This window comes from Puma concolor, chromosome A2 (assembly GCF_028749965.1).
Source record: "Puma concolor isolate L17-30 chromosome A2, mPumCon1.1.hap2, whole genome shotgun sequence".
NCBI lineage: Eukaryota > Metazoa > Chordata > Mammalia > Carnivora > Felidae > Puma > Puma concolor.
In genome coordinates, this window is record NC_141668.1 from 166,021,362 (window position 1) to 166,155,769 (window position 134,408).

The 134,408-nt window shown below is 58.4% G+C and overlaps 9 protein-coding genes and 1 long non-coding RNA gene across 28 annotated transcripts in view; 5 read left to right on the forward strand and 5 right to left on the reverse strand.

The window, feature by feature from the left end:
• The first annotated feature begins 9,507 nt into the window (after positions 1 to 9,507).
• Positions 9,508 to 39,319, forward strand: EVI5L (ecotropic viral integration site 5 like). 6 transcript variants are annotated; one of them, XM_086699204.1, is made up of 21 exons: positions 9,508 to 9,668; positions 13,971 to 14,025; positions 22,210 to 22,393; positions 23,567 to 23,756; positions 24,188 to 24,412; positions 24,516 to 24,590; positions 25,201 to 25,326; positions 26,658 to 26,801; positions 26,938 to 27,027; positions 28,169 to 28,266; positions 28,348 to 28,408; positions 31,431 to 31,484; positions 32,446 to 32,478; positions 33,523 to 33,663; positions 35,207 to 35,353; positions 36,667 to 36,807; positions 36,896 to 37,051; positions 37,154 to 37,300; positions 37,388 to 37,483; positions 37,564 to 37,659; positions 37,834 to 39,319. In XM_086699204.1, exons 3-21 carry the CDS (start codon positions 22,257 to 22,259, stop codon positions 38,110 to 38,112), a joined length of 2,436 nt encoding a protein of 811 aa, XP_086555330.1. In that variant the 5' UTR covers positions 9,508 to 9,668; positions 13,971 to 14,025; positions 22,210 to 22,256; the 3' UTR covers positions 38,113 to 39,319. The 6 variants fall into 6 exon arrangements, with proteins under 6 accessions (XP_086555330.1, XP_086555334.1, XP_086555329.1 ...); XM_086699205.1 differs by lacking the exon at positions 9,508 to 9,668 and adding an exon at positions 12,864 to 12,972; XM_086699203.1 differs by lacking the exon at positions 13,971 to 14,025 and having other exon boundaries at positions 9,509 to 9,668.
• Positions 39,320 to 42,186: 2,867 nt separating this feature from the next.
• On the reverse strand, positions 42,187 to 46,954 carry PRR36 (proline rich 36). 2 transcript variants are annotated; one of them, XM_086699211.1, is made up of 6 exons: positions 46,828 to 46,954; positions 46,003 to 46,277; positions 45,784 to 45,883; positions 45,468 to 45,580; positions 43,225 to 45,363; positions 42,187 to 43,039 (listed from the first exon to the last, which is right to left on the reverse strand). In XM_086699211.1, exons 2-6 carry the CDS (start codon positions 46,268 to 46,270, stop codon positions 42,528 to 42,530), a joined length of 3,132 nt encoding a protein of 1,043 aa, XP_086555337.1. In that variant the 5' UTR covers positions 46,271 to 46,277; positions 46,828 to 46,954; the 3' UTR covers positions 42,187 to 42,527. The 2 variants fall into 2 exon arrangements, with proteins under 2 accessions (XP_086555337.1, XP_086555336.1); XM_086699210.1 differs by having other exon boundaries at positions 42,187 to 43,054.
• A 3,225-nt stretch (positions 46,955 to 50,179) lies between these two features.
• On the forward strand, positions 50,180 to 59,149 carry LRRC8E (leucine rich repeat containing 8 VRAC subunit E). 10 transcript variants are annotated; one of them, XM_086699214.1, is made up of 4 exons: positions 50,180 to 51,334; positions 53,231 to 53,353; positions 54,934 to 55,076; positions 55,852 to 59,149. In XM_086699214.1, exons 3-4 carry the CDS (start codon positions 54,939 to 54,941, stop codon positions 58,093 to 58,095), a joined length of 2,382 nt encoding a protein of 793 aa, XP_086555340.1. In that variant the 5' UTR covers positions 50,180 to 51,334; positions 53,231 to 53,353; positions 54,934 to 54,938; the 3' UTR covers positions 58,096 to 59,149. The 10 variants fall into 10 exon arrangements, with proteins under 10 accessions (XP_086555340.1, XP_086555339.1, XP_086555342.1 ...); XM_086699213.1 differs by lacking the exon at positions 50,180 to 51,334 and adding an exon at positions 51,791 to 51,914; XM_086699212.1 differs by lacking the exon at positions 50,180 to 51,334 and adding an exon at positions 51,814 to 51,914 and having other exon boundaries at positions 53,254 to 53,353.
• Positions 59,150 to 60,398: 1,249 nt separating this feature from the next.
• On the forward strand, positions 60,399 to 69,967 carry MAP2K7 (mitogen-activated protein kinase kinase 7). 3 transcript variants are annotated; one of them, XM_086699222.1, is made up of 12 exons: positions 60,399 to 60,601; positions 62,306 to 62,353; positions 65,232 to 65,373; positions 65,558 to 65,624; positions 65,738 to 65,851; positions 65,929 to 66,048; positions 66,198 to 66,305; positions 66,395 to 66,574; positions 66,677 to 66,757; positions 66,865 to 67,007; positions 67,609 to 67,654; positions 67,780 to 69,967. In XM_086699222.1, the coding sequence occupies exons 1-12, from the start codon at positions 60,478 to 60,480 to the stop codon at positions 67,912 to 67,914; spliced, it is 1,308 nt and encodes a 435-aa protein (XP_086555348.1). In that variant the 5' UTR covers positions 60,399 to 60,477; the 3' UTR covers positions 67,915 to 69,967. The 3 variants fall into 3 exon arrangements, with proteins under 3 accessions (XP_086555348.1, XP_086555350.1, XP_086555349.1); XM_086699224.1 differs by lacking the exon at positions 66,198 to 66,305; XM_086699223.1 differs by lacking the exon at positions 62,306 to 62,353 and having other exon boundaries at positions 60,402 to 60,601.
• A 395-nt stretch (positions 69,968 to 70,362) lies between these two features.
• Positions 70,363 to 73,673, forward strand: TGFBR3L (transforming growth factor beta receptor 3 like). The gene is given in 6 exon segments (XM_086699227.1): positions 70,363 to 70,448; positions 71,284 to 71,420; positions 71,494 to 71,811; positions 72,391 to 72,564; positions 72,566 to 73,040; positions 73,400 to 73,673. Coding segments are annotated over 5 exon segments (1,173 nt in total). The 5' UTR covers positions 70,363 to 70,378; the 3' UTR covers position 73,040; positions 73,400 to 73,673.
• Positions 73,674 to 74,731: 1,058 nt separating this feature from the next.
• SNAPC2 (small nuclear RNA activating complex polypeptide 2) lies at positions 74,732 to 77,248 on the forward strand. Of its 2 annotated transcripts, XM_025916501.2 has the most exons (5): positions 74,733 to 74,952; positions 75,530 to 75,649; positions 75,835 to 75,903; positions 76,183 to 76,483; positions 76,572 to 77,248. In XM_025916501.2, exons 1-5 carry the CDS (start codon positions 74,770 to 74,772, stop codon positions 76,901 to 76,903), a joined length of 1,005 nt encoding a protein of 334 aa, XP_025772286.1. In that variant the 5' UTR covers positions 74,733 to 74,769; the 3' UTR covers positions 76,904 to 77,248. The 2 variants fall into 2 exon arrangements, with proteins under 2 accessions (XP_086555352.1, XP_025772286.1); XM_086699226.1 differs by lacking the exon at positions 75,530 to 75,649 and having other exon boundaries at positions 74,732 to 74,952.
• Positions 77,249 to 78,518: 1,270 nt separating this feature from the next.
• CTXN1 (cortexin 1) lies at positions 78,519 to 80,101 on the reverse strand. The gene is made up of 2 exons (XM_086699229.1): positions 79,946 to 80,101; positions 78,519 to 79,572 (listed from the first exon to the last, which is right to left on the reverse strand). The coding sequence occupies exon 2, from the start codon at positions 79,550 to 79,552 to the stop codon at positions 79,304 to 79,306; it is 249 nt and encodes an 82-aa protein (XP_086555355.1). The 5' UTR covers positions 79,553 to 79,572; positions 79,946 to 80,101; the 3' UTR covers positions 78,519 to 79,303.
• Positions 80,102 to 80,674: 573 nt separating this feature from the next.
• On the reverse strand, positions 80,675 to 94,945 carry TIMM44 (translocase of inner mitochondrial membrane 44). The gene is made up of 13 exons (XM_086699228.1): positions 94,833 to 94,945; positions 92,554 to 92,655; positions 89,959 to 90,129; positions 88,913 to 88,993; positions 87,985 to 88,134; positions 87,089 to 87,228; positions 86,693 to 86,778; positions 85,953 to 86,045; positions 85,740 to 85,864; positions 84,359 to 84,409; positions 82,285 to 82,374; positions 81,575 to 81,685; positions 80,675 to 81,244 (listed from the first exon to the last, which is right to left on the reverse strand). Exons 1-13 carry the CDS (start codon positions 94,875 to 94,877, stop codon positions 81,125 to 81,127), a joined length of 1,365 nt encoding a protein of 454 aa, XP_086555354.1. The 5' UTR covers positions 94,878 to 94,945; the 3' UTR covers positions 80,675 to 81,124.
• A 5,626-nt stretch (positions 94,946 to 100,571) lies between these two features.
• LOC147583813 (uncharacterized) lies at positions 100,572 to 108,903 on the reverse strand. The gene is made up of 3 exons (XR_015248542.1): positions 108,582 to 108,903; positions 104,851 to 104,950; positions 100,572 to 101,142 (listed from the first exon to the last, which is right to left on the reverse strand). It is a non-coding gene; the product is annotated as an uncharacterized LOC147583813 (long non-coding RNA).
• Positions 108,904 to 117,751: 8,848 nt separating this feature from the next.
• Positions 117,752 to 134,408, reverse strand: part of ELAVL1 (ELAV like RNA binding protein 1) — a 39,271-nt gene continuing 22,614 nt past the window's right edge. The window contains exons 3-6 of the mRNA XM_086699230.1: positions 133,202 to 133,305; positions 127,222 to 127,375; positions 122,101 to 122,326; positions 117,752 to 119,357 (exon numbers count right to left, since the gene is read on the reverse strand). Of these exons, the coding sequence (XP_086555356.1) occupies positions 119,033 to 119,357; positions 122,101 to 122,326; positions 127,222 to 127,375; positions 133,202 to 133,305 (809 nt within the window). The 3' untranslated portion in view covers positions 117,752 to 119,032. The remainder of the gene's footprint in view (positions 119,358 to 122,100; positions 122,327 to 127,221; positions 127,376 to 133,201; positions 133,306 to 134,408) is intronic.

Consider the following 134,408-nt stretch of genomic DNA (forward strand, 5'->3'; position numbering starts at 1 on the left):
ATGTGGGGAGACCGCATGGAGGTTCCCGAAACTACAGAGAGAGTAGTACAATGAGACCCCAACCATTTGAGCAGTCCCAGCCAGGAACCAGACATGTGAATAAAGATGACCCCCAAATAATTTCAGCCCCAAACCACTCAGGAACGCCAGCCCTTTGAGTCTTCCCAGCTTAAGCCCTAGATGCCATGGAGCCAAATAAACCATCCCCCGCCCCCTACCCCCCACGGAATTCTGTCCACAGAATCCACAAACATATTTAAAAGAAAAATGGCTACTGTTTTCTACTGAGTTCGGGGGTGGTTTGTTACACAGCCATAAAATATTGGAATAGATGGCCTCATTCATAGCTGGAGGTTGACTGGCTGGTGATTGAGGCCATAGAAGTGATGGAGTCATATATCTTTCACGACCCAGGCTAGCTTGGGCTAAATCAGAGTAGGCAGCCTTCATCTATCCCCAATAGAAACAGCAAAAAACAAGTATAAATTGTCATCACCAAGTTTTCAGAACTCTGGAAAACAGTCAAAGATTTAGAGCAACCAAGTAAATCCTGAACTAATAATAATAATAAAAAGGGCAACCCCAAAATGGTAAAAGGCTTTGTGGCATTTTTATTTGCCCTTGTCCCACCCTCTCCCTGGTATGGCATTGTCTTAAAAAGGGAAGCCCATGTTCCCAGTGTGAGACCCTTGTCCCTGGTTCTGGAGGGAACAGAGGAGGCTTTATTCAAAAATTATAATGAGTGCCTGTTCTAACCTGTCTGGAAACTACCTGAAAGACTGACACAAAGTACACATCTCTGTTTTACTTACTTGGCATTCAAGTAAACTTGGCTTAACAACCTGTAGACATCTGAGGCAAAGATTATGGTCAAACCATACACTACATTGCCTGGGGCTCAGGATCAAAAGCTGGGGAGAGTGTTTTTGGAAAACTGGGATATTCAGAAACACCTGTGTATCAACTGGGATGTAGAAAGTCTGGTGCATGCCCAAGGCAAAATACATGCTCAGAAAAGACCTGAGAAGACCCCAAGGTTTACTTCAGGCTGATTCTAGGCTCAGTGCAAGCCTGGCTAAGTGTTGAAGGAGTGCTCTGGCACAGAAGCCATTTGTGAAGACAGAAAGGTGGGGTTTTTGTTTTATTTGCTTGCTTTTTTAGCTCCTGGCGTTTAAAACAAATCTCTGCAAAAACACCAGCTGAACCACAAACTAAGCAACAGAGACTTCAGTGACCATGCACATGAAGGAATATGGTATTTGCAAGAATTGTCAGAGAAAGTCACTTACTTAAAAAATGCATTACTGGAGCTCTCACCAATCAAAACACAAAAACAATAACATCCAACCTCAAATTCTGGAGCCAAGGGAGAATCTGATACCCAAAGTTATCACATTATAAACATACAAATGTCCAGTTTTCGACAACAAAAAAAAAAAATCAAAGGCATACAAAGAAACATAAAAGTATGGCCCATTCAAAGGAAAAAAACAAATTGACAGAAACCATCCCTGAAGAAGTCCAAATACTGGACTTACTAGAAAAAGATTTCTAAACAACCGTCTTAACTGGTCTCAACAAGCGAAAAGAAAATATGGACAAAGATTTAAAAGAAATGGGGAAAACAATGTATGAATAGAATGAGCATGTCAATAAAGAGATAGGAATTATAAAAAAGGAACCAAACAAAAATCATAGAATTGAAAAGTTCAAGACTGAAAATTAAAGATCACTAGTAGTGTTCAACAGTATATTTAAGCAGGCAGAAGACAGAATCAGAAAAGTTGAAGATAGCACAATTGAGATTATCAAACCTGAGGAGCAGAAAGAAAAAAGAATGAAGAAAAATAAACAGAGCCTAAGAGACCTTTGGGATACAATCAAATGGACCAATACACACATTATGGGATTCCCAGGAGGAGAAGAGAGAGAGAGGTAGAAATGCCATTTGAAAACAAAAACAAAAAGAAAGCAACAACAAAAAACAAACAAACAAAAATACACAATGATTGAAACTCCCCAAATTTGGTAAAAAACATGGATCTACAAATCCATGAACTTCAACGAGCTCTAAATAAGATGAAACTCAAAGAGACTGAGACCCATCGTAATCAAACTGTCAGAAGACAAAGTGAAAATCTTGAGAGCAGCAAGAGAAGTGATTCATCATCTCCAAGGGATCCTCAATACTAAAAGCTGACTTCTCACCAGAAGTCATGGCAATCAGAAGAGACTGTGGTGACATATTTAAAGTGCTGAAAGGAAAAAAAAAAAACTATCCACCAAGAATTCTATATCTGGTGAAACTATCCTTCAAAGATAAAGAAGAAATCAAAATATTCTCAGACAAACAAAAGCTGAGAGAGTTCATGACCACTAGGCTTGCCCTGCAAGAAATGCTAAAGGAAGTCCCTAGGGACTGAATCTACCACTACCTTGATTTAATTTCCAGCCTCCAGAACAAAAGAGATAAATTTCTGTTGTTTATAAGCCACCCATTCTATGGTATTTTGTTATGAAATCCCAAAGGGACTACAACAATTCTCAACGGTGAGAGACCAAAAACTTTCCCCCTAAGATCAAGAAAAGGAGGGGCGCCTGGGTGGCTCCATCGGTTAAGCACCCGACTTCGGCTCAGGGCATGATCTGATCTCACAGTCCATGAGTTCGATCCCCGCATCAGGCTCTGTGCTGACAGCTCAGAGCCTGGAGCCTGCTTCAGATTCTGTGTCTCCCTCTCTCTCTGCCTCTCCCCAGCTCACGCTCTGTCTCTGTCTCTCTCAAAAATAAACATTAAAAAAAAATTGTTTTAAAGAAAAGAGTAAAATACCTGAGAATAAATTTAACCATGGAGGTGGAAAGTTGTACATTGAAAAACTACAAAATATTGCTGAAAGAAGTTAAAGAATACATAACAGGTGGAAAGATACCCTGTGTTCAAGGATAGGCAAACTTAATATTCTTTTTTTTTTTAATGTTTATTTATTTTTGAGAGAGACAGAGACAGAATGTGACTGGGTTAGGGGCAGAGAGAAAGGGAGGCACAGAACCCGAAGCAGGCTCCAGGCTTCAAGCTGTCAGCACAAAGCCCTATGCAGGGCTTGAACACACGAGCTGTGGGATCATGATCTGAGCCAAAGTTGGACGCTCAACTGACTGAGCCCCCCAGGCGCCCCAGCAAACTTAATATTCTTAAGATGTCAATACTACCTGGGCTCAGTTGGCTAAGTGTCCAACTCTTGATTTCAGCTCAGGTCATGATCTCACGGTTGTGAGATCGAGTCCTGTGTCAGGCTCCACACTGAGCGTGGTGGAGCCTGCTTAAGATCTCTCTCTCCATCCGCCTCTCTCCCTTCCGGCTTGTGCATTCTCTCTCTCTCTCTCTCTCTCTCTCTCTCTCTTAAAAAAAAGTCATTCTTTCCCAAAGCTATCAACAGATTAAAAAATACCAAACTTCCGGGGCGCCTGGGTGGCGCAGTCGGTTAAGCGTCTGACTTCAGCCAGGTCACGATCTCGCGGTCTGTGAGTTCGAGCCCCGCGTCAGGCTCTGGGCTGATGGCTCAGAGCCTGGAGCCTGTTTCCGAATCTGTGTCTCCCTCTCTCTCTGCCCCTCCCCCGTTCATGCTCTGTCTCTCTCTGTCCCAAAAATAAATAAACGTTGAAAAAAAAATTTAAAAAAAAATACCAAACTTCCAACAAGTCCTTTTAGCAGACTAGAGATGCCAATTCTCAAATTCATATGAAATTGTAAGGGGCCCCAGAAAGCCAAAACAATCTTTAAAAAAAGAGACACAAAGTTAGAAGACTCACATTTTCAGATTTCAAAACTTAATACAAAGCTACAGTAAGCAAAACACTGTGTCCTGACATAGGGATAGACATATAATCAATGGAATTGAAATAAAAGCCCAGAGACAAACCCATACATCTATGTTTGGTTGAGTTTTTGCAATGGTACCAAGTCCATTCAATGGGGAAAAATAGTGTCCTCAATAACTGGGTGGGACAACTGGATCTCCAAATGCACAAGAATGAAATTGGGCCCCTACTTCACACCAGATATAAAAATTAACTGCAAATTGATCAACAACCGAAATATAAGAACAAAAACCAAACAACTTGTAGAAGAAAATGTAAGGTTAAATCTTTATGATGCTGGATTTGGCAATCGATTCTAAGATATGATCTCAGAAGCACAGACAACAAAAAAGAAACAGATTAATTGGACTTCATCAAAAATTAAGATCCTTGTGCATCAAAGGACATTCTCAAGAAGGTAAAAAGACAACTGACTGAATGGGAGAAAATATTTGTAAATGATATATCTAATAGGGGCTTAATATCCAGAATATATAAAGAGCTTCTGCAGCTCAACAACAACAAAAAGACATACAACTCAGTTTAAAAAATGGGGAAAAGACTTGAACAACATATCTGCCAAGATGCTGTACGAATGACCAATAAGCACATGAAAAGATGCTCTCTCCCTGTTAGTCACTAGGTAAACACAAATTAAAACCACAATGAGATAACATTTCACACCTACTAAAACAGCTATAAATTTTTTTCAATGAAAAAAAAGCAAGTACTGGCCAGGATGTGTGGAAATAGGAACCTTTGTGCATTGCTGGAGGGAATGTAAAATGATGCAGCCACTGTGGAAAACACCCTTTGGTAGTTCCTCAAAGAGCCAAACACAGAATTACCATATGATCCAGCAATTCCACTCCTAGGTAGATAGCAAAAGAATTGAAAGCAGGAACTCAAGGAGATATTGGCATATCCATGTTCGAGGCAACATTATTCACAAAAGCCAAAAAGTATGGGAATGCAAGCTGGTGCAGCCACTCTGGAAAACAGTATGGAGGTTCCTCAAAAAACTAAAAATAGAACTACCCTACACCCAGCAATTGCACTACGAGGCATTTATCTACAGGATACAGGTGTCCTGTTTCGAAGGGACACTTGCACCCCCATGTTTATAGCAGCCCTATCGGCAATAGCCAAAGTATGGAAAGAGCCCAAATGTCCATCGATGGATGAACGGATAAAGAAAATGTGGTATATATACACAATGGAGTATTACTCGGCAATCAAAAAGAATGCAATCTTTCCATTTGCAAATACGGGGATGGAACTGGAGGGGATTATGCGAAGTGAAATTAGTCAGAGAAAGACAAAAATCAGATGACTTCACTCATATGAGGACTTTAAGAGACAAAACAGATGGACATAAGGGAAGGGAAACAAAAATAACATAAAAACAGGGAGGGGGACAAAACAGAAGAGACTCATAAATATGGAGAACAAACCAAGGGTTACAGGAGGGGCTGCGGGAGGGGGGATGGGCTAAATGGGTCAGGGGCACTAAGGAATCCACTCCTGAAATCACTGTTGCACTATATGCTAACTAACTTGGATGTAAATTTTTAAAAATAAAAAAATTAAAAGCCAAAAGATGGAAACAACCCAAGTGTCCATCAACAGGGCAGTGAATAAACAGCACGTCGTGCACACACACAATGGAATATTACTCAGCCATAAAAAAAGGGAATGGCGTTCTGACACATTCTACAACATGGATGAATCTTGAAAACATTATGCTAGGGGCGCCTGGGTGGCGCAGTCGGTTGAGCGTCCGACTTCAGCCAGGTCACGATCTCGCGGTCCGTGGGTTCGAGCCCCGCATGGGGCTCTGGGCTGATGGCTCGGAGCCTGGAGCCTGTTTCCGATTCTGTGTCTCCCTCTCTCTCTGCCCCTCCCCCGTTCATGCTCTGTCTCTCCCTGTCCCAAAAATAAATAAAAAAACGTTGAAAAAAAATTAAAAAAAAAAAAAAAAAGAAAACATTATGCTAAGTGAAAGAAGTCAGGCACAAAAGGACAAATATTGGGTAATTCCACTTATATGGTAACTAGGAGAACCAAATTCATAGAGACAGAAAGTAGAATTGAGGTAACCAGAGGGCTAGGGACGGGGGGGATGGGGAGTTAGTGTTTAATGGGGAGTTAGTGTTTAATGGGGACAGAGTTTCTATTTGGGGTTGATGAAAACATTTTGGAATGATTTGCAATGATTGCACAACATTGTGAATGTACTTGATGCATCGAACTGTAGTCTTAAAAAGGGCAAGTGTTGGGGTGTCTGGGTGGCTCAGTCGGCTGAGCGTCCGACTTCAGCTCAGGTCATGATCTCTGTTTGTGAGTTCAAGCCCCGCGTCAGGCTCTGTGCTGAAAGCTCGGAGCCTGGAGCCTGCTTTGGATTCTCTCTCCTTCTCTCTCCGCCCCTCCCCACTTGTGCTCTCTCTGTCTCTCAAAAATAAATAAATGAAAAAAATTAAAATTACAATTAAAAAAAGGGCATGTCGTTATATATATATATATATATGTATATATGTATATATATATATATGTATATATATATACATATATACATATATATATATATATATATATATATATAAAATCACAATTAACATTTTTCAAAAAAGAAAAAGAAGTCACAACGCCTGTTAAAGTCTAGGCTTAGAATTACCCCAGCCTTATTTCTGATGCATTCTGTTGGTCAGAGCAAGTGACAAAGCTAGGTCAGATTCAAGTGATAAGAAAACACACTTCACCTCTTCATAAGAGGAGCTACAGATACTGTGGCTTTCTCGGCTCTCTTTGAGACAAATAAATTCTAGGCTCCCATGGTCAGTATTCACAACAAATGAATTTTGAGTCCAAAGTTTAACCCAGAAAAAAATTTTTATTGTGCTAAAACTGGTTATCAGAAAAATACTGAGTGAAGAGTCTTTTAATAAACTTGAATGTGCAAAAATCGACTCTGAAGATATGACAGCCACACACCAAAAAAATCACAGTGGTAGAATTGACAGTTGGTAAAAATTGGACAAAATGAGCCTCATTAATGAATCGAATGTTTCCAAAAATCACATGGTAAAAATGTTCCCGATAAAGATGATTTCAATCAAGTAAAAATGAGCATAGAAAAAAAAAATTGGGAACGGTTTAGCTCCACTAAATAGAAAAAGGATCCAGGAATCTAATTGGCTAAATGCAGTTTGTGATTCAAAAGTATTTTCCAACAGCAATGTGTTGGATTTTTTTCCACTGTGCTTATAAAAATGGAATCAAAGTGTCCCCAGAATAAAACCATCCTTTGTGAGAAAATGGCCATGTGAGGACAAGAGGGTCAAATGTCCTGTGCATCCTTCTTGTATTTGACTTTATTCACCAGACACCAGATGCTGCTAATCTCCCAGGAAAGACCCCAGAAATGAACTGGTCATGACTCCTTTCCAGGGATACCCCGGACTCCACCCTGACATGTGCCTCCACAGACCTTTTTGTTTCTCACATCCTGGCTACCTGTCCAGGTTTTTCTGTCCCTCGGAAGGTATGGCTCACACCAAACTGTTCTTTTCTGAGGGGATCACTAGTGGGGAAGATCTCTGGAAACCGGGGCAAATCCCAAGACTTTGGCCCTTATGATGGCTCCTCAGTCCTCCTCCCCCCGCCCCCACCCACTGAGGGACCATGGACAGCCAACATAAGGATTGTCCCTTGCTGGTCAATTGATCCTTATCATGTCCTGGCATTACTCTTACCCTCCTGACTTAACATCCTGTATCACATTTCTAACCATGTTCATGCAGGTCTGTGGCCCCCTCTCAAGCCCACCCAGGAAATCAGGGGACAATGTCGATGAGATTCATTTCAGCTTCATACTCTGCAAGTCCAAAGTCACCTTATAACTTTGTCAAGACTATGAAATGCCCAGCACATAAGCTGACTTTAAACGAAGGGAGGTAAAGATCTGTTCTTAAAAAAAATAAAAAAATAAAAAATTGGGAAAGGGGATATGGGCATGTGGGGAGAAGGAATGCATTATATTTATTTTTACCACCAGAGTTTTTAGAAATATGTTTTGGGGCTTTTCTTACAGTTCCAGAATTTTAATAGACGTAATGTAGATAGTGAGAGAGAGAGAGAGAGAGAGAGAGAGAGAGAGAGAGACAAAGACGGTGTGGACAGAATCAGAGTGTTAGGCAGGGGCAGAGAGAATACACAGTGGCAGGGAGAATGCAGGCAGAAGCAAAATGTAGATAGAACAGAGCGTAGACAGAGGCAAAGAGAGATGACCAGGGGCATGGAGCGAACAGATGTCAGTCATTGCTCCCAAAACCAGATAGAAGCCCCTGGTATTTGGAAGGTTGAAACCTCAGATCTTAGAAAGTCCTGATAACGGCCCACTCTCCATCCCAAGCCCCCCCATACCCATTTCTGTCTCCCCATTTTCAGCCCCCATTCGGAACCTACAATGTCACCCTCTCTTCGGTGACAGGGTCTTTCCCTACCCCACCCCCTCCAGGGTCCATCCCTTGGGGTGGGAACGTGTCCTTTTTGCTAAGTCTTGCCTGCCATCAGTGACTGTCCCTACATGCTCCTCTTCAGCCTGAGTGACACTCCCCCACCGTTTTTCGTCCTTGTTGAGAGTCTGGGGGCTACCATTCATTCATCCCTTCATTCATCAAGCATTTATACTTAGTTTCCAGGAGCCGGGCCCCTTGCCTACGCCCTGCATCATCCACTCACGCCCACACCCCACGTGGGGCGTGGGAGGGCCGTATAAGCAGTGGTAACAGCCTGATCAGAGTTTTGATGGGTGAACATAAAGCACTGTGAGCCCCAGAGAAGATAACTTAACCCGGCCTTGACCAGGTTCGGGAACCGGCTTGAGCCTTGGATGTGACCCCACCCCCAACAGTCCCGCCCCCCAGCCTAAAGCTGGTGTCAAAGGTGCGGTCCCATCACCGCCCCCTCAGCCTGCCAACGCCCCTTCTCAGACCCAACCCATTAGCCTCTCCCTTACTGGCCCCGCCCCATTGTTGGTCCAGGTCACGCCCCTCTCAGCCCCTCCCCTATTTCATTCAATCCAGGCCTCAAGCCCCACCGCCCGGGAGACCAACCTCAAACCAACCTCACGATCCCATTGGCCAGAGAATGTTAGTGCACCGCCTTCCATCGGTCTTATTGGGTCCCGAGGTGTCAATCTTCTTTATAGAGTCCCAACAGTTGCCATGGCCGAGATTTGAGGGGCAGATAATAATGGACGTCTCAAGACGTCTCGTTATTGGGCAGAAAGCCCGGCTCTGGGCGGGGCTTAGAGCCAAACGCTTGGCTGCCTCTGTCTGGGGTTCTTCAAGGCTGCAGCCTTTCCTCGGAGACACACCCCTCCCTCCTTGTTATTGGTGCCGCCAGGTGTTGCTCAACAGGATTCCACATGTCGATAGGAAAAACTGCCCGTCCTTCACAGCTTTCCTAATTTCAATTTGCTTCTCTCCTTAGAGGCGGCAACCTTCTGGCCGTAGCCAGGGCCCTCCTCACGGAATGGCCACGGATTGGTCCGGCATCCCGTCACTCCTGGACCGTGGGCGGAGCCAGGGTGCCTGGGGGCGGCGAATTGGCTGACTGGGCCTCGGGGGCGGGGCAGCCGCTCCTGTCAGCGGGTGAAATGGCAGCGGCAGAACCGGCGGCGGCCGCGGTCCCGGGGGGCGGCTGAGGGGGCCGGGCCGGGGCTGCGGGGCGAGCGGCGCGGCGGGGATCCAGCGGCGCGGCCCGGGACGGTGAGGCTCGGCACGGCGATGGCGGCGCGCTCGGCGCAGGTAGGCAGGCGGCGCGGGCCGGGCCTCCCGGGCGCCTTCTCAGGCCGCCGGCTCCGCGCTGCGGCCCGCGGGGGGCCCGGCAAGACCGGGGCTCGGGCCGTCTCGCCGCGGAACCCGCGCCGGGGGCCCTCGGCACTCCCGGCACGGACCCCGGCCGTCGGCCTTGGGCCCCGGCCCCCGCCCACCCTCGTTCCCGGTGCCTCCGGACCCCTCGGGGCCCCTCCCCGGGCCCTTACGGGCGCCCCCTCCCCCATCCCACCCCCTCCCCAAGAGCCTGCCCCCCTCGGCCGCGAACTCCCGCCCACCCTTTCCACAGACGCGCAGGACTCCTCCCGGACCCTTCAGGGCTCCCCCAGCCCCCACCCCGCAGACCCGCCCCCCACAGGCGCCCCCCCCCCCACTCCCTGCAGGCCCAGGACCCCCGCCCTCCCTCTGTCCGGATCCCTCAGGACCCCTCCCATCTGCATACCCCTTGCCACCCCTCCCTCGCCTCACTTGGCATCCTATCTCAGGGCCCAGGCCTGCCCCCAGCCCCAAGGGTGTTAGCCTCAGAGCCCTGCCCCTCCCTTCCGACCCCACAGGACCCCTCCCCTAGCCTCTGTGAATCAGGATTCGTACCCACAGGCCTGACCTCGGCCTGCTGGCCCATCTCCCACCCCCAGCAACCCCATGCCCAAGGGCACCCGGAAAAATCACTCCTCAGGCTCCTCCCAGCGCGCTCCAGCAGCTGCACACACACCCCTGAGCCTGCTTCCTGAGCATCCACCCTCCCCTCGTGCTCAGGACCTCCCAACAGATAGATATTCTGAACCCTCCTCCCCCCCAGAGACACATCTTTCTGAGAGCCCCACACGCGCCCGTGTGCGTGCACACACGCACATCTGGGAGCCAACAGTTCTCTCGCGCAGAGAGATGACCAGGAACCCTCCACTACAGGGCCGGACAGACATCCTGCCCCCCAACACACAGGCATCCAGGAGCCCCCTGGTACGCGGGCGTGCGCGCTCTCTCTCTCTCTCTCTCTCTCACACACACACACACACACACACACACACACACACACACAGAGCTAGACGCTCGGATCCCCTACGCACACAGAAAAACTTAGGACCTCCAACACAGACGCAGACAATTGGTACCTCCCCCCACACACTCGCACACGCAGGACTCCTTAGCACTTTCACACGCCTCCGTAGACGCCACCTGCCCGGGTCCTCCCGTAGTGCCCAAAGCTCCCAGCGCAGGCAGACTTGGAGACATGAGCTGTTTGCCCTGCCCCAGGCAGCCAGCCTGCCCGGCGTCCCCGTTGGGGCCCTGAAGGGTGGCAGGGTGACCCAGAATCTCCCAGCACCCCTGTGGACACCTGCCCCGGGCCTCTCTCCCCGTACCCGTCTCTCCCTGCTTTGCCCTTCTTCAGAGGGAAGGACACTCACTCTCCCTCCTACACTGAAGTCTCCCAAAGGGAAGCCCCCCCCTCCCCACGGCCTGCCCCCTGATTTATGCCACCCCCTGGTGGGGAGGGGGAGTTCAGGCTGCTCCTGAAGTCTGACCAGACCGGCAGGACCAGCTTCCGGACCCCATCATGCACGCGCCAGGGGCAGCCCCTCATAGCCCTCGTGAGTTCCTTCACCCACCACCCGCGTGTCATGCCGAAATGAAACGGCTCCCTTCTCCCCTGGCATTTGGGACCCGGTGGGGCCAGGCTGGGGCCTGCCAGAAGCACACAGCTCTTTGTTAAGGAATATTTTCAGAAGGGAAGAATGTGCTGAAGAGGCTCGGGTGGAACACAAGTGAGTAGTCAGCTTGGTTTGTCCCAGGGCCAGGCTTTGGTCAAGCTAGAGGCCCCAGCATCCACGCGTCTTCCCGGGTCGTGTTGGTTCCCTCCGCCCGTCCTGCCACCCTACAGCTGTCACCCTCAGGTCCAACCTGTGGGCGCCCCTGGGCTTTTGTGGTCACCCCTGTGGGCGGTTTGGCAGGAGCCGCAGGTGGCTTGGCCCTGGCACAGAGATGAGGAAAGGAGATCACAGAGCGGGCACGATGGTGTGGCCAGGACTGCAGGGGTGAGGAGGAGTCTGGGTCCCGCCCGCGCCGAATCCAGATCAGTCCAGCCCCCGCACTGCCTGTCTGGACTCCTTTGAGCGACATTAGCCTGGAAAGCCCCAGAGAAACAAGCCCAGGCTTCTTTGTGGATATTCACCAGTGGACTCTGGACGGCCCTGAGAAGGAGCCCATATTGGCTCGGGGCGTCAACTTCTCCATCTGGAAAATGGGGGGGAAAGATCCTTAGATCCTCGCTTTGTACTGCAGGGGAGCCAATGAGGTTAGGATGTAGTCCTGAGTGTCCCCCTGGGCGCCATGTGGAAGGGGCCGGTGGGGTCCAGCAGGGCAGTCATCCATCCATGGGCGCTGGCAGGATCACCAGCCGCCCTTGTCCCCTGGTTGTAATTCGTTGACACCTCTCTGGATGATGGCCATCTCTCTGTGGCCCAGCTGCATCTCAGGAAGCCGGCTCAGGTGGGGGTTGAGAGATGGTCTGTTGTGGGATTTGTGGCCACACAGAAGCCTCCCGTGGGGACGGAGGATAGGAGGGGGACTGCTTGCTGGCAATGTCTCTGGCCCGCGTACACCTCTGATGCATAGACCCAGGTAGGGAGAGGTTTGCTCTGCCCACTTGCTGAAGGGAGGGGTGGTGAAGACTCCTGAAGGTCACGAGGTACACAGGAAACAGTCTCCACCTCCCCAGGGTGGGACCTTGTGCAGATCCAGTGGGGTCAGAAGGCTCCTCAGAAGAGGCTGGGTACGAACTCCTCGGGGAAACACGAGAAAGCCGCCAGGGAGGGCTTGTGAACAGCATCAGTGCACTTTTACCCTCGCTTGGGATACAGGCCTGTGTCTTTGTGTCCATGTGCTTCGGCAGGTGCAGGGGGGCAAGGAGGAACGTGATCTCAATTTCCTCTTGCAAAATAGAGGCGCTGATTGTTCTAGGTGAAGCCCTACCAAGCATTAGGCACCGAGTCAGCTGCTGGGGTATGAAAGAACGTCACATGTGGTCCCTGCCCTGCAGCTAAAGACCCTCCTGGCATCGGGAGGCAAGAGCTGAAACCAGCGGTGTGCCCTGCGATCAGGCCCGTGCCACATGCTAGGCCCTGTGCCAAGCACCATTTACATATTATCTCATTTAATCTTCCGAACAACCTGGAGGAACCTAGATTCCAGTGTGTGCCCTTCCCACCACGTCCTGCTGCTTGCCGTGTGGAAGCATGAGATGGAATTATGCACAGCGTGCGGCGGGAGCACAGAAAGGGTCCAACGCATCCCTGGGGCGTCAGGGAGGGTGGAGCAAGGATGACGTAGAGGCCCAGAGAAGAGCTCACCGGGCAGGCATGGCAGGGAAGGGCGTGCCAGGCAGGCAGAGTGCTTGGACAGAGGCCCACCAAGCAGGAGCCAGCGTGGTGCATTCAGGAAATCGTGCCTTGTTTGGTGGGCCTCATCCTGCAGGCCCTGTGTCCCAGATGCTATCCATGGGGCGCACCCTGTGTGCTGCTCCCTGGGAAAAGGGACCCATAGCTGGAAGAACTTGGACAGGCAGCAAGCCCCACCTTGCCCAGGGGAGTCTGTAGCAAACGGGCTCCGGTAGCCAAACAGGGTCAGTGAAAGGAGCGAGCACGAACTCACCAGAGCCAGGGAAGCAATGTATCCCTTCCGGGGAGATTTCGAAGGCCCCATCCGCACAGCACAGCTCGCCTGCACTTTTCCTGCATGGCTCAGCGTGCTGTGATGTGTTGTGAGATGGTTTCATTGAGGTCTGCCTCCCACAGGAGACCACTAGTCCCACGAGGGCAGGGTGCCTCTCTGTTCATGGCTGAGTCTCAGGCGACTGGATGCTCGGTAAATACTTGCATCGTTTCAGGATCTGACAGTCTTCTCTACTCAACCCACTTACGAAAGAGCACCTAAATCTCTTCCCCAGAAAGAAGTCGACCTGTTGGCCTTGGAGAGCCCCCAAAGGCAGGGCGCGCCCACCTCGCCCCTGCCCCCTGGCCCAGAGAGCCTGTGCAGCTGACACGGGCACCAGAAAAGCTATCATCTTGGCTTTGAAGAGCCAAGTGCCTTGCAAGATGCCACTTGTCTTATTCATGGGTCCCTGGAAGGCTCATAAGGGCTTTAAATGTTCCCCTTTGTCATCCTCAGGGACCTAGAGGAACGAGGGGTTTGCAGGAATGAAGCTGTTTCGGTGGCAGTAGGAAAGTTGGAGATGATACAGGGTAGTAAACATTTTATTATTTATTTATTTTTTTTTAGGTCAGAAGGGATTCCACAGGTCATACTGGTCCACCTCTCAGATTTTAATCTGAAGGTATTTGCTGCTGCTATTATTACCAATAATGATAATGATAGTTTTACTGCGTTTAACTTTTAAAGAGGGCCACCACACTGGGGGTGGGCCTGCTGAGGAGGGGAGGTTTGTTTATTCATCCCACAAATATTTGATGCCTGATGCTGTGATGGAACTCTGGGGATCCAAGGGTGGGCTAAACAGCCCCTGCCCTCATGGAACTTTGCATCCCGCAGGGAACAAATACTATGGGCCAGCTTCTGTCCTAAGCACTTGACAGGTTTAGCTCAGGTATTCCTCCCAACAAAACCTGGGAGGCAGGTACTGTTTAACAGTTAACCCTGTTTTCAGATGACAAGACTGAGGCAAAGTGTATCTCAAAGATAGAAAGGGATGTAGGAGGGATTTGAACGCAGGCTACTGGCTCTGAAGTTCTCCCAGGAGGCCAAGAGATCTGGGAACAGTTATACACACACCCACAGAGGCATGGAAGAAGAGACACGGATATGGAAACACCTAGAGCAGCATGGAGTTGCAGCGAGAACTGGGGAAAAGAGGAGGATAGACAGTAAGCCCTGAATTCCAACTGCTGTTCTTGTTGTCCAAGGTTACAGATCGGTTGCCTGCCCCTCGCCAAGGGAAAGGGCCCGACACCAGGCCATTTCCCCAGGAGCTGGAGCCAGCCAGGACCATGGCGGTCTGCGGGCCCACAGTGACCGTCCTGGCAGGCTGGGCATCTAGGGTCACATGGCATCTCCTGAGGCATCAGATTCAGAAATGATTCTGTGTCCCCCATAACCATTCCAAGAAGAGGATCAGAAGCTGGCGGGGGGAGGGGAAGTGGGGAGCCAAACTGGAAGGAAACTCGGGGTCTTTATTCTTGCCTCTGAAAATGCCAGGCTCTGAGAGAGGGCGCATACACACTCACCCCCTCTCCCCCTTGAAAACCAACGACTGCACTTTCCTCAGTGCCCAGTAAATTGGGCATTCGAGTTTTGTGTGTATTATTCCTAAAGTGAAAGGAAGCAGAAAGAAGGCAGAGGTTATGGAGTCAGAAATCCAAGCACAAGTCCTGCCTCCCCCGCGGCCTCGTCGGGGGCCCTGGCACCTGTCCTACTTGCTACGGCACCTGGCATGTGTTACAACTGTGCTTTACTTTTCTGTCCACGCTGATATGGCATCTTTTTTTCAAATTATCTTTCAAATAGGGTTTATTTTTTCGAACAGTTTCAGCGTTACAGAAGAACTGAGGACAGTGGAGCATCTTGTTGGCTCAGTCAGAGCATGTAACTCTTGATCTCGGGGTCATGAGTTCAAGCCCCACATGGGGCATGGAGCCTACTTTATTATTATTTTTTTAATGTTTAATTATTTTTGAGAGAGAGAGAGAGAGCACGCTCCAGCAGGGGAGGGGCAGGGAGAGAGGGGGACAGAGGATCCAAAACGGGCTCTGCACTGACAGCGGGTGAGCCCCATGTGGGGCTCAGACTCACGAACCATAAGATCATGAGTCAGACCCTCAACTGACTGAACCACCCAGGCTCCCCAAAGCCTACTTTATTTATTTATTTAAAAAAAAATTTTTTTTTAATTTTTTTTTAACGTTTATTTATTTTTGAGACAGAGAGAGACAGAACATGAACAGGGGAGGGGCAGAGAGAGAGGGAGACACAGAATTGGAAGCAGGCTCCAGGCTCTGAGCCAACAGCCCAGAGTCCCACGCGGGGCTCGAACTCATGGACCGTGAGATCGTTACCTGAGCTGAAGTCGGACGCTTAACCAACTGAGCCACCCAGGCGCCCCTAAAAATTTTTTTAATGTTTATTTTTTCGAGAGAGAGACAGAGACAGAATGCGAGTGGGTTAGGGGTAGAGAGAGAGGGAGACACAGAATCCAAAGCAGGCTCCAGGCTCCAAGCTGTCAGCACAGAGCCCGACGCGGGGCTCAAACTCACGAGCTGCGAGATCATGACCTGAGCCAAACTGGGACGCTCAACCGACTGAGCCACCCAGGCGCCCCTCCCCAAAGCCTACTTTAAAAAAAAAAATTGAGACGATTGTACAGAGAGTTCCTGTAGACCCCACACCCAGTTTCCCCTATTAGTAACGTCTTCAGTTAGTCTGGCACATTTGTTATGATTAACAGACTGATGTTGATACATTAACTACAGTCCACGCTTTATTCAGGTTCCCTAATTTCCTTGTCCTCTTCCAGGATCCCATCCTGGATCCCACGTGACATTTTGTTGTCAAATCTCCTTAGGTTCCTCATGGCTGGGACAGTTTCTTAGGCTTATCCCTACTGCTGATGACCTTGACGGTTTTGAGGACTGGTCAGGAATTTTCTAAAATGTCCCCTCGTCTGGCTTTGTCACATGTTTTTCTCGTAGTTAAACTGGGGTGATGTGTTCTGGGAGGAAAGACACAGAGGTGACCATGCCCTTGTCATCTCATCACGGGCCCAAGCTCTCAGTATGACTTATCACTGTCCGTGTTGACCTTGATCACTTGGCTGAACAGCACAGAGATTTTTGTCTTCATTTGGCGAATGTTTACCGACCACCTGCTAAATTCCAGATGTGTTAGGATCTTGGAGTAGAAAATTAAAGAAGTTAGGCCCAGGGCTCCTGGGTGACTCAGTCAATTGGGAGTCCAACTTCGGCTCAGGTCATGATCTCACGGTACGTGAGCCCGAGCCCCATGTCGGGCTCTCTGCTGACAGCTCAGAGCCTGGAGCCTGCTTCAGATTCTGTGTCTCCCTCTCTCTCTGACCCTCCCCTGTTCATGCTCTGTCTGTCTCTGTCTCAAAAATAAAAATAAACATTAAAAAAAATTAAAAAGGGGCGCCTGGGTGGCTCAGTCGATTAAGCGTCCGACTTCAGCTCAGGTCACGATCTCGCGGTCCGCGAGTTCGAGCCCCGCGTCGGGCTCTGGGCTGATGGCTCAGAGCCTGGAGCCTGCTTCCGATTCTGTGTCTCCCTCTCTCTCTGCCCCCCTCCCCCCGTTCATGCTGTGTCTCTCTCTGTCTCAAAAATAAATAAATGTTAAAAAAAATTTTTGTTTTTTTTAAATTAAAAAAAAAAAAAAAGAAGTTAGGCCCTTGCCCTCAGCACGTTCATGACCCAGTAGGGCAGGCAGGCACGTATAGAAGTAATTGCCATAGAATGTGCCTTGGGCTGGGTTGTAGGAGATATTTGCAGAGAGGAGAGAAGTGAGCCAGCGTGCTGGAGGTGGAGGTTGACAGGAACAATTTCACAGGAAAAAAAATATTCAAAATGTTGGAGAATGCCTTTCCAGCAAGAGGGAACAGCATGTGCAAAGACACAGGCAGGAAGAAGCAGGTGGTCACAGAGGGCTGAGCCTGGTGGGGCTTGGATAACAGAGAAGGGGAGGCCGGCAGGGCTGTGCACACCGGGCAAAAACATTTGGTCTCCATCTCCAAGTAGGGAGTGGCTGAAGGGTCTGGGCAAGTGCAGAGGGCTAGCGCCAGGCTTGGCCTGAGCAGGTGGGTGGAGGGCAGCGCCACAGACCCAGCGAGGCCCCTCTGCATCAGGAGGAGCAGCTGGCTTTAGGGAAGGTCTTCCTAAAATGCAAGGCCAGCCAGGCTCCTGCCTTGGTCCACAGGACCCAGTGGGGGTCTGGCCTCTACAGAACTCTCCAGTCTCCTCTAGAGTAGCATGCCTCCCTCCTGCTTCTGCCCTGTGGTCCCTCTGCCATCCCATCCCACCCCATCCCATCCCTATCATCATTTTCTCTGAGCGATCATTCACATAACATAAAAGTCACCCTTTCAAAGCGAATGGTTCAATGGGTTTCAGTATATTCACAACACTGTGCAACTGTCCTCACTAATTCCAGAACAGTTCCTTGCTCCAAAAAGAAATCCCCCACTCCCCCGTTCACCCTAAGCCCTGGCCCCCGGCCACCACTACAGATATGCCTCCTCTGGACATTTCATATAAATGGAACATGTCACTTGTGGTCATTTGTGTCTGACTTCTTGTACTGAGCATGTCTTCCGGGTCCATCCACATTGTAGCAGGTGTCAGAGCCTCCTTCCTTTTTTATGGCTGAGTAATATTCCATTGTATGGATGGACCACATTTTGTTTGTCTGTTCATCCATCAACAGACATTGGGTTGTTTCACTTTTTGTTGCGAATAACACTGCTGTGAAGAGTCATGTGCAAGTTCGCGTGTGGCCGTGCACTTTCCATTCTTTTGGGTAGATATCTAGGAGCAGAATTGCTGGGTCATAGGGTAACTCCGTGTTTAACTTTTGAGGGAACTGCCAGATTCTTTTCTGGGCTATCTGTTCTTCCAAGCGTGCCTCTCAATCTGTAATAGAAAGTTTGGATGGTCGTTTCTTATTCTCTATGCTCTGTATGCTCTGGGAGGGCCACGACTGCGTCGGTGTTTGCCCAGTATGGTGCCCAGCACCTCGCAGGCATTCAGCAAATATGGGTGGGTGGGCAGGTGGGTTCAATTTCTCAACTCCTATGTTGTAGGCTCAGTGCAGGGCACCACACTGGCAGGGACCCAGACAGTGGCAATTTTTACCCTGGTGGGTAATATTCAGGAGCCAGTTGGCAATCTTGGCTGGTGCTCAGGAGAAAGGGAAAGCTGGGGAAAGGAGAGTGTCCCAATTGGTGGCATTTATTTGATCATTTAAGCCTCGACAGTGAGACCACCAGGGGCATGAAGGGACAGGGGCCGAGGCAAGGCCCGTGGAGGAAGAGGTGCCGTGTAGGACACTGAGAAGCCCAGGAAGAGAGGTGGGAGAGAAGCCAGGAGCCTGGCCTGTCTGAAGCTGGGTGGAAAAGGACTTCAAGAAGGAGGGCGCATGGCTGGCAGTGTCTAAACAGCCGGAGAGGGGGAGAGAAGTAGAAAACACCCAGCATCTGGGCCCTTCTGCCCCCGCGCCCCCTGCCCCTAGCACACTGGCAGTCTCTTCCCACCCCTCTAGGTTAGCTTAGCCATGGGCTCAGCCTCATAAGCCATGCGCCACCCTGTGGACGTGTGGAGGGTGGGAGTGCCAGCAGGCAAAGGGGTAGGCGGCCCACTGCCTGCTCTGCAGGGTCCAGGACCCCATTCAAGTGGCTGAGGTGGGGCAGAGGCAAAGGGGTTTGAAGTGAAGGACGCTGAGAGGCTGGCACGTCAGACCCACTGGACCCGCATGTGCATCTCAGGCCGGTGGCCCCTCAGCCCTCGAAGGGACTGCCCCATCTGTGGGTCTCTGTACCCGTCAGGCAGGGGAGGCGGTGCCCCATCCGCCTATTTCCCCCCGTTTCCCTGTGCCCAGAACAGTGCCTGGCCCTCAGACGGCCCTCAGTGAGCATCAGGGAAGGACAGTGAGCCGGGAAGAGTTGGGCCTCTCTGGAGGGGAGGCAGGGCCACCCGCAGGGCTAGGAGGGTGGCGGGCCGGTGTCTGTCCCAACCTACTCAGTCCCAAGAGTGGCAAGATCTGGTCCGTGCAGGAAGTGCGTGCATGTGTGTGTGTGTGCACACGTGAGAATGTGTGGGTGTGAGATGGACTGTAGATGCGTGTGAGTGGGCCCTGTGTCCGAGTGTGTACGCATGGGTGTGGGTGCAAGATCGTGTGTGTCGCCGTGAGTGCAGGGGGTGTGAGGTAGTGTGTGAGTGTATGTAACTATGTGTGGGTGTGTGCGGGTCAATTACATGAGTGTGTGTTAGTGTGTATGGTGTGTATGTGTGTGTGTGTGTGTGTGCGCATCAGGAGGATAGCTTCCAGCGCCAGGCAGTGTTTAGAGAATCTGGCGACGAGTCAAGAGAAAGTTCCTGAGGGATCAGAAGGTTCTGCCTCTCGGACTGCAAATTTCAGCCGTGTGTATTGAATCAATTTTACTTCCTGTATGAAGTCCACATTAATATGTGATAAATATCTGGACAAGCCCTGCTAGTGGCTGGTTGTGTTTTGAAATCAGAAGGCCAGAGTTGAAGCAGTCCCTCGGGTCCTTTGGGGGTGGCATCGTGGACACCAGGGCACTCCAGGCCTCCTGAGATGGCGGGCCCAGACCACCACCCTGGCCACGTGTGGTCTCTTGCTCCAGGGCTCCCACTGCTCCCCCACCCCAGCGGTGCTTAGGAGGCTCCCGTGCTCGCCTCCCCCACCTCTCTCCCACCTCCCAAGCCTGCCTTCCCAGCTCCTCCCCGCCCAGAGAGATCCTTCCAGGTCAGGGCTTCCTGTGCACAGCCCGCCTCTGCCCTGGCTGGTCACAGACTTTGACTCAGTGGTAGGCCCGGAGCGGGCCCCACCTCTCTCCGGAGAGGTTAACTCCTGGCTAGACGGTGCAGAGTGGCCCGTTCTCTGGGGCAGTTGTCGCTGGCCAGCGAGGCCGTGGGAGGAAGAGCTCTTCCAGTTCTGCTGGGGTTCGCCACCCAGAGTTTGTACCGCCCACCCAAGCCAGAGCCCTCGGCACCCAACAGAATCGGAGAGCCTTGGGGAGCCAGAGGCAGAACCAGGGGCCCTGAGGAGCCACAGAGACCTGGGAAGGGAGGGTTCTGGGCCCCCTACAAGGTGAAAAAAGAATGATGCCCCCTTGCTCCCACCCCGTGACAGGGCAGCACAGGGCAAGGAGGCTGGAATCAAGTGTATGGCCAGGGTCAAGCCCAGCCACCCAGTGGGCCCTCAGGTGTCGGCTGGGGTCTGAGTTTAGGCTGCAAGTAGGCGCCCAGTGACCTGATGGCAGGTGTGAAATGGTCTACTCTTGTCCTGTCATTGTCCTTCTGCTGCCTAGGGGACCAGATGCCCCCTCTCTGGGGCCTAGCCAAGGGCCCCTCCGGGCGGAGCTGTCAGAGCCAGGTCACGTGGGGTCCAAGGGCAATAGTGGATTCCTGTCACAGACTATGGCAGGAGAGTAGGGGGGCGTGAAGGAGCCGTCCAAAGCGACAGGGAGGGGAGGAGCACTTTCTTCCCGCCTCCATGGCCCTGGAGATCCCCATCCTCTCAGACCGTTGATGCTTGGGCTTACCAGAAACATGACTGAGTGGAAAGAACACCGCCCCTGGCCCCTGCCTTCGCTCCCCTAGCCATCCCCCACCCCTAAAACCTCCCACCAGGGTGATGGCAGCTCCTGCCAGCAGTCCCCACACCAGGCATAGCAGAACCCTGGAGGCCAGCTAGACGTTGGCCCTGGCCCTGGAACGAATGATCAAGGCCACCATCTAGAGAGCAGTCATTAAGTGTCAGGCGCCGTTCTCCCACGTTCCATGCGGTGGCACACTCAGGTTCACCGCCACCTTCTGGAGCAGGTCCTGTATGATCCTCAGTCTTTGGAGACTCAGAGAGACCAGGGGACTGGCCCAAGGCCACCCAGCTGGTTGAGGGGGAACCACGGTTCAGACACAGATTCGTCTGAGTCCAGAGCCCTCGCTTTCGGCATGGTGCTGAGCTGCCTCTCCTGAAGCCGGCAGAAAGCAAGAGGCTAGTGTTCTGGAAGCTGCCAGGAGGGCGGGGCCAGATCCTCCCCAAGAAAAATCAGACAAATGGGCCTGGCAGCCGCCCGGCCAAGATCGGGGTACTGACGAGAGCCTGTGGCTCTCGCTCTGCATCCACCAGGCCACACATTCCCAGCACTTTGACGCGTCCATCCCCGGCTTCCCAGCCCAAGGGGAGTCGACTCTTCCGGCCATTGGCAACACCAGCCAATCAATGGTAGAGAATAATTGTTTCTGGCTGTGCCAGCCGCCCACTTTGGTTGATGAGACGGGGAAGGTCGGATGCTGAGGCAGGGCTCCCAGGACAGGATCTAGCCAGAGACAGGAACCAAGGCCGTCAGGAAGGGCCACTGGAGCAGGGGCTTCTGTGCCCCCAAGGCCTGAGTGACAGGGAGCCTTTGCCCCTGGTCCTGCTGAGGACTCAGGGATGTCAAGTTGAGACCTGGCCTTTATGCCCGGGGACAGCAGGGCAGCTCGGGCCCTGGCTGCAGTCCTTCTGTCTCCGTCCATGCACCTGGACCCAGGCAGGGATCATGGTAGCTGGTGTCTTGCATAGAAGGAGCCAGCATGGCCGTCCTCTGGGCTGGAGTATGTGGGGATGGGGGGTGCACCTAGCGGACAGACCAGAGATGGGCAGCCCGAGGTGAGGAAATGTCCACAGGCGAGCAGCAGGCTCAGTCGGCCCAGAGCCAGCCAGACAGGGTAGGCGCCCCCACCCAGTGCTGACCATACATGTCTCCGGCCCCCAGACAGAGCTGTGACCTGGCCCTGCTCGCAGCAGACGAGCCTGCCCACCATGGCGAGCCCCACTCTGAGCCCCGACTCCTCATCCCAGGAGGCCCTGTCGGCCCCCACCTGCTCCCCCACCTCTGACTCCGAGAACCTCAGCCCCGATGAGCTGGAGCTGTTGGCCAAGCTTGAAGAGCAGAACCGGTGAGTTGGGGCCTGGGGGGCGGGGAGTGGCCTCAGGGGTGCAGCCTGGGCTCCACGCAGAAGTTCCCGGGGGCCCCCCCTCACACTAAGAGCTGGGCCCGGCCCTCGGCAAAGTAACAGCGCCCACCGGAGGCTTGACAAGGGACGTCTTCTGCCGTCCTCCAACCCCGGATGATCGGTTTCCCCATTCCGATGAGACCAAGGTTTCAAGAGGGCCAGTGAACCTGGCCTTCGCTGGCTGAGCCTCTGTTGGAGGGAAGAACAAATCCTCTGACTCTGGAGCCAGGCCTTCCCACCTTTCTCCTCTGGCCCTTCCCCTGGTTTCAAAATGTAGGCGGTATTATTATTCGGATACAATGAGGTCAATGGACAGAGAGTTTGTGAGTCACTGCCTCTAAGAGGAGGGGGCCCGGCACACCATGTGGGGCTAACCAGGAAAGCACCAGAGTCGGTCAGGGGGCAGAGGGAATGAGGCAGGACGTGAGCAAGAGCCTTCGTTGTGGTTCCTGTAGGAAGGAACAGCGAGGCCGACTGGCTAGCTCGAGTAATCTCAGCGGGCTCGGGGGTGCAGGGCCAAGCCTAGTTGCCTGGCACCTGGCCCTGGGGTGATCAGAGCAGGGGAAGGGGTTGGTTTGGGGGTTCTAGATTGGTTGGTCTGCATAGGAAAACTGCGCTTGGCAGGCAAGTCCTTACCCATCTCTAGGAATCTGCTAGGCTGCCAGAGGGTGGTCCCCCCCCCCGGGGTCAGCGAGGCCCCAGATGGCAGAGCAGCAGAAACACACGGCCACACAGCTGCTTGCCAGCTGGCTGAGTGGTTCGCCCTCCCTGCACCTGGTGCGTAGAGCGTAGATCTTAACCAACCCTGCCCTGCGGTGCTGGTACGCGACTGAGTCCGCCAATGCACGGGCTTCTCAGCCCCGTGCTGGACACAAACGGGACACAAAGATGTTAGCCTCTCTGGGGGCCCGGGAATGAGGACCACGGCTCAGAGAGGGTAGAGCACCGGCTAAGGCCCCCCAGCGAGAACAACTTAGACCCAGTCTGGGACTCCTGAGAGGAGGGGCCGGGCTCCCCCGGGGGTGCCCTGTCCCCAGAGAGTCACTAGAGCCCAGGGGCGGGGGCAGGAGTTGGCCGCAGCCGGGGCCCCGCCCCCACCAGCCCCTCTCTGCCCAGGCTCCTGGAAGCCGACTCCAAGTCGATGCGCTCCATGAACGGCTCCCGGCGGAACAGCGGCTCCTCGCTGGTGTCCAGCTCCTCGGCCTCCTCCAACCTGAGCCACCTGGAGGAGGACACGTGGATCCTGTGGGGCCGGATCGCCAACGAGTGGGAGGAGTGGAGGCGCAGGAAAGAGAAGCTGCTCAAGGTGGCGGGGCCTGTGGGGCTGGGGGGGGCCGGCCGGGTCACTGGGCCACCGGAGGGCAGCACTAGGGTCCCAGGGCCGTCTGAGGCCCCGCGGGCAGAGAGCGGAAGTGGAGATGAGCCTTGCCAGGACACGGGAGGGCCAGGGCCGCGGTGCAGGGTGGGGCCGGCCAAGCTAGTGGCTGTCACGCCGGTGTCTCAGGTACCCGTTTGTTTCCCGCCCGCTCTGTTCCGTGACGGACTGGGGACCGCGCATTAAGCAGCATGGCTTCTGTCCGCAGCACGGGGGCTCAGCCAGCTCTGGGCCGCAACCGAGCCACAGGCCAGCCCCGTCTCAGGGCTGGACCGGGTGGCCGTGGGGAGGCCGCCCTGGGACAGGGTCCAGCCCGGCCTCCCGCCCCCCCCCGCCCCCCCCCCCCCCCCCCCCGTTGGCAGGAGCTGATCCGCAAGGGCATCCCCCACCACTTCCGGGCCATCGTGTGGCAACTCCTGTGCAGCGCCACGGACATGCCCGTCAAGAACCAGTACTCGGAGCTGCTCAAGATGTCCTCGCCCTGTGAGAAGCTGATCCGCAGGGACATCGCCCGCACCTACCCAGAGCACGAGTTCTTCAAGGGCCAGGACAGCCTGGGCCAGGAGGTCCTCTTCAACGTCATGAAGGTGAGGCCCAGGGCCAGCGGGTCTCCACCGCCCAGACCCCGGCCTGTGAGGGCCCGCCGGCCCGGAGGGCCCCTGCGGTAATGAGCGTGTGTCCCCTTTGCAGGCGTACTCCCTGGTGGACAGAGAGGTGGGCTACTGCCAGGGCAGCGCCTTCATCGTGGGTCTGCTCCTCATGCAGGTAGGCCAGGCACCAGCCACAAGCCCAGGAGGTGGGCCAAAGCAGAGCGTGCCCCCATCCAGGGTCCTCCTGGGGTCAGACCTCCCTCCCCACCCACCTACGACCCCCGCCAGGCCCCAGGCCAAGCCCCCCGTGGGTGGACTCGGAGGGGCTGGCTGCCTGTCCTGGTCCACCGTCCCCTCCGGGAGCTGCCTGGTCACCGCCCAGGGCTGGCACTCAGGCGGAGGGCTTAGGTCAGCCAGTGCGGTGTTAGCTGGGCCAAGGGTTTCCTCCAGAGAACCCGGCAGACCTAGGAGGGGAGAATGGAGACAGCTGGGGCTAAACCAGAGGGTGTCTCACCTTGGGCGCTGGAGGTGGCCAGCCCTGGGCTTCAAGTCCCAGCTCCCTGTTTCCTGCCAGGAGGCCTGTGGTCTCAGCCTCAGGAGTTTTCCCATTAATGAAACCGGGATGATGATATTTACCAGGGGTTTGTTATGAGGGTCCAGGCAGCCTACGCAGTCCGCGTTCTGTTAAGTCTAAACGTAACAGAGGCAGGCGAAGCACCACGCCCCAGGGCCATAAGAAGAGCCGCGAGCGCCCCCTCCCACCCTGCCTGTCCCCACCCACCCAGATGCCCGAGGAGGAGGCCTTCTGTGTCTTCGTGCGGCTGATGCAGGAGTACCGCCTGAGGGAGCTCTTCAAGCCCAGCATGGCCGAGCTGGGCCTCTGCATCTATCAGTTCGAGTCCATGCTACAGGTAAGCGGAAGCCCGGTGGTCTGCACCCGCTCACCCCACGCCAGTGGGTGCTAACCTAGACCTGCCCCGTTCCAGTCTCTTTAGCTGAAAGTTCCAGGGCTGGGAAATCGCACACAGAGGTTCCAGCTCAGAAGGGGGTCCTGTGCTGCGACAGGGCCAGGGCAGGGGGCAGGGGGTGGATGGGTACTGCCCCAAAGGGTGCTTCAAGCAACGGGGCAAGGGCCAACCATTGATAGTGGGCACCCCTGAGAACATGGGACTCCCAGAGCCACCAGGGCAAGAGGGGTCAGGTTGGCTCTTGTCAGGTATACCCGCAGCCCCTCCTTGTCTGCTCCCCAGTGTGGCGGAAGGAGGGAAAGTGTTGTCTGCCTGCCTTTGCTGATACTGGAGAGCAGCCGCCTCTGTTTATAAATAGCAGCCCCCGCAGGGCCCGCCCCTGGCTGGCAGACAGAGACTGGGCGTGCGTGTATGCGTGCGTGTACACACACACACACACACACACACACACACACGGCCTGCTTCAGAAGCTGGTCACAGGTGGGGCTGTGTAGCTCTGCATAGCAGATGGCAGGGAGGTGCTGTCGCTTGAGGGGACCGGGTCGTGTTGGCAAGCAGGTGGCCCGGGGCCACGGAGAAGAAGTGACCCCACCCTGGCCTGGGTGGCCAAGGCCTTCCCGGGTGAAGTAGCTGGACAGCACCAGAGAACCCCCAGCTGCGGAGGAAGCTCCAGGGCAGGTGGGGAGACAGCCCCAGAGTCTGTTTTGTCTTGGTGAAGGACATCCAGGGGGTCCTAACACCTGGTCCAGCCCCAGTTTCCCCGGGTCCTGTCACTTGCCAGCTGCCTGAAGTTCAGGCCAGGCAGACAGGCATCCCCTGAGCGTCGCTGGGCACAAGTACCACGCAGGGGGCGGTGGGTGGACACAGCAACCGGCGGTCACAGAATATGGGGCTCACACCACAGCCCACCTCTCGCTCTCTGGGTGAACTTGGGGAGTTGTGTAACCACCCACCTCCCCCGAGCCCCAGAAGCTCCCTCTTGAGCCACGAGTGGTTGTGCCAGTGCGGCCCCCGTGCATCCCCAACACCCAGTAGCTGCTGCTGCACCTGCCGCCCCTGCCGGTGTCCCCACCTCGTGCTGCTCAGAGCCCTGGGGTACCTCAGCCTCCCCCAGAGACAGTGCCACGGGTTGTCAAGGGCAGGCGGGTAAGACCCCCCGGAGGCCGGAGCGCCGAAGCCCGGCCCTGGCTGGTGGAGGGGGCCCCGGGGGGCCTGGACAGCCATTCCTGGCGGCCTCCTCACGGCGCCTGGCCTCCCCCCGACCCCCACCCCAGGAGCAGCTCCCGGATCTGAACACCCACTTCCGCTCCCAGAGCTTCCACACATCTATGTATGCCTCGTCCTGGTTCCTCACACTCTTCCTGACCACCTTCCCGCTCCCTGTTGCCACTCGTGTCTTTGACATCTTCATGTACGAGGTGAGGACGCCGAACACCCCTTCCTCTCCCAGATCCCCAGCCAGGCCCAGGCTGAGGGAGGGCCGGGACTCGGGGAGGGGTCGGAGACCCCTGGGACGACAGGACCTGAGATGCACCGCCACCATCACCTTTGCAGGGCCTGGAGATTGTGTTCCGGGTCGGCCTCGCCCTGCTGCAGGTGAACCAGACGGAGCTGATGCAGCTGGACATGGAGGGGATGTCCCAGGTGGGCCAGAGGGGCAGGGTGGGCGGGATTCCCTTACACTAGGGGCACCGGGGCAGGTGAAGGCCTCCTGAGAGATGGCAGGGGGCGGGGGAGGGGGGGCAGTTGCAAGGGCGGAAGGTGTCCTGAGCATCCTGACCCTTTGCCATGACCTCTGTTCCCCGAGGCCTTCCTGGAGGACCCAGACAGGCTCTGAGGAGCAGCCTGGGGGAAATGACGGAAGGTCTAGGCTTAAGCCAAGCCCTGGGGGGTCCTCCTAACCCCCCCCCCCCCCCCACCGCCCCGACCTCCTGCTCCCAGCCCTGGGTCCTCCAAAGTCTAACCCGGCAAATAGTAATACCAGCCAAACTACAAGGTCTTGGGTGTGGTTTTGGTCCCAGCACGTGGGCCAGGCGAGGGCCCGGGAGGGAAGGAGGGGTCTGGGCAACTTCACACCCGCCCTGGCCGTCCCGCCTGCTGGAGAAGAGGCCAGCCTGCTTTTCCGCCATGTCCCCATCATGCAGGCCCCTGCCCCTCCCCGCGTCTTCCAGCTGGTGCTTCGGGGAAGAATGCACAAAGGCCACGGCTGTGTCCATGAACACGGGCATCCATTGTGCGCAGCTGCCAGAGGGGGCCAGCTGGGCTGGGGAGCGGGAGCCAGCCTGGCCCCGAACCGCAGCAAGCTGTGTGCTCCGTCAGGGCTTACGCTTAACCCTTTGCCCGGGCCCCCCGGGCGCAGGCGTGCGGGCCGACCAGCCAGCGAGGGGTCTTCCCTCCAGGCTGCTCCCGCCGCCCTGATTCCTCACACTCTTCGGCCTCCTCTCACTGCCCCCTGGGGGCAGCGACATGCCTGCCCCTTCCCCTGCGGAGGTCCCTGTGCTCAGACCCCTCTACCGCCCGGCCTTTGCCGGCAAGAGCTCCCGAAGCCCTGCTTTTTCCCTTCGAACTGAGGTCCGGGCTGTGGATGCTGCTTCCCCGGCCCCGCTTCTCACGCTCACTCGCTCGCTCCACACGCCCTGACAGAGCGCCCGCAACAGGCTGCACCCTGAGCTGGGCCGTGGCCGTGCCCCTGGCAGACCAGCTCCTCCTGTGGGGAAGCAGCATATAGCTCTGGCGGCCCCCGCACTCGGGGCCTCTGTGTCAGTGACCGCCTGTGCCCCCACAGTACTTCCAGAGGGTGATCCCCCACCAGTTCGACAGCTGCCCGGACAAGCTGATCCTCAAGGCCTACCAGGTCAAGTACAACCCCAAGAAGATGAAGAGGTCAGTGCCGGGCGGCCAGGGGACTGGCACAGAGGGGGTCCCCGAGAGTGGGACGTGGCCTCATCTGACTCCCCTCTGCAGGCTGGAGAAGGAGTACGCAGCCATGAAGAGCAAGGAAATGGAGGAGCAGATCGAGATCAAAGTGAGTCGCGGGAGCGGGGGCAGGGACGGCGTGCCCTTGGGAGGGCAGCCTTGCCCAAGCCGCACACAGCCTGTGCTTCGAGCCCGAGGCGTCCGCCTCCACACACCTGCCCTTCCTTCACCAGCGGGCCGGCGTGTGAGCAAGGGCCCACCCCACTGTCAGAGACCGGTGGCAGATGAGGTGGATAGGTCCCCACCCTCATGGGACGCCCTCCTCATTATCGTGGGGAGATGGTCGGGGAACAAATGGTACAGGCTATGGACTCCAGAAAGTACTCTGGATAAAAACGCGCAGAAGAGAGGCGGAGCTGACCCAGGGAAGATTGCTCTGGGCCCAGGGAGTCAGTGCAAAAAGGCCGAGCAACAGCAGGCCTGATGGACCGGAGGAATATCAGGAAAGCTGGCCCTGATGGGCGGAGCCCTGAGGTCAGGGGCAGGCACGGAGGACCGAGGACGGTGCCCACTGTGGCCCCTCAGACCCAGACTCGCCTCTCTCTCCTTCCTTCTGCTTTCATCCTTCTGCATGTGATTTTAGTTATTCATGCAACAAGCATTTATTGAGCATCTACTGCGTGCCAGAGTCACAGCAGAGACCGAGGGTCTCCCCAGTCCAGTGAGAGGGACAGACACAAACCCAAACCCCAACACACCTGGCTTTGTCCTCTTCAGAATTCACTTCCCAGCTCTGCCGTGGACCAGCTGTATGACCTAGGAAGGTGGATTCACCTTTCTGAGCCTCAGTGTCCCCTTCTGCAAAATGGGAATAACATTTGCTCTGCTGTTCAAATTATTATCATTATTGTTAATTTTAGTTTTATTATCATCACCACTATCAACGTCTCTACCCCCTTTAGAGAGGCAGAGGCAGAGGCAGAATCTAGATTAGAAGCCAGGTCACCTGCCACCCATACCTGAAGGGGAAAGAGGGCATCGGTGTCCTCGTCCTGTTTGTTGGTTTTCCAGAAAGTTTTGTGTCCTGAGTTTGCAAGCATCCCCCTTTCTCAAGAATGGCAGCTTGACTGATGCACAAGTCCCAACGTGTGTGCCTGTCTTGCTCATACACGGTCATGGGCCTGCACCCATCTGGTGACTGTGAGGGCCCAGTGGTAGGTACGTAGGGACACAGCGGACACTCAGACTACATGCCCAACCTGGAAATTTCCAGGAGAGGAGCCTGAGAGCCCACAGACCTTAAAGGATCCAGGCAGACACCTTCTTTCATGGATGGCCCTGCCCTTGGTGCTTTCACTTTTAGCCTGTTTCAAAATGTACCTGAAATTTGTTTTAATCAGGTGGTCAAGTGACAGACACAGAGACGACACTGCCCTTGAAAGAAGAATTTATTACTCCTAGTTGCCAAAAGGAGGGGGCACGCCCCACCACACCTGGCCACGTGGGGAAGCACCTGAGTGGGTCACAGTGGGTCAGGATGCAGAGGGTGAGAGAGGGAAAGCGTGGGCCAGCTCCTTTATTGGGCATCCCCAGGAAGGAATGGGCAAGGCAGGCAGTCAAGTTTGAGTTCAGGATTGGTTGGTCTGAACAATTTCAGCAGAAGCTGTGGGCTACAGGAGAGTCCTCGGTTGCCCTGGGACAATTTGGGGCAGGGAGAACGCTGGCTGGGTGTGCGAGTGCTATAGGGAAGGTGGGTGGCTGTGGGCTCTGTATTGGCTGGTTTGCATATGAAAGGCTAGTCGAGGGCCAGGCATTCTCTCCAAGGTTAGCAAGGTGGCTGGATATCAAAGCATCAAAAATACAGAAAATTTAAAAGAAAAAAAAAAAAGCCCAGCGTGTGCATTGACCCTGTAGTCCCTGTTCACTCCCTGTCTCTTATTTTCCCTTTGGGGTAAGCAGGAGAGAGGGGAGTTGTCAGTCGGGCACATGCGGCTTCTCAAGGATCTCTGCGATTCTGCAATTCTGCGGTGGTGGGTCCTGGCCAGAGAGAAGGCAGAGCAGTGCAGGGGCCGGGGGCGAGGATCAGGACCCTGGAGCGCAGATATGGGGCAGAGAGCCTGCCTGAAACAGATCGAACCCAGGCCAGCTGGGAGGCCCGGGCAAGCCACCACCCCCTTGGGACTCAGTTTCCCCACCCGTGACATCAGTGAATGACCCTCAATCGAGTCTATGATTCTCTCTGACTGCAGTTGCCTCCTGGGAGTGTTCTGAGTGTTTCCATCACCTTTTTCTCCTGGGAAGAAACCAGGAAAGGTTCTTTGTGATCCATAGGGAGGCGGGGCCCTCATTAATAACGGATGAATGTGGGGCCTGGGGCTTCAGGAAGACGCAGGATCTGGTTGGTGTTCATTCAGCACACACTCTGGGTCCAACTATCTGTACCCACTTCGTAAGGGGTGCCTAGCAGAGGCTACGATGCAAGGCATATATAAAGCTCACCTGCTTCCCAAAAGGCCACGGGGAATTTAAAACCACAAATATCTAACCCAAATCCATCAGTGCAGGAGAGAAGGCGGAAAGCGAGGGAAACTGCCTCCAGAACCGCCCCGCTGGAGGGAAGTGACAGCTTTTGAGCACAGCTGATTTTTGGTGGCTCACAGAAATGTAGCTGTCCTGCTGAAGGAAGTGTGTGTGTTCAGCAACACCCCCTCCCCTGGACCCAGACTCTGAGAACAGTTCGTTCTGGTGCCCGAAGCAGAGCCATGAGGGGCAGGGACTGACAGACCCAGAGGAAGGGTCTGCCCAGTGATAGGTGTCACATTGGCCTTTGGCAGGCCCCCGTGTGGGGTGGAAACAGACTCCAGAGAAAGTGGGTGTGGGTGCTGACTGCTGACCCCTGAAAGCAATCACATTGTTTTAAGTGAACCAAGGATTCTTTAAAAAAAAAAAATCTAATGGGCCATTCTGAACAGGGATTGGCCCTGACTGTTTTCTGGAATCACTGACCCAGAACATTTGACCATAACTCCATCTTGCCCGGAGGCGACCTGGCCTTTAAGGGGACAGACCTCTGTGTGTATGGGGAACAGGGTGGGGTTCTGACACACTGCCCCCCCCCTCTCCCCACATAGAGGCTTCGGACGGAGAACCGGCTCCTGAAACAACGGATTGAGACCCTGGAGAAGGTTAGGAGCGTGGCCACCAGCCTGTGGCACCAACTCCTCCAGGCCCCAAGCAGGACCCAGCAGCCAGAGGGCCGGCCAGCCCCCCACCCGGGCCAGGGCCCGGGCCCCACCCTGAGCCAGCAGGCCCCGAGGAGCATGGTGTAAATCTCACGGGGCCCCCACCCCCAGCCCCACCGAGATGGGGGCTGCCATATACTCAGGGGTTCTAGGGCCGCTTCGCTTGGGATCGGGTGTGAGGTTACAACCCAGTTCACTGCACACACTGGTCCCTCCTGGGCGGCCTGCATGGGGCGGAAAGAGGCAGAACCGCAGCTTTGACTGAGGTGCCCCGAATTAGGCCGCAGGCTCCCAACCGTGGAATTTGGAAGCCTCCCCCTCAAAAGAAAGGAGAGGAGAGGGGAGGCCTTACCACTGGTGCCGTGGTGGGATGCCACAACCTTGACCCTGGCCCCCAGCCTGCTTTTAAGGACAGGAGTAAAGGCGGGGGGTCCCACCTTCCTGCTCCTCTCCCCGCCTCACTTGGCCCTCCACTGCCCACAGAGAGTAGCCCCCCACCAGATTTTACTGCCCTTGCCCCAAAGTGTCAATTCTTGCTTAGACTCCACGGGAAAACACTTCGTCCTGGCCCAGCACTGCCACCCCGCCCCTCACCCTCCGGGGATGGCGCCGCCTCCCACGCTGAGTTTTCTGGGCCCTGGAGGGTGTAGCCGTGGGCACCCCCACGTCCCCACCCACACACAGACCCCTCTCCAGGACGGAGCTAGCTCTGGCTTTGGTCTTCCTCCGGGTCCTCTCCTGCTGGTTCTTTGGTTCTCTGGTCTCACTCCTCTCTCCCCTGCTTCTAGAGATAGTCCACTGCGTTAGTGACAAGTCGTTCTTGTCTGTCTCTCCCCCTCTCCTGTCCCTGCGCCTTCCGCTCTGCCTCCTCCCCCTGTTGCTCGGAACCCCCTCCGCCGGGTAGGAGAGCGCTGCTCTGGCTGATAGGTTAATCCAGGTACTGTAGCTTTTCGTCTCCCTCTCCCGTTTCCTTCCCCGTCCCTGCACACCACAGCCAGGGACGGCCTCTTCCTCGGCCACTGCCATGGGGGGGGGGGGGCATCTGGGGTGGGGTGGGGGCAGGCCTGGCACCGTGCATGGGGGTGACTGGGGCCCGCTTCTCAGGGGAAACAAAGGTTTCTCTGGGGGGGGAAGAGGGGTGTGCGCGTGACAGCACGGTGTGTGTGGGTGCGTGTGAGCGTGTCTGAGTGTAAGCCCATGCACGTGTGCAGAAAGCCTCCGCCCTCCAGGGGACACAGGTGGGGGCCCTGAGGCTATATCAGCAACAGGCCCTGGTGTGTGCACTGCACTGAGCCTCTCTACCACACACACACACACACACACACACACACACACACCACCACCACCCCCCCTCTGACCCCTCACGCTCCTCTCCGCTCCTACCTGCAAAGCCTACCATCTCTCACCTGCTTCTGCTGCTGCCTCACCTTGAATGGCTTTATCTGGAAGCTTCTGCCCACCACCTGGTGGCTCCGAGCCTGGAATGGGGGGCAGCCCGAATTGGTTGGGGTGGGGGGATCAGGCTGCGGGGGGTTCTTTGCCCTGGGTAGATGGGGGCCCCAGATGCCAGGACCGGAGAGTTGTAGAAGAGCTACGTCCCACCTCCCAGCCCTGCCCTGAGGGGCTGTCCCTCAGGGGCCCTGGGGCCCAGACTCTGCTGTGCCATCGGCCTAAGTAAGGATCCTTTCTCCCCACCTGGGGCAGGGGCCGAGAGCCAGGAGCTGGCAGGGGAAGGAGCTGCCATTTGGGCTTTCTTCATTTAGGCGCCACAAAGCCTGGGCCCCGGGGTGGCTCTCCCCCTCCAGGCTCCTCCCTGTGCCCCTCCGCACGTGCCCAGGCCCGGCGGGGCTCCCCATCCCAGGCTCTGAGTGCGGGAGACCTCGTCCCCTTCCTTCCCTCTCTGGGCCGCCCCCTGAGGTGGGCCCGAGTGGGGGCCATATGTGAGTGGAGGGCCACAGCATCCGGTCCTCGCTGTGCTCAGGGCCAGGTGACGCGGGCGCAGGAGGCCGAGGAGAACTACGTCATCAAGCGGGAGCTGGCAGTGGTGCGGCAGCAGTGTAGCTCAGCGGCCGAGGACCTACAGAAGGCGCGGAGCACCATCCGGCAGCTTCAGGAGCAGCAGGTACCCGGCCGGGTGGGGCCCCGCACCACAGCCGCCTGGCCTTCCGGACCCGCCCGGTTACTTCCTAGCAGGCAGGGTAGGGGGGACGGAGAAAGCCGGAGGGGACGCGGCTCCCCCCACAGCCCCACACCCACGTCCCACCCGCCGGTGAGGCGTCTGGCCTGCCACACTGAGAACGAGGCGGCCTCGGCGCAAGGGCCCCTGGGAACCAGGCTGCACCTGCAGTGCCCCCTCCCTCAGCTGACGTGGCTGTGATTCCCTAGGGGAATGTCCAGCATGTCCCTGAGGTCTGAAGGGCTGTGGGCTTCCCCGGGGGCCAGCCATGCGGGATGGGAGCTAGAACAAGAGACAGAGAGGGTTCCCCGCTCCAATGCCCAGCACTTTGCCCTCAGAAGAGGGTCCGGTCTGTGCTCACCGCTCAGAGCTGGCGGAGTCGGGGTGAGGGGGCAGCCCAACTCTGTTGTGGGTCATGAACTCTGGGTCACTGGCGGGGGCGGGGGGTGCTCAAGCGAGAGCACCGTGAAGAGTCCACTTCTCCAGGAGGTGGCTTTTCGGGTTTTCCTTTGGCTCTGCCCAGGCCACCTTCCTTTTGCCATGACCTGCCAGCGGCACCATAGCCCTGGTGGCAGCAAGGCCAATGGGGAAACAAAGGCTGGGCTCATCCCGGCCTTGGCACGATGACCCCTTTCAGGCCAGAGAGACCGCCACCTGCCACCCCTGAGCTGCAGAGGCGGGTGAGGCAGGGAGATAGCTGTTGGGGCTGGGGCTCAGCGTGGGGCCCGGGGCCCACGCGAGCCAAGGGAGGGCCCCTCGAACCCGTGGATCTCGGAGACCTGCGGTAGCCAAGGGCGGCGAGCAGGCCCTCCCCTGGGAAGGGGCCAGCAGCCAGGAGAGGCTGGGACCACCTCCTGGAGAACCACCCTCCCGGGCCTCCAGGCATCGAGATGGGGCCATGGCTCCAGCCCCAGGGCTTGCTTCCCTCACCCACCAGGCGGGTATCCACTCCCCTGGGGCTCACCCTGGGGTACGTGCGTTGAGAAGCCTTCTGGGCCCTGAGCAAGAGCCTGATCCCAGCAGACTCCCCACCCTTTCTGTTTTGAAATGAGGGTGCGGCGAGAGGAGGGAGGTGGAGGAGGGGCAAGAATGCCCCAGCCCCATGCTGCTCCCACCCCCACTTTGTGCTTAGGCGCCGACTTCACCTTGGGGAACATGCCTGGGAGAACCCGTCCTCCGCCCCAACCCCAGCAAGCCTGGGAGCCAGCCTGAGGCCCTGGAAAGAGCCCTGCAGAAGGTCCCCACTTTGTGGCTTTCCCAGCAAAGAGGCTAAGCCAGGGGGGCTCCATCCCTAGGCACCGAGCATCAGAAGCCCCATGATGGGGTTCAGCTCCCTCCCCACGGGGGCAGAAGGCACAGGGAAGGGGATCCAGGGCTTCTCACCACCGCAGCCGCGGCCCCCTCTGCCAGCCCAGGGGCTCTGAGAAGGGGGGTGCAGAGCCCAGGCCTGCGGCCAGCTGGCAGGAAGGCTACTGACCCCCAGCTGCAGCCCTCTGCCTGCCCCCAGGACAACCCGCGCCTCACCGAGGACTTTGTGGCCCACCTGGAGACTGAGCTGGAGCAGTCACGGCTGCGGGAGACAGAGACGCTGGGGGCCCTGCGGGAGATGCAGGACAAGGTTCTAGACATGGAGAAGGTGCGACTGGGCTGGCAAGTGGGCAGGTGTTGGGGAGACCGTGGAGGAGGGGAGGTGGAGGGACCAGACGTGCTTCTGGAGGTGCATGAGCAGGCCCTAGTTGAGAAGGGGTGACCAGACAGACCCAGTGGGGCGTGTCAAGCCCCCCTGCCCTGGATATCTACACACACACACACATCCAGGGCACACACAAAGCAGCGTGACTCCTCAAGGGACAGCAGTGTGGTGGCTTTCAAGGGCTTCCTGGATAGCCAGTCCCACCTGCCTGTGTCTCCACAGGCCCTGGGGTCCAGGATGGAGGTGGGAAGGAAGGCCAGGGCCCCTGGGGGTTGCTCTCCCCCTCCCCACCTCCATACAGAGACCACCTGCTCCCACCTGTTACTCTGAAGGGTGCCCCAGACCTCCTGGGCCCTCCTCAACTGCTGTCACCCTGACTCCATGTTGACTCAACTCCCACAAAGCCCTGGGAAAGAGGTGCCCCAGCCAGCAGGGGGCAGCAGAACGCACTCACACTAGGCAGAAGCCATGCCCCACCTCCCTCAAGCCTGCACTATTTGGGGTGCCCTCCCAAGTGGGGTGTCTCCACCCCCCCATGGGCCTCTCAGGCTCCACCAGCTGGCCCAGAACAGGGCTTCCCTCCCATCTCTCTCCACATCAGAGGGAAATGTGCACACCAGGAGACCCTGCCACCCTCCCCCCAGCTCCCAGACTCAAACTGGGGGCGGTGAGGACCTCTAGCAGCAAGCTGGATTTTGACCCAAGGGACTGGAGCCCTTGGAACCGCCAGGCCTAGGCCTAGGCCTAGACTGTCCCTCGGCCTGTTCCAAGGAAAGGGGCTGCCTGTCCTGGTCTGGGGGAGAGAGGAACAGGGACAGGGAGCTGTGACCCACAGCCTTCTCGGCTGTTGCTGGGGCAGGTTCCAGGTCTGACCATGGGCCCCAGGGGGTGATCTCGGGTTCCCACGTGGCGGGGCACCCGCCCTATCCCATCCTACCTGGTGTTATTAGCAGTAACATTTATGGAAGACCCACGCGTTAGGGGGTCACCCTGAGACAGTCCAGTGAGAGCGGGTGCCGTTCCGCCGGCAGGATTTCTGCGGATCTAGGCCCGGGGCCACGTGGGGTCGGGTCTGCTCCCCAGGGGCCTGGGCCGCCTTCCCAGTGTATCCCGGGGTCTGGGGGCGAACCCCTCCTCGCCGGGGTGCCCGGGGTGGAGCTCAGAAGACCGCGAGGGAGGGGTGTTGGTCCCGCAGGCAGGGCCGCCGGACGCGCGGCTTCCCCCGCCCAGGGCGCTGACCACCTCTCGCCCCGCAGCGGAACAGCTCGCTGCCCGACGAGAACAACGTGGCGCGGCTGCAGGAGGAGCTGAAGGCGCTCAAGGTGCGGGAGGGCGAAGCCGTGGCCTCGGCGCGGGAGCTGAAGCTACAGCTGCAGGAGCTCTCGGACACCTGGCAGGTGAGGGCCCCAGCCCGACGCGCGCGGAGCGGCCCGCGCGACCCTCGGGGCTGGAGACGCACCGCCCGCCTCTCCCCGCCCCCTCCAGGCCCATCTGTCCCGCGGCGGCCGCTGGAAGGAGTCCCCGCGGAAGCTGGTGCTGGGCGAGCTGCAGGACGAGCTGATGAGCGTGCGTCTGCGCGAGGCCCAGGCTCTGGCCGAGGGGCGCGAGCTGCGGCAGCGCGTGGTGGAGCTCGAGACGCAGGTGGGCCCGAGCGCCCGCGCCGCGGCGGGGGCCGGGGAGGGGGGTGGGTGGCGGGGTGGGCCCCGCGGCTGGGCCGTGACCCCGCCCCCCGACCGCCCTCAGGACCACATCCACCGCAACCTGCTGAACCGCGTGGAGGCGGAGCGCGCGGCGCTGCAGGAGAAGCTGCAGTACCTGGCGGCGCAGAACAAGGGGCTGCAGACGCAGCTGAGCGAAAGCCGCCGGAAGCAGGCGGAGGCCGAGTGCAAGGTGCGCCCCCGCCCGCCGCCCCGGCCCGGCCCGGCCCCCGCCCCGCCGCGCGCCTTGACGCGCCCTCGCCCCCTCTGCCCCCCCCAGAGCAAGGAGGAGGTGATGGCCGTGCGCCTGCGGGAGGCGGACAGCATGGCGGCGGTGGCCGAGATGCGGCAGCGCATCGCCGAGCTGGAGATCCAGGTGAGCGGCGGGGCGGCGGCGGGGGACGGGCCCCGGGGCGGGCCCGGCCCTGACCCCCCGTGACCTGGCCCGCCCCGCAGAGGGAGGAGGGCCGCATCCAGGGCCAGCTGAACCACTCCGACTCGTCGCAGTACATCCGCGAGCTCAAGGACCAGATCGAGGAGCTGAAGGCCGAGGTGAGCGCGGGGCCGCCCCGGCTAGCGCGGGACGGGCGGAAGCCCCGCGTGTCCTCGGCGGGTGACGCTCGGGCGTCGGCGCCCGGGAGGGCGCGGGAGGAGCGGCCTGGCGGGCCGGGCTCCGTCCGTGGGCGCGTCCGTCCGCGCCTTCAGCGCGCCGGTTCCCCGCCCCAGGTGAGGCTGCTGAAGGGCCCGCCGCCCTTCGAGGACCCGCTGGCCTTCGACGGGCTGGGCCTGGCGCGGCACCTGGACGAGGACTCGCTGCCGTCGTCCGACGAGGAGCTGCTCGGCGTGGGCGTGGGCGCGGCGCTGCAGGACGCGCTCTACCCGCTGTCCCCGCGCGACGCGCGCTTCTTCCGCCGTCTGGAGCGGCCGGCCAAGGACAGCGAGGGCAGCTCAGACAGCGACGCCGACGAGCTGGCCGCGCCCTACAGCCAGGGCCTGGACAACTGAGGCCGAGCCCCGCGTGCCGGAGCCAGGGGGCCACCACCCGCTCCGCCGCCGCCTGGGGCCACACCTGATAAACTCCGTGCGCTCCGTGGTCCCGCCCACCCGGGGGCTAGGCCCAGAGCGGCGCGGCGCAGAGGGTAGGGCCGCGGGCTGAGGATCCTCAGGGTCCCCCGACAGGCCCACTCTCCACAGCAGTGTTTACCCATCTTGGTCTGTACCCCTCCGGGTCCAGTTCCCGGGAGGGTCTGCCCCTCTTAACAGCCAGGGCAGGGGACGACCCGGAGGTCCCAGGACTGGACGCGCAGGAAGCTCCCTCCTCCCAGCAGTCCCTCTTCTGGGACACGGGTGGCCCTGCTGGGAAGGGCCCAGGGGCTAAAGGAGGCCTGAAGAAGAAGGGGGACGGCTCTGGGCTGGACATTACCACCCCACGATGCCCCTGGGGACCCTTGGCGGCTGGGCACAGATGGCCAGGCTGGCCTTTCCTGCCTGGTGCAGGCATCATGGCCCCTGCAGCAGAAACCAAAGTCCCCCCTACTGTGTGCAGGGCCACCTGGGGTGTGAGCGGACAGTAGAAACCAGCCCGGGCGTGGGCAGTGACTGTCCCTGCTTCTTGGGGGCCAGAGCAGCTGCAAGGAAGAGACCCCCCTCGCCCCAGCGCCCCCCCATATTCCTGTGTGAGACACTCCCATCACCTTGTCTTGGCCAACGATGGAGAGGCTCTCCCACCCAAGCTAGCCTGCTCTCCAAGGGGGTCCCCAGCCTCTTCATCCCTTCCTTCCCTGTGGCCCCAGCCCCACCCTCCCCAGGCGAGGACTCTTCCCAGTGGTTACCTCCCCTCCGCTGCTCATGGTGGTCCCGTGGTCTTTGCAGAGTCGGAGCTGAGAACGGTGCCAAAGTCCAACGATGCCCCCAGCCCCTTGCCCCCAGGGCCTTGCGACCCTCGGGCCTGACCCTGTCGGTGCTCCTGGAGCCCGGAGCAGCATCAAAAGCAATCTCCCTGGCGCTTCCTGGGGTGGGGACCCATGGTCAGTTCTCCCGTCCCGGTTGCCCACTCCTCAGTGTTACAAAAGCCTGGGGACCAGGGTGGGCGCCCACAGGGCTCTCCCACGTGCCCCCCACACTGCCCACCACCATTTTGCACACTGCCTGTTCACACGCCACATGTCGCCCAGGCGGGAAAGATGGAAAATAAAGTGTATTTACACAGTCACAGACAAGGTGCGACAGGCCTGGGGGGCTTGCAAGCAGCCGTGAGCCCCTTGTCCTGAAAAGCAGTGTAGAGGACATCAGACTGCCCCACGGTTTAAGAGAATCAGGGGTAGGGGACCAGCAGGGGTGCCAAAGAGGCTGCCCGGGTTGGGGGACAGCAAGGGAGAGGAAAGGTCACTCATTGGCTCAGTGTGAACAAAAGTGTGGGGGCTGGGAGAGATAGTACGGTGGGGGCGGGGGTGGACAAGTTGCAAAGGACTCCAGGTGTCAGGCTGACAGATGGATGCTTATGTCATGCTATTTTCAGAAGGGTGGCTCTGGAGACGGTGACAGGGGGGAGGTATTGGATGGGGGACCTGATTTTCCACCTGGACAATATGCTTGGGCCTCTCAGGAGAGACGTGGAGGCATGTGGGGCCCCAGGGCTTCAGGAAGATACAGGACCTGGTTGGGGTTTGTTCAACCTCACACCCTTCCTCAGGCCTTCCAGGTGCTCTGCCTTGTGCCCAGCTCTGCGGGGTCCCCAGTGTGGCGGAGACAGACAAGGGGGTGGGGGTGGGGGGCTGAGCCTGCCTACCAGTGGGGTGAGTACCCAAAAGAATCCAGGAAGACTTCCTGGAAGGGGCGGGGTGGGGGATGGAGTTCTCTCCAAAGGCAAAAGCAGAAAGCGAGACTCGGCGGGGTCAGAGGAGGCACATGATACCTATGAGGAAGGAACTGGAGAGAGCGGGCATGGCCAGACTGAGAATTGCTTCTCCAGTTGGGAGCCAGAATTTGTGCTTTGAACTGAGGGCACTGAGGAGCCATGGGGGGCTTAGGTAGGGGAGGGGGCACCATCAGAGGGACCACAGTGTTGGGGGTCAATCAGGAGGCCAGGGCAGAACCCAAACAGCTGGACAGTAGGGACAGTGAGTAGGCAGGAGCTCTCCTGGGGGAAGGAGGCCCGGAGAGGCAGAGTCCGTAGGGGGGTTCCGCACGGAGCTGAGGCAGGTTCCTGGGGCGGGGGTGGGGGGGGGAGCGGCAGAGCCAGGGATGGCAAAGGGAGGCTTCCCAGGGAGAGAATCTTAATTGGGTCCAGGCAGATGCCAACCAGGCCCTGCCCTCTGCACCCAAAGTGCCCCTACCCACTGCCACCTGGTACCCGCCAGGGAGCAAGGCGTGACACCGGTTATGCACCAGGACAGCCAAGTCCCACATATTGACCCATGGCTCAACAATGGTGTCTCCACGCACCATTCCCAGCCTACAGATTTAACACTGAGACACCCTCCCCCCAGGTAGGAGCTGCCACCCCTCCTGCTCCCACAGGGTCATCCACCCCAGCTGGCTCCGGGGGTGGGGCAGGGCCCTGGGGGAAGTGTCTGAGGTTCTGCCCTGCTCCATCTTAGAGGCGTGGTCTTGATGCCCTGGCTGCCCAACATGTCAGGATTCAGCCCCTACCCTTGACTTTGTCCTGGCATCTGGAAGCAAGGACACCTGGGTCCTTGCAGGGCCCAGCTAGAAAGGGAATCTCTGTGGCTTGCCACTGAACCGAGCTTGAGTGGGGGAGCGTGGCCCCTAGGGGTGGAGGTGCCCGGTCCCACTGGGAGAAGGCCGACTCTCTCCTAGGACTCCAGACTGACATGAGGGGTGGGGACAGGCAGGGCTTCAGGATTAGGTCTGACAGGAACGTGGCTACAGGGTGGACTACAGGGACTGGGTCTAGGGACAGAGACAGGGCTAAGGGTCCGACACAGGGTCCCACTCTGTCTTTTACCTGCTCTGCGGATTGTGGTCCCCCCCACCAGGGAGGACCCTCAGGGAGAAAAGGCCTAGGGGCTGCATTTTCTGGAGTGACACTGGGGAGAACGGGTCTGGGTGGGGCTAAAGGGGTCCAGGGTCGAGGTGACTCAGTTGCAGGAGGAAGGACAGGAATTCTGATGGGGGAAACAGGTGAAGACAGATTGGCAGTTTTGTTGAGGACTCTCGACTGTGGGCCCAGGCAAGGTTGTCTGGCTGGAGGGGCTTGAGGATGACACCCTGAGATGGAGGGGAAGATGAGGCCCAGGGGTTGGGAGGCACAAAAGGGCCTCGTGAGGACTTCCTGGTCTCCCACCCCACCTTGGGAGAGGCTGCTCCTTTCCCGCAGAACCCTCTCAGCACAGTTGGCTCCCCAGGGACAAGGAAGCCTGACGCAGGAGGATCCTGTACCCTAGAGCCCCGGGGCCGGAGGAGTCCTGGGCGCAGCTGCAGACCTACCTTCTGCATCGGAACCTCCTCGGTGAGCGGAGGGCAGTGTGCCCGCGGGCTGGGAGGGCGCAGGAGGGAACGGAGATAGCCACTGGGTCTTAGACGACCCCCTCCCTTCGGCATGCGGGCACAGGGCGTGCGAGGCGTGCGAGGTCAAGGGGCGCGCACCGTGACGAGGGGGCCTCAGGAAGAGGTCCCCCACCCTCGCCCCCGGACCTGGGCGAGCCCTTCCTGCACGTCTTTCCCCCTCCCCGCAAGAGCTGCCGGCTCCCTTAGGGGAGTATAGGAAGAGCTTCGGTCGTTCAACAACGCTGGGCACGCCTCAGCTCAGCCATCCGGTGGTCGGGCAATTCCACCGGGCCGCTCCTGCGCCTAACTTGTCCACCACGAGTCAGACAGGAAAAAGCCCACGTTCACGCACGTGCGTGGGGGCGCCGCGCCGGGGACTCAGCACCAGGTCCCACCCCAAGCCTGCCTCACGCGCCCATTTTCCTTAGCAAAGAGGCACATCTGCGTGGGGCGCGGGAGGCCTTCAGCCGGAGCTACAACCCGCTCGCGCACAGCCTCCAGCACCGGCAGGCCCAGCCCCTCTCGCCGCCCCGCGGTAGACCCCCTAGGCGACTTCGAAGGCGCACAGGCTGCAGCGTCCCGGCTTTTATTGCAAACTCGGGCAGCGCGTGGTAGACAATACACAGGACGCGGGGCGGAGCCTAAGCGGAGGGAGGGGGCGGGGCTCGAGGGGGAGTCGGCGTGTTTCCAGGCCAAAGGGGCGGGGCTCGAGGGAAAGACCTCGGCCACAGGCGTGGGTGGGTCGAGAGCCTGACCCAAAATCTAGGGCTCTAGGGGGCTACGTCCAATCCAACGGGAGCCAGACTCCCGAAGGAGAGCAGATAGGCGGGCAGTCTAAGACACAGAGGCGTAGCCAGAGGGGCGGGTCCTAAGGCAGGGATGGGTATGGTGGGCGGGGCTAAGGGTCTGGCTCAGTGGAAGGTCTCCACCTCTACCACCGTCCAGTCACCCTGCGGGGAAGCCACGTCGTCCGGGGAGAAGCTGGTGACCGAGGTGATGCTGGCGCGGGACTCGTCCAGGGGAGACAACAGTTCAGCCCAGCGGCCCAGTTCGGCGTCGCTGAGCGCAGTCCGGGCACCCCCCGCGACGCCACCAGCCCCCGCAACCCCTGGGCCACCGCCGCTGCCGCCCGCGGCACCCTCGGCCGCAGCTAGCAGCAGCGTCCGGCTCAGCAGGTGCTGCACGACGCTCGCCTGCAGCGCCCCCAGCGGCAGCTCGCCCAGGCGCGCCGGCTTCGCGCCGCGCGAGGTCGCCCCCGCGCCTGCTCCAGCCACGACCTTCCCACCACCCGCGCCGGGCCCAGGACCCGAATCCAGCGCGTCTGGGGCGGGGGTCGCCGACTCGGGCCCCTCTGCCTCGTAGATGGTGCACAGGCCGTCAGCGGAGCCTGACCCGGCAGAAGGAGGCCAAGGCAGAGGCGCTCCTGCGGAGAGAGAGGCTGGACTGGGCTCAAGGGGCGGGCACCTGGGCTCCCTCCGCAAGACCCCGCCCCTCCTCCCGGTCCCGCCCCAGACCCGACTGCCCTGCCCGCGAGCTGGAAAGCCCCGCCTCCCACCATCCCCGGACTTCGCTCCTCCCACAGCTCGGCGAGGTCGGGGGGCTGCTTACCTGGGGTGCTGCGGACGGCCAGCGGCGGAGGGGGACCTCGGCTCCAGGAGGCCGGGTGGCAGGCGGCGAGCTCCGCGTCGGCGGGAGGGGAGGCGGCGGCGCCGCCCTCCGGCCCGCTGTCGTAGCCGCGCAGCTCTTCCGGCGTGCTGGTGGCACTGCTGCTGTGGCCCGCCAGATCCGGGCCGCTCAGCGTACTGGACGGGCTGCGGGAGGGCGGTGGCGGCGGAGCCGGGGCCAGCGCCAGGGTCAGCCGTGGGCCCGGGATCGGGGCATCGGGACCTGGGGTCGGGGGGCGGCGTGGGGCCTGCAGAGGGGGTGAGTCCAGGGGAGAGGGAGGGACCTGCAGCTGGGGCCAGGCCAGGGAAGGTGGAGCCTGAGGGGGTGTGGCCAGGGGCGAGGGAGGAGCCTGCAAAGGGAGAGCAGAGCCCTGCAGAGGAGGTAGGGCCAGGGAAGGTGGAGTCTGGTGAGGGGGCGTGGCCAGGGGCGGGGGAGGAGCTTGCAAAGGGAGCGTAGAGGCCTGGAGAGGAGGCAAGACCAGGGAAGGTGGAGCCTGAGGAGAAAGTGTGGCCAGGGGAGAGGGAGTTGTCCGCGGAGGGGGTGAGGCAGGGGGAGAGGGAGGAACCTGAAGAGGAGGCAAGGCCAGGGAAGGTGGAGCATGGGGAGGGGGAGTGGCCAAGGGAGTGGGAGGGTCTTGCAGAGGTGGTGAAGCCGGAGGGGAGAGAGGGGCCCGCAGAGACGGTGGGGCCTGAACTGGGAGGAAGGCCTGAGGGGGTGTGGCCTGTAGAGGGGGTGTGGCCAGGGAAATTGGAGTCTGTGGAGGAGGCGTGGTTAGGGGAGAAGGTGCCTGCAGAGGTGGTGAGGCCAGAGAGGGTGGGACCTCTGTAAAGAACCGGGTCGGAGAGGGAGAGGCCTGTGGAGGGGGTGTGGCCAGATGAGGTGGGGTCTGTGGAGGGGGCGTGTCCAGGAGAGAAGGCGGAGCCTGCAGCGACGGTGAGGCCAAAGGAAATGGAGAGCATAGAGAAGGAGAACCCTGCAGAGAGAGGGTGGTCAGAGGGCAGGGAGAGGTTTGTAGAGGGTATGTGGCCAGAGAAGTGTCCTGCGTGGGAGGTGTGGTCACTGTATAGGGCATAGCCTGAAGTGGGGAAGGAGATAGGGAAGGACTGGTCCGTGGAGGGGGAGTAGTCAAAGCAGAAAGGTCCTGCAGAGGGGGTGTGGCTTGGGGAGAGGGCGGATTCAGCAGAGAAGTTGCTGGAGTCAAAGAGGCTTGTAGAAGGGAGGTGGCTGGTGGTAGAGGAGCCGTGGCTGGTGATCCAGGAGCCGACAGAGGAGGTGTGGCCAAGGGAGAGGGGAGAGTCAGAAGAGAGGGCAAAGCTGGAGAAGCTTGGGTTGGGGGCATACTCTGCAGAGGGGGTGACACGGATGGAGAGAAGGAAGCCTGAGAAGCGGCCGTAGGAGAGGTGGATGACTCCAGAAAGGAGGTACCCACGTGTGTGTGTGGGGCTTGCGAGGGGGGTGTGGCCGGAGGAGAGGGGAGGGTCTGCAGAGCGAGTGGAGCAGAGGAAGGAGGGGCTAGGAGAGGGGGCGTGGCCAAAGGGCAGGTAGGAGAGAGAGGAGGGGGCGTGGTCGGTGGAGATGGAGGGAGAGTGGCGGGCAGGGGAGTGCCTGTGATTTGCGGAGGCGGTGCCAGTTGTGCAGTCAAACCCGGTGGAGGGGGTGTGGCTAGTGGAGGAGAAATGCCCGGCGCGGGGGTAGCGCTCTTCCTTGGGGGTGTGGACTGGCGGGGGCGTAGAGCCTGCAGCCCTTTCGCCTTGGGCTGCGAGGGCTGCCCGGGAGCCCGGGGTGTTCCACCCGGCGAGGCCCCGGAGCGGGCAGGGGAGGACAGAGGAGTGGCGTTGGAGCCTAAGGGGCGTGAGGCTGGCCTCTGGAGACCTCCGCCGGCGCTGGGTCGCCTCCTGGTGGCGGGGCTCGGCTCCGCGGCACCATGCTGCGGGGTACTGCTCACGGATTTCCTGGAGGCCTCGGTCGGAGGCCGCGGCCGGGCATTCGGAGCTGCCCGAGGGAGACCCACTTCAGCTCCTGCAGCCCGGGACCGACGGGAGGTGGCTGGGGAAGGGGCACCTGGGGAGGGCCCGGAAGAGTCTGGGGACGAAGTAGAAGGCCGGAGGGTCACCGATACTTCCAGGCTGGTCCCCTTCACTGCCCAGGAACCCCGTTCCCCACCCCACACTCCCCAGGCCACGTACCTCTCCGTGCCCCGGCGCTCAGCGGGCTCCTTCTTGGTGTTTCTGGGGCTTTTCCTCTGGCCACGGGTTCCTCAGCTGGGGGCCGAAGCCCCTTCTGCGCAAGAGTGCCTAGCCTAGGGACAGGAGCGGCCGCGCTCAAGAAGGAACTCTTTGCTTTCTCCCAAGCCTGCATGTTCCCACCAATGCCCTCTCTGGGGACACGCAACCTGTGCCCAGCGACCTGCAAATGCACCCACTCCCCCAATTCATGTGTAAAATTGAAAGTTTCCAGTTAGTGACACTAGCCCTTGCCAAAGGGACTGGAGAGGCATTTTACCTGGTGGTCCCGCTGGCACGTCCCGGGCTAGAGACAGAGCCTGGGCCTGGGGTCTTGGCAGGGGCCCGCTCCCCTCTCCCAGCAGCTGGGGGCCTGGAGGCTGCGGGGAGAAGGCCAAGTCAAGGCGGTGCCTCCGGAAAGGAAGGGGAGGCAGCAGCCTCACAAGGAAAGGGGGGACAGAAAGACGGGGTCTGAATGGGGGCAAAGAGGGCGGGATACCTGGACTCCGGGGGCCTGTCCCAGCGCTCCGAGTTGATCCCACCCGGGGAGCAGCCTCCGGGAGAGCGGCTGCCCGGGTACTTCCAGCTCGCTCGGCCAGGGGCCCTCGCCCTGCAGCTCCCGCTGCCCCCAGAACTCGGAGCGCCGCGCTGGTTACTGGGGGAGGGGGTCGAGGAGACCCCGGGGGTCTGGGGGTGGGAAGGCCGGGAGGGCGAGAAGCCGGAGTCCTTGTGGCGGCCCCCGCCCTGCCCTTGTCCCTCTTGTCCATCCCGCACCTGATGAGGAGACAGACAGATCAGCATCCCAGCTCCTGCGCTGCTACGCTGCCTGCAGGGACCCGGGTCCCGGCACCTCGCTGCTCCTTCCCCACCCACAGGCGCCCACACTTCGGCTTCGATCCACTTCCCTCCCACCCACACACCCACTCACCAGCCCAGCTGCTCACGGTGGTCCCCTGGTCCCACCCCCACCGCCTTCCTCCAAAGCTGAGAGGCCCTGCCTGCCCCAGCCCACCCGCCTCGGCTCCCGTTCAGGACCCGAGACCCACGCCCCTACCCCTCGCCCCTTCAGAGACCCGGACCACCAGCCTCGGGGACGGGGGTCTGCCACAGGCTCCAGCTGAGGGGGACAGGAGCGCAAGCCCTGGTCCCCTCCCCGGCCCCCAGCGCCCTCCCCGAGGATGCGGGCACCTGCCAGGAGGAGGAGCGGCCCCGGCGGCCCGCGAAGGGGCTCGCGGAGACAAAGAGCCGCGTCCGGAGCCCGTCCCCCTCCCCCAGCCGGGCCCTGGTCCGCTCCGCCCGCTCCACCTGCTCGCGCCGCGCTCACCTCGGGCTCTGGCCGCCCGCCTCTCCACGCTGGGTCGCCTGGGGTGGGGCCGGGCGGGAGCGCCGGGGCTGGCGTGAGCCGCCGGCAGGCGAGGGGAGGGGGCTGCGGGCGGTGGCGCGGGGAGCCGGGCCCGCCCCTCGGCCGCGGAAGGGGAGACGCGGGCGCGCGCGCTCGATCCAGACCCGGGAGGCGGCGGGCGGGAGCGCGCCGGGGGCGGTGGGGAGAGGCGCGGTGGAAGGAGGGGCGGCTTCTCCGCGGCCGCGCCGCAGGGCCCCAGACTCCCAGCCGCAGGGGCTTCGGGAGGGAGTCCCTTGGGGTCCCGACCGGGCCTGGCCCCTTCCTCCAAACAGACACACCTGCCTTGGCCCCCACCCCAACCACCTGGCGACCGATGCCCGCCTGGACGCGGATAGGCCGGGCCCTGGCAACCAGGGGGCGGGACCATCGTGCCTCGTGCCCAGTCAACCAATCCCGCCGCTCAGTGTCCCTGGTCCCAGTCCTCGCCTTCTCGACAGCGGAGGCCGGGCCCCCCAGGGTCCCCGCGGGCCTCCGCCCCTCTCATATCCAAGGCTTTTCTCAGACCCCAGGAAGCCCCTACATTGGTTGCGGGAGGCGGACCACGGAGAGAATGCAGTCGTGGGAATTTAGGGGTAGGCTCGGATTTGGGAGAACACAAGAAGAGAGGAAGGCTGGGGAGGGCGGGGAGAGAGAACTGTGAGAGGCTCCGAGCCGTCGGCAGGGCAGGGCACCCCCCCCCAACATGCTCCTATGTCAAGTCAGCAAAAGCATTCAAGCAGAGCCGAGTTTTGTGGGGGGGGAGTCAAATGGGGGGGTGTCAAAACTGGTGCCTGAAGGAGCAGAGACGACCCTGTCCGAGGCCGCCCAGCACAGCCGGTGGGAGTGGGAGGTGCCTTTCCCAGCCCGCGCAGGGGTCTCCGTGGAAGGACCTCCACAGGGGACTGGGGCAAGGGGGAGGTAGGAGTGGGAAGACAGAGCCGGCCGCCCTCCTTCATCTCTGCTTATTGCTAGGACACCTCCCCCCCCCCCCACACACACACACAGTGCTTTCTACCTCTGATACCTCCTCTGTCCAGACTGAGCCACCCCCTCCCCCATCCCAAAGAGCCAGCGCCCTCTGCCCCAACCCTTTGCCCATCACATGCCTGCATGCCCACACAGGAGCAGTTCACTACTGTCTGGAACTGGGGGGGCTTCGTGCACAGGACGGGGCGTGGGGGGCTTTGGCACCTGGCTGAACCTGGACAAGGAAGATAGACTCAACTAGGGTGTGGCCGGAAGCAGGGGTTTGGCTTTCTCCCCTCAGGAGTTGCGCCTGAGTTCAGTTGAGGTTCGGGGAATGGAAGAGAGAGAGGGCAAGGTCAAAACCCTTTGGAATTTATCCTTTCAATGACCCCTCCCTCCAGCCTGGGAGAGGTGCCCCCTCACCATTCCTCCAGGCGCTGCCCTCCAAAGTAGATCATTCTGGCCTCACCTCCTCCCCAAGTCTTCCGAGCATCACCTGTGTGAGCCCCTTCTGGCATGACAGCAGCCTGGTTCCCCCCGCCCTGCCCACCCGCCCATTCACCAGCAGTGCCCTTCCGAGCAAGTCACAGCCACTGGCCACCCCCAGATGCCTGCTCCTCACCTTTTATAGTGCAAGGCCCCTCCGAGGCTACTCTGAACCCACTCTGCATTTCACTGGGATCTGGGCTCCTCCTTCTTTTAAGAACGCTCTTCAAATGTCCATCAACAGGGACGGATTACGCAAACCAGAGAGTACCCGACAGTAGAATACTCCTCGGCCAGAAAAAGCAACAAACTACCGGGGTGCCTGGGTGGCACATTTGGTTAAGCCTCGACTCTTGGTTTCGGCTCAGGTCATGATTTCACAGTTCATGGGTTCAAGCCCTGCGTCTGGCTCTGTGCTGACAGCACAGAGTCTGCTTGGGTTTCTCTCTCTCTCTCCCTCTCTCTCTGTCTCAAAATAAATGAATAAACTTCATTAAAAAAAATTAAACATAAATAAAAAGCAACAAAGTACCAAGCCACTCAAAACAGGGACAAATCTCAAAAATATCCTGCAGAACAAAAGAAGCCACACACACACACACACACACACACACACACACACACACACAAACGCGCTGCATGGTTCCATTTATATAACATTCTGGAAAATCCAGGCTAATCTGTAGTGTCAGAAAGCAAATCAGTGATATCTGGGGCCAGTGGAAGAGGGAGGTGTGACCCTCCCATGGGTGTGACCACCCATGACACTCACTCTCAGGTTCTCGACCCTCAGAGATTGTGTGAGACAATAAATGCTAGCTGTGTTAAGCTGCTAGGCTTGGGGGTGATTTGTTCGGCAGCGATCGATAACTACCTCCCATTCACAAAACCTTAAAAGCTGGGTGTTAAATAACAGGTGTCGGTGAGGATGTGAAGAAATGGGAGCCCTCGTGCACGGTTGGTGGGAACATGGTGCAGGTGCAGCCGCTGTGGAAGACCGGGCGGTGGTTTCCTCGAAGAACTGAAACAGACTTCCCATATGATCCAGCAATCCCACCCCAAAGAATGGGAAGCAGGAACCTGAAGAGATATTTGCACCCCTGGGTTCAGAGCACCACTATCCACGACGGCCAAGGGGTAGAGGATCCATCGACAGATGAATGGATAAACAAAATGTGGTCCAGCCACACAATGGAATCTTTTTCAGCGTTAAAAAGGAAAGATATTCTGACACCTGCTACAACACGGATAGACCTCGGCAACGCGTGCTCGGTGGCAGAAGCCGGTCAAGGAAGGACGAACACGGTAGGATTCCCCTTACGCGGGCTCTCTAGGAGAGTCACATTGGTAGAGACAGACAGCAGGTGGCGGGAGGCAGGGGGCCGGGGCCGGGGTTTAATGGGGACAGAATCTCGGCGTTGGAAAATGAAAAGCGTTCTGGAGTCGGACGGTGGAAATGGTTTCAGAACAACGTCAGTGCACTCAATGCCGCTGAACTGCACACTTCACCGCGGTGACAGTGGTAAGTTCTACGTCATGGTATTTTACCACAATGCTTTTTAAAGGCTGGGTGTGTTGGGGCGCCTGGGTGGCGCAGTCGGTTGGGCGTCCGACTTCAGCCAGGTCACGATCTCGCGGTCCGTGAGTTCGAGCCCCGCATCGGGCTCTGGGCTGATGGCTCAGAGCCTGGAGCCTGTTTCCGATTCTGTGTCTCCCTCTCTCTCTGCCCCTCCCCCGTTCATGCTCTGTCTCTCTCTGTCCCAAAAATAAATAAACGTTGAAAAAAAAAAATTTAAAGGCTGGGTGTGATCGATGGTGGGGGGGGGACACTCACGCGCCACCAATGGGGGTGTGAAGCAGATGGTCCTTCGGGAGAATCACTGGAAGGCGTGGTGCGTACGTGTGTCCCGTGACCTGGCTGTTCTCCTGGGGCGTCTACACCTGTGGCAGGTGCCCCAGAGTCCCCTCTGCCCCCCCCTTCTCCAGAGCAACCCGCAGCCTGACAGGAGCTGATGGTCAGCCCTTCTCAACCCCCTCGCCCCTTGGGTTGGACAACTTGGCGGTGTATCCTCCACTGTCTCCCAGAAGAACAGAGCCCCAGCTGCCTGTGAACCTGCTCCGTTTACCCTCACGGATGCCTGCTGGCCTCCTTCCTTTCCCGGTGTCACTTCCCAGTTACCCACCCCCCTCCAGGGCGCCCTGGGATCACCTTCCGGGTGGACCGTTTGCCTCCAAGTCCCCGTGTCAAGGTCTGCACCTAAAACGACACCTCAGTCGTTCACCCACCTGTCATTTACTGAATGCCCCCCCACCCCGTGTGCCAGGTACCATCCCAAGGGTTGGGGACACAGCAGTCATGGGGCTGCCGTCACAGTGACCTCGGCGATTTGTACAAGTGTGCAAAGCCATGTGTATCAGGATGGTCACCCCGGCATAAAGCTGTAGACCAGGGCATGGGCGCTCTCAGAGAGAAGAGGGCCTCCTGTCTGTCTGTCTGTCTGTCTTCGAGCTGCCTGTGGTGGAGCCCACAGACACTTGAAAGAGGCCGGGTCTCCAAGGGTCGCGCCCACTACGGGCTTCGCAGAGGAACCCAAGCTTAGTGGGGGTCTCAATCCTCGAGGTTTCAAGCCTCGGGTCTCGTACTGTCTCCAGTCTAGTGAACTCGTGAGCCTCCCGTGGGGGAGGGGTCTCATTCCCCCACTTTGTCAAGGTCCCCTCTCCCTTCAGTTTTGCAGACAGAACGGGTCAAAGTTCACCGGATGCCTCCAGGCTGAAAGGGTGCTTTGCCAGTGTAAGAGGCAGCTCAGGCCTTCTCGGCCAGGGAGGAATGAGTGGGGGTGGGGAGGCAGCCATCCTTTCTAGAAGCTGCCCTCCCAGACCAGACTCCAGCCCCAGATCCCAGAGCCTTCCAGCCCTTGTGCCGCCCCCAAGACCTGGGAGCAGCTTACCCATCCCCTGAAGTCCGGAGAAGGTCTCAAGGCTGGGCAGGGCCAGACAGGTAAGCACCCCACTCTGCTCATCCTCCCTTGGCTGGGTGGTCAGAGCAGGAAGGGGAAGCCCCCTCCCTTCCCCTGGACTCTGTTCCTCTGGATTTGGTTGTGCCTCAAGGCCAGGTGGCTGCCCCTTGGGGTGGGGTTGGGGGCAAGGATGAGGAGGCCCTTCACCTGTTCCTGACAGGGTCTCTACAGCTTAGATCCTGGAAGGGGGCCCACAGGCCGGCTTTGGGAGCCACGCAGCGCCTCCGGGGGGGCCCCCCTAGTTTCCCTGGCTGCAGCCCGGCCCAAAGTTCTAAGACCTCTGCCCTCCGGCCCGCCCCTCACCCTCCAAGATCGTGGAGAGCTGGATTCGGATTGCCCTCCTCCCGCAATCCCTTGGCGTCTGGAGTAGGGGGCGACCTGGGAGGACCCAAAGGGAGGCGGAGCCGAGACGTCCCCGGGGCGGGCGGGCGGGGCGGCTCCCGGGCTCCTGTCCCGCCCGCCCGCCCTGACTCACCCAGGCTGGCCCGGGAACTCTGCGGGAGTCCCGGCTGCTCCGCTCCCAGGGACCCAGGAGTTGGGCCCAGCGTCCCAGCCAGAGCGGTGAGTAGGAGGCTCCCCGTCCCTGGGGACCGGGTGGCGGGGTGGGGGTCTGGCCCACGTGAGGACCGCCCCAGGTGCCGCCGGCACTGCCGCCTGAGCCCGCGGCCCGCCCGCCAGGGACACAAGGAGCTGGGGAGGGGGTGGAGGCGGCGAGAGACTCGGCCTTGGCCAGACCTAGGGCGCCTGTCAGGGAGCAGGCCAGCCTGGCCAAGGACAGATCAGCAGGCTGGGGGAGACCCCCATGGGGTCTTGGCCATGTTCCCCTGGACGCCCCAGAACCCTACCACTGGGGGTCCCTACCAAGTTGCCCTCCCTGGGACTATTAAACCTCAAGACTCCCTGACTCCCAAGTCCTGGCTGGGCAGCTTGGAAAAGTACTAGGTGGAGAGTCCCCAGGCCTGGGGCCTGACCCAAGATTTGCTACTGGGGGACCCCTACCCCCACCCCCGACCTTAGTTCCTCTCTTGTGTAAAAGTCAAAGGTTGGACCTGTGTGCTTCAAAGCCCGTTTCAGGGCTGACAGTTACCCCTGTGTCCTCCTTGCCCTTTAGCACGGGTTGTGGGCGAGGAGGGGGGCTGGACCCCGAGCACCCACCACTGTCCCCAGGAGGCAAGCTGGGAGCCTAGGGAGGGTCTGAGAGGGGAGTTGCAGGGGTGAGGCATGGATAGTAGAGCTGAGGCTAGGTAGGGGGCACGACCCGGTCCCAGGCCGACCAGAACCCCCAGGGCCTGCCCTGCAGAGCAGCCCTCCGCCCATCTTTTCTCTGCGAGAACGTTCTCTGCTAGAACACTCTCCTCCGGGCTCCTTTTGGCAAAGATGCTGCATCCCAGCGAGAGGTTCTCACCCAAGATGAGGCAGACAGGGCGCTAGGGGACAGATGAGACTTGGGAGTCACGCCTCACATACCGCTTGTAGCTGTGAAAGCTTCAGCTGGTTCCTTCCCTCCCCTTGAGTCTGGAAAATGAGGGTTGTGGTGCCCTCCCTCCCCCAGAGTGGGGATTAAAGGAGGCACCGGAAGCATCTGGTGGCCATAAGTTGCGTATGGCCGTGCTGTTGTTTTCCTCTGGGCTCCCCATCCCTGGAGCCCTCTGCCCAGGGCCCTCCCGCTAGCCCTGCTCAGACAAAGGGGGGGCCGGCCTTGTGTCTGTGGAAGCTTAATGGCAGGTTCAGACCATCGAGTTTGAGTCATGGAGACAGATAATGATAACCCCAGTGTCTGCCTCTGATGGCGTTGTGTATATACCTTGTTCCGTGGGAGCCACTGGGCCATCCACTGGGGACCCTCGGTGTCGCCGCCGTCTTGCCTTTGATTGTAGTCTTGACCTGGTGGATACTGCAGCTTCCGCCACTGCGAGATGGACCCAGGCAGGAAGTTGGTCCTCGCCTGTGTACGTGGCATTTCTGTCGCAGCCCCAACAGCGGAGCCGTGTCCCTCACAGGTACCCGGGGCAGGGAGAACGGTGGCTGGCTGGAACAGGTCCTGGGTCTCCCCTCAGCCCAGTGTATACGGCTCCGGGTACCCACCTGCATCCGTATGCACACTCCAGAATGCCCCCAGGTGTCCCTTTTGGTGGCTACGTTGTTCATGTGGCCCCCAGGGTGCTGCTGATAAGATTCCCAGCTGGCTGACGGCACTGATACGCTGGGGCACTTCTACTCAGCTTTTCTTTTAGGACAGGGCATCAAACTGAGAGTGAGGAATGGGGCATTGTGGGAGGGAGCCCGTGCTCTGTCTGTGCACCCCCTGCCTGTGCCCGGCTCTGGGTGAGTCAGGGCCTGAGTCAGGGGGGGCCCTGCCCCTGCCATCCCGATGTGAGGGCTTTTGAAGGGATTAGAAGGTGTGGTGGACTACCTCGCCCTCAGCCCGGTGGGCAGGGCTTACAGCCCGCATCCCTGTCCGTCTCTACCTCATCCCCGCCCGGGAGTCAACCCCAGGCCTCAGGGACCTGGGGACTGCAAAGGGAGGCAGGGTGCTGTGAGAGGCAGTCCAGCCTGGGAGCCCCCTCAAAAGGCAGTGGGGGCCTTGCGGCCTCCCTTTCCTTCCGTCCAGCCTCCGGGAGAGGGGGAGGGAGGCTCCCCAGCTGCCTGTTCTGGGAGGGTGATGTCCCAGCTTGTGGCCCATGCCCCCACGTGACTCGCTCCTAGCTGTCCCGTATCTGAAATAATGATACCTTGGTCTAAAGTGAAACCCAGGGACAGACAGAGCGGGCTGGCCGCCCAGGAGCCTGGCAGCCCAGCCCCAGCCCAGACAGTAGGTGTCACTCTGGCTTTGTCCCTGAGTTTTCCATTTCCTGATCCTCTGCCCTCCGGCCATCCTGGCGACCCCCACCCTCCCAGTCAGAGCCCAGGTTTCTGTCGTCTGCCTCAGTTTCTGGGCACCGATCCCTCTAGAAACCCAGGTGTTCTAGTCCTCCTTCCCCTCCACTGACCAGCCTTCAGCTTTGCCCCTCCCTGCCCCTCAGGCCCTGTAACCAGAGCCAGGCTCCAGCCGGCTTTTCCGGTTGGAGGTTGGAGGTGGTGCCCGGAGCGCCCCTGAAGGGGGTGGGGGGCACACACCCCGGAAGTCCTCAGCCTCAGACGCTCTCTCTGGCCCAGTGGCAGAGACAGCAGAGGCTAGCGGTCCGGACAGCAGGTGTCTGGAGTCAGAGCGGCAGAGCGAGTGGTTTGGGCTCGTCATCAAGGGTGGGAGATGGCTGGGTTCTGGGAGAAGGCCACTCGGGCAAGCTGGGGGACAGCGGCTCCGTGGACTGCCCTTCCTGACCTCTGAAAGGGCGAGCGGCGTCAGAGGGGGGGCAGGGATCCCGGGGAGCAGATGTGGTGAGACCGGTAGTAGCTTGGCTTCAGGAAGGAGGTGAGGTCTGGGGGAGAGAGGGGGCACACAGCTCGTGCCTTCTGCCAGATTCGGGCAGGGCAGAGCACAAACTGGGAGCAGAGGCGTGTGTCTGGCTCCTCTGGGGGTCCACCACCAGACGCCCCTTCTTGAGGGTCTCTGCAACCCCTGCCTCCTCCTCTCCCATAGGAAAGATGATTCCGGTGGCCGAGTTCAAGCAGTTCACGGAGCAGCAGCCCGCGTTCAAGGTGCTCAAACCCTGGTGGGACGTGCTGGCGGAGTACCTCACCGTGGCTATGCTCATGATCGGGGTCTTCGGCTGCACCCTGCAGGTGAGGCGCGAGGCAGGAGCGGGGCCTGGATGGAGCGCGGCCTGCAGGGGTTGGGGCCTGGGTGCGTGGAGAGGGGCGGGGCCCGGATGAGCGGGTAGTTGGCGGGGCACGTAGGGGGCGGGGCCCGGGTGTGGCCCGCCTATGGGGGGGCGGGACCTACAGGGGCGGGGCCTGTTTGAGCGGGTCGGAGAGGCGGGGCGTGTGGGGTCGCGGCCCGGATATTCCGGAGGGCTACCTGCTCTGATCCCACAGTTCCGGAGACTGAGCGTGTGAGGTCAAAGGGTTGACAGGGTTGTGTGTTTCTACGGGCTGTGAGGGAGCATGTATGTGTCCCATGCCTCTCTCCTGGCTTCTGGTGGCCTCAGGCCTTCTCTCATCTCCCTTCTGTGCACGGGTCTCAGTGCAAATGGCTCCTTTTTATACGGACACGGTCGCACTGGATTAGAGCCCACCTTAATGACCCCACCTTAAGTTGATCACATCTGTTTTGCAAAGACTATCTGTCCACAGGTATTAAGGATTAGGAGGTCAGTATCTTTCGGCGGGGGGGGGGGGGGGGGGGGGCGGTAGGCGCCGGAGGGAGAAGGAAGATGCAATTCAACCTAACTCCTTTTTTTCAGACAAAGATTGATTCTCAGAAGTTTAGTGACTCTTCCAAAGTCACAGCCCGCTGGGGACAGTCAGGGATTGGGGTCTCCCACCTTCAGCCTGCCTTTCTGCCCCCAACCGTGCAGGCCATCCCAGCTCCTTGGCCCTCTTTCCCCCTCATTCCCAGGTGACACAGGACAAGATCATCTGTCTGCCCAGTCACGAACTCCGGGAGAATTTCTCAGAGGCCCCCTGCCAGCAACTGCTGCCTCGGGGCGTCTCCGAGCAGATGGGGGGCCTCCGGGAGGTAAGCGGCCTCAAGAACAATCTGGACCTCCAGCAGTACAGCTTCATTAACCAGCTCTGCTACGAGACAGCCCTCCACTGGTACGCCAAGTACTTCCCCTACCTGGTCGTCATTCACACGCTCATCTTCATGGTCTGCACCAGCTTCTGGTTCAAGTTCCCCGGCACCAGCTCCAAGATCGAGCACTTCATCTCCATTCTGGGCAAGTGTTTCGACTCTCCGTGGACCACACGGGCCCTGTCCGAGGTCTCTGGGGAGAACCAGAAGGGCCCCACCACCGGACGGGCGACAGCAACAGTGGAGGCCTCGGCGGGGCCGGGAAAAGCCAATGAGGGTGAGAAGGAAAAGGTGCTGGTGGAGCCCGAGAAGGTGGTGACTGAGCCACCAGCCGTCACCCTACTGGACAAGAAGGAGGGTGAGCAGGCCAAAGCCCTGTTTGAGAAGGTCAAGAAGTTCCGCGTGCACGTGGAAGAGGGGGACATCTTGTACACCATGTACATCCGGCAGACGGTGCTCAAAGTCTGCAAGTTCTTTGCCATCCTGGTCTACAACCTGGTCTACGTGGAGAAGATCAGCTTCCTGGTGGCCTGCAGGGTGGAGACCTCGGAGGTCACGGGCTACGCCAGCTTCTGCTGCAACCACACGAAGGCCCACCTCTTCTCCAAGCTGGCTTTCTGCTACATCTCCTTTGTGTGCGTCTACGGGATCACCTGTCTCTACACCCTCTACTGGCTCTTCCACCGGCCCCTCAAGGAGTACTCCTTCCGTTCTGTGCGGGAGGAGACGGGCATGGGTGACATCCCCGACGTCAAGAACGACTTTGCTTTCATGCTGCACCTCATCGACCAGTATGACTCCCTCTACTCCAAGCGCTTTGCCGTCTTCCTCTCCGAGGTCAGCGAGAGCCGCCTGAAGCAGCTCAACCTGAACCACGAGTGGACGCCCGAGAAGCTGCGGCAGAAGCTGCAGCGCAACGCCCGCGGCCGGCTCGAGCTGGCCCTCTGCATGCTCCCGGGGCTGCCCGACACCGTCTTCGAGCTCAGCGAGGTGGAGGCGCTCCGGCTGGAGGCCATCTGCGACATCACCTTCCCCCCGGGCCTCTCGCAGCTGGTGCACCTGCAAGAGCTCAGCCTGCTTCACTCGCCCGCCCGGCTGCCCTTCTCCTTGCAGATCTTCCTGCGGGACCGCCTGAAGGTCATCCGGGTCAAGTGTGAGGAGCTCCGCGAGGTGCCCCTGTGGGTGTTCGGGCTGCGTGGCCTGGAGGAGCTGCACCTCGAGGGGCTCTTCCCCCCGGAGCTGGCTCGGGCGGCGACCCTCGAGAGCCTCCGGGAGCTGAAGCAGCTCAAGGTGCTGTCTCTGCGGAGCAATGCCAGCAAGGTGCCAGCCAGCGTGACCGACGTGGCCGGGCATCTGCAGCGGCTTAGTCTGCACAACGACGGGGCCCGCCTGCTGGCCCTGAACAGCCTCAAGAAGCTGGCGGCGCTGCGGGAGCTGGAGCTGGTGGCCTGCGGGCTGGAGCGCATCCCCCATGCCATCTTCAGCCTGGGGGCGCTGCAGGAACTTGACCTCAAGGACAACCGCTTGCGGTCCATTGAAGAGATCCTCAGCTTCCAGCACTGTCGCAAGCTGGTCACGCTCAGGCTATGGCACAACCAGATCGCCTACGTCCCCGAGCACGTGCGCAAGCTCCGGGGCCTCGAGCAGCTCTACCTCAGCCACAACAAGCTGGAGACCCTGCCCACCCAGCTCGGCCTTTGCTCCGGCCTCCGCCTGCTGGACATCTCCCACAACGGGCTGCGCTCCCTGCCGCCCGAGCTGGGCCTCCTCCAGAGCCTGCAGCACCTGGCTGTGTCCTACAACGCCCTGGAGGCCCTGCCGGAGGAGCTCTTCTTCTGCCGCAAGCTGCGGACGTTGCTCCTGGGCTACAACCACCTGAGCCAGCTCTCGCCCCAAGTGGGGGCCCTCAGGGCCCTCAGCCGCCTGGAGCTCAAGGGCAACCGCTTGGAGGCTCTGCCAGAAGAACTTGGCAACTGTGTGGGGCTCAAGAGAGTGGGGCTCCTGGTGGAGGACACCCTTTACGAGGGCCTGCCAGCGGAGGTGCGGGAAAAAATGGAGGAGGAATGAAGCGAAAGGTGGGGCAGGTTGGGGTAGAGGCCTTCTGGATGCTTCCACCCCAGAATCTCTACTATCGTCTTCAAGCAAGGTGGCCGACAGGGCCCAGGTCAGGAGACGAGGAGCAGACACATCAGCCTTGGGGGGGGGGGGGGGGGGAGGAGGAGGGGAGGGTCCAGACAAGATCCCGGGATTGGTTTGTCCAAGAAGAGACAGGAGGCTGTGGATTTGGGGTGGACCGTCGTAGAGGGATCAACTCAGTCACAGGAGTCTCAGACCAAAAGCACACCTGTGTCTTTGGCTGGCTGTCCTGCCCTCCCCCCGGACATTCTAGCTCAATTAGTGCCGTATGTGGGGGTGAGGCACATCCCAATGGGATTTCAACCCTTTCTCCCCCAACCCAAACAGCTTACATCTGCGGTTCTCTCCCAAGGAGGGGACACAGACACAAGGGACCAGCGACCCCTGCCCCCAACTTTGATGCCAATCCCTTATTTATAAGTTGTTTGCTATGGACACGTGAACTCAGTAAAATGGTCCTCATGTTTGGCCTTGCATCAAAATCAACAGCCCCAGAACAAAACATCCCAGGCCCCACCCCTGAAAGACTGACTCAGGTCTGGCTGGAGGCCAGGAACTTGTCTGTAAATCAGCATCCCGGGTAATTCTGATGCGGGTGGTCCTAGGCCTGTATGTTGGGAAACGCTGACCTACAGAATCTGGATGTTCAGAGCCGGGGTTCTGAACCCTTTTGAAGACCTAGGACTTTTGAACATCTTATAAAATTTGGGCACCTCCTTGCCCAGGAAAATGTACACACACATGCAAAATTCCAAAGCTACTTCAGGCCGTCAACAGATTCCCCCAGATTTCCCAGAGGGCCATTCACGGACATCCTAAGGATAGCAGACTCCAGGGTTAAGAACACCTGCTGTGGAATTTACATGTTTCTGAGAACAGGCAGGGACTTTGTGTCTTTCAAATGTTCTCTGTGTGAGGGAGCATCTATCAGTGGGTGGCTAATAAATAATACTAGGAGAACTAAAATTCTGATCTCTGGTATCCACTCCTGTTGTCTAAGCCTTCCATTTCATCCAGACCAATGACAGGCAAGCAGTGACACTAACGTGCCCGAATGAAGGGTATGAGATCCGTCCTGGGAGCAAAGACAGACCTCAGCAGGAGAAATCAGGTGGCGTCTTCTGCTCAGCTTTTTTTCTGGAGAACCCCTTTTCCTCTCCATTCCTTGTTATTCTCTGGACTCCAGTCTTTTATCTGTTCCACCCGTAAGTTGTCACCATAGGAGTCCCCACAAGCCTTCAATGCCCACCAGTGATCCCGTGCGGGCCCGGGAGTAGGCAGGGCGTATGGCACAGCCTGCCTGACCCTGACTTCCTGGGACTGGACACCTCGAGATGTCTGCAAAATGTGAGCCTCTTCCTGGCAACTGAGAGCAGAGACAAGCTGCTTTCCGAAAACCAGGACTGCAGATGGGGACATTTTCCCGGCACCCACCATGCCAGTTAAGCTGCGAGGATGACAGGCTGAGGGGCATTAACACCAAAGCCCATCTACTGCACTGTCCAGACGCTGGGCTCACATTCCGGGGCGGGAAGATGAGGGAACGTCTTAAAATGTCCCAGGTGGGTCTGGCCTGGAACTCTCTGGCCATGACCCTGGCCCTGTGGTCGAGGTCAGGGGTCATGCCGCTGGACTCCTAAGGCCGCTACAGTGACCTGAGCCCTACCCCGTCCCTCCCGCCGGTCCTTAGCCACCCCCGAGTTTGTTGAAATAGAAAGGGCTCCCCATGGGTGCCTAATTATGGGGAGGAGGCAGCAATTAGGCATAACAGCGATCCTAATGAAACACTGTCCCGTAAGAGAAAGGCAGTCCTGAGGGAGCGTGGGTGCCAGAGAACAGGCCGGGCGGGGAACAGCGAAAACGAGGCTGAGGACACATAGCAAGAGCTACTCCCAGCAACAGCGGCCGCGGAAAGAGCCAAGGTTGCGCATGCGCAGCAAAGGCAAAGCGCGGGATTGCGTCTACTCCTCTGCACGCAGGCGCGCCGCTTTCCCCGCCTGCCGCGGTCTGCAGAACCGTGAATGGATTTCAACACAGCGCCTCTCGAGAAAGGGCTCCGACTCCGCGCATGCGCATCACGATGAGCGGCTTTGCACGTTGCCCGACGCGAACTCTAGGTGGCGTCATCTCTCCGGCCGGGAAGAAGCACGCATGCGCGGAGGTTAGCACGAGGGATGGGCGAGTGCGCGCCGCGGACATGCGCCGTGCAGGGAGAGACGGCGGCTCGGCGGGGTCATCCAAGCGCAGGCGCAGTGCGGTGTTTGTCTGCCGGACTGACGGGCGGCCGGGCGGTGCGCGGCGGCGGCGGGGAAGATGGCGGCGTCCTCCCTGGAGCAGAAGCTGTCCCGCCTGGAAGCAAAGCTGAAGCAGGAGAACCGCGAGGCCCGGCGGAGGATCGACCTCAACCTGGATATCAGCCCCCAGCGGCCCAGGCCCAGTAAGCACGGCGGCGTGGGGGAGGGGGCGGGCGGGCGGGGCGCGCGCCGCGGGAAGCCCCGCCCCCGCCGTCAGGCCCCGCCCTCGCTTCCGGGGCGCTCTTGCTCCTCCTTCTCTCCACCCTATACCCCCTGCTGTCGGCTCGCGGGGAGAGGGTCACGGTGACCCAGGGGGGCGTGGGGCCGGCGGGCTCCCGGGCGGCCCTCCCCCAGCCTAGGGGGATCCCCCTTACGGGGCCTATGAGCCTAGTCACCCGGCCCTAGGGCAAGGCCTCCCCATCTGATGACCCGCCCCCTCACCGTGATCCTCGGAGCCCGTGTCACCGTCACCTACTCTAGGAGCCGGGCTCCCCTTAATCCGAGCGACTGTGACCACATCCAGATCCCCCGCAAACATGTACACGTCCCTTCCGACCAGATGATTTCACTCCTGCCATCTCAGTGACTGGCAGGGGGCCTCTTCTCCCAACCTCTGCACCTGGGTCCTTGTCATATGGTTCAGTGGATGGTCCACTCGCATTCATACACGCACACTTGGCCCGGCTGACACCTGAGATTATTTGACCACATATAACCCCCTATTTCTCTGATCTCCTTTTCTGTGACTGTGTCTGGTGATCCCTTTTTACTAGGCTGGGACCTTGTCCTTCGGCCTCGCAGACCCCCTCCCACACACACCCTACCCACATACACTAGGCCCCCTCCTACTTCATCTTGGCGACTGTCTGGCCTTTCCGAAAATACACACCCAGCCTCCAGCCTGGCAACGTCGTCACCTGGACTCAAGTGACTTCCTGCACACCCACATTCACCTGGCCTAGGGATACCTGAGGCCAGTGTGGTGCTATCCCAGCCCATGTACACCTCACCTCTGATCCCACCGTCTCTGTGACTACCTGCCTGGCATCTTATTGTTTGGAGTCAAAAGCTGCCCCCCTCCCCGGCACTCAACACCTGGCCAGGGATTGCCATGACACTACCACTGTTTAGTCTCTTTGTTTTGTTCCCACAGAACCCCTTCCCCAAATCTCTCAGCTGGAGGGCATGAGGCCTTCACCCTCCCCCCCAGACCTGATGAGGAGCACCCCGCTCTCTTGAGCTAACACCTGGCCCTCCTTTGTGATTCTTCCGCGATCCATGTAGCTTATGCAGCTCCCTGTGGGGTCATCCTGATAGGAGGGGGACATGCGCCCACATCGGGGTATTCCAGTCTCTCCCTGCTCACCCAGCCTGACCTTCACAGCCTGAGTGCCCCCACCATCCCTGTGTGCAGTCCACTCCTCCCTTCCTCTTCTGACCTGGGGTAGTGTGGGCTCCTCCCTGGGGCAGATACCCTCCCGACACCGGAGGGTCCCTGCTGGGCTCTGCGATGCTGCCTCCCGCAGCCCCAGCTTGGATGAGACAGGGCTGGGCATGGGGCCTGCGGTGCCTTACGGGGTGGCTGTCCCGGGTGCAGAGTGAGGTACGGTGAGGCCCGTGGTGGGCAGGCCCCCGAGGAGCCCCCTCCAGGCGTCTGTGTCTGTGTCAGCTCCATCCCATCCTCCTGGTCCTCCCATCTCTGTGGTTTCTACCCGTCTCTGCACTTTGGTGCCTCGCGCCTCCCCCTTTTCCTTGTTATGATTTGATTTCTTTTCTTTTGGACAAATCAGTTGTTTCTGTTGTGATTTATCGTGGTGTTGTTTTTTTTCTTCCTTTTCCCCATCCAGTTATTGTGATCACTCTAAGCCCTGCTCCTGCCCCGTCCCAACGAGCAGGTACCAGCCTTTTTATCATTGCCGCTTGGACATCTGCACCATTGACCTAACCGCTGCCCCGGCCGCAGAATGCCCTCCCCCATCGCCCCATGCTGTGTGTGCGGTGTGTGTGTGCGTGCCCGCGCCTGTCACTCTTACTCTCTGTCCTTCCACCCGATCCGTGATCAGTGATGTTCGGCCCACTTGGCCTCTTCTGTGTTCTCTCACCTTCCGCTCCTCCCTTCCTGGTGAGCTCAGGTTTGGACTCCCCTGAAGAGGAAATGGGCTCCTTCACCGGCCAGGAGTCTGCCACCCGTGAGAGATCACGTGTGTGTGTGTGTGTGTGTGTGTGTGTGTGTGTGTGTGTGTGTGCGCGCGCGCACGCGCACGCGCGCACGTGAGGGAAAGAGGGAAAGCGGGGCCAAGGCCATCGGGCTACATCTGTTGGTCCGTTCCGACAGTACGGCGAACATGTATTGCCTGCCGCGTGCCGTGTCTGTTTTAGGTGCTAGGGACACGGCGGCAGACAGAATATGGACCAAGGCCCCTTCCTTCTGCGGCTGACGCTCCCTGACAGGGAGCATCCTCCTGGTCTGGGAGAAGTGGAGAAAGCGGTGATGCCTTGCAGAAAAGGCAGAGTAGAGCTGGGTTGGGGTTCTGCAGTGGGGGCCCAGTTGGGGAAGCCTCTGGAGAAGCTGCGATCTGAGCGCAGTCTCATGGGAGGTGGGGAGCATGTGAAGGAAGGTAGAGAAGGCAGCCAGCTGAGGCCTGAGTGCAGTTGCCGGTGGGTCTGGGAGCAGATGTGTGTGGGGTGTGTGTGTGTGTGTTTGTGCGCATGCACGTGAGTGCACATGTGTTGGGCTGGCAGCCTAGTACATCTGTGGCTCCTGTTGGCCATGTGCTTTCATGCCCTCTCTTGTTCTGTCTCATTCTCTCTTTCTCTCTCTTTCAGCCTCTTGCTCTCACTGTGCCCTCCTGACCTGCCGCGTGGCCTGTCCCCACCTCTGTGACCTCTGTTTTCAGGGCCTTTGTGTACCTGCCCCTTTCCCCCCACCTTAGCCACCCCACACTGGCCCCACTCAAATCTCCACCATGCTTCAGTCTGAAGGGCCCCAAGGAAGCGTCTGCACCCCCCTGAGAAGTACGGAGAGGGTAGGGTGTGGTCCTCACCCCACACACCTGACAGTGCAGGGCAGAAAGGGGGCCCAGATATGCTCCAGGGGGTGAGAGCCTGGCAGTGTCTCCAGAGAGCCCAGGTACAGGGACAGCATGGGGGGCCCTCGAGTGTCCCTGAGGTGGTTGGGCCAGGGAGGGAGGGATGAGGATTCTGCCTCTGGCCATGGCAGTGTAACGAAGCAGGGGATTACAAAGCAAGGGGCTGGAACAGCAGGGAGGGGGCCCAGGAGGTCAGGCCCCCAGGCCAGTGCAGGCTGATGGGCACTGGTCCCCAGGGCCTTTCCTTTGCTCTTACCAGCCCTTAGCAAGACCCGCATCCCGTTTTCAATTGTAGGCAAGGGTCACATGCCTGCCCCCTCACTCTAGATGTGGTCAGGGTCCCAGGCTGGCAAGGCAGGGAAAGTGCCCAGATGCCAGCAATTCAGGCGTATTTGTCTCTGTACGTTGGTCACTGGGCCCACATCACCAGGTGCTTACAGAACTGGAGGAGGAAGGGGTGGGCCGTGGCAGGAGGTGTAGGTGGGGTGGGGGGGGAGGCCAGGGGCAGAGCGGCAGGCCCCAGGCCTCCTGGCCGTTCTCCACGAAACGTCCTCTTCTGGCCCCTTAGCTCGTGGAGCCAGTGCCCTACCCAGCTAGGGACCCCTTCTGGAGCACTTCCAGGGCCTCTGGGGGTATGAGGGTTCAGTGGAGGGTCATGTGTCTTCTCCAGGGACCACACCGGTCTCTGCTCCTCGACCCTATTGCCAGCCCAGCCAGGGAGGATTCTAGCCACTCAGAGAGCCTCCTGTCCTGTCCCGGGCCCCTGTCTGGCCTGTCTCTGCAGTGCCTCCTGGGCAGCTGGGCTCCAAGTCTTGGCTCCCATTTGTCTGTCTGTCTCCTGCCCTCCCGATCCCCGAATGCCGCCTGCCCATCCTGGGGTGACCGCTGCCTGCCCGCCGCCTGCCTGCCTGCCTGTAGCATGCCCAAGCTGTCCGCATGCAGGCTGCTGAGAAGAACCAAACCCCGCTGCCTGGCCCATTCCCCACCTCCCGTCCCACCAGCCCTTGGAGGGGCTGTGCCGCCTGGATCCCCTCACCCAAAGGACACAGGCCCAGCCTGGGGTCCTACCCCCACCCGTTGGCCCCAGCCTTGTAGGCCAAGCTGGGAGGCTCAGAAACGAGCCTGCTGGCTAGAGGATGGCCCTCCCTGACCCTGGAACAGAATGTGCGGCAAGGCAGCTGGAAGCTTGCGTCCCTCGCTCATTGTCTCCCTGGGGTGGTCTGCTTGATTCTTATTGGGCAGCCACGTGCAGTGCTCCCAACAGGGCCAGAGCCCAGGCTGATCCTGGCGGGCGTTCCTTCCTCACGTGGTCCGGAGCGTGGGCACCGTGGCCCTGGGCCTGCTCCTGGGCAGAGGTGGGGCAGAAAGGGACACATAAGGAAGACTGCCTGGCTGAAGGGTGCCATCAGCCTCTGGGCCTTGATCCTGTGTCAGCATAGACTTGGGGACAATCCCTCAGCCTCTGGGGACCACCCCTCCCTGCCAGCCCACTCCATCTTCTTCCAGGTCAGGGGGGCAGGAGAAGGCACCCTGAGAGTGGTTGGGGGTGGGAGGGAGACCTTAGCTCCTCCAGCCCATGTCTGTGTTGGCCTACCTGATGCCAGGGAGGGGAAGACCGGAGTCCCCCGAAGACCCCACAGTGCCAGCTAACCCCTCTCACCCCTGGCTCTCACCCCCCCCCCAGCCCTGCAGCTCCCGCTGGCCAATGATGGGGGCAGCCGCTCACCGTCCTCCGAGAGCTCCCCACAGCACCCCACACCCCCTGCCCGGCCCCGCCACATGCTGGGGCTTCCGTCAACCTTGTTCACACCCCGCAGCATGGAGAGGTGAGCTGTCGAATGGGGCCAACTGGCCAGTGCGGGGGTCAGGAGGTCAGTGTGGGGAGGCCGCTTTGCCCGCCCCAGGGAGGAGGGGGGTGAAATCTGTGGGAACCCCTGTGTGACGGGGACTGGGGTGGCCTCAGTTTGGTTGGGACCCTCCTCCACCGGGACCTCCTCCCTGTTCCCTCAGCATCGAGATTGACCAGAAGCTACAGGAGATTATGAAGCAGACGGGCTACCTGACCATCGGGGGCCAGGTACCACCTCGCCCTGACCCCTGGGGGGTGGGCAGGACACGTGGCGGGGCTAGGTCTTTGTCGGGGGCAGGCGGAGACCCGGCAGAGCCTCCAGCTCTGGCTGTCTTCGACAGCGGTACCAGGCAGAAATCCACGATCTGGAGAACCTGGGCGAGATGGGCAGCGGCACTTGCGGCCAGGTGTGGAAGATGCGCTTCAGGAAGACGGGCCATGTCATTGCCGTCAAGGTGAGCCCCGCCCCCGTCCCCAGCGGGCGCCCCGCCCCGAGACCGGGCACTAAGGCTCCCCCGGCCGTCCCGTGCAGCAAATGCGGCGCTCGGGGAACAAGGAGGAGAACAAGCGGATCCTCATGGACCTGGATGTGGTCCTCAAGAGCCATGACTGCCCCTACATCGTGCAGTGTTTCGGGACCTTCATCACTAATGTGAGTCCAGGCCTCTGGTGTTCCCCTGCCTCTCTGTGGGTTCCCCAGGTGTCCTTGCTGGTCTCCGGGTGTGCCCCCTGCTGCTGGTCTGTGTGGGGTGGGCCGGAGGGTGCGGCTGCCCCCCGAGCCGGCACGTGCCGCCCCCACAGACGGATGTTTTCATCGCCATGGAGCTCATGGGCACGTGCGCTGAGAAGCTCAAGAAGCGGGTGCAGGGCCCCATTCCCGAGCGGATCCTGGGCAAGATGACGGTGGCGGTGAGCAGCCCGACAGGGGTGCGGCCGGGCGGGTGGCCCCTGGGCCCCCATCCTCCCATCACGGGTGCCCTCCGCTGTCCTCGCCGCAGATCGTGAAGGCGTTGTACTACCTGAAGGAGAAGCACGGCGTGATCCACCGTGACGTCAAGCCCTCCAACATCCTGCTGGACGAGCGGGGCCAGATCAAGCTCTGCGACTTCGGCATCAGCGGCCGTCTCGTCGATTCCAAGGCCAAGACGCGCAGCGCGGGCTGTGCCGCCTACATGGCAGTGAGTGGGGGTCCGGCGGCACCCCGGCGGGCGAGCGTGGGGATCTGGGCGGCACGCCTGCCGCAGCCCTGGGGGTACATCGTCCGCTTCTCCCACCGGCAGCCTGAGCGCATAGACCCTCCGGACCCCACCAAGCCAGACTACGACATCCGGGCCGATGTGTGGAGCCTTGGCATCTCCTTGGTGAGTTGCGGGGCCCCTGCCAGCGTCTTCTTGGGATACAGACGAGGGCGGTAAGGGAGGGCGGGGACCAGTCCTCGGCCCACCCAGCCCGCCTGCTTCTCTCCTAGGTGGAGCTGGCGACGGGACAGTTTCCCTACAAGAACTGCAAGACAGACTTTGAGGTCCTCACCAAAGTCCTGCAGGAAGAGCCCCCGCTCTTGCCCGGTCACATGGGCTTCTCGGGGGACTTTCAGTCCTTCGTCAAAGACTGGTGAGGAGCCCCCCCCCCCCCCCCAGTGCTGTGCTCTGGGAGGCAGGGCGGGGTCAGGTGTGGCCCTGCGCTCAGAACAGCCAGGGAGATTTGGGGCTGGTGGGACGCCCCCCCTCCCCGATGGGGGGTGGGGGCAGCTGTGGGCGAGAAGGCTGCAGTCAGGGCGGGGATGTGGGCGGCAGCTGGAACCCGAGGCCCGAGTTGGCCCTGTGGGCAACTGGCAGGATGGCCCTCGGGCTTGGCCACAGGAGGTTGTGAACAAGCCGATGTGCCCCGGGGCCTAGGGGTCTGTGTGTCCCGCGGCGACAAGCAGAATGATGCCCGTGTGGTGTCCCCATTTGATTGTCGTGCGGGAGAGCCCCGGTCCACCTCTCCGGTGGGCCCCTCCCAGCCCAGGTGGGGCTTCCGCCGCAGGTGGGATTTGTGCAGGCCCTGGGTCCTCTGGCTTCTCAGCCAGCAGCACAGGGCTGTGAACACACAGCAGCCGCTTCCCTCCAGATTCTGAAGACCCCTGTCTCAGAGGGAGGACAGTTGTGTCCCCGGGACAGCCAGGCCCCTCTTCCCAAGCTCTGATTTCTGTTTCCTCCCTCTTCTCTGTTAGCCTTACTAAGGATCACAGGAAGAGACCAAAGTATAATAAGCTACTTGTGAGTATCTGGGGCCCCTGCCTCCCCCCCCCCCCCCCCCCCCCCGACCCCATCTGGACATCCAGGGGCCTGTTTCCCCGCTGGGGCTCCTCCCTGGTCCTAAGCCCTACCCCTCGGGCCCGCAGGAACACAGTTTCATCAAGCGCTACGAGATGCTGGAGGTAGACGTGGCATCCTGGTTCAAGGATGTCATGGCGAAGACCGAGTCACCGAGGACTAGCGGAGTCCTGAGCCAGCACCACCTGCCCTTCTTCAGGTAGCCACGTGGTGGCGGCCAGCCCCACCGGGGGCCGGGGGCATGGCCACAGGCCCCCCCTTCCCCACCTGGCCACCCAGCTGCCCGCCAGGGGAGACCTGGGATCTGGATGGCTGCTGAGGGCTGAGGACAGAAAGTAGGGGGCGCCGACCCACCCCCGACTCCCTGCCCACCAGCTGTGGACAGATGGGCTCGCCAGGCCCCAGCCCTTCCCGTCCCGGGGTCAGCCGGCCGTGCGCGTCCCCCTGACAGACACTGTGAACGGAAGACAGCAGGCCACGAGCAGACTCGCTATTTATTCAGTCGTAACCTCTGGGCTGGGGCGGCCCCCAGGGCCCGGGAGAGAGCCGCCCGTCCTGCCCCTTCCCTCCCCACCCCACCCGCTGTGTGTTGTCCCCTCTGCCTCCCCTCTGCGAACACGTTCCTTGTGTCTATCCCCTCTCTCTCATCCCTTGTCTACCTCTCTGGCTTTCCCCACCTCCTTCCCTGCCTCTGCCTCTCTCCTGGCCCAGATCTGGGCTCTGCCACCCCCAGGGGTGAGGGGGGGACCCCTGGGTCCACTTAGGTCTCCGGCAACGGCGAGTCGGTCGGCTGGTGTCTTCGCCCCAGGAAGGCGGGCTGGGCGTTATGACTACAGCTGGACCTGGGCTGGTCTTTCTCTCTCTCTCTCTCTCTCTCTCTCTTTCTCTGTCTCTCTTTGATCTCAGGGGGTCCTTTTTGGAGTTTATTGTATTTTATTGTACTTGGTGGGGTGTTTGGGGGGTGGGGGGAGAAGAGCTTGTTCTCACGGGGTTTGTCGGTACCTTCAGAAACTTTTACCAAAGTCATGTTTAGCTGCTTGCGGTGGAGCCCCTGACCGCCTGTGGGCACGGGCGTCTGGGGCTGGGGGCCAAGCCCCAAAGGTGGGCTCTGGGGGCGTTCCTCCTCCCTCGGGGCCAGCCCTCGGGGCTGGAGACTGGCCACAGCTTGGGGGGTGAGTTGAGGACCTCAGGGGGCATGGAGGGAGCCCAAGGGGCCGCGGCCACACAGGGTGGCCTTCAGGGAAGGCGGGCACAGGGCACGCCGAGGGCAGCAGGCGCTGCCGCGGCAGGGAGGTGGTGGAAGGAGTCGGTGGCAGAAGCGGGGCCGTGGAGCCCCGGGGAGGCAGGGATTGAGGGTGCAAGCGGTGAGCGTGGGGGTTTGAGGACGTGTGACGGGACAGAGGTGGGGCTGGCTGAGGGCTGGGCGTGTGCAGGCAGTCACGCCCTCGTAGTGCCCCTGAGCGCCCCTCGACTCCCCCAGAGCTGGCCAGTCCGCCCGAGCCCTGTGCAGCAGCCGGAATGGGAGGGGGTGTGTTTCCTTTTTGTTGGTGATGCATGCAAACCAAGTGGACGACAAAACAAAACAAAACAAAATGAAAAAAAACAAAAAACCCACCAACACCAAAGGTGAGGAACTTGGCCGGATGTAGCTGAAGCAGTCTAGACCTAGGCATCCCTGTATTCTCTTGTTCCTGTCCATACTCACGAAATGCCGCATGTTTAAAAGTACGCAAGTTCTCTGCTCTTTGCCCCCCCCCCCCTCCCCGGGAGGGGAACGGCCACCTTCTCCCGCCCCGGTCTCCTTTGTGAGGGGATGGGCGCAGGGTGGGGGGCCGACAGGCCTGGTCCCCCATCCTCCCTCGCCTGGCCCGGCCAGGGGGGCCTTTGTGGGTAGCTGGAAGGTTCCATGGCTGGTCCCAGGGCCAGCGCAGGCCCTAGGCCGGCCACCTGGATTTACTTTTATTTAACTATTTTCTGTTTTGTGAGTGTGTCTGCCCACCCCTGCCCTCCTTCAGTGTTAAGTGGGAGTTCTGGGGGAACCTCTTCCCCTCTGCCTCTTTCCTGGCCTGCCCTCCGTCACCGGTCACCAGCCCTCCCTCTTGACCAGGCGGAGGGTGGAGCGGGCGGGCAGGGGCCTGGGGTGGCCCACAGCCCCCTTCTCTGGTCGCCAGTATTCCCCTGTCCCTTTTTAAAATGAAATGCCCTCGTTTGTAAATCCTTAGACGCTTGAGAATAAAACCCCTCCCTTTTCTTCCATCGTGTCTCTGTGTGTCTAGAGCTCAGCAGGACCGGGCGGGAAGGGGCTGTGAGTCCTGAGCTGGGGGGGCCGCGGGCGTAGTGCCTTCCTCTGCGTGGAGGGGAGACTGGAGCCGGGCCAGGGCCTGGTAGGGCGGTATTTGTAGCGAGCTGCCCGATGCCGAGCGACCGGGGTGAGGGACCTCCCCCCACCCCCAACCCCGATGGCCACAGGTTGGCCAGAGAGGAGCCCTTAATCCCTGGCAGGCCTTGGGTGCTGGCTCTGATGTACACCCTTCAGTCCACCGCCCCCGCGCCCTGCCTCCTGGGGTGGCCGCTCAGCCAAGGACAGAGCTGCCTGCCTACCTGCCAGGCCTGGGTGCCGCCCGCCGGCGCCCCGGCTGCTGGGGCACACCTGACTGCCAGTCCAGCATGCCAGGCGCCGCACTCCTGCTCCTGGCCCTGCTCTCGGGGGTCTCCACTTTACCCAGGGGGCCACCTGGTACGTAGAGGCTGGGGGCGGGACCTGTCACGCTGCCATCCCTGTGCTGCCCTTTCTCATCCCTGCCTGGGGGAGCGGGTGGGGTCTCTCTGTCCAGATGCTCCTGGACCCCCGACTTCTTCAGAGTCCCTGGCAGGCTAAGGCCGATGGCTGCAGGGGAGGAGTGTTCAAATGCGTGTAGGAAACGGGGGTGGGGGGGGGGTGTCCTGAATGAGAACACTTGACAAGGATGCCGGCCGAGTGCCTCCCCAAGGCGGAGGGCGCGTGCGTGTGTGTCCCCACCCTTTGCTACCGCTGCTCTCGGTGAGGAACCTGGACGAATGGAGAAGCCAGAGACCCCCGCAGCCTGGCTGAGCTTCAGCTGTGCCAAAGGGCAAGGGGACAGCACCCTCCCTACTGGTCACAGTACCCTTGGAAAGGAAGAGGTGGGGCCAGCACCCTCCCTGAAAGCTGATGCCCCCACAGAGCAGCCTGGGCCCCTGGGGTTGCTGACCGCCCCCCCCCCCCCCCATCAGGCACCCCTCAACTTCCCAGCCAGGGATTCCCTGGCCCACTCTGGGTGGAGAAATCGAGGCCCAGGAAGGGGGTCTCCTGCAGAGGCGAGTGGCTTTGCGCCCAGCCTTGGTTGCTGGACTGTGGACAGCCCCTGGGTCTTCAGGGGACACACAGCGACTCTGCCAGCAGCGAGGCAGGAGCGGGGCGTGGGTGCACCCCTCACCGAAACAGCACCCGTTTCCCCAAGGAGGCGGCAGAGGCGGGGAGGTTGGGTCACTCGCCTGGAGGGTCTAAGGGAGAGCGCGGCCTCGTCCTTCGGGCTGCCCTTTCTCCCCGCCAGCGCCCCCATTCCCGGCGGCGCCCGGGCCCTGGCTGCGCCGACCCCTTTTCAGCCTGGAGCTGTCCGACGCGGAGGACGCCTTCCCGCGCCGCGCGGGGCCGCTCGAGATCCCGGCGGACAGCCGCGTGTTCGTGCAGGTGTGGACGCGGGGCGCGCCGGGGAGGGGGGAGCCGGGCCTGATGCGGGGCTGATGGCGACCCCGCCTCCTAGGCGGCCCTGGCCCGTCCCTCTCCGCGCTGGGACCTCGTCCTGCACCGCTGCTCAGTGACACCGTCCTCCCGGTCGGCCCCGGGGCCCGCCCTGGCGCTGCTGCGCGGGGGCTGCCCCGCCGACTCCTCGGTCGTCTTCCCGCCGCCGCCGCCGCCGCTCCCGGGTGCTGCCCGTCCCGCGCGCTTCAGCTTCAGCTTCCGCCTGCGCCCGGTCTTCAACGCCTCGGTGCAGTTCCTGCACTGCCAGCTGAGTCGCTGCCGCCGCCTCCGGGGAGCCCGCCGGACGCCCGCGCCTCTGACGCTGCCCCCGCCCTCGCTGGTGCGCGGGCACCCGGCCGGAAATCTGGGCGCCTGGGCCAGTCGGGGGTTGGGCATGGACCCTCTGGCCTCTAAAGGAGGAGCCCCTCGGAGTTTGTGGATCTAGGGGGCCGACGCTATGGAGCCTGGAGACAAGGGCCCCTCGGGGCTGGGGATAGTCACTGGGTCTCTCAGTCTGGTGGCTGGGCACAAGGACCGAGAGGGGGGCCTGTGGGTCTCTGCACAAGGGTTCCTCAGCGGGCGGGGAAGGAGCACTGGGCTTGCTTTGGGAGGGGCTGGGTGGCTGGATGCAGAAGGCGGCTAAGGGGCCAAATTTCTGGTTATCCAATGTTCTCAGAGAATAGGGTCGTGTGACTTTGAGGGGCTGAAATTTGGAGTCCTCAGGCCGAGTGGCTGGCTGCTTGTACATCTTGGGCGCTGGGCTCGGGGACCTCTCAGGGGGTCGGGTTTCCAGGGGCTTATTGGTGTGCCTCCCGGTTGCAACAGAGAGCTGGACACTTAGATCTCTTGGGGGCCCTGGGGACAGGCCCCTGAACCCTGGGGCCTGACATCCCCATCCCTTGCCTCCTCCTGCCCACAGTGTCTGCCTCGGGATGAGGCGTGCGCGGGCGCCGGCAGCGGCAGCGGCGAGAGCCCGGGTGCCGACAGCCCCCACCTGCACACGCTGACGCAGCCCATCGTGGTCACGGTGCCGCGGCCACCCCCCAGTGAGCGCGCAGTTCTCCTCCGCACGGGTCCTTGGGGTCGGGGGAGGGGGGTGGGAAGGACAGCTGGGGCCCGAGCCCAGTCTCCGTGTTGTGTTCCCCACAGGGCCGTCCAAGGGCGTCCCCGGCCGAGCCGTGCGCCCCGAGCCGCCTGCGCCGGCCCCGGCGGCCCTGGAGCCCGCGCCGGTGGTGGCGCTGGTGGTGGCGGCCTTCGTGCTGGGCGCCGCGCTGGCTGCCGGCCTCGGCCTCGTCTGTGCGCGTTCAGGTAGCATCCTCCGCCGAGGCCCGCAGCCTATTCCAGCGAGTCCGGACCCCGGGGCTCCGCGGCCCAGCGGGTGGGGCTGGACCATCCCTAGACCCGCCTCCGCTACGCCCGCAGCAGCCCCCAGGGGGCGCTCTTGGCCCGACCCAATGAGCGGCAACCCCTACCGCTCTGGAGCCTGCCTCTCCTTTCCAGCACCCCCAGCCCCCGGCGCCCTCCCGAGAGACTCGGCCGGCGACCCCCAGCCCAGGAGGCCCCAGTGAGGTAGGTAAATTTGGTGACGGGGGTGGGGGGAGGCTGTAACGTGGGGCCAGCTGGAAGAGGGGGGTGCTGAGAATGACTCTTCATAGGCTTTCCCTTGTGCCAGGGAGTGTTCTGAAGGCTTCACGCCTATTAACTTCATTCATCCTCGCAACAACTTCCAGGTAGCTCCTATCATAAACCCCATATTAGAAATGCGAAACATGAGACACTCTCTGAAGTTGTCGAAGGTCACAAAATTGGGTGGAGCTGGATTCAAACTCAGGCACTGGGTCACCCACGGCCAACTTCGGGCCCTGTGTCACAAAAGGGGTCCTCAAACCTCGGACAGACACAACACCCGCCCTCACTCCGGCACACAGATCGATGGATGAGGCGGATGATCAGTTGGGAAGGGGGTGTCCTCTACTTCGTTCGGCCTGGGTAGCCTCTCCCCAGGGCTGGCACACCCCCAGCGGGGTCCTGAGACACACCAGCCACGCCTCGAACCAGGTCCGCCAGGACTGGATCGGCCGAGGTCGACCTCTGACCCGATGGGACCGCCATCCCAGTGTCCTGCACCCTCCCGCCTCCGACCCGCTGCTCCGCACACCCTCCCACCTGGGCTCAAAATAAACATCTGGTCTGACCTGCTGAGTTGGAAGTCTGCGTGTGCGCTTGGCGCAGGTGTAGGGGGCAGGAAGCAGAGGCCTCGGGACCAGGACTTAGGGGGGGTCTGGGCTGAAAGAGGTCCAGACTGATACCCTTATGTATGTGTGCCAGGGGAGATTCAAGTGTTGTCCTAAACAGAAAGGGATACCCAACCCCACCTGCTTAAGTTTTAAGTAAGCCCCGCCTCCTTCCTCAACCCCTGCGCCTGCCCACCTGCCTCGTGCGATATTCCCAAAGCCAGGCCTTCTCCGCTCTCCACCCCCACCACTTGGACCCTGCTCTCGCCAGGGCCTCGACCTCTGGCCTCTGCTCCAGGCTACTCTCCGCCTAGTCCAGAGCTCTTTAAAAAAATTTTTTTATGTTTATTTTGAGACAGAGCGTGGGCGGGGGAGGGGAAGGGAGAGAGAGGCACACAGAATCCTCAGCAGGCTCCAGGCTGTGAGCTGTCAGCACAGAGCCCAAGGCGAGGCTTGAACTCACTAATCCTGAGATCATGACCTGAGCCGAAATCCGACCGCTTAACCGACTGAGCCACCCAGGCACCCCTCCTCTCCCCCTACTCTAGAGCTCTTAAATAAACGTCTCCCGTCCCAGTTCTTCCCTTCCCTTGAGCGGGATACTACCTCATTTTACAAATGAGTAAACTGAGGTTCGGCTCGGCCAAATCACTTGCTCTAGGTCACCAGGGCTGGCCGACCCCACAGCCCAGGTTCTTGGCTACCACTGGACAAGCTGCCTTCCGGCCAGGGTCCACCCCTTTTGGAGAAGCAAAGCACACAGTAGGAGCTCCTAGACTTAGTCCAGGAATGGAAGGGACGGCACGAGATCTACGGTCTCGGATCCAGTTCCCGAAGGAGATAAAATGCAGGCGGGGAGGGCGGGTGTGTCTCATTCGCCCCCGCCACAGTTCTCAGGCGGGTCCCTCCAGCCTCTCCCACCCAGACGGTTGCTTCAGGCCGCAAACGCGGAGCCACGCCCCCATCTGTTTCCGCCTCCGCATCGCCCTTTCTGATCCCAGCGGCCTCCGTAACCCCGCCTACCAGGAAAGCCAGCCCGGAACGCCGACTCCGCCCTCGCCGGCATGAAGCCTCCACAGCGGCGGCGAGCGGCCCCGGCGCGCTACCTGGGCGAGGTGACCGGCCCCGCGGCCTGGAGCCCCCGCGAGAAGCGGCAGCTGCTACGACTACTGCAGGCGCGGCAGGGCCAGCCGGAGCCGGACGCCACTGAGCTGGCCCGAGAACTGCCGGGCCGCAGCGAGGCCGAGGTGAGGAATCCTGGCAAGGAAGCGGGGGTGGGGGCGGGGCTAGGATGTGGGCGGAGCATCCTTGCGGTCGAGGGGCGGGGCGTGGGCGGTGCTGGGGGCGGGACGAACTTGGGAGCTAGGATGGGGTGGGCGGGGCGTACGTGAAGATGAGGGGCGGGGCGAGGTGGAGGCCGAGAGTGCGAGAGGTTAAGTCGGACTCCTGATAAGGCGGAGCGGGGAGCGGAGGCCGGGGACCGGGCGGAAAGGGCAGCGGGACCTGGCGGGAGTGAGGCAGAAGTGAGAGTCAGGAAACGGAGCCGAATGGGTGAAGCGGGAAGGTGAATGGGGTGGTACTTAGCGGGGGGTGGGCCCTGGCTGCGGGGAGGAGCCCGAGCTGACCTGGGTCTTAACACTTTATTGAGTGGCTGGTCACACCTGGGGCCTTGGCCCTCGTCCCCGTGCAGAGTCACTGAGACCCCTAACACCTAGCGGGAGGCTAGGGAGCGGTGCCGGTCCTGGGGCAGGCAGTCGGCTTTGGCTTCTCTCCCCAGCCCTGGGCGTATAGAAGGCTCATTTGGCCTCCTCCTCTCTTCCCCAGATCCGGGACTTCCTGCGGCAGCTCAAGGGCCGCGTGGTCCGGGAGGCCATTCAGAGGGTGCATCCAGGTGGCCCGCAGGGTCCAAGGCGCCGGGAAACACAGACCCCGGCCCCCATCGAGGTGAGGCAGGACTAGACCCACCCACCACCCACCCCCCACGGCCGGGCCCTGGGGCATGGTGTGGGTGTTGCGGGGGTTGGAGAGTGATAATCTGGCCAGGGGCTCCCCAGGAGGGGCAGGGCTTGGATCAACCCCTGAGGGTTGATCCCTAGGCTGACCGTGTACTTTCTGGTCTCCCCATCCAGGTATGGATGGATCTGGCTGAGAAGATAACAGGCCCGCTGGAGGAAGCCCTGACTGTGGCTTTTTCACAGGTACGGCCCTCCCCCAGGCAGGATGGGGGTGTTACGCGTAAGGCTAAATACGGTGGATTGGGGTCTTGGAACCTTCCCCTGGCCAGCTCTGTGACTCCAGCCAGCCACTGAGCACCCTGAGCCCCAGTGACCCCGCTGCCGAAGCATCTCGTGCATGTTACGTCTAACAGGGGGGATTTGGTGAGCAGGTGGGGGTGGAGGGCTCAGCCTTGTGCAGGGCAGAGGGCTGGCTGATGGGAGGACTTCTGCCTTCCCCTCCCCGATCTCTCTTCCTGCCAGGTACTCACCATCGCGGCCACAGAGCCCGTCAGCCTCCTGCACTCTAAGCCCCCCAAGCCCACACAGGCGCGTGGAAAGCAGCTGCTGCTCAGCGCCCCTGGAGGGCGGGAGGACTCGAGCCCTGAGACCCCGGAGACCCCTGGCCCCGCCCCCAAGACAAGTGACCCCGACCCTGAGGCACCTTCCGAATCCCTGGCTGATCCCGCGGCTGAAGGAGATCTCTCCGTGGACTTTGAGAAGATCTACAAGTATCTGTCAGCCATCTCCCGCAGTTGCCAGGGCCCTGAACTTTCTGCAGCTGGTGAGGATAACGGGAAGGGGCTGTGAGGGAGTCCCAGGTCGCAAGCCCCGCCCCACCTCACTCTTCTCTCCTCTCTATCCTTTACCAGAGTCGGCTGTGGTCCTTGACCTGCTGCTGGCACTTCCGGAGGAGCTCCCCCGCCTGCCCTGCGCGGCCCTGGTTAAACATATGTCGGATACGTACCTGCGCCTGACCGCCCCCCAGCCGGACCCAGCTGGTGAGGGCCTGGGGCCCAGAGCTGAGAATGGCGGGACAAGCCCCAGGGGGCCGGAGGAGGCCAGCCAGGCCATGCCCCAGGCCCCAGAGAATGCTGGGCCCAGTGAACCGAGATCTGCTTGGCAAGCAGCTGGGGTCTGCCCCCTGAACCCGTTCCTGGTGCCCCTGGAATTTCTAGGCCAGGCAGCCACCCCTGCACGTTGAAGGCCTGGCAGGCAGAGGACACACCAGACATCTGTGAACCCCCTGGCCCTCAGTCCTGGGTGGGCTGGCACTGGGTTGTCATGAGTCGCGGCGGAAGGTACCGGACACGGTGGGCGTTATGGGGCGGCTTTTAAGATGACTGATCCCGCGGGGCTCTCCGAAACAAGCAGCACAGTTGTACAGGCATTTGGCCACAGAACTGAGGTGGGGGCGGCCAGGCAGGCTTGGCTAAAGCCACTGTCAAATCCAAACCCTCCCCCCTGGGCTCCCCCCGCCCCCAGCTCCTGTGTCTTCCAACATCCTGTATCCTATGTCCTGTAACTGTGAGTAAAGTTCCTGTCAATCTCTCTTGCTCCCTTTTTTCTGTGAGTTAAAGATGGGGGTCGAGGCCCAAAGTGCCAGAAAGAGAAGTCAGGGGTAGGAGTGCCAGAGCTGGGTCCCAGGGACCGAATCAAGGGGCACACAGGGAGGAAGGCCAGCAGCTAAAGGCTGCTGCGACCAGGTCTGGTTCGGTGCCACCTGGAGTGACCTTGGGCTGGCCGTGAGAGGGACCTTTGGTGACGGTATGGAGGATAGAGGCCTGATCCTGACAGGTGTGAGTGAAAGGTTCTCAGAGCAGGTGACCTCACGTCACACAGATGAAGGGGAGAAGCCAGCAGAGTGGCCAGATGGGAGGAGCCAGGCCCCAGGTAGGGGTGGGAGGGAGGGAGTCCCTGAGGTGGCCTTAGGGAAGCAAGGAGGGGGAGGGAGGGGGAGCTGGAGGGGCCTTAGGAGCAGGGAGGGAGGAGCTGAGCTGGGTAGAGGCAGGGGCCTGGCTGCTGGGTCTCCCAGCAAGGGGTCCCCCTTCATCAGGGGGTCTGAGGGTGTAGATTCAGGGGCAGGTTGGGGAGAGGAACGGCAGGGGAACCAAGCATCCTCCTACAGCACTGCCTCCCCCTGCCTCCCCCCCCCCCCCCCCCCCGCCCCAAGCCTAACTAGTCTTCTGGGAGCTGGTAAATTTTGTTCGCAGAGCCCGTGCATTCACACAGCCTTCCTTTTATAGAAGCGCTCGCTTCTCCCCACACACATTGCACACGGCTCCCTCGGGGCACAAACATATCTCCCAGGCGGGTGTGGAGCAGAGCCAGCCCACTCCATGCCGCCAGTCCCACAGTTTCCAGTGTGCACGTGTTCACGGTGGGCAGGAGGCACCAGGCTCAGAGGTGTTTCAGGCTGCAGATGTGGTCAGTGCCAGATCATGCCACCTCTTGGTGACACCCTCCAGCTCCCCACTCCAGCGAAGTCCATGTATTCCCCAGCCCCCAGTCCCCTCAAGTCAAGGGAAAGAAGGGGGATGGGTCTTGGCTCTGCATGGAGCTGGCGGGATCCAGGTTGCACATCAGTCGCCCCCAGAATGCGGCCTGGGTGTCTCGGCAGCATGGGGCTCACGGACAGCAGGTGGGAATCAGGCCTGGGTTCAAATTCCAGCCACTTAGTACAGGCTAGTCACTTAGGCTGCCTGGACCTTTGTCCCTTTGCCTGTAGAATAGGGATGCTAATAGGCCTCACTCTGGCTCCTGAAGAAGGAACGGGCCATGCGCAGGACGCTCTAACTCACACGCTGCTTGGCATGTAGTAAGCGCTCAATAATAGCTTTTATTTTCACCAATGGCTCGGGGGCTGGGAGGAGGGAGAAGGCGTGGGTGAGGCCAGGCGGGGGTGGGAGCAGGGATCCGGGGGAAATGGCAGGAGCGCCAGTGCAGGGCGGAGGTGGTGACTGGGGGAAGGGCGCTGACCTGTACTGGGGCCGGGGCTGGAGCGGAAGGGAACCTGCCCGCACTCTCCTCCCACCGCAGGCGTCACGCATCCTGGACACAACAGCCATTGTTGCTCTCCAGTCTCGGTCTCCGGGGGCAGGCCACGCAGGGCATATTGCTATGCAGCGTCCACCCCGTGGGCCCAGAAGAGCCTGTCCCGCAGGAGCAGCTCAACACTTAAGGGTGGGGGGCGAGGCGACGGGTCGGGGTTGGGGGAGTGAGGATGGCCAGACCACAGGGGAGGGAGGGGGACACGGGGGTCCCCCGCATCCAGGAATGGACACGACAGTCATGCTCGGCGGCGGCAGGACAGTAGCAGAGCCACCAATACGCCTTGGGGTGGGGGAGGGGTCCTCTTCCCCGTCGGGGAGCCAGTAGGGGACCAGCCGGGCCGGTGAGTCACGGAGCGAGGACGGGGCGGGATAAAGGCACGAAGTGGGGCTCCGGCCAGGCCGGGAGGAAAGATGGGAGGGGTCTGAGGGGGAGGAGCCGGACTTCTAACGCCCTGCCCCCTCGGGCTAGGATCTGGGGTGGGATCCTGAGCGCCATCCCGGCCAGGCGGCGCCCCCGTCGGGTCGGCCCTCGGCGAGAAACCCCGCTCGGCTCAGACCAGCGCGTAGTCGAACTGCCCGCGCTCGAGCGCCTCCTTGTGGTCGGTCCAGGACGAGGCGGGCATGCGGCTGTAGGGGTCGAGCAGGATGCGCACGCAGCGCACCATCAGCAGCACCAGCACCACGAGCAGGCAGAGTACGAAGGCGAACACTGTGCGCTGCTCCGCGTCCAGGCCCGCGCCCACCGGGGGCCCCGTCGACGGCGGCAGCGGCTCGGGGGACAGCGTCCACGTCGCGCTCATGGCTCACATCGCCGCGCGCCCTGCGGAGGAGGGGCCCGCCCGGGGCGCGGGGATGAGGCTGCGCCTTCCCTTCCCCGCGCCGCCCCCTCCTGCCGCGGCCCCCTGACCTTGCCGGGATCCAGCCCCCGCCCGGGCCTCCGTCCCCCCGGCTACGCCCAAGCCCGGGCCGCAGGCACGCCACCACAGGCACTCAGGGACCCAACTCCGGCCATGCGCGCAGGTGGGGGTGCTGACAGTGGGGAGAGGGAGCCCGGGCCCTGCCGGCCCGCGTACAACAGGTGCGAACGCACAGCCCGGGCGGCGCGGCGAAACCCCGTCCCCCGCCCCGCTCCCTTTGTTCCCGGCGTCCCGGGGACCCCTCCCCCACCACCCCCGCCCCGCCGCGCCCCTCACCCTGGCCTCGACCGGGACGGGAACCGAGCGTCCGGCGGCTGCGCTCTCTTCCGGGACCCGCGCCGGCTCTGCTCTCGGCCTCTCTCCCGCGGAGGCAGCGGCGGCGGCGGCCCCGGCTCAGCCCACCCCACCCGCCCCTGGAGCGCCCGAGACCGAGGCAGGCGAGCCGCGCGCTAGCCGGGCCGCCGCGGCTGTTCCCATGGCGACGGGGGGCGGGGCCGCCGCGGGGGGCGGAGGCTGCGCAGGGAGCGGCGCGCGGGCTCGCGACCCCGCCCCGGCCTCCGGGAGAAGAGCGCTCCCGCCCGCAGGCGCCTGGGAGACCCTGGGCGTGGGGCGCATCAGCACCCAGGACCTCGCCCACCCCACCCCGACAAGCACCCCAGGCAGCCCCAGCGCGACTACGGCACCTGTCTATGCGACAGACCCCTCAAGCAGACGACCTGTTTGGGGTATCCCAATGCCTCCCAAATCACTCATACTGACGCTCAAGCTCCTCCAGTTGTAGGGACCCCAACCTTCCGAGATCCCAGCCAGGCCTCGGAAAAGCTCCCTTGCTCTTGTGGAGGACCCCCGACCCAGGGAGGGCAGGGTCCTGAGCAGGCAAGGTCTAGGGCTGCAGTTCCTTCAGTGACCTTGACCACCTCCTGTGACCACCCGGCCAGCTCCCACCACCCATCCTCGGTCCCAGCTGCCCCCTACCCCAGTGACAAACACCTCAGACCACCCGAGTTGCTGTCCTGCACTTTGGCGTTTTATTATTATTTCCAAATCTCAGGCATATATACAGGATAATAAGGGCACTGTTAAAAAACGGAGCCAAAATGGCCGGGCTGAAGCGGCTCATATGCTACTCTGAGCAGCAGGTCCTAGGCCTGCCGTCCTGCCCCGTGGATCGTCCCTGGGCCAGGGGGGTGGCCTCTTGGCACCATCCGGCCGGTGCACCATATTGACCCCGGCTGCTGGCGGAGGGGCGTGGGAGCAGTGCAGGAGCCCCCCGGATGGGGAGCCGCCCCCCCTCATCCACCCGCCCGTCCCCATCCAGCTGGTCTTGTAGCGGCCCTGGTAGAGATCCGACAGTCCCGTCTTCCCCAGAGGTCTAGTTGTGACAGGCAGACACCAGTCCTGTGTGACCACCGCACGCTGATCCAGCCCAGAAGCCTCTGCTCGTGGCCACCATGCTCAGAGGACCTGCTCCGTGCTGGACGCTGAGATGTCCAGGAGCCGCCAGGCCGCGTAGGGGTTGAGCTCGTCCTGGTCTCGACAGAGAGCCCACACGTACAGCATGCGCAGCACCTTGTCCTGCAGAAGCAGGGACGGTGAGGGCCGCGACAAGGGACTGTGGGGAGGGGCAGGGCAGAACACAAAGGGGACGCCAGGAGGGACCAGGGAGCAGAGCTGGGAGTCAGCCTGGGTCCAGAGTCGACAACTCAGGCCTCTGCACAGCCAGATGAGTGAGTCACCCTCCAACCCCCACCAGCACCCACAGGGCCCCAGGCTTCTCAAGACACTGCCCTGCTGTTGCTGCACAGTCACAAAACCTCCTGGCTCTGTCGGCGTGAGGTGGCTGGAGGCGGCCATCAGCCAGTCTCGCGCCGGCCACCCGCGAGGCCCGATCCCTCCTGGACTCACCGGGTCGCCCTCCACCACCTCGCCTTTGGGGTTCTTGATCACCATCACCAGCTGGGCCTGGAAGGTGATGATCAGCACAGGCCCCTGCTCCATCATCTTGCCCATGGCCAGCTGCAGGGGGAGCGACAAGGTGGGCGGGCCTCAGAGAGTGGCCTTGCCCCTCCCCTGACAGTCGCCTCACGGCTGATGCCGACCCTTGCTTCCCAGGAGGCAGTCCCAGCCACCCCACTTGTCCTACTCGTCGGGCCAGGCCCCAGAAGGACCTGTGGGGGGTTCCCGCGGGACCCCTCCCAATGTGAGCCAGAGTCTGAACTAACCATCCACGCAGCCTCCCTGGACCCTGGTGGCTTCTTGTTCCCCAGAGGGGGCTGGGTGGGCGTGTAAGGCCTCACAGAGGGACCCCTGCACACGGGCAGGGGTAACCAGCACCGGCACTCGTCCGGCTCTCCACAGGGGCAAAGCTCTCGCCCTGCCCAGTGAAGGCAGAGGGACAGCACTGCCTCCGGGGGCCCCGAGGTCCGGGCGGCAACAGCACCCGCTGCGTCCGCCGCCTGCCCAAGAACTCTCCCACCACAGGCTTATGGGAACCCTCTGCTGAAAGGGACCCTGAGGTCATTTCACCCCAGTCCCTGTCTGTCCATGCCGCAGCTCCCCCAGGGACGGGCGCCCCTCTGACTAGCACCCCCCCGACGCCAAGAAGAGCCGCTCACGTCGATGTTGTCGATGTCCAGAATGCGGGAGTGGAACTGCAGGCCCAGCGCCTTGGCCTGCTGGATCGGGTGCGCCAGCTGGCTGTAGGTCTGCGAAGAGAAGCCAGACACATCCCTGCGGCTGGACCCGCGCGCGCAAGCCCCACCAAGGTGCTGCGGTGCACCTGCTGGCGAACCCCAGGGGCTGCACTGTCCTGGGAAACTCTCCCCGCAGACAGGCTCACCGCCCTATCCCGTGCTTTCTGCACCCGCACCTTCCAGAAACGGCTGCTATCGCCTGCGTGTGCTTTGCCAGGAGCAGCAGATGCCAGGAGCACAGGTCCAAGCAGGGAGGCCAGTGCCGCCCATTTGCTGGCCTGAATCACACCCCCCTTGTTATAAAGACAGCGCTGCATCGAGACGCCCAAATGAAAGTGGTATTAATCAGTAAAGTAGGTAATTTTCCTGCAACAGGATCTGAAATACACGCCCAGAGGGAAGTTGAGGCCTCTCTGGCTGATCTTGGACTTCCCCGTATTCACCGCACTCAGAATCTTGGCCTGGAATCAAACGCGTTTTCTAGGATTCGCCCTAACCCACAGCCGCTCTGAAATGAGCTCCCTCGGTCGGCCTCCTCCTCACTGACCAGCCCCGATGGGAGGCCGCTGGCCACAGGCAGCCCGTTTTTCCCGCGGGGCGGTGACGCCCCAATGACACCTCCAGCCCCCTTGAGCCTACTCCCAGGCCCAGGACACAGGTGACACCTGGTACCTTTTCACTGGAGGCTTCTCTGGACTCAGCAGCTATGGTGGAAGACATTCCAATAACACTTACTTTTTATGGAAATAACTGATCTACCAAGAAAAAAAATGGTGCCAACCCTATTTCCTGTGTGGTTCTTAAAAATGGCATCTAAGAAACACCTCTGGGGGCGCCTGGGTGACTCAGTTGGTTGAGCATTCAACTTCGGCTCAGGTCACGATCTCACAGTTCGTGGGTTCGAGCCCCGCGTCGGGCTCTGTGCTGACAGCTCTGAGCCTGGAGCCTGCTTCGGATTCTGTGTCTCCCTCTCTCTCTCTGCTCCTCCCCCACTCACGCTCTGTCTCTCTCGAAGAGAAACAAACATTTAAATAAATAAATACACACACACACAACACACACATACATACACACATACACCTCTGTGAAAGCACCTGCAATTTCAGGAGCATTTCCAGGGGCCCCAGCAGCTCTTTGGCAAAGATAATCAACCACAGCCTAATGGTCCCAAAGCATTAAAAAAAAAAAAAAAAAAACCACACGCTCCTAAATGCCTGCTGGATTAGTCACCATGCAGGGGAGTATTAAAAAAAAAAAAAAAATCTGACATCTTCTCCTCTGCTTTCTCCAAGTTGTTTGTGAGCTGGAAGCAGAATAGATCAGCCAAAAAGGCTCTGGATTGCTCAATACAAACAAGCTAGAAAAAACCCCATGAAGACACAGGTCAGGGAGTGAGCAGGGTGAGTCGAGGTGGCCGACAGAGTCCTGCAGGGCCGGGGAGGCTGCCAGGACCGGGGCGGACAGGGTGTGCTCCTGGGGACAGCCGACCTGGGTGCACGGCCTGGCACCATGGGGCCCCGGGACCCTGAGCACTGCCTCTGGGGAGCAGTCAGGCCTCATCAGGACACACGGCTCCTCCCCATGCGGGAAATCTTATCACCGTCCGTTTTGATCTGTGTTTCGGGAACTCAAAGTGAGAACAGCTATAATGAGTCTGGCCAGCGCTTTGTGCATCCGGGAGCGCTGTGTCTGTGTTCACACTGTACCCTCATGAAGCCTGTGACATGGCCCAGGGACGGGAGGTGGTGTGGGCCCGCAGGCTGCTTGCCGACCAGCGCCCACGGCCACCACGTGAGACCCCTGAGCGCTGAGGGAAGGTCACACACACCCCAAGCTATTCCTGGTCCCTTTCCGCCCGGCCCCGGACCCCTGGGTGCCCCCACAACCCGGACACCGGGCCCTGTCATACCCTTCCTGGCTCTGCCCAAACAGACCTCCAAACTGATTCTTTTTAGGCCTAAATATAAAAAGTAGAAATAAAAAGAGAAGGACTCACAGCTTCATAGCACCAGTCTTTGAGAATCTCAAGCTCTCCAGAAATCATGGCCTAAAAAGGGAAAAACAAACAAACAAAAAATAAGTTCGAGACTAATAGGGGGCTATCTAGGCTGGAGACCCTACCCTATAGGCTCCAGCTGGGGAGCAGGGGGCCTCGGGTCAGGCCGCAGCAACGGATGCCCCTCCCCAGGCCCTTGGGACCAAGGGCCTGCATGTGTGACCCCCGGCAGCCCAGGGTGGCCCCAAGGGCCTTGGGTCAGGTGGAGGAAGGTGGCAGCATGCTGGACTCGGCGGGGCTGGGAAGCTGAGCCAAGGAGGCCAGGAGCTGCATTCCACCTCCACCGGGGCTGGAGCTTTGCACAGCCAGAGGTCAGGACAGGGGCAGAGGAGGGGTCCTGGGGTGGCCTCCCAAGGTGCCACAGGGGATGCCTCTGCAGGAACCTGGAGGCGGGGCTGACCTGCTGAAGGTCAGAGAGGAGCCCAGGGCCAGAGGGAAAAAGAAAACTAGGGGCAGGCCGGGAGCTGAGACGTCGTCTCTAGAAGAATCCGCCTGTGCTGGGGCTGCTGTGTTAAGGGAGCGCCCCCTCTCTACCTCCTTCCGGCCCTGCCCGAAGTGGTGCAGGGAATGTGGGGAATTAGAGAGGAGGGGACCACAGGGAGACCAGTAGGATAGAGGAGACAGGGGGTGGGGACTGGAATCTACCTTCGGGGCCGGGGGGGGGGGGGGGTTGGTGGCGGGTGCGGAGCCTTTCTGTGATCTCATCAGCCCCTTCCAAAGGCCTGGCAGAGGCCCAGGTTCCGGCCACATCCCAGGGGCTGGAGAAACAGACGTGGCTGGCTGGAGGCAGTCAACCTGGCGCAGGGGCCCTGTGCAGTGTGTGCAGGGGCAGGACCCTGAGCGAGCCACCCCCTCCTCATTTATGAACCAGAAGGAGGGGCCAGAAAATGGGATTCAGGATTCCCACAGAGAGGGGACCTGGCCCCTGGGAGACAGAGCCACGGCCCTGGGCAGCCGCTCACTGTAGGCTCGAGGGAACTGCTTCAAGCAGATCAGGAGGGAAACCAGACAGGAGGCTCCAGGCCGGCTGTCAGGAAGACGGAAGTTGCTGCCGGACCTCGTGAAAGGGAACTCCGTCCCCGGGAGCAGACACACCCCACAGGGAAGAAATCGGCCACCATCACGGAGCCCAGCAGGGCCAACAGGTGACTCTGGGTGCCTTCTCAGAGGTGCATGACTAACGAGGGCCGGGCGTGGGGGCGCGGGGGCGCCAGGCCTCTGACGGCCGGAGATCTCTGCCCCTGGTGGCAGTTCCCAGGGTAACCTGGCAGGCGGGACAGCGGGGACCTGCTGGGTGGGGGCCCCAGGGTGCAGCGCCCACCTCCAGGACGTTGGGGATGATGTCGCTCTCACACTGCTGCAGGAACCGCTCCTTGTCGAAGGCAGGGTCAACTCGCAGGATCTCCGTGAGCACCTCTGACATCTCCGTCTTCGAGAACAGGCCCCCTGGAGGCAGCCACGGCAGGAGTGGGCCAGGGCCCGGGACCGTCCCTGCGGCCAGCCCAGGCGGGAAGGACGGTCCAGGCCCACTCACCCAGCAGGTCCGTGACCTTGTCTGTCAGCGCACGGGACGCCCGGATGAGGACGTTGTCGCTCTCGTCATACTTCACCTTCATCTCGAAGAACCCTGCCGGGACGTGGGCTGAGGTCAGGGGTCGCCTCCAGAAAGAAAGACACCCTTACTCTACGACTTCCGGGGGCTCCTTGCAGCCCCTGCAAGACCCACTCCCTGTGCAGACCTGGGCAGCGCGGGGCGGAGCCAGCTTTCTCGGGGGTGGGCTGAGGGGCGGGGCTCTCCCTACCAAGGAAACCGGCCTCTAGTGACCGTCACGGGACAAGGGACAAGGGTGTGTGGCGTGGCGGTGCTCTGGCTGGCACCTGGGAGGCCCACCGGCGCCTCCTGTCCTGCCCTGTGAGGGAGCCTCTCACGGTGGCACCCACAGCCCAGCCACCGGAGAGGCAGGTCGGCCTGGCCGCCCTCCTGCCAGCGGCAGCTCCGCGACCGCGAGGACGGTGACTCAGCCCCTGGGGGAGGGCCCCTGCCCGCCAGCTGGAGATGTACCGGGCTGCCCTCGAGAGCAGGGCTGCCTGGCGGCCTGGGCTCTGCTGCTCACTGGCTGGGTGATCCTGGGGAGTGGCTGCTCCTCTCTGACCCCGGTCTCCTCCTCTGTAAAGCGGGGGGTCTGGCTTGTGCCCAGTGCGCGGGGAGCACTCAGTAAGCGTCTGCTGTCACGGCGACGCTGTCGGCCGAGTGTCCGAGACGTGAACACTCACGATTAAATACCACGTTGTTGTCCCTGAAGTCTCTCCACTGCTGGTACCACTTGGAGTCCTTGTGCAGCACGACCCCCAGGGCCTCCCTGGGGAGATGGGGCAGCGGTGAGCAGTGGCCACGGGCCCCTGTGTGCCGGCCCAGGCACCCAGCCCTCCTGTCCCCGCGGGCAGCGCCCCCGTCCCCCTGGGCAGCCCGCCCTCCTCTCTCAGCCTCCTGCCTTCTCTCCCCCCTTCCCACCACCCACCATCTCCCCCACGTTCACACGGGAGCAGGGACTCTTGAGCAGAACAGACACTCGAGAACGAACTGACTTGGGCAGGAACGTTCCAGGGGCGCTCAAACACAGTGTGTGTGTGTGGAAGGGGGACACAGGCCCTGGCCAGTCTGCTACCTACTCGTTGGGCTCAAACACCTTCTCTTCCTTAAGCTTCTCTCCTGCAAACTCCTTCCTCTTCCTGAGGCGCTCTGGCCTCCGATAGGGCCCGGTCTGCCCCAGCACGCTGTCGTCGATCTCCTTCTTCACGGACTCTACCCCCTGGGGGAAAGCAGCCAGCCCCAGGGTGGGCGCTCAGGACCTTCCTGACACTGCGGACCACCGCCGGGGGCCTGTGCGTTTGTGCCCCAAGTCAGGAGAGTGTCCGCGGAGAACTCCAACCCAGGGCCCCAGCTTTCCCCGGTCTCGAGGTCATGTGGCTCTGAGCACCCTGCCTGACTTCCCTGCGTGGACCACAGGGCTGTTTCAGATGGACCCCGCTTTTCTCTGGCCGCCCCCCTCATTTCCCCCAACCTTGCTGCAGCGACCCTGGCCGTGTTGAGCTGGCTGTGCACGCCTCCCCACTGGAGGGGCTGCCCCTCCACCCGTGGCCCCTCCCCTGTATGTTCCCTTGTCACATGTCGCTCAGGAACAACTCATCCCCCTCTGGGTCCCCCAGACACCTCAGGAGCAGGAATTTGGACTTTCTATCCAGTGGCCCCTGTGGGTAGCAAGAGAGCCCAGCATGTGGGAAGATTCAACAGTCATTTCAGAATGAATCAGGACCTCAGGTCGCCTTGAGTACAACAGGTCCCGGGCTTACGGACACAAGCTAAGGGTGTTAGTGGCTGAGAGGCTCTCCGTGCATTAACCTGCTGCTTCCTAGGGGCTGTGACTTGTCCAAGGCCACCCAGAAGGGAGTGGAGCACCATCCTGGTGCCTCAAGCGGGCCCTCCCTCTCCAGGGCTGAGATCGGCAGTGAGAACTCCGGATCCCGGACTCAGAGCAGGCCAGGCCGTGAGCCCCAGCCCGACCCACCTGGGAGATGGCTCTGAAGGCGGCGGTCCGGCCCAGCTTCTCCCCGCCTTTGGACACCGACTCGGCCGACTGTTTGGCAGTCTTGGCAGCTTCCTCCACGCTCTCCTTGATCTTCCGGCCAAGGTCGCTTTTACCGACTTCATCAAGACTCTACTGAGACACAGGGATGGGGGTGTCAGCACAGCACCCCCCCCCCACCCCAAGCTAAGACCAGTCTAGTCCTTCAAAGGTCGGGAACAGACACTCTGAACTCATCTGACCAATGGGGCCCGGACACTCGGGTGCGCCGTGTACAAGGTCTGCAGGGCTGAACCCCTGGGCTCCGGGCTGGACGCCAGGTCAACTGGGCTCTCCCCGGAATGGGCACGAGTGGCCGCTTAGGGATAAAAGGTTCGAGGAGCCTGTGCCTAATGCTGGACTGGCCTGGAACCCTCGCAGGCGGCTCAGAACAGTGCAGAGCCCTGCCCCTCTCTCCTGCTCAGAACAAAGCAAAACAGGCAACAAAAAGGAAGCCCTCGGGCCCCCCCACGCTGCCCCATCTCCCCTCACCTGGGGCCAAGCAGTGCTTCCCTGTTTTGGGCAGGACGAGACAAGTCATTGGCCCTTCTGTCTTTGCTGGTGGCACGAAAGCGTGAAAGCTTCTACTGCCAGCGGTGAGCCGCAGGGCACGTGGGCTAGCCTGACTTCGCCCTCCTTCCTGGGCGAGGGGCCGGGGGGGGGTGCTGTGCATCCTAACTCCGGAAGCCACCTGGCCAGGCTGGCTCTTCCCTGGCTCGCCACCCACGCCTATTCATCCGCTGTGCCAAGTCACGCCCTGCCCAGGCGCCAGCTCTGCCCGCAGCTTCCAGCACAGCTCTCCTCCCAGAGGCGACGAACAGATGGCCTGGCAGCCGCGGGCAACAGAGCGTGGGGGCCCGGAGACCATTACCTCCTTCACTGTGCCTGTGATCTCCCCCAGCTTCTTCTTTATCACCTCGCTCGTCCGCACGGTTTCGGATTCAATGCTTTTCTACGGTAAGGAGGTTGTTTCTCTTGGTTACAACACAGCAGTTGTCTTATAGGAAGCATTTTCTGAGCGGCGCCCCGCCCCCCCACCGCCTGCCCGACCACCCCAGCCCCCTCCCCACCCCAGGGCCCCTCACTGCCCGACAGCCTTGCTTTCGGGAGCAGTTGAGGGCTGACGGATGGAGACCCCTGAGGCCCAGCCCTGGCTCTAGTCTCTCGCCAGGTGCAGGGGTGATCTTGCCCCCCGCCCCGGTTCATCCACATTATCCTGCCTCGCTCTGCACCCCTGCAGCTGCCAGCCGCTGCTGGATCTCCCACAGCCACAGTCCCACCCGACTCGGCTTGCTCTGCCCCCAAACCACCCCTTAGCCCACTCCTCTTCCTTACTGGAAAGAAAGGGTCATCATCCATCAGGTCGAATCCCCCACAGGCCCTCTGAGCGAACAGGCCTCGCCCACAGCCTGGGACGTGGCCAAGAGAACAAAAACCCAAGGGACCTGGAGCAGGCACCCGTTGGCAAGACGGGGCGGCTGTCCCCACCTCGCAGAGCCCTGATGCGGCAGCTGCCAAGCCCACTCCCCGCGGCGGGCGCCTGGCAGCTGCTTCAGTAAGAGACCAGGCGGTAATTAATAATCACACCAGCACCGTGACCCGCTTTCTACCTGCTTCACTCAAGGGGCCACAACCAGCTCTCAGGAGCAGCGCATCTTAAACCTACAGCTCAAGGGGTCACCCGGGGAGCCCGTGCAGACGCACTCCGATCCAGCAGGTCGGGGAGGGCTCCGCGACCCCGCATCTCTCACAAGCTTCCAGAAGAAGCTGGCGCCGCTGGTGTGCAGAGAACCCCACTCCGTCTCACCGCAGAAACGGGGGGCTGGCGACTCACTCCTGTCCGCTCGCCCCTGTGGTCAGTGAGTGACGTCACTTCCCCCACTGTGTCATCTCTGTGCGGGAAGCAAAGGGACTCACGTATTTCCTTCTGGCCTCCTGGAGCGCGTCAGACTCTTCTAGCTTGCGGGCCTCATCTCGGAACTTTTTTATACTTTCTTTCATTTCTTTGTTTTTGGCTAATTCTTGCTTGATATTATCTAGCAAGCCAGAGAGAAAGCCTTTCCTGTTTCCAGAAGAATAGGATTTGGACTGGAAAGAATGTAAAAGAAACAAAGGATTTTTACTTTCTCCTCTGTGCTGATACGGGTTTCACAATGAACAGCTACCTCCATTATGAGCCAAGAAAGTCAAGTTAAGAAAGCATCAGGTGATAAACTGTGGGATGTCCAGTTTCTTTATTATCCAGTAATAAAAAGAAACCAGTTAGCAAGCTACGAAAAGATGTTGCGAGGGGTGCCTGGGTGGCTCAGTCGGTTAAGCATCTGAGTTTGGTTCAGGTCATGATGTCAGAGTTTGTGAGTTTGAGCCCCGCATCAGGCTCTGTGCTGACAGCTTGGGGCCTGCTTCGGACTCTGTTTCTCCCTCTCTCTCTGCCCCTCCCCCTCCCCAGCTCACACTCTCTCTGTCAAAAATAAACATTAAAAACAAAATTAAAAAAAAAAAAAAGATGTTGCGGCCTTACACAATTTGTCAATGACATCTCAATTTAAAAAAGACACAGGAGGGGGCACTTGGGTGGCTCAGTCGGTTGAGTGTCTGACTCTTGATTTCGGCTCAGGTCAGGGTCTCACAGTTTGTGAGTTCAAGCCCAATATCGGGCACCATGACATTGAGGAGCCTACTTGGGATTCTCTCTCTCCTTCTCTCTCTGTTTCTACCCTGATTGTGCTCTCTCTCTAAAAATAAATAAACTTAAAAAAAAAAAAAAAAGACACAGAGGAACCTTGAATTCATATTACTGAGTGAGAGAAGCTGGTCTGAAGAGACTCCAGGCGGCATGATCCCCACTCTAGGACATTCTGGAAAAGGTGAAACCATGGATAGTAAAAGGGTCAGTGGTTGTCAGGGGCTGGGTAGGCTGGTGGGGGAGATGAATGGGCGGAGCAAAGAGAAGTTTCTGGGCAGTAAGACTACTCTGTCCAAACCCACGGAATGAGCACCCAGCATGAACCCTAAGGCAAACTATGGGCCTCGGTTAATAGCGATGTATCAATACTGGCTCATCAGTTGTAACAAAGGTGCTATACTAAAGCAAGAGGCCGCACCATGGGGAAAATCCAGGCCCAGGTGGGAGGAGGGGCCGCCAGGAGGTTGATGGAAACTCTCAGTACTTCCTGCTCAATTTTTCTGTACATGTAAAAGTGCTCAGAAGGATAAAGTCTATTAAAAACAAAACAAAGTGCCAGGCTCCTTCTCCAACAGAGGGAACCCTGGGTGAGAGACGGGCGGTTTGGAATCCTCATGGACATTCAAACATGCTCACCCAAGGCGAAGGGCAACACCCAAAGGAGCCCCTGTCCCAGGAATGGAGTGGAAAGGACTCTATAGCCCCTTATCTGGAAGAAGCTGAGATAGGGCCCTACTCCCTGGGCTTCTGGGGCCGGGATAACTTTGGGGTCACTCTCCCACATTGGAATTCACATGTCACCCCAGGGCTTGGCACAAACCTCCGTCGTCAACCCACAGGATCACTGTCACCCAGAGCCTAAGCTCAGGGGTGCCCCTCGTAGGAAAACCCAACACACCCAGAAAGCCGGGGCCTAGGGAGGCCAGAAGAAAGGCCACGGTCCTTCTGCAGACACAAGAGCCAGAGTCGTACACTGCCCAAGACACAGGCTTCAGTTCAGGGTCGCACTGAGCCAGGTTAGGATCGCTGCTTCCCCACCACATTGAGAGTGGGCTCCGAAAAGAGAATGCTTGAAGACCCACGCGAATGGTGTGCCCAGCCAGCCTTTCTCTGGGGGAGGTCTAGGTTCTAAGACTGTCTGGGACTGCGCCACCTGGCAGCTGCCCCACCTCCCGCTCCACGGCCGGCCGAGCCGCACACACGGAGGTGGTGGCTAAGAGGAAAGGCCACAGGGCATGTGCCACATCCACAAAAGCTCAAGGACAGGACCGGGGAGACCAGGCCTGTGAGAGACTCAGCGGGAAGGGAAGGGTGTGGACTGCCCCAGTGTGTGCACTTGGGGAAGTATACTGGTTTGGGGCTTTCCTCCCTGTGGTGGTAACACACCGCCAGAAAGAAGCACAGTTGAAAAGGAATGACGCGGAGGAGAAAAGCTCTAGAAAATGCTGTCTGTGAGGAACAACAGAGACAGGAAACTGAGCCCCCAAGGTGAGGTGACTCCACTCAAATGCCTGGAGGGATGTCACCCAGAAAAGGGAAGAGCCACAGGGAAATGGATTTCAGCTGAGTACAGGGATGCCTTTCCAGCCCTGAGAGCTGACACATCATCTACTTTGTCAGGCAGGAGCTCCACCCCTGGTAATGCCAGGTGCTGCCCGAGAGCCCGAGAGGACCAGCACGCTGGGTTCTGTGACCCCACAGGTCTTGGATGGGGAACGCCAATCAGCTGCCCTTGCCAGTGTGGGCAACGTCCTGCAGCTCTGTCTCCTGCCAACCAGGTCTCATCTTTCAGACTCCTCTCTGTCTGCTGGCATCCCGTCACTCACCAGAGGCAGCTCTCGGCCGGGCCGGCGTATCTGATAGGCACCATTGTGCAGTAGCATTAGGTTGTGGCTGGACAGGAACTGGACTCCATTGCTGAGGCATCTCTAGTTAGGGAAGAAAAGAGAAAGAGCCATTCAGATAAGGTAACTAGGAAGTGAGTAAGCCCCACTAAAAAGTAGGGGTTGCCCAAGTCTCATTTGCCGATTTTTTTTTAGTGTTTATTTTTGAGAGAGAGAGGTGAGGAGGGGGGAGAGGGAGGGAGAGACAGAGCGCTAGCAGGGGAGGAGCAGAGAGAGAGGGAGACACAGAATCCGAAGCAGGCTCCAGGCTCTGAGTTGTCAGCACAGAGTCCGATGCGGGGCTCGAACCCACAAACCGTGAGATCATGACCTGGGCCGAAGCCAGATGCTTAACCGACTGAGCCACCCAGGCGCCCCATCATTTGCCGATTTTCACTGCAGGCCTGCTGCATGCTAGACACTCCACCATCTTGCTAAATTCTGAGAAGCCAATGGAATCTCGTGGAAAGGAAGACACTGGATCTGCACCTCCAGGGTCCATCCCTACTTTCCTGCCTCTGAACCTGGGGGAAACCAGATGAGTCTCAGGAGATACCAACCTATGGTGGAAGAAGGCTAAATGTGCCTTTGTCTGATTTCGTCTCATTAGCCTGAAATGGGCCCCCAAGCGCCTCGATGCTGGCCGTGAGCAGTCTTCTCTCACAAGCCTAGCCCGTTGCTGCCAGCCTTGGAAGACCAGAGACCTGGGCTCTCAGAGGTAAAACACAGATAACTTGTTCTAGGCACAACCCTGGAAGAAACCTAGCATGTCCTGTGCAAGAGGGCACACCTGGGCCAAGACACTACTAACGTCACATGAAAGGCATTTCTTCTCCTACCAAATGAAGGACTTAAGCTCCATAAGAGAAGGGCCAGTGCACGTCCTGCTCAACATTGCACTGTAGCACCCAGCACCGAGCCAGGCACATTGATGTCAATGACCATAGAACCACTCTTCCATTTCCATATTCCCTGGGCCTTTCCTCTCCCGTTCCATGCCTCCTATCTCCAGGAACTCTAAGCAACAGCCCAAACTCATGCAAAGGCTAGCATCTCCTACAGCTACTCAAGAGTAATTCCTGGGGTACCTGGCTGGCTCAGTGGGAACAGCATTTGACTCCTGATCTCAGGGTTGTGAGTTTGAGATGCCCACGATTGGGGTAGAGACTACTTAATAAACTTAAATATATATATATTAAAAAAAAGAGTAACCCCTGAGAGCTGAAATCATTTGTTCTTCTCTATATGCCTACACCCATTGATCCTGGAACCACTGACTTCAGCAACAGTCTAAGATAGCAGTGAACGGCTGTCTAACTTGGAAAAGAAATCCCATATTAAGCCCCAACCCGAGGCTGGTTCCCAACCGGTTTTGTGCCCAGATCCGGACATGTGTAAATTCAATCTCAAACCCTGACTTAAAACACAAGTAGCCAAGAAAAAAAAAAATCAGCCTGGAGTCAACGACAGCTTCTTCCTCCCCACACTAGGATCCCTATGAGATACTTTCCTTCATCCAGAGCCTAGCACTGCAGTCCGTTTGACCTGGGCTTTGGACCAGGTCAGCTTACCACGAGCTGAGGCTGTGGGCAGGTTGCTTAACCTCTCTGAGTCCCAGTTTCCCAACCTGTGAAACAGCAACAAGCAGCAGCAGTACATGAAGTACATGTAATCCACGAAGTTTGTAGTACACGAAATACTACTGTTTTCTGAGTGCACCATACACGCCGTAACTCCCACCACCCCTATGAGTTCAAGCTCTAAGCCAGGACGAGAACCATCTCCCGCACTTTCACACGGAGGACGAGGGGAAGCGATGCAGGAAATGGTCTCGGTAGAGGACCTGGCACATAAAGGCGAGCCGTGACTGTCAATGGTATTTTGCCTTCTCCCGGCTGTTTCTCCACCGGGCGCCCGGGCCACCGTGCACTCCCCGGTGCACGTGGAGTCTGATCAGGAAGTGAGGGGCGATTCGCCGTCCGCCGGGCTCAGCGCATGGCCGCCTCGGACCCGGCACGCTTAGCTCCTCAACCACAAGCTTCGCTCCGGGACCCCGGCCCCGGCCTCGACCGACCCAACGACCCAACCCAAGCCTTCTGCCGAGCCCAAGAAAGGGCCGAGGGGGCCTAAGGCCTGAGGAGAAAAAGACCCTGGAGGTCGCGGGCTGGGAGCTCCCTAGGCCCGCCCCCTACTCCGCACCCTGACCCCATACGTCTCCTTACCTGCGGGCAGCGGCACCAACCTCCCCGCAGCGCCGCCGCCGCCATGTTGCTGGATCCCGTGTGACCTTCTGGTGACGCGGCCTGATGGCGTCATCCGCCGCGTCTATGTAGCGCGGCGTGGGTCTGGGAAAAGCCGGCCTTGGGGGCGGGGTTTCGGGGAGGTAACGGCCTCTGATTAGACAGGGTTCCCTTGGGGGCGGGGCCTTGGAGAGTGGTCTGGCATAGGGGCGGGACTTAATGAGCTAGAGACTCCTAGAGAGCTAGGCCTCTGATAGGGCAGGATTTGGGAAGGCGGGGCATGTTGCTTGACGTCACCCGGAGGCGGGCACTTTTTTGAGGTAGAGACCTAGGGTTGGTTAAGGCTGCGAAGGGGCGGATCCTGAGGACGTGATTTCTGTCCCGTGCGGAGAAGTGATCTCCCAGTCAGGTCGTGCAAGGTTCCGTCGTCCGGAAGGACGAGTAGGGCGACTGACCACAGGGACAGGCTCAATTGGATTCTGACTGGTTGACCCGCGGACCAGCCCAGTAGTGACTGACCCTGGCTCTCACTTACAGTGACCTACAGTGACCGACCGACGGGCAAGTGAGTTGCTCCAAGAGCGAGAGCAAAGGAGCCCACTTTGTACAGCACTTTGAGAAAGCGCCCATTGGTTTTAGTCCAGAACAGGAAGATGACGACCAGGCTGGGTGGAGGCCACTCCCCATGGATTTCGCATAAATTGACACATCTTGCCCTAAAGAAGATTAGGCCTTTGTCTTTTTAGCACTTAGATACTATTTTCCATTTGGAGAATGCCGCCACCAAGTGGCGGTACCTTAGCATGGCCATGCAATCTGAGTCTAGGAGGGATGGGGAGCTGGTACCTTGGGGGGAGTTCATGTATTGAAGCCTTTTGAGTTACTAAGCTGTGATAAGGTCTGTGGGACTTGAAAGGGAGGCAACTTAACACTTCCTAGCTTCAGAGAAGGACAGATCCTCTGTCTCTCAGGAACTCCACCTCGAGGTGGGAGTAAGGGACGAGGGCTTCCACTCTGGCTTTGTTTGAAATGTCTTTACTCCAAGAAGAGCAAACTAGTTACGTGGTTGGGATACATAGGTTGTTGCTGAGAAGACCTGGGCTTCTTCGTTGTCGTTGAAGCCATGGAATTGGACAAGGGCACCCGGGAGTGTGTCAAACGGGCATATCAAAGGCCAAAAGTGGAGGAAAGAGAACCCTTCAAGTAGACTGGGCAGGACTGGGCAGCAGGTAGGAAAGGCACCTGGAGGGCCTCGGAGAAGGCAGGTGGAGTACGCAGTGTTGAATGCAGCACGGAACTCACGCAAGGCAGGCCAGGCCAGACATGTACCCGTTGTCCTTGGCAGTTTGCAATATGGAGGTCCCCGGTGAGACCAGCAAGAGGGTTTTGGTGGAATGGTGGCTGTGGAAGCCAGATTTCAGTGGGTTGAGATTTTTTTTACAGCGGTGTGCTGGAGCCAGCTTGTTCTGGCTAGCGAGAGCTAACAGTCAAATTTTTAGGAATTTGGGAGCTAGTTGTTAAAAACAGCCATTATTTAAAAGTTAATTATAGGGGCACCTGGGTGGCTCAGTCGGTTGAGCGTCCGGCTTCGGCTCAGGTCATGATCTCACGGTTCGTGGGTTCAAGCCCCTCGTCGGGCTCTGTGCCGACAGCTCAGAGCCTGGAGCCTGCTTCGGGTCTGTCTCCCTCTCTCTCTGTCCCTCCCCCCACTCGTGCTCTGTCTCCCTCTCTCTCAAAAATAATTAAACAGCAAACAAATAATAGAATACAAGTTAATTGTGTAAACTTCTGACCAAGTGGATTATATTTAGACAAAGGTAATAAATACTCCAACCCCAACACCTCCTTTTCTTTTTAAGTTTATTATTTATTTTGGGACAGAAAGAAAGAGAGAACGGGGCGGCGCAGAGAGAGAGGGAGAGAGAATCCCAAGCAGGCTCCGAACTGTCAGCACAGAGCCCGTCTCGGGGCTTGAACCCAAGAACCGTGAGATCATGACCTGAGCTGAAATCAAGACCCGGATGCTTACCCGACAGAGCCACCCAGGTGTCCCAAAACTCATAATTATTTTTCCACATGTTGCTTCGCCATGCTACTGAGGGTATTTACATGTATCACATCTGTGTGCTGGAAATACTGTTACATGTGCTGCTACCAATTCAGCGTTCAGCGACACCACATGAGTAGCCGTGAAATCAGCCGGGGTGGGAATATTTACACCACAGGAATTGGCAAACACTACTGATCAGGCGCCTTTGGTTTTGTTTGGAAGACCAGTAATTAAACATTTAGCCAGCACACAGAGAGAGCGAGTGTGGGCACCTCGGAGGAATCTTGGCTGTGTGTAGAAGAAAAAATGATGGCAGGTAGGGGAACATATGGGGAGGAAGGAGGGTGCTTTGTTGGTTCTTCCACCTTGTCCTTTTGGAAAATTTAAAAGCTACCAAAAAGTTGCAAGAATGGTATGATGAACATTCACGTACGCTTCACCTAGATTCTTTTTTTTGGGGGGGGGGGGTATTTATTTATTTTTGAGAGAGAGAAACAGTGCGAGCAGCGGAAGGGCAGAGAGAGAGAGGGAGACACAGAATCTGAAGCAGGCTCCAGGCTCTGAGCTGTCAGCACAGAGCCCAATGCCAGGCTCCCACTCTTGATCTCGGCTCAGGTCAGGATCTCGCAGTTCGCGGGTTCGAGCCCTGCATCGGGCTCTGTGCTGACTGTGCAGAGCCTGCCTCGGATTCTCTCTCTCTCTCCCTCTTCCTCTCTCTCTGTCTCAAAAATAAATAAAAATTTTAAAATATGAGGTTTCAGACAAGTATGTATGGTGTGCTCTCACAGTGTCTGTGGGCCCGGCGTCTTGGTGTGACCCAGCTGGTCCTGTGGTTCAGGGTGTCTCACAAGTTTGCAGTCAAGGTATGAGGCGGGTCTGTAATCTTCTCAGGGCCCAACAGTGGGGGTTGGGAGGGGGGTTCTGCTCCAGGATCATTCCTACGGCTGTTGGCAGGATTCAGTCCCTTGACCGCTGTCGGACCAGGAGCCTCCACTTCTCACTGATTATAGGCTGGTAGCCCTCTTCGGTGTTTTACCCATGTGAGTATGTGCCAGCCTCCAACACGGCAGCTGACTTCCATCCAAGGGTGTAAGAGACGGCCAGCGGGGCAGAAGTGACAGTCTTTTGTAACCTAATCTCAGATGTGACATCCCATCACACTTACCGTATTCTGTTACTTAAAAGGGACTCCGTAGGTCTTGTCCACACTCCAGGGGAGAGGGTCAGGCAGGAGCCTGAACAGAGGAGATGGGAACCGGGGGAGCCGATGTAGAGCCCCTCCCCCCTTGATAAGTGTTAGAGCGAATTGATTATAAGCCCTGGGGAGGGCAAGACTCAGGGCTCAAGGGTAACGCCCCCTTCGTTTATATAGTTGTGCCGTTACAGAACCTGGGGCCTAGGCAGTGTCTCCTTCTTGTGCTTAGAGATTTCCTTCTTGGCCTACGTGTGTTATCATTCTTTGTTACTGTTCCTCGAAAACCCCTGTGATTAATCATGTTGTCAGCATCTACTCTGGATAGGATGCCATATGATGAAAAGGGCCCTTCACCTCTGGGTTTTCCTCTCCAAACCCACCACCCTCGTCCACCTGTGAGAAGAGCATCAGGCAGGTCCCAACTGATGGAGATTCTCTGAAATTCCTGACCAGTTCCCCTCAGGACTGTCAAGGTCATCACAAACAAGGAAAGTCTGAGAAGGTGTCCCAGCCAAGAGGAGACTAAGGAAATGAGACTAAGTGACCATGTGTGACCCTGGATGGCCTCCTGGGACCCAAAAGGACATGAGGGAAAATTTGAAAGAATCTGGTATGGGCTTAAGTTGATTAAAATGCATCAATATTGGTTCATTAATTGTAACAAGTGTCCCATATCTTCATTCTAAGATATGAGGACTAGGGGAAAGATTGTAGGGTGTATGAGACTCTGTATCATCTTTGCAATTTTTCTGTAAATCTATATCTTCTAAAAGGGAAGTTTTTTTTTTTTAATTTGTTTTTTACATTTATTCATTTATTTTTGAGAGACCGAGAGAGACAGAGCACAAGCGGGGGATGGGCAGAGAGAGAAGGAGACACAGAATCCGAAGCAGGCTCCAGGCTCTGAGCCGTCAGCACAGAGTCCGACGTGGGGCCCGAACTGACAAACCACAAGATCATGACCTGAGCCGAAGTTGGAGACTCAACTGACTGAGCCACGTGGGCGCCCCAAGGGAAGTTTATTTTTTTTAAAAACCGACTTATTATTTGTAATGTATAAACCCGGGTATATGAATTATTCCATTAATTATAACATTCACATTCTCTAGGTCATTACTTTTTGTGAATAAGTATGTACCTTTAATATATTCATCTTCCGAATACCATATTTTCAATATAGGCATTATTGTAAAAAACAATGACCCTTGTTTTAAAAAATTAACATATAGGTTAAGTCAGTTAAGCATCTGACTTGGGCTCAGGTCATGATCTCGCGGTTCATGAGTTCGAGCCCTGCGTCAGGCTCTCTGCTGACAGTGCAGAGCCTGCCTCATATCCTCTGTCTCCCTCTCTCTCTGACCCTCCCTTGCTCGTGCGCTCTCTCTCCAGCATAAATAAACATTTGAAGAAAATAAGTGAATAAAAAAATACAAATTAAAAATTAACATATAACTTAGAGCAGTTTTACGTTCACAGCAAAATTGAGTGGAAAGGAAAGGAAGTCCCCATACCCTCTGTCGTCCCCACCGTCAACGTGGCACCAGAGGGGCACTTTTGTTACGGTCCGTGAACCCGTGCTGACACCTCATTACCATCCAGAGTCCATACTCTATTTAAAAACATTTTTTAGGGGCGCCTGGGTGGCTCAGTCGGTTGAGCGTCCAACTTCGGCTCAGGTCACGATCTCACAGTCCATGAGTTCGAGCCCCGCGTCGGGCTCTGTGCTGACAGCTCAGGGCCTGGAGCCTGCTTCGGATTCTGTGTCTCCCTCTCTCTCTGCCCCTCCCCTATTCATGCTCTGTCTCTCTCTGTCTCAAAAATAAATAAACGTTAAAAAAAATTTAAAAAAAAATTTTTTTAATGTTTATTTAGAATGAGAGAGAAAATTGGGGCGCCTGGGTGGCGCAGTCGGTTAAGCGTCTGACTTCAGCCAGGTCACGATCTCGCGGTCCGGGAGTTCGAGCCCCGCGTCAGGCTCTGGGCTGATGGCTCAGAGCCTGGAGCCTGTTTCCGATTCTGTGTCTCCCTCTCTCTCTGCCCCTCCCCCGTTCATGCTCTGTCTCTCTCTGTCCCCAAAAAAATAAATAAACGTTGAGAAAAAAAAAAAATTAAAAAAAAGAAAAAAGAAAGGAGCCTCTTCCCTGCCTCCCACCAGAAAACAAAAAGGAAATCCCATTTACGGTAGGAATGAAAGGATTAAATACCTAGGAATCCAGTTAAGAAATCTGTAGTACATGGGATGCCTGGGTGGTTCAGTCGGTTGAGCCTCCGACTTCAGCTCAGGTCATGATCTCACGGCTTGTGAGTTCGACCCCTGCACTGGGCTCTGTGCTGATGGCTCAGAGCCTGGAGCCTGCTTTGGAGTCTGTGTCTCCCTCTCTCTCTGCCCCTCCCCCGTTCATGCTCTGTCTCTCTCTGTCCCAAAAATAAATAAACGTTAAAAAAAAAAAAAAAAAATTTTAGAATGAGAGAGAAAATCAATAAGCGGGGGAGGGGCAGAGAGAGGGAGAGAGAGAATCCCAAGCAGGCTCCACACCGTCTGCGTGGAGCCCTATGCAGGGCTCGAACTCACGAACCGTGAGATCGTGACCTGAGCCGAAATCAAGAGTCAGATGCTTAACCGACTGAGCCACCCAGGCGCCCCCAGGGTCAATGGTTTACGTTGGGGTGCACTCTATGGCTTTGGACAGATGGATAATGAATGTCTCCATCATTGTGGTGACATACAGTGTGTTTCACTGCCGTAAAAAGTCCCCTGTGCTCCGTCTGTTCGTCTCTCCCTCCTCCCCACCCCTGGCAGCCACGGATCCTTTTGCTCACTGTCTGCGTGCTTTTGCCTTTTCCAGAATGTCATCGAGTTGGAATCATACCGTGCGTAGCCTCTTCAGACTGGCTTCTCTCGCTTAGCGACATGCATTTGAGGTTCCTCTGTGTCTTTTCACAGCTGGAGAGCTCCTCCCGTTTTAGCGCTGAATAACATTCCCTCATCCGGATGTCCCATGGGTTATCCATTCACCCACCGAAGGACGTCTGGGCTGCTTCCAAGTCTGTGGGATTATGAATAAAGCTGCCGTGAGCACCTGTGTGCAGGTTGTGTGTGCTTGTTAGCTTTTCACTCCATGTGGGTAATAGCACAACAGTGTGACTGTCGGGTAGATCATTTCTATTCTTAAACCCTCAGTTTGCCATAGTTGATTAAGTTCTCACTGCAGTTATAAGAGAGAGAGAGAGAGCGCGCAAGCGGGGGAAAGGGGGCAGAGGAGAGACAGAATCTCAAGCAGGCTGCACCCTCAGCGCAGAGCCCGATAGGGGGCTTGATCCTACGACCATCAGATCGTGACCTGAGCCAAAATCAAGAGTCAGACGCTCAACCAACTGAGCCACCCGGGCTACCTTATTCTATTTCTAACATTTTTTTGTTTTGGTATTATATTTTATTTATTAAAAAAATTTTTTTATGTTTATTTTTGAGAGAGAGAGAGAGAGACAGAGAGAGACAGAATGTGAGCAGGAGAGGGGCAGAGAGAGAGGGAGACAGAATCCGAAGCAGGCTCCAGGCTCCGAGCCATCAGCACAGAGCCCGACGCGGGGCTCGAGCTCACGGACCGTGGCGAGATCATGACCTGAACCGAAGTGGGACGCTTAACCGAGGGAGCCACCTGGGCACCCTTTGGTATTATATTTTATGAAGCATATAGTTTTAATAATGCCATGCCTCCAACTTATCGTCGTGTTTATCATAATCAGGCTCCTTGTCTTTTTGGTCTACCTGGTGTTTTTTCTAGATCAATAGTCCTAGCCAAACCGTCTTCACTAACAATGAGAGCTGTGATTTATTAAGCTCTTCTAGGCCAGGCAGTGTGCCAAGAGCTTCACAAGGCTGGTTTAGTTAAGCCCTCTTTAGCTGAGAAGAACCTGATGAGGGACTCTGGCATCTAACCAAGCGGCCGGGGCTCGTGGGCAGAACAGGACAGTCCGCTGGCTTCGCGGAGGCTGGATGGGGACAAGACAAGCCTACTGCTTGGAGCCTAGCGCCCCTCCTGCTTCCCTTCTTCCAACACCCCCCTCAGTGTCTGTTGTGGGCCGGATGTCATCCTCCCCCCAACTTCCTATGTCGACATTCTGACCCCAGCATCTCAGGATGTGACCCTTAGGAGCTGTAAGGCCTTTAATGTGATCATCGAGTTAGAATGCGGTCGTCAGGGCAGATCCTAACCCAGTATGACTGGGGTCCTTAAAAGCAGAGGAGGTGGGGACACAGGCGCGCGCAGAAGTTACGGCCACGGGAGGACACAGGTGAGACGGTGGCCGTCCACAAGCCAAGGAGAGAGGCCTCGGAAGCCCCCAGGGCTGCCGACAGCTCCATCTCAGGCTCCCAGCCTCCAGAGCGGTGAGAAATACGCGTCCCGTGTGTCGGCCGCCCTTGGCAAAGCACAGCTACCCCGCGTCCTCTCTTGGGCTCGGAGCCCCTGCCCACGCCCAGCTGCTGCTGCCCACAGGCCTCTGCGTTCTGTCTGCCTCCTGTCTGGCTTCCTTCCCGCTCCCGCTCCCTCTCCGACCGGCTGGCTCGCTCCTTCTCGAGGTGTAATAATAGCCACTGGCACGGGTGGCTCGCCTCCTCTGTTCCAGACAGCCGGCCCAGCCCCGGGAAGCGCTATCTTCCTTAGCACCCCCCACCCCCACCCCCGGGGCGGATGCTATCATGAGCTCTCGGCTTGCAGAGGGGAAGGAAGTGGCCCACAGCCACTGGCAGCGTCAGAGAGAACGTGGCTGGCCCGGTTAGGGCGCGGGCTGTCGTCCCAGGTCATGGCGCAGACTCCTGGCCAGTGGGCAGGGTGATGTGCCAGCGAGAGCTGCGCATATAGCAGACGCTGGCTTCTCCTTAAGATCTCTGAAGTTGGCCTCATTTCCCCCATTTTGTAAGGCAAGGAAGCAAAGGCCCCCAGAAGTCGAGCCGCTCGAGTGCTGCAATGGGGGGACGGCTGCGGTATTTGCGAGAAGTGACAAAGCAGCTAGGTTCTCGCAGGCTTGCCGCAGGCGGGGACGACAGGGCAGGGAGTAAGGACAGGGATGCTTCAGGGCGAGGGAACGGCCGTGCAAATGTCAGGGGTGCAGAAGGGCGTGGAGAGTGTCATCCAGTCAGTTCTGCTTTGCAGAAAGATCCCTCTGGCTGCAGTGAGGAGGCCACTGAGGCCGTCAGGAGAGACCACAGAGTCCCGAACCAGGCGACCCAGCAGGCGGGACTGCTGAGAAGCCAGGGGACAGGCTGGACAGGGCGTGGTGACTGTGGAATGGCCAAACCTGCCTGTTGGGGGATAAGGCGGGCAGCGCAATCCATTCCTAACCGCCTCGCTGCCTGCGCTCCCTGCGCTCCAAGACTATAGAGCAGGGCCCTTTGCTGCAGGTGACAGGGCCTTTGCTGTGCCAGGCCCACGGCGGGTGGACAGTCTGGAAAGGTTTCCAACTTCTGCGGTGGTCCTTTGTTCTACGCTCGTTGGGACCGTGCTGCGTGGCCCTCCTCCTGGTCAGTGGGACACTCTCTCTCTTTGGAAGCTGATCTCTCTTCTGGAAATTTATTTGCAGTCATCAGCGTCCACGTGAGTTATGGGTAGAATGGTCAGTAGGCAGCAGGCGCACAGCCTGTGAGGCAATCAGGCCTTTCGAAGAACCGGGCCTGACCCGTTAGCACAACGGACTTAGCTATTAAATGCCTAGGACCACAATACTTTGGGGGCCCTTGCAAATGCTTCAGTTTCTTTTAAAATTAGAAGGAAAGGGGTGCCTAGGTGGCTCAGTTGGTTAGGTGTCCGACTGTTGATTTCGGCTCAGATCATGATCTCGCGGCTTGTGAGATCAAGCTCCCAGTCGGGGTCTGTGCTGACAGCACGGAGCCTGCTTGGGATTCTCCGTCTCCCTCTCTCTCTGCCCCTCCCCCACTTATGCTGTCTCTCTCTCCCCCAAAATAAATAAAGAAAAATTTTTTTTAAAAAGAAGGGAAAATCCCCGTAATCTAGTCTTTATATTATATTCACCTTTATGCTCCAACTCAGGTGTAACATTAAAAAAACAATTTTTTTTAAGTTTTGTATTTATTTTAAGAGAGAGAGAGTATGAACAGGGGAGGGACAGAGGGAGGGACACAGAGAGAATCCCAAGCAGGCTCCACACTGTCAGTGCAGAGCCGGATGTGGGGCTCGAACTCACGAGCCATGAGATCATGACCTGAGCCGAAATCAGGAGTCAGATGCTTAACCGACTGAGCCACCCAGGCGCCCCAAATTTAACTTTTAATATATAGATATATTTTTTTCCTTTATGGATGACCAGACCCATGAAGGCCAAAGCACCCGGGGCCCCCAAAAGTCACAATGGGGCATGCTTTTAGCATATTTGGGGAGCCTTATCATCCTAGGGTCGGTCTTTGCAGTCCTGGGTAGTATTATCAACCCCCCTTCTGTTACCATGACCCAGAAAGGGACAGAGTGTCTACCAGCAGACGCAGGATAAACCCGATGTGGTATGTCCATACAATGGAATAGTATTCAGCCTCAAAAAAGAGCTGAAGTTTTGACACCTGCCACAGCATGGATGGGCCTGAGAACACTTGCTAAGCGAAGCAACGCACGGGGTTTCTGAAATCCACAGAGCTCCGAAAGGCAGACAGCCGTTCCCCTCTCCACATCCGGGTGGGCTTCAAACACAGACCTGATGGCCTCACCGCCCCTCCCCACCCCAACCCCCCGGGCTTGAAATACCTTATGATACAGATGGAGAGATTTGCTCCAATGTGCAGAGTGTTTCGGGGGGGGTCCACACAGGCAGCTCGAGGAAGGAGAAAGCTGGATGGCTAGGAAACTGGAGAGAGGAGGAGGTTCATTTGATCATCTTTGGGCCTTGCATGCTTTGAGCCATGAACATTACCTACTGAAAACGAACCCGGGGGAGGGGGCATTAGTATTTAATAGAGACAGAGTCTCAGTTTGGGAAGATGAAAGTTCTGGAAACAGATGGTAGGGATGTTTGCACAACACTGAGAGTATATGTATTGCCACTGAGCTATGCACTCACAAATGTTTAAAATGGTGGTACCTGGCTGGCTCTGGGTGGAACGTGTGACTCTTGATCTCAGGGTCATGAGTTCAAGCCCCACATTGGATGTAGGGTGCACTTAATTAAAAAAAAATTTTTTTTAATGTTTACTTATTTTTTTTAAATTTTTTTTTAACGTTTATTTATTTTTGAGACAGAGAGAGACAGAGCATGAATGGGGGAGGGTCAGAGAGAGGGAGACACAGAATCTGAAACAGGCTCCAGGCTCTGAGCTGTTAGCACGGAGCCCGACGCGGGGCTCGAACTCACGGACCGTGAGATCATGACCTGAGCCGAAGTCGGCCGCCTAACCGACTGAGCCACCCAGGCGCCCCAATGTTTACTTATTTTTGAGAGAGAGAGAGACACAGAGCATGAGCAGAGGAGGGGCAGAGAGAGAGGGAGACACAGAATCTGAAGCAGGCTCCAGGCTCTGAGCTGTCAGCACAGAACCCCACACGGGGCTCGAGCCCACAAACTGCGAGATCACGACCTGAGCCGAAGTCGGACACTTAACTGACTAAACGAGGCGACCCTAAGATAAAATCTTTAATAAAATAAAATAAAATAAAATAAAATAAAATAAATTCTACCTTGAAAAAGGAAAAGTAGTTTGTTACTCACAGATCCCGGGGGGGGGGGGCACGGACGACAAGCGGGGCCCCATGGGGAAGGACCAGGGTCAGTGAGGGGTAGAAGGGGAGGGGAAATGTGGCTCAGAGCCTTTACTGTGGTTTCCCCGGGGAGGAGGGGGCGAGGTGGGGGAGGTGGGCGAGGTTGGGGCTGGCTCGTTTGAATGACCTCAGCAGACTCTGCGGTGTCCGGGGCTGGCCCCATTGCCTGGACCAGGCCCTGGGGTGATGGGGCAGGGGTGGTGGCCCTGAGTGTGACAGGAGCCCACAGCGGGTGGGGCTGTGGACTCTGGATTAATGGGTTTGCGCGTGAAAGATAGTTTGGCAAGTTGTTTGCCAGCTCTAGGAATTCACCAGCCCTGGGAGGGGCGGGCTTTTCCAGTTCAGCGAGCCCCCGCCCCCCCCCCCCCCCCCCCCCCATGACAGAGCGTCAGAATACAGAAAATAAAAGACACTTAAAAAGCAAGAAGAAGCAGCATTGTCAGGGGGCAGAGACCGGACAAGTGGAGCAGGGCTGGGGGCTGGGAGCCACCGTCTCCGTCAGGAGAGGGCATGTCCCAACGCTGGGGGGAAGCGGGAGGTTGGGGTTCATCAATGGTGGGACTGCATCTACCACCACCAGCCCCCCGCCCCTCCCCGCCACGCCCTCTGCCTTTGAGACTTCTCTGGAATGGAGGGGTCGAGGGAATTGCCAGGATAGAGCCTGGGATCCAGGCCGATGGTGCCGGCACTGCCGGGGCTCTGTCTTCCCTAGGCTTGTACTCAGGGCTTCTGGCACATTCAGCCACGATCCCGGGAGCCCTGCCCCGCTGCCCTCAGACTCCCCCCCACTTCCTACTCCGCCCTCCGCCAGTGGCGACTCCCTCCTCCTCCCTCCTCTTACCCTTCCTGGCGCCACAGAACCTCCCAGGTTTCTTGACCCCCACCCAGATTTGGCCTCTGCCGACTCTTCTCACAGCTCAGAGTTCTTTCTGCACAGCAGCGTCAACCTGGCCTGCGGGGATTCACACGTGTGGTTGTGTAGTGCGGGTGTGTCCTTCCCACGCCTACAGCATCTTCCCTGACGATCTGCGAGGAAGGCTCCGGTTTTGCTTTTTTGCTTCTTTAAAAATTTCCAATCCGTTGTGAAGCAATACACGGTTTTACTGTGTGTGGCCAGTGCACGCCTGGGGCGGGGGGGGGGGGGGGGCACTAGGTGTGCGACACCCATGTTCGCTTAGATCCCGGGCACGGAGCCATTTGAGAATGCACTTGAGGTGCTCCCGGGTGGCTCAATCGGCTAAGTATCTGACTTCGGCCCAGGTCACGGTCTCACGGTCTGTGAGTTCGAGCCCCGCGTCGGGCTCTGTGCTGACCGCTCGGAGCCTGGAGCCTGCCTCAGATTCTGTGTCTCTGTCTCTCTCTGCCCCTCCCCTGCCCACACTCTGTCTCTCAAAAATAAACATTAAAAAAAAAAAGAGAGGGAATGCACTTGAATGTCACGATGAGATCAAGCTGCTTTACACACTTCTCAACACGCCTGCTCGAATCCTGTGCCTTTTTTTGTGTGTGGATCGACCTCAACCAGCATAGCAGGTGCTCTGTGAGGACAGGGACGGGGTCCTTTTGGCTCATCTCTGTACTCTCAAACTGGCACATGGATGGCTATGGATTGAACTGTGTTCCCCACAAATTCCTATGTTGCAGTCCTAACCCTCAGCACCTTGGAATGTGACCTTATTGGGGTGCCTGGGTGGCTCAGTCAGTTAAGTGTCCGACTTCGGCTCAGGTCATGATCTCGCGGTTTGTGGGTTCAACCCCTTGCTTGGGATTCTCTGTTTTTCTCTCTCTCTCCCTTTCTCTCTGTCCCTTCCCTGTCTCTCTCAAAATAATTTAAAAATTTTTATCTTAAAAAAAAAGCAAGAATGTGACTTTATCAGGAAGTAGGTTCATTGCAGGTGGGATGATGTCATCCTGGAGTAGGGTGGCCCCAAATCCAACATAATTGTCTCTTTCTACAAGGGAAGTATGGACACAGACGTGCACACAGAGAGACCCGTGAAGATGAGGCCACCAGAAGCCAGGAGAGAGGCCTGGGACAGAGGCCCACTCCCCAAAACCAACCTGCCCACACCTCCATCTCCGACTTCTTGCCTCCCAAACTGTGAGATGATAAATGTCTGTTTTCTTAAGCCACCCTAGCAAACGAATACATACATCTTCAGACAGTCTGTTCCCGTGTGAACCAACCCATTTGGAGCCCTAAAGGGTGACCCCACCTGGGCTGAGCACCCACGGTGACTCGGCTGGTTTCTCTTGTGTGTGTCACATCCTTGGCAGTTGAAACACCTGGGATGATTTTTCTCTTTTGATTGAAGGGAGATACACATAACAGAAAATTTGCCCCCCCCCTTTTTTTTTTCAGTTTATTTATTTTGAGAGAGAGAGAGAGAGAGAGCAGGGGAGGGGGCAGGGAGCGAGGGAGAGAGAGAGAGAATCCCAAGCAGACTCTGCACCACCAGCAGTATGGAGCCCGATGCGGGGCTCGAACCCATGAACCTGGAGATAGTGACCTGGGCCCAAATCAAGAGTCGGACGTTTAACCGACTGAGCCACCCAGGCGCCCTGAAGATTCGCCCTTTAAAGTGAGCAACTCAGTGGCATACCGCCACACTCCGCTGTTCTAGAACATTTCTGTCACCCTAAAACCTGTCCCCATGACGCAGCCGCTCCCAGTCTCTCTTCCCTCAGCCCAACAATGACTAATTGACTTTCTATGCATTCACCTGTTCTGGACAGTCCTCGTCAATGGAATCAGACGAGACGTGACCTTTGTGTCTGGCTTACTGCGCGCAGTGTCGTTTTCTGGGTTCACCCGCGTGGTAGGGTGTCAGCACCTCACTCCTTTTTACGGCCGAGTCATACGCTTCCGCATGGATGGACCACCGACGGCTCTAAGATGATTTACACCGTGACTATGTGTGGACTGAATACAAGGATGGCTGGAAGGGTAGAGGCCATGGTGGGGGAGGGGCGCAAGTGGGCCAGAAGCCAGTGGGGAGTCGGGGGGGGGGGGGCCCTGGGGGCGTGGGAAAAGAGGGAGGTGGGTGGTGACCCGGAGGGCAGCAACTCCGACCTGAGGGCGAGCACGTGTGGAGCGGTGTGCAGCCGGGGCTGCTGGCAGGGGACAGCAGGTGGCGGAGGGACAGACAGCCGCGAGCTGACACCGGGCTCCTCTGGAATAAGAGGGCAGGAGGGGAGCGATCCCAGACTTACGGTTCCCCAGGGAACCGGCTCCTCCCCCCGGCAGAGGGGGCTGGGCTGCAGGCTTCCTGCCTCCAGGCGCTCAGGGCCCAGGGCTGACTTCCCGGCCCCCTCCCCCTACTCCAGGCTGCCTGCAGAGGCAGGGGCCCTCGGGTGGGCTGGGAGCCCAGGAGGCACAGTCCCCCAGGCCAACGGCCGGACTGGGGGAAGCCCTGGGAACCCCGTCGCGGCCCATCTGCCTTCTTTTGGCATCAACTACCGGCCGCCAGCAAACGCGCTGTGGATTTTCCCGTGCGTTTCCCCGGGACTGGAAACGTCTGGCTGCTGTAAACACCAGCCCGGCCGCGGGGTGCGGGGTCCTCCCCACCCGGGCACCACGGGCGGGCGAGGGAGTCTTGGCTGCACTGGGAGGCCTGCTGGCTGCCCACGGCAGGTGGTGCAAGACGCAGCCAGCTGGATGGCTTGCGGGGGGGGGGGGGGGGGGGGGGGGGGCAAGCGACCCCCGAGGACCCATAGGACGCCGTGCTGTGCCATTGCCCTCTCAGAGTTCTTAGTACCTTTTTTTACACTTTAATTGTGGTAAAATACACATAACATAAAATTTACCATCGTAACGTTAAATGTCCAGTTCAACGACATCAGGTACACTCACACTGTCGTGCACCCGCCCCCGCCATCCATCCGTCTCCAGAACTTTCCATCTCCCCAGACTCTCTGTCCCCATGAAACACGGACTCCCCCCGCCCCCACCCACCCCTGGCTCCCACCATCCGCTCTCTGTCTCTATGGATGGGACTCCTCTGGGGACCTCCTGTGAGTGGGGGTCACGCAGGACAGGTCCTTCTGTGTCTGGCTTCTCACGCTGTGCAGGGTCCTCCGGGTCCATCCATGTTGTAGCAGGTGTCAGACTGTCCTTCCTTTTTTTTTTTTTTTAAATTTTTTTTTTTTTCAACGTTTATTTATTTTTTTGGGACAGAGAGAGACAGAGCATGAACGGGGGAGGGGCAGAGAGAGAGGGAGACACAGAATCGGAAACAGGCTCCAGGCTCTGAGCCATCAGCCCAGAGCCTGACGCGGGGCTCGAACTCACGGACCGCGAGATCGTGACCTGGCTGAAGTCGGACGCTTAACCGACTGCGCCACCCAGGCACCCCTGTCCTTCCTTTTTAAAGCTGAATATATTCCATTGCTTGAACCAGATTTTACCTGAATTTTTCTAGGTAAGCTTTACGCCCAACGTGGGGCTCAAACCCACGACCCCGAGATCAAGAGTCACACACTCCACCGACTGAGCCAGCCAGGCGCCCCAGATCTGAGATTTTTGAACAAAGCGCATTTCCATTCTGCGCTGAGCCTCACAGATTACGTAGTCTGTGCTGTTGGCCACTGTCACATGAAATCGAGCAGGAGAAATCCTTCTAGGCGACAAGACAGCTTGGTCAGTCTCCTCCCTGAAAGTCACCGAGCGGAGCTCAGTGGGGGGCACACGATGAACCCCCACTGCACTCGCTGCTTTGGGGGAGACCAGAGAAGGCCTGGTGACAAACCGTGGAAAGGGCCGGTCATGGGTTGGATTGTGTCCCCTGATTGGCATCCTGACCCCGAGGACCTCAGCACGTGACTTAGAGACCTTACTAAGGTCAATGGAGATGAGCTAAGATGAGGTCAATAGGGTGGGTCCTGACCCAATGGACTGAAGTCGTAGAGAGGGGCCATCTGGACAGACGGACACACACAGGGGAGACGATGTGAAGGCACAGGGGGACAGCCCCCCTTCCTCTGAGACTCATGCCGGGGACCGTGAGACCCCCGCCTGCCCGCAGGATGCCGCCGGGGGTGGCTGGGATGGCCCTGTCCTCTCCTTCTGTCCCCCGCCCCCACTGTCCTTGCCAAGCTGCCACACCTTCCATCCGATTCCTGGCTTTTTGGGGATATAACCTGCACTGGGCAGGGTGGATTAAAAGCACCACGTTTTCCACACAATCTCTTTAAATTCAAAATGTTTTAAGACTGCAGCTTTGTGTGGCTGGAGGGTTTAAAAATAACTTGCTAAATACTGAGATTTTGTTCTTCAGTCACAAAAGCAGATGAGTGGAATGTTTTAAGATTAAAAAAAAAATTACCAAACACACACACACACACACACACACACACACACACACTCTGAAAGCCTTTTGACAAAGCAGATTTAAGGTCTGTGCTTGTGTGGGTCCGTGGGTCCGGGCCCCAGATGCCTCCACAGCTGACATGTTCCACCTCAGACCAGGTCTCTCGGGACGTCCTTATTTTCCACTGATGGTCCCCGGGGGACTGTGATCCCTCCACCTTGGACACATCCCTTTCTAAGAGTTCCTTTATTTACTCACTTCTAATTTTCACCTGGAACCGCTGTGCTGTGGTCCGTTTGTCTGTCAGCCCGGGCATCCCCGGTCAGCACACACACCACAGATGCCCTGTGAAAACCCTTGCGGTGGCCTTGGTGGCTCCCAGCCCTCATCCTGTCCAAACAACTGCTGAGAGAGGGCAGCCGCTCCCAGCAGGGGAGGGACATGGGCGCTAGTCCCCCTTCACGGCTGGCAGTGGCCTCGGCATTCGAGGCCCCCACTGCCTTTCCTCGGCCCAGCTTGCTGGGGAGGCCTGTGAACCTTGCAGAGGCAGACACACCGAGCAGCCCCCGAGCCCCCCACCCCCACCCCCGCCCTGGGGAAAGGCAGTGTGCACGTCTATACCTGCCTTCAGAGTGTCTGCCCCAGAGCCTCTTTGAGCACGTGTGTGACTCCCCTCAGGAGTCCCGTGGGCCTGAGTTGGGCACCCCGGCTTTCTGAGGGGCCTCTGTGGGAAATTCCTGGTTGCCGCGAATTCGGTGTGGCAAGTCACATCATGGCCATCACGCCATCCGCACTTGGTGACGACCCATGCGGCAGTTTCCTTGGGACGTGGCAATTTTATTTATGTGGCCGAAACATTCATTTGTGGCTAAAAACTGGGAGGCAGCATGCCCTCCTGCCCTGGATTCCAGAGTCTTTCCCGAGGGGCCCCTGGTGGTCCTGGAGCTCCAGGCCCTGCACAGACTATTTCTGGAAACTTATGCTCACAAAACTAAGGGGCAGCCCAAACCTAGAATGCTCTATACCGAACTGGTAAAAAACAAAACAAAACAAAAAACCACCGGCACTCATGACCTGTTTTCCAACCAGCTAAGCTTCAGTCATATCATCTGTAAAATGGGTACGCGAACAACACTAAGAGTAACACCTCCCTCACAGGCACGTGCCCACGAAGGGCAGTGAAGTACTTTGCAAAGCCAACGAACGGCATGGCTAAGAGCTAAGAGTCGCGATCACGGCCCATCACCACCTTCCAGCTACTGGGAACTCTTCCCGGGTCAGCTAGTTCCCGCTCCGATGCCCTCCCCTCCCCTGCTGCCCCGCCTGCCCGGCTCTTGGCACCCCCACGCGGGCAGGGGATCTTTAGGCTGGTTCTCCCTGGCGTCTGCCAGGCCCCGGCCGTGGGAAAGCAGGGTGCGGACTTGGGGGAAAGTCCGCTGCCTGTGGTGCAGGGCTCCCACGTGGCTTCCCAAGCCGGGGGCTGCCGCCGGTCAGAGGCTCCAGGCCAGTGGCAGAAGATCGGGGGTCGGTTCCCGGTACCCCACCCCCCAGGAAAAGACACCCTCACGTCACAACTTGGCTCTTCTTCTCATTGCACACAAACCGTGGTTTCCCAGACAACACCGGGGGCTGATTTTCTCCCTTCTCTTCTGGAAATCCTTTTAAACTGCGCAGAGACATTACCGAGGCTATAAGCTAAAAGACCGAAACCTCAAACATGAAGGGATGCAGGCTCTCAGCACCTTAACCTTGAACGGAAAGAAAAACGAAAGCAGCCTGAGAGGAGAGAGTCTGGTGGCGAGAGCTCCCCCACTTTGCACACGGGGCTCCATCTCTCAGGGCCCCACATTCTGGGGTGAGGGGGAAGCGGAAGCCATCACCACAGGTGGGGGTGGGGGCTGGCAGGCTTCCCTAAGGCACTCACAGCCTCCTCTTAAACCTTCTGCTTCTCAAAGTGGGTCCCTGGAGCATGAGCATCACCAGCGGGCAGGGTGGGGGTGGGGAGCTCATTAGAAATTCAGATGCTCTGATTCACCCCAGACCTGCTGAGGCCAAATCTGCTTTGAAACGAAGCTTCTGGAGAAGGTGGACACACGCTCTGATCCAGCCAGTCCTGTGTCCCACACACACGCAGAAGGGCTGATGCCCAGATCCCTCCTCCCTGGTGACCAGGACGGCCCACACCCGAGAGGCTGCCCAGAAGCCCCAGGAGCTCCTGCTGGGAGCCCCAAGCTGGCCGCTGGGTCTGAGTAACCGAGGGACACCCTTGGAGCCACCTCCTGCTACAGTGCCACCCGTGGGACCACTTAGCCACATCTGGAGAAGAGCAAGATGGGTGGGCGTTACGGACCCCATTTCACAGAGGGGGCAACGGAGACCCAGAGAGTCGGTGGCTTGTCCGCACTGCACATCAGGGAGTGGGCAGAACCGGGATTCAGACTGCAGACTCTGACCCTAAGGCCCTCGAGCTCTGCTGTGCCTCCAGGGGAGTTGAAAGTCACTCTCCCGTCACCAAAGGAGATTAGTGTCAGAATGGCCACAGGGCCACGGGGAAGGGGATGGACAGGCAACGCCCAGGGACAACACAAGGAGGCCCACAAACCTTTGAGAGAAGCGCTGGAGAAGAGAGGCCCCGGGGTCTCGCAGGGGAGGGGGCGGGCTGGTGAGTGCGTCCAGGGAAGGGGCACACCCGGGCAGAGGCAGCGGGCGGTGGGGGAAAGCCGGTCACACAGTCCAGGGCCTTCCCCTCTCTCCCGCCCGGGGCGGGGCTGTCCCAGGGTTCTGTGGCCTGGCACACAGGGGACAGCCTGGCAGGAGGCCGCCCTCGCTCACCTAGGCGGGAGGAAGTCACCTGCAGCCCCGGCCGGCGCCTCGCTCAGCTTGGCCGCTAACGATCACACACCATCACCCCCACACCACCACGTCTCAACGAGCCCACTTCGTTTATTACCAAAATAGCACAGAATTCCAGTCATGGTTAACATACAGCGTTTAACACGAACCTGATCCCTGCGGAAAGGTCGAAGTATTCGGACAGTCGAGTCACTGGGAAGCGGAAGCAACACCCCAACCCGATTATCGCTCCGTACTCCAAAAAATACGCTTTGAGAGCTTTGGAAGCTGAATTAAAATGTCTACACAGCTATGAACAATTGTTTAATAAAACGTTTTCATGTTTCCATTACATGTAAATATATCAATTTGGCATCTCTATAAAAACTCTGAAAATGGTGCAAAAGTGTCACTCTCTTCGAGAAAGCGGTTGACAGAAAATAGTCACACTTCACTAAAATTTTGAAAAACGGTCTTCTTTCAAAGCTTCCTTATTAAGCTGAAATCTTCTGGATTATCAAAATCTAGGTTTGCTTTTTCCTCCTAGAACACTAAAGAACATTTATTCACAAGGATAAAAAGGCAAATGGGGAGAGGGAGAACTGAGAAGGGCTTTGTTTTTGTTTTTGTTTTTTGTTTTTCCCTGAAAATAATAAAAAAAAGAGCTAGTTACATAAACATTCCTCAAAAGAACACAAGGGGATTCGTTTTATTGGTGGCTTTTGGACAGCAGTGTCACACTTTATTGAAAACAAACCCATGTAAAAACAAAGTTAAAAGGAAAGATGGTACCTGAAAAATAAATTATTTCATATAAAACAAATCAATAACTTAAAACACGCTAATATACAAAACGTCTGCCCGTCTACTGCACAACACGGGAGCCAGCTGGCCAAGCGCCCCGCCCCCCAGAGCAAGTCACTGTAAACGCAACGTTACATGGTAAAGAGGCGGCCCCGCCCAGCGGACGAGCCTGGTCTCCTGGCGGAATGCAACACAATCCTCGCAAAGCCGCTGCTCGAACCATCCGTGAGCCTAACTTGGGTCCCTGCGGTGCCCTACAAGCAACTTGTTGGGTTTTTTGTTTGTTTCTTTGTAATGACCAAGCGGGAAACGAAAAACTATGTCCCCAAAAGGCTGTGGGAAAATATGCGACACAATCATTAGAAGTCAGAGGCAAACGAAAAGGTTGGGAGATGTGAACCTTACAGGGCGGCTGTGGGGGGGAGGGCGGGTGTCCGGGGTTCAGGGTCTATCTACGGCTATTGCAAGCGAGGGTCAGTTATCCATGCCACTCAACGGCAAGCACTTGGGACTGGAGTTGGGGGCCGGGCCTGGGAATCTGACGGGCAGCGGGAGGTGTTTCCTGAGGAGCTGCCTCAGGTCCCAGAGGTGCCAGAGGTCCTGGGAAGGCGGGAAGGATTTCAGGGGGAGGGCTGGGGAAGATAGACCTTTGGCAGCTTATTCTTTCTCTCATCCAACCCAGGGAGGCTGCAAAAAGCACAGAGAAATAAAGCCAGGCTGGATCAGATGTGAAAACACAACAGCTAGGTGACGTTAACTTTGATTTTCAAGTCCGACAGCAGACTCGGGGGTCGGTCAACAGTCCTAGTGTGGGAGCAAACCAGGACAAGTTATTGCCAGGAAGTGTCTTCAGGTTCATCGACTTGTCCGATCCAGCAGGGACCGCCCCCTGCCCGGCTGCCAGCTCAGAGAGCTCCCTACGGCAGCACGGTCCAGACCCTGCGCGCTGGGTTTCCAGCACTAACGCCAAGCGCAGACTCTCAAAGGTTAAGGCAGCTGCCCTTGGCAAAGGGAAAAGACTCACCTTCGGGGAACAAAGAAGGTGGAGCCCACACAGCACCATCTGCCCACAGGCCAAGAAAGCCCGTCCCGCAGCTATTCTGGCAAGATGGTGGCAGTCGGGGGGGGGGGGGGCAGGGGGCGGGGAAGGGGAACCCAGTCACAGGGCGTGCGACTAGAGGCACAGCCAGCGTAGAGAACCACAGCTTGGCATATTACAATGAAAAACTAAAGAAGGGCAGAGCCAGAGCGTAAAAAATGAATAATTCAACTGGAACCAGGTTCACAAATCTGGGAGCTTCTCAGCAAACAACTATCAGGGGAAGTTACGCAGGCCAAAAGAAAATTCTATCAAAGCCTCTTTGGTGTTTGTGTACCAAACCAAACTTTCGATAAATTAACATCATCTACTCTTTATTCTTTTTCATCAAAATTCCCAAATAAAAGGAGAGCACTCATTTTGCGAAATACAAATGTGATAGATCTATGTAAAAAATTTTTTAAAAAACAGTTTCTTTTGGATCCTGACTTTTAAAAAAATGGATCTTCCTTTTGCAAACAAGCCTGAGGAAGATCTAATGGGACTTTTCGGACACAGGGCCAACATCTGGTACCTCGACGGGAGTGACAATTGCTTTTCAGGGTTAAGTCACATGTCAAAAGTGAAATCCTTCCACACAACTTGCAAAGTAACACTCCCAAAGAAATGCACTGGGGTTTTAGCTAGAAGGCTGTTGAAAGAGTGGAGACCACGTAAAAGGACAATTTTACCCCTTGGGCCGCTTTCAAAGGCTCATTTCCTCCACCTCCTCCTCCTCCTCCTCCTCCTCCTCAGTGCCAACATCAGAATAATCGATATGGTCCAGATAACAGGGAGGGAAGGGAAATGCCAGTGCTGGCTTCGAGCCCACTGTCTTTCACAGTTTACGCTTCCGACGGGAATCTGAGTAAGAAATCCAACACTAGTGAGGGCAGGCAGGAATGTGTGTCAAGGAAGAGACCGAAGGGTCACTTTCAGAATTGGGAATCTCACCTTCGCAGAGAAGATGCTTGGCCCAAGGCTAGCGCAACCTGAAAGGCATATTCTTCCAGGAAAACATCCCGGTCTGTGGTGAAGGGCGCTCTGGGGTGGACAGAGTGGGGACCCACTCTGTGTCAAATCCAGACAAACGGGCCTCGGTTCTGGGTTCCAGAAGGAGGCACGTAAGCTGGCTTTGACTCAGGGTCTGGAAACTTCTGCTGGGGGTGAGATGGGGCAGGGGGAGGTCCTCCGTGGCACGTGGCCAACTCATGAGAAGGCCTCAAGGTATGCACTTGGCCCTTCTGTGGGAAGAGAACACGGCAACATCTCAAGTTGGGGAGGACGATGCAAGCGGTCGGCAGGCCCTCAATGGAGTCTGAGGGAAACGGGGAGCCTCAAACTGTCCGGGGGCTTCTCAGAACACTGACCTGCTCTGGAGAAGGCTGTGCCCAATTTTTTCCACTTAATAAATAAATAAATACATAAATAAATACATAAATAAATAAATAGGTAGGTAGGCAGGTAGATAAATAATGCCGCAATTCCATGATACCGATCAACAAAAACTGCCCACTGGTACCCGTTTTTAGCCTTTTGTAGAGACTAAAAACTGCTGGTACTGAGTTCCCCTGTTTCTGGTCCTCTCTAAACACCAGACAGTTATGAAAGTCAGCTCACACTCCTGAGGCGCCTGGAGATCTGGCCCTGCCCCTTCTCAGGCTCATTCTCTGCCTCTCCCTACCGGCTCCCCCGTTTTAAAACTAAGTGCCATCTGTGACTGTGCACTCCTGCGTCACAGATGTGCAAATGCTTGGTCTCCAGGCAAGTTTTTATTTCTTAAGGACTTATAAATCCTCCCTGAATGCTGGCCATCTGTACCTTACCTAGCCAAAAAGAAAGAAAAGGTAAAATAAAAAACAAAACAAAATTCGAGCAAAACAAAATCAAATTTAATGGTCTTAAATGCAAAAGTAAAAACAAACAAAAAACACAAAAAAGCAAAAGAAAATTAACAGAACAGAACAACCCAAAATGTCAAGGCAGTTATGAAGAGAACTTGGGAGGGTTAATCTTTAAAACTACAAATCAAAGGGGTATTTCTCTCGTTGTTGTTAATAGATAACTGGCAAGAAGTAAGTACTTTTCTGCTGAGTGTTCATACGAAAGCAAAGTTTCAAAACAAAATCCGACTAAAATAGAAAACAAAACAAAACAAAACAAAGTCTAGCGCTCACGAGAAGGGATGCGAGAAATACAATGCTCAAATGTTTCTGGGGTCGTACAATATGGGCGGTCTTCCGCACCTGGGCCGTGTGAAATGCTCTGGGGGACTGGCGAAACGGTGGGGAACGCCGGTGTCCGGTGTGCGGGGCACCGTGCATGCCGTGTGTGGACAGAAATGCGGGATGTCAGGGTAGCAACACATCCTCGGGCGTGCCGGGAGCTAGGTCTGACTGGGGAATATACTGGAGTTTCCCGGAAACTCTTTGGTCCGTTCCCACTGGCGCCTGGGCTTTAGGAGACCTGTTCGAGTCCTTCCGTGGAGGGCCCAACGTGCGGCCCCCCTTCCCCAGCGGCGGCCCCCCCCCCCCCCGGCGGGCACCCCTGCAGGGCCCGGGGCTGAGGGAGCAGGAGGTGGCGATGGCACCTGCTCGGGAAAGCAATTTCCCGTCAACCAAAAGCAGAAATCGCTTTTTAAAAATGGTGAAGCGGCTGAGGAAAGCACACACTCAGCATCTGTCTAACATCTTTAGTCTGGAAACTAGAACTAAAAGGTCAGGTCTTTTTTTTTTTTTGTTTTGTTTTTTTCCTTTTTCTGTTTTTTTTTTTTTGTTTTTGTTTTTTTTTTAAATCCAGTTTGTGGAGACACCGAATGAAATGAGTGTTAGACAGTCTTAGAGGGTAAAGCATGCTTCAGGTTCACCACCGTCCCGAGGGACTGGTGAGTCAATGCAGTCTACTTAGATTTCTGTTTAATATATATTTTAAAGGAAATAACTTAAGAAACTTAAATTGGTCTAACATTGTGGGATTTCAAACATTTGAACATGTCGGTTGCATCCCCGAGTATAAAAACCTCTTCACTTCTCATTTAGACTAGGACAAACACTTGTGAAAATTGGCGCAAAATGAGTTGTACACTAACAAAAAAGTTTCAACTTCTTCACTCTTAATTATCTATTCCGTACAAAAAAAAAGCATGAGCGAGTTATTTGTGGGACTTGTTGGTTTTGAAGGAAACCTGTAAGATTTTGTCCCCCAGGCGGTAGCCGTTCAGACTTGCTATGGCCATGGCGGCTTCTTCATAGTTTGTCATGGTCACAAAGCCAAAGCCTTTGCACTTGTTGGTGTTGAAGTCGCGAATCACTTTCACATTGGTGACCGCCCCAAAGGGGCCAAACATCTGCCAGAGGATCCCCTCATCGGCGTCCTGCCCGAGGTTGTAGATGAAGATGCACCAGCCCGAAGACGCGTTGCTCGGGACATTGACACCAGAAAGCCCACTCATGTGATCTACACCCATAGGGGAGAACCTAGCAAACAGAGAGCACAGCATGCAGGTCAAGGTCATGCAGGCCGGCGCGCCCCCATCCGTCACAGGCAGGAATTCAGCATGGGGGAGGGGGCTCCCTGCACTACAGACCGTGGACCCTGGGGAGAGACACTTGTTGCCCAGAGGGTCAGAGCCTCGACCAGCTTCCCTGGGAGCCATGCTCCCTCCAGTACCTTCCATCACTGGGGGTGGGGGTGGGGGGAGTCCCAGGCTTCCCTAGCTGAATGACAGAAGCTTCTCCGCGTCCTCTCGGGTGTTGTTCCACCCTCGGACCTCTCTGGAGGAAGCTCGATCCTCATACTCTGTGCCTCCATATATGTGTACATCAGGGAGTGGGGGGCAGGATTTTTTTCCTTTTCTTTCTCCAAATTTTCTATCTTGCCCTCATCTTGGCTGCCCCTGCTGGAGGGTCCCAGGCGAGCACACCCCTTGAAGGGCCACCGCAGGGCACAGGGAATTCCTTCCCACAGCTCCAGGCGACCTTCCGCTGCTGGCTCATGGCATCCCAGAAGCAATGCCTGCGGCCTGCAGGTCTGCCAAGCTGTACCAAAAGTGTGGGCCTCTTTCCAAAGCAACGCTTCCAGCTGCATAAAAAATAAGCCTTCTACAAATGTGTGGCCACTGCAGTAGGACTAAGGGAGAAGACAAAATCGTTACTGAAGCCACACAGCCCTCTGAAAGGCTTCAAAAATTAAAAAGTAATGGCCTTAGGATCGGCTTAAGACTACCCAAGCGTGACAGAGCGTCTGGGGGGCCGCACCGTGCAAGAAACAAGAAACACGACCTGCTCTAAAATAAAACCAGGCTTCGAGCTGTGGGGCTGACCCAGGGGTAAGCAGGTGCTTTCAAGGGCCATCAACAGATTCATTCTTTTGACGGACATAACAACTAGACGGACTGACCAGCTCCCCAGGTGCAGCCCACTTATCCAGGGGATCTCTTCAAGGCAGGTATGGAAGAATCAAGACACATCACTGGCCATGGCTTTGAATGTACGGGAGGAATTTTAAACAGCTTGCATCAGGAGGTCGGAGTTGGTTCAATGACTCTAGTGGCTTGTTAGTGGTCTCGACTCAACAGGGACCACAGTGGCACTGAAGGGGGTGGGTAAAGGCACCCTTGTATCTGTGTGACATTAAGCCAAGCTGGTTTTCAATAAAAACTGGAAAGACGTTCTGACTTTAACGGACCTGTCCCCCCCCTCCAGTTTTGTGGGAAACCAAATGTGGGTCCGAGTTAAACCAGCTAACCCGAATCGTCATGTACCTGTTATACTGAAAATAACCTGAAGTCTTACCTTACTATTTTCTATTGACGTGATTCTCATTCCCATTAATTATTGTCAGTTGGTTTCTCCCCTGCTAACTGGAGCTGATCTCTTTCATCCTGGCTGCAGTGAAACCTACCTTCCATTCTTTTCTCTGATGTACAAAGGAGACCTGAGCCCTTCTTGAGTATTTGCGGGGGCGGGGGGAGGTCTTTCCTGCTGTGAGATGCAGACTGCACACTCTCCCCTCGGCTGGGCCTCTCTCCCTCTTGCTCTCATCTTAGTCCACCTTCCAGTGGCCAGTCTTTCCTCACACCTTTCCTGCCATCCTTGCTTCCCTCTGTCTCTCCTCGCGCCGAGCCTCTAATTGTCAAGACCCCTTTCCTGCCTGGCCAGCAGTGTTGGCTGCTCTGGTCCCCTTTCTTTTCTGTTCCTCCTTCCTGTGACCAAAGCCCCCCTCCTCCCGTACCCTCTTCCCTGCTCGCCCAGTCTGGTTACTGGGAACCTGCTGGACGCTGCCATCCACACGTCCCACCTGACCAGCAGTGACACAGACTATGTCAGCTGGCCTTCAAACATGGATTGACCTCACTTCCATCCCAAGACGCTTCCCCGGCCTTTGTCTTTAAACTAGAAAAGCCAATGAGGGAAGGCTAGCTTTGGAACCTGAGCTGAGTTGAGAACTCTGCGTTGCTAGACGCTGAAGACAGTGCCTCCCCAGGGGGCCTCTGTGCAGGATTTTGCCCAATCTCTCCAAGACAGAGATGGGAAACCAGCAAAGTCGCAGAGATAAAGATCCCTAACATGCCTCACGCCACTGATGGAGGTTTTGACAAAAACAAAAACCAAGTGGCCTGGAAATCGGGACTGCCACTGCTTGTGAGGCGGAACACGCCCGATTTTGGAGCCCAAGTTCCTGACCCTCATCGTCTCTGTTCTCCTAGAGCCTGGCAACTGGAGTCATTTTCAGTCTGGAAAGACGAGGGAATGTTAGAAAACCTTTCGCCTCCAGAACAGGGCTTTTAAAACAGAAGCCGTGTGATATTTAGAGATGCAGGTGAGCGCCCAGGTAGGTGAGTGAGAGGGCTACCTGAGGGCTGGGAGCAGGGCCTGCGCGCCGAGGAGGAGGGCAGCTCTCCCCTACGCACACCCGAGGCTGCATCTTCTGGTTGCTACACTCATGGCCCCGAGCTCCGGCCACTGAACACCGGGCCCTGGGGCGCTACGTACTCTGCCCCCGGGGGCGGGGGGCTGGCTGGAGACGGAACCACCTTTTGGATTCCACTTCAGGCAATACTCGGATGGACATGAACGTCTTTCACACAGACACCTTCCGATGGGGGCAGGGGCGTGAAGACACAGTGATTCTGGGCGCGGCTTTCTGACCGGCCGGTGGACCCGGCCGGGCCCGCGGTGGGAAGAGCTGGGCTGATGAGAGCGCCGCCTCCCGACCCACCTGAATCTCTGCGCCTGGTGGTGAACGGGGCCTCCGAACCGTCTGGCCGGCGAGTGGTAGAGCTGGGAGAGCAGCGCCATGTTTTTGTTCTGGTTGGGGTTGGCTGCGAACTTCACTGTAATGGGCTCGGAGGAACCTGGGGGTTTATGACCATTGAAACTGGTAATTGCCTCTTCTGCTTCCGAACGTTTGTCAAACCGGATAAACGCAACCCCTCTGGACAAACCTTTTTAACAAACCAACAAAAACGGAGTTAGGGGAGAAAATACAAGGAGTTTTAAAACTGAAAAGCAAAAGCGAAGTCAGTCAGCTATGGTTTCAAATCAGGTAACGAGGCAAACAAAAATGAAGCCTAAACATGGAAATGAACGAATGAACTTAAAAAAAAAAAAAAAAACAATGACCAGCAAGATTAAGCTTTCAGACGTCCTTCTGAGTTGAAGCAGCAACTACACACCCTCAGTGCCAACAGACATTCTGGTGACAGATGTCCCAGACAGACACCCCAGCCTCTTACAAAAAAAAAACATGCTGGAGGAGAGGACACCCTCCATCGCTCTCAGCGCCCACCAGGTAGGGTCTGCAGGGTTCTCCCTGTGCTCCGGGGCCCCGCGGCCTGCCCTGTGAACAAGGAGTGACGGTGGCTCGTGTAGCCCAGCCAGGCCTTTGTAGGCTGTCCCCGCCCAGGCCGGCCTGACAGAGTCCCTGCTCACTCAGCCTTTACCATCCCCAGAGGGGACACAGTCCAGTGAACAAGCCTCAGCCCACAGCCCTCTCCTCCTCCTGCCCTCACCTCACTCACCTTTGGGATGTTCCATTGTTAATGTCCTAGGACTGCCTAGAATCCAGTGAAGCCCCTCGCTCTCCCCCAGAAAACTGCTCAGGTGCACACAGTGGTGCTGCCACCTGCCCGCAGACTCCCCGCAGGTTAAGACTCCCTGCCTGGGGCCCACACCAAACCTGTCCTTGTTCCCGAGTGGGAAGGGCCGGGGCCCCCTGCCGTGGTGTCCAGCTGCCTCATAGACTGAGCCACCTGCAGTCAAGCCCTGGGTCCCTGCTGTAACCCTTTCCCTCGACAGAGCAAGAATGTGGACCGGGACCAGGCTGCCTGAGATCCAAGGCCCTGCTGAAGGTCTGGCCGGCCCAGCATGGGTTCGAGACCCGCACAAGCCAGGCAGAAGAGGGGTTTGGCCATCCTCCACCCTAATCCATCCATGTTCTAGGCCTGGGAGGAACGATGACAACTGTCCCCTGCAGAACTAGACGAACAGGGTGGGGCTGGGGAAGAGGCCTGGCTCCTTCTCCTGGGGAGAACAGGGGTCAGGTGGGAAGATCAAAATGCCAGTGGAGAGGTGACAGCCGAGGGCAAGTCCTGGATGTGCCCTGGTGGGGGCACTGTAGCAGACAGCCCTATCCTGCACATTCTCATCCAGACTGCCAGTTATAGCCTGCCTGGGGTCACGTTTCCTTCTCTAGACAAAGGCCTTCGGTTCCCAGTGCATGACAATTACCAAAGCAGGACAGCCCAGGATCTGGGGGGTCACCAGCTAAGTGAGCACACCAGATGCCCCCCCCCAAGCAGCTTCATCTCCCACACCTTTCTTTACCCCTTCCCAGAGTCCCACCAAGTGCCCCACGATGGGCACAGGATGTGGGTCTCCCCAGCTGGCCCAAGGGCCGCAGAGGGGCACAGAGAGGCTCAGGCATGCCAGGTGGGATGCTGAAGTGACCAGTGTCACGGTGAGAGGCATGGCCGCCCACTGTGCACCTAGAATCCCATGCCTGGGCCTGGGCCCCATTCAAGCAAGTAGACAGCAGTCAGGGAGCCTCGGGCCAAGGAATCTCGGTCTACAACTGTGACGCACAGTGGACACTCCATGGTGAGTCCAAAAGTACGTATCCCAGCTCACCCAACTGGGAACCTGCCCCTCCTGGTCTCCCCCCACTACAGTGCCCTGGGAGGGCACACAGCTGCCCCCAGTGGCTTCAAGGCTGCCTCCATCTGGGCTCCACGATCGTTTAAATATATATATATTTAAAATTCACCAAAGACACTCACTGAATTCATGAGATCCAACCTGACAATTCACATGTGTGCCAAGAAAATTCTAGAGCCTCGGGGCGCCTGGGTGGCGCAGTCGGTTAAGCGTCCGACTTCAGCCAGGTCACGATCTCGCGGTCCGTGAGTTCGAGCCCCACGTCAGGCTCTGGGCTGATGGCTCAGAGCCTGGAGCCTGTTTCCGATTCTGTGTCTCCCTCTCTCTCTGCCCCTCCCCCGTTCATGCTCTGTCTCTCTGTCCCAAAAATAAATAAACGTTGAAAAAAAAAAATTTTAGAAAATTCTAGAGCCTCAACTCATTTTCAATTTCAGTTCAGAAGGAACACCTAAAAACACACACTCAACACACACTGTTTTTATTTACTCTTGAACAGCATGAATGGCACCTTTGACAGACAGACGCCTGAACGGGTATTTAACTTCAGGCAAAACACTGACAGCTGTCTCTGGCTGGCTCTGGCAGGAAGCTGCCCTCGGGGAGAAGGTTCCATCCTAGTGATAAGGACCTTGAGATGGAACAGAGGAAAAGTGTGTGTGTGTGGTGTGGTTTCCCTGTTTGGTTTTGTAAAATGACTTTCAAATGGAAACCGCCCAAGTGAAACGAAGACAACCCAAGAGAGAAAATGTCAGCGTGAGGGAGAACATGTTCACTAAATGATCTGATGAGTAGACACCCTTTGAAGGGGGCCCGTGGTGGTGTTTTTTTCCCCTCTACTGTTTTTAGAATCAAGAGCAGAGGTCAATCAATGGCATGATCTCCAGATGAGTAACCTATAAGGTTCACAATTAAAACAGGTAAGAAAACAAAATTTAAAAATTAAGTTCTGTCAGCCGTTAAGTTTTTCCAAGAGCGATGCCCCATCCCTTTAATGCTACAAGGCACATCATATGGAAGCAAACTGGACCCGCAAACCCACCAGCATTGCTAGTCTCTGCCCTCGTCCCCTGGGACTCCTTGGGTCCCAGCAGAGAAGCCCCGCTGGTGGCCCCCTCTGGAGCAGAGGACAGAATGGAAGTCCACAGTCCTGGGGGTCCACCGTTCTAACTCCCCAATTCAACACCCCAGGCCTGGACAGGGAGCCCCAGGGACTCCCTCACATCTCCCCTCCTTCTGGCCCTCACAAAGATTCTGAAGACAGTCCCTCTGCTGTTCAGCAGAGGCTGGCGGGACGCCTGAGAGAGCTGCCACTCGGAGTTCCTGGCTGAGCCCGGGGGGCAATCCTGGTGTCTGAGACACCAGCCCTACAGCGGGAAAGGAGACCAAATGCCCCACAAATGGCTGAGGGGAACTGTCTGCATAAGTGACCTCCCTCAGGGTGGTGAGAGCCACTGGGGAAAGCTAGATGTCCGGGGTGGGGGTGTTCCTGGAGACAGCCAGCTCCACTCAGTCATGCTGGGCTGGACAGAGACAAGTAGAGGCAAAGCGGTATGTATGACATGTAGAAAAGGAGGGCGATGGAAACAGAATGTGGCCCAGCGTGGTCATACCATCCGGGTCCCCAGGCAGCCCACACAGGTGCTCCTATGCAGATGGGGCTGAGGACAAACACATACACTGACCAGCCCCCTGCATTGTTCCTTCTCAATTGGCACTTGAAGGTGAGTACGGGGGGCTTCAAGGACCCCAGGAAACTGTCCTGGTGTGGACCAAAGAGGTTGACACCAAGTAAACAGGATCCTCGCCCTCACCCCTCTCCCCGCCCCAGAGCACAGCTGCAGAACAGAGGCCGCGGTGTGGTCCTTGTCCCTCCGGCAGAGCCTGGTGTCAGAGTCAGAGTGGGCATCCGCACTAGGCACGGGGCTACCCGGCGAGCTGCACCTGTGGACCACACTCCAGAAGGCTCCCCTTCCGCTCAGGCCTCCGGGGACTGGAGCTGCTTATGCCTCAGGACTGCAGCCTGGGCAGCAGGGCCAGCAGATGCAGAGCTCAGCTTCCAGAGGAGGGGTGGAGAAGGGAGGGCGAGTAGTGAGGCTGTCCACCCCAAAGCACACAGCTCGGAGGGACAAGGACGATGTGTGTGCGTCTCTACCCCCATCTGTCACAGGCCAGGAGGGCCCAGCCCACCTGCTCTCTGGGATCTGCTTTGCAGCCTCCTAGGGGTGCCGCTGGCCTCTCGGAAGGGAGTCACCTCACAGTTATGACTCCCTGGGACCAAACTACCCAGTGTTTGTTTTCACATCACAGCCAAGGGGGGCGGGGACATGGAAGAACATGAACATCAAACGCAGATCATTCTAATGGCCTCTCTGAGCTCCGTGAGCGGTTTGTCAACAGATTCCCACTCCTGGTTGGGGCAGAACAGAGGAGTCCTACAGCAGGTGTGGCCCAAGCTCACCTCTCCCCAGACAGAGACAGGCACGGGGCTTGACAGCGGATGTCCTGACCCCAGTGCCCAGGCCAGTGGGGTGGGCAGGCTGCACGGTCAGGACTGGCACCAGCCTCCTGCGTGGGGCTCTCCCGGGGGCAGGTGAGGGGCCTCCGCTCGGCTGTGTCTGATGGCCTCGTGCAAGGCCCAGAGCCCAGGCTGCTAATGTCCTGGGCTGAGGTGACCTGACAGGGGCTGGTGAAGTGGCCAGGCTGGTCAGTGAGGGGAATTTACTGCCTTGAGCTCTCTGAGCTTTGAATGTGCTACCCGAGGGGGACATCCAAATCATGGAGACGACAACAGCTCCTCAGAAGCAGCTACCTGTGGCTTCGGGCCAGTGAAAAGTAGGGACTCTGGGTCATGAGTGAAGACTGTCCCACACCGCACCCCGAGTGCCTAAGAGCTGCCGCGAACGGCTGACTGGTGGCCTTTCCGCCCGTTCACAGGCCAGGCTGGGCCATCTGGGTGCTTGAGGAAAGGTGCCAGGATCTCTTGGTGTTTTCACCATAAAATGCATCAAACTGCATCCTCCGTCCCTGGACTCGTAAAACAAAAGCCAGTGTCTCCTCATTCTGATTCTGTGCTCCCTGGTGGAAGAACTACTGACACTGAGAATCAAGCAGTGATTTGTCTTCCTGGAAACTCTGGAGTCCGTCTGGAGGAAAACCTCACCCACATCTGGGCCACCCACCGTACCTGTGGTCTGATCCACGAGGACCCGGGAGTTGATGATTCGCCCGAACCGAGAGAACATATCCTCCACATCCTTTTGGGTCATGGTCCTTGGGAGGCCACTGATGTACAGGTTGGCGTCTTTGATGACCTCTGAGCTCGGGCGGGCATACGACACCTTGAAAACAAAACCACTTTCTGGGGTTAGGGCAGGTGTGTGGCCAAAGCATCGAGGGAGACGGGGTTAGATTTGGGGGGCGAGAAAAAGCCACCCTTCTGGTGAGAAATCATTCCAACACTCACCATCTGCGGCAGCATGCGTGAGAGCTCACGCGGGCCAAGCCACAAGCCAGATGGACACCCCGTAGCATTTTCTCACCTGGACTTCACGCCCCACAATGAGGCAGACATAGTCTTAGTTTCAAAGCTGAGAGACTGAGGGCCCACGGGTGGCTGCAGACAGGGCCAGGACTCAACCACAGCTGTCTCTCCTACCGTGGCCTCTCCCTTCTCTGGACAGTGAAGAGCCCAAAGGGCAGCAGGCAAGGGAGCTGGGTGCTGCTGGGGGGGGGGGGGGGGGGAAGGGCACAGCGACACCACCTGCCAACAGGCAAACCTACCACTGGAGCCCACGGGGGACCCTGGGGTGCTGGGGAGCCCGCAGTCTAACACTCAGTGTTTGACGTTAAATGACTCCATACTTTTTGGGGTTTTGTTCTGCAAAACCGAATAAACCCTGCAAGGAACTTCTGCAGCCGCTCAGATAAGATGGTAGGTGTGTGCACTAGACGCGGGAGGCTTCAGGGGCTGATGACAAGATAGGCCTTGGTGCCTTCCCAGGTCAGCGTGATGGCTGTGGATGGCCATGGACCGTGCAGGCCAGCAGGGATGGGAGGGGCGCCTGGGTGGCTCAGTTGGTTAAGTTGATTTCAGCTCAGATCATGATCTCACAGGCATGAATGAGATCGAGCTCTCTCGGCTCTGAGCTGGGCCTGGAGCCTGCTTAAGATTCTCCCTCCCTCTGCCCCTACCCCCACTCGCACAGGGGCACTTGGGCCCTCTCTCTCTGAAAAAAAAAAAAAAAAAAAAAAAAAAGGAGGGATGGGACAAAGGCCACACCCCTGCTGGGAAGGAGCAGCTGGGACAAGGCCCCTGTGTGGCCTGAAGGGACAGGGCTCAATGACACCCAATGGAGTCAGATCTGAGTCAGGAGGCTGGGAAATAAGAAGGGAGGAGGCAGGGAGTCATGCTCTGGAAGGATTGGGGACTGGAACCTATGCACAATAATGCTCTCTCTGAGAGTCACAAGCTCAGGAGACCAAGAGCCTGAGACCATAACCCAGGAACTGACACGACCTCTCAGGCGTCACCAGGCAGCACAAGGTCACAGACAACAGGTGTGTTCTCACTGCAACGCTCAGGCCTGCCAGAAGGGGCAGAAGTGTGGCCCCTCAGTACCAAACATGTGGGCAGGAACACACTGCCCCCCACCCCACCCTGGCCCCGGCATTCACGTGCTTCTGAGTCCAAATCTATGACATTCCCTAAGAGGCGACAACAGACACAACCTTTGCCAGCAGAGCAGAATGTGGTCCAGCAGGAGACAGAGAACGAATGAGAAATTATGTGGTGTGGTCAGAGCCCGGCTTCCCCCAGAGAGGTGCCGAGGATCATGGAGATTGAACGTCAGAGAGTAGAACAAAAGTGGCCCTGATCTGATCGGGAAGATGCCCCAGAGCACCAGGTCTTGTTGGGGGCAGGCGGCCTCCAAGCAAGTGGGGCAGATATGGCAATGTCCCCTGAGATAAAGAGGCCACCTTGGCCTGCGGGCTCTCCCCAGCACCCTCCAAAGCGGCAGGTGGCTGACCAGTCCAGTTGGGGCTTGGTCACGCTCCTCAACTTCCAAAGAAGGGTGTCAACTCTCACATCTGGGCCTCAACTCTCCAGGTCTGCATCACCAGCCCACAGAACACCCCCCTTCAAAATCTTGCCAGAGGACGTGGCTGCAATTTTTGGCTGTCCCATTTCACCCAAGGCCCCAGTCAGCGGCCAAAGGGGGAGGCCAGGCCTCCCACGACCATCCTGTCTGGCCCTCTGCAGATCTGTCTGGATGGGGCTACATCTGGGGTCCGCCCTTGGCCTTTACTGAAGGACACTGTGGGAAAGAGCATCCTCAAACCAAGACCCTGGCACTGGAGAAGCAGTGCAGAGGCTGGTACGGACCATGATCATCCCTCGATGAAGCCCCAGAGAGAAAAACGCCTCCTACAGCCGAATGTGCTTCTGACAACAGGTTCTTCAAGGCGCCTGACCACCACCGCAGCTTTCCCTCCCTCTCCGGCCACTATCAAGTTCAGAGTCAGGTCAGCCTCCAAGAAGACTGCACTGGAGCGCCTGGCGCCCCAGAGGCTCCATGACACGGGGTCTCGGCATCGCCTGCTCCTCTGCCCCAGGCAGGTCTTCTCCTGACACGTGCTCACGAAACCTCCCTATAAAGGGCTGTCCCCCAACACATTCATATGTCGCAGTCCTAACCCCACCCCGCACAGCAGAACGGGGCCCTATTGGGAAAGAGCTGTCACAGATGTAACTCATGAACATGAGGTCACACCGGAGCAGGATGGGCCTCCAATCCAGTAACTGTGCCCTCAGAAAAAGGGGGAATTTGGACAAAGGTGCGCACAGGGAGAACGCCAAGTGAAGACGCAGGCAGCGGCCCAGGTGACGCTTCCATGAGCCTAGGACCGCCAGAGAGGCCAGCGACCCCCAGGCCAGGGGAGAGCCCGGGACAGACTCTCCCTCATGGCCGCAGAAGGAACTAACCTGGCCACACACCTTGGTCTCGGACGTATGGCCTCCAGAGCTGTGAGGACAAATCCCTGTTAACACCCCCACCCCCCAAGACCATTTGTGGTGCTTTGTCATGGCGGTCCTAAGAAACAAACCCACTCGCCTGACCGCCTGATTCGCCCCGGAGCCCCCCACCCACAAGCAGTGCCCAGCCCCCTCCACCACCGCCGCCTCCGTGTAAATGTTCCCCGTGGCATTTATCTTGGTCTGACATCCTGTATGTTTCACTTATTTAGCTGTGTAGAACACTCGATGAGGGCACAACTTTTGTCTTTGCTGCTGTATCACCAGCACCTAGAACAGATGCAGGTGGACAGCAGGCATTCAGCGACTAAATGCCGAACGAGGGAATAAAAGCAATTGCTGTTATTATTAATAACGCCCGCCTAACTGCACCGCAGGCTCCTGGGCTCTGTTTGCGGCTAATCCAAGCTACACTGTTCTGGTTCCTGGTGTTCACCTCCCACGTTGGGCTGGGGAAGCTGCCAGGCAGGGGTGGTAAGTGCCCAGAGCCACAGCACTCGTTTCAAACCCTGACTTTGCCCCGCTCTACCTGTGTGACCTTGGGAGACCTGTCACAAGTCTACACATCAGCTTCTTCAACCCTAAATTGGGGATCATCTCTCCCAGGCTGGGGTGAGGAAACCAGAGACAAGGTATGGAAGGACCTGGCCCATTACAGGCCCTTGACAGGTACCGGTCACGTGAATCACACAAGATCAGTGCTGTGCCACACTCAGCCTGTCACCTCCACACACACACCCACTGGGGTTGTCTGGACTGCCGTCACAGGGCACAGGGATCGGGAAACTCCTTACACCCTACTCAGATCAAGGAATGACGTTACAACCACAGAGGACAGAGTGAATGCCAGTGAGGTCAAGGGCACATCCAGGCGGGCCGCGGGGTGCCATGATCGCAGAGCCTGGGGGGCAGGCGAGCCTTTGGAAAGGTCCTGCCTTTGTGGGTGAGAAATGGGGCATCAACCTTGGGGATAGCCTGCAGTTCCCGTAATGTGCTAGCCAGTATGTCTCCTGCAGCACACCTGTGTCCATAAGAGGCACACGTTGGCCCCTGTAGACACCTCTGCCCAGAACACCCTCGTGTCCCCACCCCGGCCCTCCTTACCCCTACCTCCTCCTGCTCTCCTATGTCTCAACTCTGACTTTGAGGGAAACTCTCAGTGCCTTACGAGTTGGGTGGAGCCCATGTGAGGTCCAGTCAGATGGTGGTCTGGGAATTAACATCTGTGTTAACACATGAGCTAGCTGAGGGCACCCATCGGCCATGGAACCCAGAGCCAGGCAGAGGGCTTGGCCCCCAGAACACACTTGTGTAATGAAGAGTTTTCAGCATTTGAATAAGAGTAACTGCCCTCCTGGCATTAACAAACATTTTCTAAATACAACAGATCTTTCCTAACAGACTGGGAGCTTTGGGCTGAGAATAAACAACGCGGAGCTGGTGGAGAGGAACAAAAGTCACTAGACACGTGGAAAGGCTGTGACACGTGGCTTCCTTCACCAGGCTCCACAGTGGAAGGAGCCTCTGGGAGCCCGTGCTGGCCACAGAGATGTGTGGGCAGCGCTCCTGCCCTCGGGGACCACGCGACAGGGCCTGTGTGCACGCAGGTCTAGTCCACGGGGGGGTTTAGGGACGATTAAACCACTGAGCAATGCATATCACAAACACTTCAACAGCAGAAATGGAACACCGCCCTCCAAATGAACATGTGCTGCGAACAGCCAGACTGCAAGACTTCCCTGGCAGGCGGGAAGAAATCCGGGTTCCCAGGGCCACCCCACAGTGTGACTGGGGAGGCCCAAGCCGCAACCCTGGGAACCTTTATGGCAAAAGTACCCCAGGTGGCTCTGATGTCCCGGGAAGCTTAGGAAGCCCAGCCCTGATATAAAGCCCAAGAGGGACCTTTCTGGACACCCACATGAAGCGGAGGGATGGGAGATGGGGTGGGAGGACCCAGCAGGTCCAAAGGCTCAGAGGGCAATCTCACTCCACGTGGCTTCCTGTCGAGGGAGAGGACGCCGGCAGGCATGCGTCTCAGGAACAACGGCTGACCTGCCAGATCTACAGGTGAAGTGGGTGGGCATGGTACCCCAGGCTGCTGCAAGAAGCAAGGTCAGGGCACCAGCCTGGGGCGGTGGGAGGAGGCCTATTCGAGGAGGGTGCAGTAGGGAGTAAAGGTCGGGAAAACACCAAAGTCGTCCAGGTTGGGTCTGGAGCTGCACAAGATCACATGAGCCAGAGGACAGACACTTGGGGATGGGGAGGAGGCGGGGCTCTGGACCAAGAGCAGGAGGGGGGGGTAAGTGGCAGCAGCTGAGAACATGAGGGCGGGGGAAGCTGTCCTGTGAGGCCTGGGGGACCTGCCCGCTCGTCCCAGGAAGCCACCACAGCCCTTCAACTGGGAGTGACTCTGGTGGCTCCCTTGCATCCCTCAAGTCACCGGTCAACACGAAGCCACCCCCCAGAACATCCCCCACCATGTACCTCCGCAACACTTACCTCTGCCACACAGGACTTTCGGTTTATTATTGGAACGTGCTCACACACATGCGTGTACACACACACACGCCCCTCCATGAGAGCAGGAATTCATCTGTTCACTGTCTGACACATAGCAGGTACTCAAGAAACATTAGCAAATGCATGTTTGATGACCTGGCTGTGACTGGGGAGGAAGGGAGAGACCTTGGCAGGGAGGGCGTGAGGGACAATGCTGCTGCTGTCGCTGCGGCAACAAACCAGGAGGGAACAGGAGGGCAAGGCCAGACACATGCTCGCTCGGCACAAGGACGGCACACCCTGGGCCGGGGAGAGGACTGCCCTCGATTAAGTGCCCTTCACGGTGACTCTCCCTTTGCTCACGGGGCTGAGGAGGCTGAGAGGCACCAGCATGGCCTGGGGTGGTCTGACATGCAATGCTTCAACTCTAAGCAGACAGGAGGCACCCCAGATACCCCAAATGCACCAGGGCTCCGAGAAATGGCCAAGCCAATGGTCCCTTTGATAATGATGGTCAAGTAAGGGGAAGATCCCTCGCCCAGGTGAGGTCAGGGAGGTCGCTCCCCCAGGCCGGGGGGCCCAGCACAGACCCCTGGAGGCCAGGAACGAGGTGGCGATGGCAGCTCTTTACCTTAATGGTTTTTGACTGGAGCCGTAGGCCATTCAGCGTGTTGATCGCTCTCTCCGCGTCCTTGGCAGTCACGTAGTTCACAAAGCCATAGCCCAAGCTGTGCCCTGTGTGGGAGAACACGTGCACACTGGTAAACCGACCGACAGCCAGGGAGGGTGAACAGGACCATGTGCGACTGGGCTCCAAAGGACAAGGTCGTTAAAAGCCATGGCCTCCTGGAAGTGGGGTTAGAAGACCCACGGTCACCATCACGCTTCTTTGGCCGACATGTAAATTTTCTACAACGGACAAGTATTACTTTTATTAATTTTTTTTTCTTTAAAAGGGCCGTTTAAAAAGAAACACTGTGCTACTAACGGCATCCCGTGGAACCCATCACAAAAGCAATGATGATGATCGATGCCCCCAGTCCCGGCTGAGATGTGGGGACTCCAAGGGTGAGGAGAGAGGACGGTCACGAGTGGGCGAGATGGGCAGGTGGGGAGAGCTGCATGATGGCCACCCGTCTGCGTCCAGGGGTTTCTCCCCTGCTTGCACCCCAACAGCGGGAAGGCTTGCTGGGCTCTAGTGCCACCCAGTGCTGGTTCCCTCACTTGCCCGAACACCTACAACCCAGCTAAAAAGCAGATGACGTGGAGCACAAAGGGAAGCTGGAGCTGAGGGAAGTCCCCGGCCGGCCGTGCACCTGCCTTCACGGCCCCGGCCAGGCCTCCAGGCTTCCCCTGCCAGCGGCTGTCATGTGACAGCACCATCAGCCCAAGTCCAAGGGATAACAACACCTGAGCTCTTCCCAAAGGAAGCCAAGGTTACGCGTGGGTGTCCCCACCTCTTCTTTGGGAAACACTGAAGTGGCAGGAGTGACCGCCAACGGCATGCTACGGGAGGGATGCAGCCCAGCAGGGGAGGGGCTGTGGGTTCCCAGGAGCCCAGAGAGCAGCCAAGGCCGAGGGGCCCAGTGGAAGGAGGCCTGTCCTTTCGCTACAGAGGACAGGCAGGAGGCGGCCCAGAGAGGAGAACTGACATGCCCACTGCTTACCCACCCACACGCCGTGCTGGCGGGCAGCCACCGAATGCTAGGCACGGCTCTGGGCACAGAGATAGAGTGGTGAGCTTCGCTCCATTCCTCTGGTTGGTGGAGGGCGATAACAAGCAGGTAGAAAACATGCCAGGCCTTGAGCCGCATGAGGCGGGGGTCTCTGGGTGCCGG

Bases quoted from the DNA above. Each gene is read 5' to 3' on its own strand.
- TIMM44 (XM_086699228.1), bottom strand. From the start codon at position 94,877: ATGGCGGCGGCGGCGCTGCGGGGAGGTTGGTGCCGCTGCCCGCAG. The intron at 88,994-89,958 runs GTGAGTCCCTTT...TCCTTACCGTAG, and splicing joins AGGAGGCCAGAAGGAAATAC to AAAAGCATTGAATCCGAAAC. The intron at 87,229-87,984 runs GTGGGTCGGGCT...GCTTTCCCCCAG, and splicing joins CCTTCAGAGCCATCTCCCAG to GGGGTAGAGTCCGTGAAGAA.
- MAP2K7 (XM_086699222.1), top strand. From the start codon at position 60,478: ATGGCGGCGTCCTCCCTGGAGCAGAAGCTGTCCCGCCTGGAAGCAAAG. The intron at 65,374-65,557 runs GTGAGCTGTCGA...CTGTTCCCTCAG, and splicing joins ACACCCCGCAGCATGGAGAG to CATCGAGATTGACCAGAAGC. The intron at 66,306-66,394 runs GTGAGCAGCCCG...TCCTCGCCGCAG, and splicing joins TGGGCAAGATGACGGTGGCG to ATCGTGAAGGCGTTGTACTA.
- LRRC8E (XM_025916491.2), top strand. From the start codon at position 53,140: ATGGCGTTGTGTATATACCTTGTTCCGTGGGAGCCACTGGGCCATCCA. The intron at 53,354-54,933 runs GTACCCGGGGCA...CCTCTCCCATAG, and splicing joins CGGAGCCGTGTCCCTCACAG to GAAAGATGATTCCGGTGGCC. The intron at 55,077-55,851 runs GTGAGGCGCGAG...CCTCATTCCCAG, and splicing joins TCTTCGGCTGCACCCTGCAG to GTGACACAGGACAAGATCAT.
- EVI5L (XM_086699204.1), top strand. From the start codon at position 22,257: ATGGCGAGCCCCACTCTGAGCCCCGACTCCTCATCCCAGGAGGCCCTG. The intron at 24,591-25,200 runs GTAGGCCAGGCA...CCACCCACCCAG, and splicing joins TGGGTCTGCTCCTCATGCAG to ATGCCCGAGGAGGAGGCCTT. The intron at 26,802-26,937 runs GTGAGGACGCCG...TCACCTTTGCAG, and splicing joins TTGACATCTTCATGTACGAG to GGCCTGGAGATTGTGTTCCG.
- PRR36 (XM_086699210.1), bottom strand. From the start codon at position 46,270: ATGGACAAGAGGGACAAGGGCAGGGCGGGGGCCGCCACAAGGACTCCG. The intron at 45,581-45,783 runs GTAAAATGCCTC...TCCTGTCCCTAG, and splicing joins CGTGCCAGCGGGACCACCAG to GCTAGGCACTCTTGCGCAGA. The intron at 45,364-45,467 runs GTACGTGGCCTG...CTTCGTCCCCAG, and splicing joins GAGCGCCGGGGCACGGAGAG to ACTCTTCCGGGCCCTCCCCA.
- SNAPC2 (XM_025916501.2), top strand. From the start codon at position 74,770: ATGAAGCCTCCACAGCGGCGGCGAGCGGCCCCGGCGCGCTACCTGGGC. The intron at 75,904-76,182 runs GTACGGCCCTCC...TCTTCCTGCCAG, and splicing joins TGACTGTGGCTTTTTCACAG to GTACTCACCATCGCGGCCAC. The intron at 76,484-76,571 runs GTGAGGATAACG...ATCCTTTACCAG, and splicing joins CCCTGAACTTTCTGCAGCTG to AGTCGGCTGTGGTCCTTGAC.
- CTXN1 (XM_086699229.1), bottom strand. From the start codon at position 79,552: ATGAGCGCGACGTGGACGCTGTCCCCCGAGCCGCTGCCGCCGTCGACG.